The following is a 115,053-nucleotide window of genomic DNA, read 5'->3' on the forward strand; positions in this document are numbered from 1 at the left end:
GCCTCCATCAAGGCGTACATGTGCTGGCAATCATTAAAGAACATGTTGAACTTTACCATCACGATCGGGAATGCTTGTATGAGCATGATTTCCTCGCAGATTTCCATCAAGCCCGAGGATCGATTCTGCAGGGTGTACGCCAGATGTAAGAGAAGAAACATGCGGATAGCGACACAGGTGTACCAGACCCGCAAACGACTGCCATTCGTTGGCCGCTGGTAAACTCCACAGAATTTAAGGTATCGAAAATGGCTCTCCGGAAAATGAAGCATGGCACTTGCAGTTTAACCAGAAATTACACCGACTGACATACGTTTCTTTCAGTGTAGCTACCTTTATAGCAGATGAAGTAATGAAATATCAATGGAACATCTAATACTGTCACATAAACATCAAACGAACTGTTTTCTTCTTCTATAAACTTAATTAAAAGGGAAATCTTTGTGAACGTGGAATTATCATCGACATCGTAAATAAACAATCTTTACTGATAGAAGCTATAATTTAATCCCAACATTACAAAGGTGTGCATGCTATATGCAACAGGCTAAGACGTGTAATGGATTTTATAATTCATGGCAGTGCGAAAGGTAGATCGATTTTTCCACATTTTCATTGCGTAACCTTGAACAATTTCATGTTATAGGGATTCGCTTACTATTTTTACATATGGGGTAAAGGTACCAGTAATGTAACTAACAATATGATGTTATTTATGAGTGTTAATAACACAATATTTTACATATTTGTACTAATTATGATCGAAACACGACTTTTGTTCTTGAAAACATCTATTTTCACCGTAAAACATTAAAAATAGACGAAAAAAGCGTATATTTCTTCCGATTTGGTTGCTCCTATAATGGTGGTATGGTTCCTATAATTGTGGTATCGTGTTCCTAAAGTGGTGGTAGTACTTGGGAAAGACGGAATATATTTCGACTGTGACTTATTTTCGAAGCAAATTTAAAACAGAATGGCCAAATTGCTTAGGCCAATGCATTTTCTTGGCCATAGACCAATGGATTGCTCTCATAGACCTATCACAAACCAATGCATTTTGTAGTGATTTATAGCCTTAAGGAAATCATGGCATACCTGAAAAATTGTTAAGAAATCCAGCATATTAGAACAATCTGTTCGGAAAATATTAATTTTGGAGCCTTAATTTGGTACGGAATGGGAAGGTTTGTCGTTTAAACACTTCGCAGAAGATCAAAGAACATTTCATAGAAGAACAAATATCTCCATTGTATGAATTTCGTCGTAGAGCTGGAATTTTGTTCCACTACAACCACTATTGGTACTAGCACCACTATAGGAGCACTTACCCTAGCTCTTTTACATAGTATTACAACGTTCCACGAGTTAGACATAAAATTAAAATTACTCAAAAACATGCAATCTAATTTTCAATCGGTGATAAGTTTGGGTTTCTTCCCATTATCCTGCAGGTATTTTGTATTATTGGTGTCCACTTACCATCAACAATACATAATATTTAAGATTACCTTAAAAATATGTTTATTCTATGTAGCATACCTGTAAGAAAGAAAACGATAAGGGATAAACTAAAAAAAGCTCTTTATTTCACACAAGTAATTCCTGCCCCGTTCTTATAGTGCACACCAGTGCACACACACTGTGTTCACATCGCTCACCACACCACATACCTGTTTGATTCTGCATATTTCTCAGGCCACACATCGCAGGCTAATATAAAATCCTTTTCAACGATACTAATTCATGTTATGTCAAACATGATATGCAAAGGGCGCTTGCGAGGCCCAAACGTTTAATCGATGTGTTGGCAAAATTTAAATACAATACACGCCGTGATTAATAGAGAAGATGCTAGGAGTTAAGTTGAGGTAGAGTAAAATTCCCGCTAATGTAGTGAATCCTTCTTAGTAAGCCGGATTCATGTGCTTTCATGTGATGAAATAAGCACCTGTCCAGGAATTGACAGCTACTACTATTACTATTAAAACTATGATAACATTTGATTAAATGGGTAGGCATGACCAAACATGGTCGATATGTCAAAGAAAACAAATTGAAATATATACAGTTGGTCCCCGAAGTAGGCTATACTCGATATACGCGATTTTTTACAACTGACAGCTCATAGCGTTGCTTGAGTTCTGACTAGTAAATTTTACTTTGTTTTGGTAGAATGAAGTTTTTAATATGCACTTTTTAACAGAGATATAATGATGCAATAGAAGAAATTGAACACTTATTAGTAGTTTGGATAGAAGATATGTTAAATAAGCGGTTCCCTCTCAGTCAACTCTTCAATATGAGGTATAAACGATATCGCAGAAGAAATCCGCAACACGCGAAAATTCGATATCAGGAAGGAAGCAAGGAAACACCACGCCACAAGTGTGGGATCGAATCTCGAGTCTGGCACCCTCCGGTTTTACGAACGGCTGACCACCGATCTATAATATACCGTCTTTCGGTCACACAAACTCTCCTCGGAGAGAGGCCTTGTCTCACTTGGCGATGTCATGCCACATTAAAAAAAATATCTCGGCGAATAACCTCAGACTGAAGATTAACAAGGGAAAACCCAAGATGATTGTGGCACCATCAACAACGGCCCTACCAACAATTGCCGAAAGCCTACGCGGGGGTAATGTACAAGTAGGTGAACGCACTTTTGATGTCGATCGAAATTTCACCTATCTTCGGTCAAAGATCGAAATGAAATTCGCGCTAGGGTACTGGAAGCTAACCGGTAATATCGGTCTGAAAGAACTGTTCCACTTACTATACCTGTCAAGACAGTCGAAGCTGGGACTATACCGGACATACATAGTACCAGTGCTTACATACGCCTCCGAGACATGGACTCTCTCCAAATCTGACGAAACCCTCTTAGCCGTGTACGAGAGGAAGATGCTCCGATGGGCTGCGAAGACCGCTCAGCGATTGTAGCGCCACATAAGCAAGTAAGTAGTAAAATTAAGAAGATTTTATTTCGAAACCTTCACTTGGCTCAGATGACTTGCAACTCTTCTGAGGATGCATGTTGCCCCCAAGAAAACCTTTTCCAAGTACAATTCCAAGCAGATGCAACGTGATTCCCGAGGCCACTACCTATAACTCTATATTCCACTTTTCTTTTGTTTACAACATGCAATAAGCGATTTTATCGAACATCAATCGGTATACAATTCAATTCGCCGAAGATTGGATTATAAGGAATATTTTTTATGTGGATTATAAGCGCAGTTCTGTGACATGAAAGCTCTGCAGAACTAATAAGCATGCTTGTGTGCAGGGCTGTAACTCATAAGGCTATTGAGTATCGTTTGGATCTCAGCATAAAACTCCTCACACATCTGATTCCAACGAAAGCAGCATCGTTATGTAAGATCCGCTAGAGCTAAGAATCTGAAGGGAAAAAACGAACAGTTGCATAATTTTACATGCACTCGATTGACGCGATGTTCATCCATTATTAATTACCTTCTTCAGTGTTGGCAACGTGGCCTCGATGAAACCACCCTTCATGACGATCGGTTTCTGCGCACGCATCAGGCAGAAATAGATCATCTTTTTGATGGGTGGGGTTGCTTCGTACCAATTGCTCGCGTAAATAGCTTCGGAAACGGATGCACTCTGGAAAAACAATATTTTATTTCGACATATCATTTATCCTTCAACGACGTTCTCACCTTTTCGCAAATAAGCGATCCGTGATAGGTGTAGATAACCGCTTGGCTCGTAAAAATCGCTGCCTCGGTTACTACCTGCAGTCGCTTGGAGAAGCTGTCGAGGACGACAAACTCGTACCCAAGGACGCACAGAATCGTGGAGGTTATAAGTAGCAAGAAGAAGATAACCTGTTGGAATCGCTGCACCATCTTTCCGGCCAGTTCCAATAGCTCGCCGTGATACGCGATCAAGCAGATTAGCTCGCGTTCGGTGGCCGCTTTGGCTGAGCCGGAATAGTCGAGCTTTGCAAATCGCTGTGCGACGATATCGAAGTGAATTACGAGATTGTTTGCGAACTCCGAGAAATATATATCCACCGTGACACTGATGCACGAACCAATTATTAACACATCGATGTAGAAGATAATCGTTAGGCCAAACACCAGCGGGTGCTGGTAGTTGTAAGGAAAACTGTAAAAGAAACAACATTCATTCTACATTCTCTATTCTTTCATTTACTGAGATGTTTCATACTTCGTCGGGGTGACGAATCGGAGCTCTCCGCTTTGCACCGACAGAGAGACACTAGTCGAAATCGCATTCAGGATGAACAGTACAATTACGGTCGTCGCACTCATAATGTAAATCCGTCCAAGTTTCGCATGAATGAAATGGCACTTTACAAACCGATGCAGCTCCTCCTCAGCTGCACCTACGTGAACGTGAATTTTTTTAAACGCCTCCATCAAGGCGTACATATGCTCGCGATCGCTCAAAAACATGTTGAACTTTACCATCACGATCGGGCACGATTGTATGAACATGATTTCATCGCAGATTTCCATCAATCCCGAGGATCGATTCGGCAGGGTGTACGCCAGATGTAAGAAAAGAAACATGCAGAGAGCGACACAAGTGTACCAGACCCGCAGACGGCTGCCAACCGTTGGCCGCTGGTAAACACCACAGAATTTAAGATATCGAAAATAGCTCTCCGGAAGATGATCCTCCGAATGTGCCATCACGCCTGCAGTTTTATCAGAAAACTAATTATTACACAATTGTTGTTGTTGTAAAGTTAATAGAAACTTTGAGCCGTGGTGACTTTTTCGTTTCTATCTCACAATTAACATGAATTCCCTTCGATGCGTCTTCTTTTATAGCTGCTGATTTCTATTGAAATAGCTATGGATAATCAAGCCCGTGTAGGCCAGCAAGGAAACATCAAACGGACTGTTTGTTTTAGTTTCAGTCCATCGATGTAAGGTATAATTTTATAAAATCGTAATGTCTCTGGACTATGGTTTACAAAAGCGTGCAATCTGGATGCAACAGGCGAGGACGTTTAATTACCTTCATAATTCATGGTGGCGGTAGAAGGAGATCGATTTTCCGAAGTTTTCATTTTGTGTCCGATGTTTTTCCAGATGAATTGACTAGATTTTTTTGTGAATTGTAAATAAATTGTTACTGTATTGAAACATGAATTTTGCTCCTGTTCCTCTGAAGGTGAAGCTTGCAGGATATTTTAAATATAAAAACTTGATTATATCAATGAAAACTACATGTTTAACATAATTGTAGGTATTTGGTGCCCGGTTTATTATTGGACAATTATTTTATGAGACATTCTCGATTTTATTGAAATTTATTATTTTTTATTATTTTTAAATAGCGATTTTTTCAGTTGAATAAAGCGACACCTTGAATGTAATTATAGAAACATACCTTACCAAACTACAATAAAATGGTTATAACAAAACATCGAAATCTACCGTCTACAGTAAGGTTGATATAGCTATTAGGAAATATGTAAGCACCTTGAAAAAGGATGACAGCTCAATTGTCAATCTATAAAAAAAATACAAGTAAAACAAAACAGTCGAAAAAGCAACTAGAAACTGCGTATCTTTTCGATTCAATCCTCTTAAATCGCAATTATCAGTCAAAATGGGTAAAGGATTCAATAATTACATGTGCAAAAAGTTCTTCCATCCTGCCTCAAGGGATAACTTGAAACGGGTATGTCGCAAATCTACCGATCGAAGCCAGTTGCGTTAATTTTCACGTTGTTTACCAACCTCTTACGCCCCTTAGGTATGGATGGCGGAGCAGCAGGCGGAAGCATACAAAAAGAAGCAGGAAGAACTGCGAAACCAATATGAAAAGGAACAGGAACTACACGACAACAAAGCGATGCTCAGCAGGGATAGCAAGGACAAGCTGAGCGTCAATTTCATGTACGAGCTGCCCCCGGGCATGAAGAAGGAACGCGAACAGGAATCGAACGAATCCGAGTACAAGTTCGAGTGGCAGCGCAAATACAATGCCCCCCGCGAAAGCTACTGCAAGGGAGACACAGAAATCCGCGATCAACCGTAAGTAATATCAACACGCCAAGTTTGTTTCCAGTGCAACCTTTGTGTACGTGCCTTCCGTTGCAGGTTCGGTATCCAGGTGCGTAATGTACGCTGCATTAAATGTCACAAATGGGGACACATCAACACGGACAAAGAGTGCACCATGTACAGCCTTTCGATGAGCGAAGCGAAGAAAATCCATTCTGAAGCAGAGGCCAATCAGGTACTGTCCAAAGGAGAGCTGGAGCAGCAACTGCGCGACGACGGTCTAGCAATGAAACGATCCGCGCAGGAGCTCGTCACATCCCACAAGCTCGTAACAGACCCGGAAGTGGAGCAAGCAGATCCCGAAACAGAATTCATACGCTCGCTGACCAAAAAGCAAAAAAAGAAGCTGCTAAAAAAACTGGAAAAGATCGAAAAGAAACAACGTGCGTCGAAGAAGAAGCACAAACGACGATCTAGTAGCTCGAGCAGCGAAAGCAGTAATTCGTCCTCGTCCGATTCGGAGGACTCTGGTGCGGTTATGCAGTCAACGAAAAAGAAGAGCAAAAAACAAACCACGCATAAATCAGACAACCGGCACGACGGCCGCAGAGAACCCCGCGAAAAAGGTAACGAACGCAGGGAAAAGTATCGACATCGCAGTCGATCCCGCTCACCGTACGGCGGTGCGTCGCGCAGTAACGAGGCGAAGCACAGTAAGCGTAGAGATCGTTCTGCGAGCCCGCGCCGGGATCGAAGCAGGCGTTAGAAGACGCCATATCCCCATATACCCCATATCAACTGGAAGACACTGGCTCACGGACCATGAATATTATCCCACACCAAATGCTGTGCCCTAACGGAGAACTAATTTGCAAAAACCTTTTTTTAAGACTTTAGTTTATTGAAAAAATTTTAAACTTCGCTCAACATATCGTATCAATAGAGCCCGAGCAAGAAACTGAATTCAATGAGTTGCCTTTGAAAACACAAACCATTCCGAAATTGTCACTGATGGTGAGGAAGCGTAACACACGAAATTAAGTGGCGTTTACTTAAATATGCACTGAACTGATAACATGTTGCGTTGCGAAAATGGTATTAATGCTTTCGTTTCGCCTTCAGTACTATTGCTAAGTTACTTTTGCTTTTTAAACCACAATGCCTGTGTTCCCACAATCCCTCCCTTTCTAGCACTGTCAAGGGCGTAAGTATTCTTATTTGGATTTTCTTTTGAAGCGAACGAAAAAGTCTTCCTCGGTCAGATTTACTCAATTGCGCGCCAGCAAACCACTGGCCGGGACACAAATTTCCGCACCATGAGCACTGCTTTCGCGTGGCTGATTCTGTAAGTACAGACACATTTCATTAGCGCGTGCAACCGAGCGTCCCCATGCGGCAACCCTGGGCGTCCCTAGTCGGGTAGGCCGCCCACTATACCTTCACATGAATGTGACGCCTAACCATGGCCGCCCGCAGAATAAGCATGCGTGTGCGGCGCTGAAATTCCTTGCCCACATTGATCGCCTTCTCGAACGTGGCGCTCCGCTGGTCAGCCTCCTTGGCATACAGAATTTTATTGTGCGAATCAATTCGCGCCTGTATCTGCCCGTCCAGGATCAGCTGCATCAGCTCGTTCTCCAGTGCCGCCACCGAGCGGTTGAACGCAGTGGCCATCTTGCGCATATCGGCCGACATGTACGGGCTGAAGTACTGCACCAGCGCCCGGTTGCGTATCTGTGTGTAGAGCGCGTTCACGTGCGGTGCGATGTACATGTCCAGCAGGAGATTGTCCTTGATTTCATCCAGCAGCTTCAAGCACGAGTCGTACTTGGACTCGTAAAACTTAAAAATGATGTCCCTCAACTGCGGCTCCAGCTCGAGAAATAGCTTGAACGAACTGCTGGTGGTGACGTTCTTCAGCTCCTGTCGGTCAAACGTCGCCAGTGCGCACAACCCACCGTATATGGCCACGTTGTTCGTAGAGATCATCTCCGGGAACTCGCAATGGTCGAAGTTGGCCTGCAGAAAGTGTTTGGCGGCCGATTTGTACTTGCGCGTCGCCAGCTCGGCCAACCCGGCCGCACACTTCAACCGTGTGATCACAGCCTGGTTCGGGTCTTTTTCTTTGTGCGTTTCGGCGATTTCCGTCGTGCCCTCGGCCTTCGAGACGTAGCTTAGCACGTGGGACCAGTTTTGAAGGTAGATCGACACTTTAATCACGTTCAGACACATGTTTACTACGTGCTTACCGCTGGTGCAGTAGTCCCGGGCCCGCGAGTAGCACTTAAGGGCATTGGAAAGATCGCCACAGTTCAGGTAGTGATCGCCTAGGTCATCGTGCCCTCGACGGATACTTTCCTTGATCGAGTTAGCTTTGTAGTTTTTCAGATCGCAGTCCAGCTTCTCCAGCTTCAAGGCGGATTTTTTACTCTTCGTCTCAACCCAGGCCGCGTCGAAGGTGGGTATTTCCTGCGACCCGCCCGACTGGGAGGTCACGTCGGGCAGGAATAACGCACTAACATTATCTGCCAGCTTCTTGTGCAGATGCTGGTACAGTGTCACATTGTAGGTCGTCGTAACGTAGTTTATTGCCATCCGTAGCGCCTCGAGCCGCAACGATGGACAGTGGTCCGCCACATAGATTAGGCGATGCAGTTTTGCCAGGCCCGTGTACTGATTAGCAAGCAATTCCAGATCTATCGAGGGATTTTCCACTATATACACATCTTCCTCGTTGTTTTCGTTATCTTCTGGCTGAACATCCACCTGCATCGGCTCGACCGCGTTCTGTGGAAGGAAGGAAAACAAATGCCGCGTCAGATCCCAGATGCCTTCGGTCGCAATATTTTGATAGGAATAAGGCCAGTTCCGGTGGAACGACTAAACAAAACCAATTGCAAAGTTCTCCGCTTCATTTTCCGCAACTTACCGCAAAGCACGCTGGAAGGGGCATTTTGTAAAACCTATCCCGAATAGCTTTGAGAAGTGAAAATATTTTTCTCCGCAAATCCTTTCTTTCCTTTTGGTGTGGGCCAAGGTTACTGATATGAGGCAAAAGGTTGGATCATGGCAGCCTTTTATGTATCTTTATCTTGATTTTGACAAGTCCAAAAATGTACGATTTTTGACAGTTTCCTCTGTTCAAATTGTCTGTTGCTTTTGATACGCGGGTAGGAAACCTACAATTGTTTTCTAAAGTTCCAAAAACGCTACAAATTGTACGAGTTCTGCTCACTTTATTCGATGAAAAAATGTTTTAGTGCAATCATATGGTTGTAAGATACTGTTCAATCAATATGTGTGGCTCAATTATGTTGAGTGCAAATCAAAATTTCATTAATAATCAATTAATAATCATTAATAACAAACTCCGATTGATTAGCTTTGTAAAGATTAAAATTTATTAACCAAACATTTAACAAACACTTAAACATGTTCCTTTAATATCAATCACCATCTCATGTAATCGTTCGATATCTTTTTGTGGATATCAAACAGACTAGAAAACACATGATTATCCTCAACCAACTGACCGTACTTTCGCGTCAACTCTTCGGCCGACTTCTCGTGCACCAGTAAGCTGTACCACCCGGCGTTCCGTGCGCCAAAGTAATCCGTCGCCGGTGTCGCACCGATGTGCAGGCACTCGTGTGGCTTAAGGTCTTTTATCTCGGCCGACTGCATGGCACGGTCGAAAATTTCCTTCGACGGTTTCATATAGCCAACGTCGTACGAGTTGAGCACAAAGTCGAAATAGTGATTAATTTTCATATTTCGCAGCAGCACGTCCAGCCGGGGATCGAAGTTGGAAATGACGCCAAGCTTAAACGGTGGCTCCTTGTGCCCGTTCGACTCCACGTGTCGCTGCAGTTTCAGATAGTTCAGGAAGTCAACCGACCCATAGCAATGCTGCCAAAAGACGCTCGTCTTAAAGTACTCCATGAAGTGTTCGGTCATCTGCTCGATCTTTTCCGGTGGAGTGTTGTGTGTGCCGTTTTCGTTGAATATTCCTAAAATATTCAATTGCTGTAGTAATTCATATTTTGCAGGTACTTTCCACTCCACGCCGAAGGCAATAAAATAAATCATTGACCCCCTATCCGCTATCAGATCGATCACATAATCGAAAGCACTGCCCGTCGTCGCCCAGATTCAACGGCGGCCAAGTTTACTGATAACGAGTACCATCGGGAATCCTATCGTTCACTGGGCCATGTGCTTCGTGAGATCTACTGACTTTTGCCACTGACCCACATCAACGTCATTTCAATGTTAACACAGAAACTACAAATCGAAGACCCTTGCCTTTTAACGGGGAGTTGCTGAATCCTGGTGGGTATTACATTACGTAACCCTGGCGGAGCCTACGCGACTTACCGTCTATCATCATTTGCCACCATTGTTTGTACGTTATTTTAGTCTTCAGTCCAAAGTTCGGATGCAGCCGATTCATTTTGCGCCTATCGGATAAGGAATAGAGGGAAATAAAAATAAGTTTGCAAAAAGTAAGAGAATCCCCGCTATCTAACCAGACCAACGCGAATTATCGTAACAGGGCTCAATTCCAGTACGCATCTGAGCATGTGGCACGCGTACTGCGCAGACTTACCAGCTTTGAATGTAGTTCGAAACCAGTTGGTTGTTGTTGTTGCTTATTCCGAACATGGCCCCTATTTCGCCATATTTCTTGCCGGGACTGGACCGAAACTGTAGCAGCGTGTTGTGCACGTCGAACGTTATCAGGCGGAACCGGGACAAGCTCATGGTAACGGCCGGTAGATTTCAAATAATCGCAATAGCCCCCCGAAAGAATGACGACTCGCACGACAGATAGAACGGCGGGACGGGACAGAACTCGCGTATTACGATGCGTTCGGTTCAACAGTCGCCAACGTAATAATACCCGAACCGGCGTACGCGGGACCACTTGAGTTTACGGAAAAATGCTGGCCCCGCATCGGTTTCACCAATCACCGCACGGCCAAGCCTTTTCGTTGTGTTTGCCCAGTGAGGCTGTGTGCTCGAATGCTTATCTCATTGATAAGACCGGCCAATGTTTTGGTTACTGATTTGTGTTTTCGAGTGTTGTCGAGTATGGATTCTGCAGTGTAGGCTGTATCAATATTCTTCCCCAACGACTGGTCTACAGCTTCTGATCTACACGCTTGATCGTATTTTAACGATCAACTTTCTTTCCAACCAAATATTAAATTGGTTGTTTCTCTCAACTTCCCCAGTATTTGAATATCTTGTTGCAAAAATGATCGTCTCTTTGTTCAGATGAATAATGTCTGTTTGTCTGTCCAATATTTTACACGCCACTTGCATTGCGATAACGAAAACATTGCACTTATCTATGACCGATATCGCCAAGAGTTCTGGATGGCACGCGCGGGTGCGTATATCGCGAAAGGCAAACAAAACAAATCTTCAAGATGCGATGTCTGTGTCGTTGAACTAACTTAATGCAAATGAAACACTTCCTCTAGTCGAGACAGATCTGTGTCAATAAAAACTCTGAACCTTTTTTTATGCTTCTTTCGGCGTGTTTTGTACATTTGAACAAAACACCTTACAGTGCGTTTTCTATTTTGGTTGGAACGATCGGAGGCTGCTGTTGTTGTGATCGTCCAATTGAAAGCCACGTGTTTGGATTCAAGGTCAGTTTTGTTGATTTTTGGAAAACAAACTTAACCTTGATTTGGACGCCTAGCGGAGAGTTAATCGTTGCCTTGATCTTACCACATGGAACTAGATAAGGACACCCTATTTTTGTCTTGCTGTTTTCGGTTCAATTGAAACTTGTCTGTTGTAAAACAAAGCACGAATTATCGTCTTGTATAAAGTAGTAATCAAAAAGATCAAACTTTTAAAACAATCAAGCGGTATGTAGAAGTAGTATTAACACGTTCCGTACCATGTCACCCGTATATGGGTGATGCTATTATTCGTGTAAAACATAGATTTTTGTATGCTCCATACTATTTTTACCTCTTCTTTAACGCCCTTCTTCGTTTGTAAAAAACAAGCAAAACTCGTCCTTTGATAGTATTATTTTTGGTACGGAACGTGTTAAGGATTTATAGAGACTTTGAGCCGTTTGGCTTCCTTCGCCACTGTTCCCAGCGATCACAGTATCTACCTCCTTTCGAATTAACTAATAGAACGTCAACTAATAGAAGCTTTCCCTTCTGGAAAACTCTCATTACTTCTAGCTTAGCACTGCAGAAAAATGGCAATTTTCCACTTAAACGAATTACTAAAAACATAACAAGTGTTTTAAAATGTTCATGTTCCCCACTTTCAAAAATAATCAAAGTTCCTGTGGCATATTATTTATGCAAAGAGGCTGTTATTTAAATTCAATTTTTTCATGAACCATCAAAATTATTATTCATATTATTTTATGTCATCCAAGCGACCAATTAAGGGACTTCAACACTCGGGAACTTTTCAACTCTCCCATCCATGTTTTTGTTTATGCACGTTGCATCTTTCATTCTACACATTACCGTAAGCATCTAATACGGTAGACTCGACAAACGCTCGCAAAATGTGTTCAACTTTTCAAAGATTACTGCCTCGGATTCGCAAAGAATTGCTCAACCCATCAGTAAGACTATTCCACGATGAATTCTCGTCGAAAGTTCCGCTGGAGGAGCAGCGTAAAAAGGATAAGCGTGCACCCGAGAACATCCCTAGTGCCCGGTCAATCGCTGCAAAGTATCAGGTCTTTCGGGACGTTGATTCCCCTGTGATTCTGGATGTGGACGAAGAACGGTTGCTGCACGAAGCTGGATTATCTCAGCCTGAGAAAAAAGATGACCTGCCGGACATGTACAGTGGCATTGACCTTAGTCGTGAGTATTTTACCGGGAAAGTGTTTCCCGTTAATCAATTGTGAAACACCCTACATGATTTTTTTAACGCCTTTATCAAACTTACAGGTGGAAAGTCGGGTGTGTATGAAATAGAGGATTTAGTCACAGTCTTGAGGTTAAACAGTGCGATCAACATCTTCGTGTGCACCGTACCCAAAGACATCAAATACGTCGATTACTTGTGCATAGTGTCCGGACGGAGCGTGAGGCACATGCGTGGGCTGGCGGAATTCGTTCGCAAGGTGTACAAAATGAAACGACACCCGACCGATTTGATACCGAAAATTGAAGGCGAATCGAGCAGCGACTGGATGGCGTTAGATTTAGGTAGGACAGTCCTCCCCAGACAACGTTTTGTGGATCAAATCTTATCGATTTCTCTTTTTTTTCATCTTTCCACAGGAAACATAGCTTTACACATCTTTTCTGAAAAGGCCAGGCCACAGTACGACTTGGAATCGCTCTGGAGTGTTGGTTCCGAGTTTGATAGAGAGTACAACAAACCTAGCGAAGAACTGGTGCAGCTGTTTGAGAAACATACTATCTACTTGAACGATTTGAAACCCTTGAAGAAAGAAGGAGGAACCGTAGAAGGGTAGTAGAATAATATTAGGTGAAAAGTTAGTCGAAAAATTGTAAAAATAATAAAATATCATATGAGAGAAGGGAGATTTCTCAATAGAGGAAAATAAAAGTATCCGATTTCTTCTTTTGTAAAATCCATGACATTTCAATACTACCATTTTATTGTGGAGATTAATAGTAAAGAGAAAAACAGTTAAAGTATGAGTAAAAAGTAGAAACTTAAGTTTAAAAAATCCATTAATCGACGCAACACACTTAACAAACTCGAATCGTATTGTTACCGACGATTACTATTACCCCTTCATCTTGCAGTTCCTTGAGGGCATCCTCAAACTGCTCCTTGGTGATAAGCTGGATTGAAGTGAATAACAAAAAATTAAAAAGAAAGTTAGTAACACTGTTAAAACCCCATTTCCCGTTACCAAAATAGAAGAAAACACTTACCACTTGAGAAGCCTCTTTAATTTCACCAAACAATTTCTGGTAGGGAATGGTGGAGATCTTGCCCTTCGATTTAAGGCTCGATTTGATTGAGGCCACCAGCTCCGCACGCTTCTTGCGCGCCGCACTAGACAGTCCCGTCGTAAGAATGCCGACGTCAATTTTACCCGAAAGCGGATCGGTAGCCGATTGCTTCAGTGCCTCCCGGTGAAGGCGCCACGCTTCCTCAACGTCGACCACGTCGACGGTTTCGCTCAGGCGCACTTTAGCGTGAGCCTCCGCCAGTCGGATCAGACTTTCCAGCTGGCGAGGGTAGGCCGAAATTTGTCCCCTACCCGCACCTACCTTTCGCATGTCGACGTACGCTTGAATGAGTCGTTGCTGTGCTTCCTCCGAGAGGACCGGGTTGATGTGTTCTTTTGCGTAAGCGATGTAATCACGCAACACACTCATGTCCTAGGGGAGAACAAAGAATCACCGTTAAAATCTGAACATCAACGACACAAAAATCAAACATACCACTAAGGTATCTTCGTTCTCTTCCCGTGTGGCGTAGTACATCGAAACCAAATGTGTCGCAAGGCGCCGATCGAACACCTCGTCCTGCGGATCCAGTACCAGAAAGATCAGATCGAACCGAGACATGAGCGTGTGCGGAAGCTGCACATTATCGATGATCGTTTTGTTCTTGTTCCACTGCGACTCGGATGGATTGGCTGCGGCCAGAATAGATGTTCGTGCGTTCAGCTGGCAGATAATCCCAGCCTTGGCAATGCTGAGCGTTTGCTGTTCCATCACTTCGTGCAGCACGCTGCGCGTCGAATCGTTCATCTTGTCGAATTCATCGATACAGCACACTCCATTGTCGGCCAGAACCAACGCGCCACTGGAATCCAAACGAGAAAGTTAGATACATTTCAATCCAGCCAGCAAAAGGAGTCGAAGATTTACTTACGTTTGCAGCACCAATTGGCGAGTTTCGGCATCTTTCGTAACGTACGCGGTCAAACCGACGGCGGAAGAACCACGCCCGGACGTGTACTGCGTGCGCGGCACAAGATTATACACGTACTGCAGCAGCTGGGATTTCGACGTGCCCGGATCACCACACAGCAGGATGTGGATTTCGGCACGGAAATTTTGCCGCCCCGAGGTGGCCTGCTTCTTTTTCGACCCACCGAACATCTGCAGCAAAATGCCCTTCTTAATGTCGGTATTTTCGTAGATCGATGGCGCAATGCAGCGCACCAAGCGATCGTACACGTCCGGTTTCTCGGAAATACGCTTCAACAGCTCGATACGTTCCGGCGGGAACATGTGATCCTTGCCCTCTTCCTCCTCGTACAGGCGCTTGTTGTCGACCTTCCGGAAGTGCAGCACATCCACGTGCGTTCGGTATATCGACTTCATGCTCGACTGGCGGGGATTTTCCTGTATCGGCATTGCCTTGTAGATGCCCGTCACGGTCACCCGGTCACCGGGCTGAACCTTATCGACCAGATCTTCGTGCGCCATCAGTAGCACGTTGTGCGGCGTTTGCCCGGCCGCCATATCATCCGGTGATTCCTGCAGCTTGATCAGCTGACGATCGGCAAACTGGGACCGGTTATGAATCAGCTGGAAGCAGTGGTTTGTGTTGCAGTGCGAGCAAAGCGTTGGCTCCGCAATGCGTCCCCGTTCGAGCTCGACGGCGGCGGTGAAGCTGCAGATCGAACACTTGAAAAACGCGCAGCGCATTTCGGGCACAATATTCGACGTGCGGATTACCATTCCACTGATCGTGATGATCTGATCGATGTCTTCCGGGTTCAGTGCACGCATGTTGCGTGTCTTGTCCGCGTTGAACGGACGTACTTGAATTTGGTGATCCAGAATAGCCGCAGGGTATCGTTCAAAGAACATTTCATTCACGGCGATGTCAAGTGCAGGAATAACCTGAGAAATTTTAAACGTTTAGTGGGTGACAATTTAGTGAAAACTTTCTTCGTCGTTCTTCAGAAACTTACGTCTTGTGGATAACAGATCAATTGACGGTACAGCGTCTCATCGAACGTTTTCAAATGGGCGCAGTTGAAGTTAAAGTATGGTTCCTCAAGTGTATGACACTAAAATATAAAGTAAAGGAATCTCATGTTAATTTCGATTCCCACTGTCCATCACACGTTTTCAATTCACCTCCTCCAGCTTTTGCATGTACAACGGTTCATTAAGATTGATTCCTTCGGTCAGCTCATCCTGTGCCGCATCCGGATCGATGTAGCGCATTATGAACTGCTTAAACTTGGCCATACACTCGGTGACGACCACATTCGTGCCCCAAACCACCAATCGGGGTCCGGCGGCCTGCTGGTCACCAGCCGACTGCTGGCTTTCTTCGGCAATCGGGTCCATTCGAGCGTCCGAGCTGCCCACATTCACCTGCCGGGGGAACTTGTCCACGCGCAAATCCGGACGCGTCCGCATCGGTGTACCACGCACACCGGAACGGGGCGTACGAATCGATCCCATCGAACTTGGCGTCCCATAGTTGAGCGGAGAACTCATGTCGATTTCGCTCATGCCGACAGCGCGGGCGTAAGGGCTTGTGGCCTGCACGATCGGTGCATCCGCCGCCGGCGACGTCGGTACCACTACGTGGTCCGAACTTTCCAGCACCACGCTTGCGCCATTCTGGGGCATTTGGGTTCCCATGCGCAGCGGGGTTTCCGTTTCGCTATTAGAAGTTGCTGCGAAAAACATCACATAGAATATAAGTATGCAATAAACTTTGAACCAATTACGAACTCGCACAGCTACGTACTCTGCTTCTGTGGTGTTTGCTGTGTATTTTCCTGCGAACTATCGACCCCTCGGCGACTGCGGGTTGATCTTGCCGGGCTCGACATGATGGAGAACAATTAAATATATTTCACCAAACAAAGAAAACGATAAACGAGTAGTGATCGTAATTTTAAACAATAAAAACTTGGACCGCGCAGGGAACGCACTTTCAACTGGAATGCAAAGCAACGAAGTGTCTGCATAAACAAAAAGCGCGCGCTTTGCTGCTTTGAGGTAACAAATATTACACAAAATAAAAAATTTCAAGAAAGCCGAATGAAAATTCAAGGTAAATACACACTTTTTAATGTTCTTTTTTTATTTTGTTTCTAAATATTACACAAGTATGATTCAATATGAGTACAAAAAATTATCTTAATTGTTTTGAGATCAAAACTTGAACGTTATACATGCAAATCGTAACATTTTCTATTTTAACAAATAAGTTTAAAAACATTCGTCGTGCGTACATCTTAAACACTACCCATCTTGTTCGTAAGATCGCGCCAAAACACCCTTCATAAACATCATTCCGTTCGCAGGTTTCGAATCGGTCACAAGTGGTGTTGGCGATCTCTTGCTAAAAAGTGCTTCTGTTTTATTAAGTTTTACCCAGCTGTTACTGTTTAAAAATGAAAACAAAATCGTTCAACAATAACACCACCAGCTGCCCCATTACGTGGATTGGCAAGCAGTATGATCCGGAGATCACCACAGTCAAACATCGCAGTGCCATATTCTACTCGTAAGTGCAGACGGTGAAGATGGGAAGAAAATGAGATTTTAATGACCATTTTCATTCGTTGTTCTCCCACAAGGAAATGTATTTTCGGTGCGATGACTTTGGAGGTGGGAAACTGTGTACTTGTGTCCAATATAGATTCGGCCGAACCGGACTCGGTCGATGGCTGCGACGTGGCCCGAATTGTACATATGTATGAAGTCTTCAATGTACCGTGCACCAAAATGGATCCTTGTCGTGCGATCGTGCAGTGGTATTCAAGGTAGGTTTCGATTGCCGTAAATCCGTTCACCGGCAATTAGTAACATAGCTTAATGGCACTTTTGCAGACCCAACGGATTACCTAAAACAATCACCGGGGATGAAAATTATTCCTTTGATCCACGGGAAGTGGTTGAAGACTCCCGTTTTAACCCGGACATATCGATCGAGACCATCTTCAGTGCCTGCCGGTTGGAGAAAGTATCGGTACAGGCAAACTTGGCCGAGATTTTGTCAACATCTACTGCCCGTTGTCCGGTGTTTTTCGTGCGCTATAAATTGGAGAAATCGTCAGCCAGGAAATGGCACCTTGAACCGTTGATTCCTAGCTTTGAGTCTAGGACACCGAGCAGGAGAAAGACAATGCTGGACAAATCGAACCAACCGATGGTCCTCGGGACCCCAAGAACTCCTAAGTTGAAACTCACTCGTACGAAGTCGGTGGAAAACATTGTAATGCTTAGTGAGAATCATAGGGAAAAAATTCTCGAAGATCGTTGGGCTGTAAAATTGATCGACGTCAAGAGCAGCAACATTGACCTCATTACCAACGCACTCAGCGAGGTCGATATCAGTGACGACGAACAAAATGTGTCGCCAAGGAAACAATCGAAGATGCACAGAGAAAAGAGAAGCTCTATGAATTTTAAACGAAATCTTGACGCAAGCTTTCATGTGACCGATGATGGAACCGATGACGATTGCTTGAATTATTCCATCATAAATGATAATGCAAGCAACACTTCAAACATGAAGATAAAATTACGTTTATCGGAAAACCAAAAAAATCCTGAAACTCCCAGGTCACTGAGGAAAAGAGTTACTTCCGGTTCGATGCCAGTCGAACACGTTTCTCCTCCGAAGTGTCGTAAATCGTTGCTTCTATCGGAAGTCGAACCAGTTGGCACTCCATCCGCAAGCACTCGTCGCAAGAGTATCCTTAAGACACCCAGCACCAACACCAAGTGCCAGGAGAGTGTAGCAACACCGAAGAGGAACATTCAACTGTCGAACATCGTTGAAGAATGTGGGAATGGACGGCGTGTGTCGCGGGTGCTTGAACTGACGCCGAAAAAAGCGCAACCGGAACGTGCTGCAGACGACGAACAGTTTACTCCCAAACGTCGAGGTCGGTCCTCGTCGATTGGCCGGGAGCAACCGATGGTGTTGGTAGACGAGGAACCGAAAACGCCCAAACGTCGGGGACGTCCTTCTTCGGTTGGCCCTAGCCTATCGTCCGGAAAGGATAAAGGGACACCTAAAAGCGCCAGCAAAATGAAATTAATTAGGTCCGGAGCCATCAAGCCAAATATTCACTCGCGCGATGCGCCGGTTGAGGACGGCGCAAACGATCTAGCAATTGCACGTGAGCGGCTGCACGTTTCCGCCATTCCGACCAGCCTTCCGTGCCGGGAGAAAGAGTTTGATGAAATATACAACTTTCTAGAGAGCAAAATCTACGACGGATGCGGTGGGTGTATGTACGTTTCGGGCGTGCCCGGTACGGGCAAAACGGCAACAACCACGGCAGTCATTCGGTCGTTACAACAACTTTCGGACGACGAAGAAATACCCAAGTTTGACTTTATCGAAATCAACGGAATGCGGTTGACGGAGCCACGACAAGCGTACGTGCACATCTATCGCCAGTTGACGGGGAAAACACTTGCCTGGGAGCAGGCGTACAATTTGCTGGACAAGCGGTTCACCACAAAGGCACCCCGGCGCGTAACGACGGTGCTGCTCGTCGACGAACTCGACATTCTGTGCAACCGTCGGCAGGACGTCGTGTACAATCTGCTCAACTGGCCTACTTTGTCCACCGCGCAGCTGATCGTAGTAACCATCGCCAACACGATGGATCTGCCCGAGCGGTTGCTGATGGGAAAGATCGCGTCCCGCCTCGGTCTGACCCGGCTAACGTTTCAACCATACAACTTCAAGCAACTGCAAGAGATTGTGATGGCCCGGTTGACCGGTACAAGCGCTTTTAACAGTGACGCCGTGCAGCTGGTCGCCCGTAAGGTTGCAGCTGTTTCGGGTGATGCAAGACGCGCACTTGATATCTGCCGTCGGGCTACGGAGCTGGCCGATGATCAGTCGCAGAAGACCAACCAAGAGGTAACGGTTTCGATGGTGCACGTTCAGCAGGCGCTGGCTGAGATGATCGCCAGTGCAAAGGTTCAAACGATTCGATCCTGCTCGCTTATGGAGCAACTATTCCTGCAAGCAGTTACGGCCGAGGTCACTCGTACTGGTATCGAGGAATGTAACTTTCTTGGCGTTTATGCACAGTTCGAAGCACTCGCTGCATTTTCTGGCATCACCGTGCCCAATCCGGGGCGTGCGATGGCTATCTGCGCACGGCTCGGTGCTTCCCGTTTGTTAATTTGTGAGACTGGCAGAAACGATATTTACCAGAAAATTCTCCTCAACGTCAGTACGGACGATGTCCACTATGCGCTTCAGGCCAGCAAACTGCTGTAAACATAACTTGTTTTTTTAACTACACCTAGACGAAGATGGTTTTAATTTTGTGTGAGTTTAATAAGTTTCGCAAAAGACTGTAGATTCTATGTTAGGATTAAGAAGAACAAATCTATTGACACAACTTTAATTTTAAATTCTTGCTTTATCGCGCATTATAAACTTTATTTAATCTTATCGTCCACATTAGTTGGTACCATTTGTCTTCAGTAAACACATGACTAGAATGATTTTTATCAGAACCAACCACACGTGGAAATATTCGTACATTAACTTTGGTGAGAATACGGTCCACACGAATATGTGATCTCGCAACACTGTCGCCACTATGATAAAGAAGCTTACGGGTAACATCGTCAGAGAGTTGGTCAGCGATAGAATCCGACGTCGGGAGCTCAACCCGTCCGATTCCACTCGGGGCATTTGGCTATGATGATAATAAAGAAAAAAAGAAACTGTTTTAGAATACACTTGAAAAGATTTGTTTATGCCACACTTACTTTTCACTGTACTTCGCATTGAACAGATGATGAATTAACATAAGAAAACTGAGGATAGGTCCGCTGTACGTGTGCAGGGTTAGGAAGATTCCGACACGAACAATATCGAAATGGTTCAGACCCACGTACCCGGCGTTGAGATCGATTGTGGCCAAACTGTTTGAATTGCCCTGGAAAAAGATGCGAAGCGTTTTTTTTTTTAATCTCTATAAAACAAAATAAAAAGTAGCGTAAGTTTGTCGCATTACCTGATAAAAATAAAATGCTTTACCCAACCAATAGTGTATGATCACTTTGAACATAAGGTTAGTATCCGAATGCTCTATCACACGATCGATTCGTTGTATTAGGAATCTACTCGAGGCCATTAGTACACCGACGAGCAGTACATTGTGCGGTTTGTGCAACAGTGCGGATAACAAAGCGACGATAATCAGACAATTATCATACAGCTCGGTGGATCGCTTTGGGTTTCTGCGGCCCATCACCAACCGGTACATCTTTGGCAGGAATCCGATGAAGAATATTTCCAGGAGATTAATCCAAAATATTGTGAGACAAACCGATGAACTGTGAAAAAAGAAAAGAAAATATTCATAAGTTTGTTCACAATAATAGGTTGTTGTTGAGTAATGATTCAAGAATCTAAATTAAACCACAAATTTCAAATCTGCATATTCAAACTGAGTGACTAAAAAGCCTCCATATCGTTACGTTAGACAAGGTAAACTAATAATAAGAAAAAAAATTATTACATTTTCATTGTACTTACTTTGGAGGATTACGCCCGAAAAAACTGACCGCGCCCGTTACGGCTCGATAGTAGTAGATCAGCAGAGCCGCAGTTAACGAAAGCACATTCGTAAGTAACCCTCCGAGGCAGCAGATTTGATACACCAAAAAGAACAGCCCAACAGCCATACTCAAGCTCAGCCAAACTTTGTTTCCATCGCTGGCTAACCAGTCACCCACATCAGGAATATGTTGCCACTTGTCTCCGGTTTGATTGAAGCGTCGAATGAGAACATGAACGCACAAGAAAGCGACCGAAGAGATGCAGAATTGGTTGCGCTCATCGCGACAAACGTCGATTAAGGCGGCATCCGTTTGTGGATGGTTGATCATACCGATCGTGTGGTTCATTATTTGTAGCTGCTGTATGGTTAGCAGAACCATGATTGAGCTAGTAAAATAATACCACGTTTGGTGCTCTTCTTCGACGAACGAACTACTTCCCAGCGAAAGGCAATGGAAGACTATGCCAAACCATAAAGCCAAGGTTTTGTAAGATGGAATGTTTCGTAAATTCAGTCTTTGGACTTCAATGCCTTTCAAAAGAACCAATATTAACCACCAGATAGTGGAAAGAATTGAGGCTAGGCCGACTAGAGCAGCATCTAACGCATAATTTGGAACGGATAACTGTTTCTCAAAGGATAGTATCTTAAGAAATACAAAAGTAATTATGCACAAACAAACGGCTGGAAACAGTTTGGGATGCAAAGAAATCGTTTCCGTGCTTGGAGTTTGTAAAATTTGGAAAAACGCCATAACGGTACACGAAATACTCAGCGTGGCTCCAATTACGATGAATACCAAATCGTACCGAATGTAACTGGTAATAAGCTGTTCGGTCAGCTTTTTGGCTGCCGATGAGTACAGCATTAGCGCTCTTTTGTACGATGCAATGTTCGTTGTATCTTTCATAAACGAAACGTGTAGTCTTTTCGCTTCTTCAAAATTCTTGTACATATCTGTAAGGTAACAAAAACTTGGTTACTTTCAAATTTATAAACAATCCTTCTTCAATTTACTGTGCATACCTGTTGCATGCAATCTATCCATCATAATTAATTCCGTTTTGCTGATGAGTCTTTGGGTGTTATAGTACAATGCATAGAGCTTATCTTCGTTGTCCAATCCCTGGAGCACTGGTTCAATCACTGACCCGATGGAAGCATGTGGTATTGCAACACCCGTGAGAATGGACATCGTTGGGGCTAAATCTATTTGCAAGAATATCTCATCACTCTTGCGACACTGATCGCTGACGACGACTAGTGGCACAATAGTTTCCGGTTGGGTCGATCCTCCATGGCCACCAGAGTCCCGCATACCATGATCACCGGTTATGATCAGTAATGGTTTTGTGAAATACTTTTTTTCCTACATAAGCAACATGTTAGATTGAGTATGACATGGTTCTGATGAGCATATTTTGCTTCTTACCCATTTATGCATGGTTTGATAAATAGTCTCTACAACTTGATCCATTTCCTGTAACTTTCCCGGCACTTTGTCGCTGAATGGTCCTTCCACGTGTCCAATGTGGTCCAAGCCAAGGTAATGTAATATCATTAGTTTCCAGTCATACATTTGTAGTTCTAAATTTAGAAATTTTGTTATGTTTTGATCGCCCTGTAATTTAAACACAAAACATGTATCATTAAGTTGTTATAGGGAAAAACGTGAAATCCAACAAATTACCTCATAAAAATCATTCACATACAGTGAATCTACATTCTCTCCCTGCCGATGGAACATATCCGGGAACATATTGGTCCATGTATTGTCCCCATAGAATACGGTCTTCTGTTGACGTTGCTTCATCTGGTAGAGAAACGTATCCAGCTTCATTTCGGGACTGCCCAGGTTTAGTATTACGTCCAGAAAGCTTGGTATGGCACCGGAGGTCATGGCTTTTATCCGGGGCATCGTCACCGTCGGTGGGTGCACCTTTAGTCGGTAAAGACATGCTTTGCCGTCGTCTACTAGCTTGTTGAGGAATTTAAAATTGGCTTCCTGTTCGATAAAGTCCACCCGCAACGCATCGATAAGCATAAACACCGCCCGGGATATACGAGGTTTGTAACTGTTTGTATCAACGCTGTAATAATGAGAAGGATTATCTAAAACTGTGTTGAAGGCCGTAGTTGGAATCAATCCAATCATACCTCGCATTTTCCACACTCCGAGGCAATTCGTTCAAGCTAGATTTTGTGGAAGGCGAAAATGATAGCGGAAAAAATCCGTAGCAAAATAAACTGAATGAAAACAAGAACACTAGAAAATTGAATACTGCGATGTGCGCTAGTTTCACGTTCATTGCAAATTTGCTGAATGATAACTTAAACAACTTTCAGTTTCATTACACCGGTCGGTTGATTTGCACTTTCTTTCGCTTTGTAAAATCTAAACAACACAATTTTTGATATTTTGACGGTAGCTTAAGCTGAACATGAACAAATTTGTTCGTAAACAACAACAAAAGCCTGGTTGCCAGAAGAACACATTTTTTGGCATCTAAACTTTTTTAATTCTATGTTTCGATATTTTGTAAGAATATTCATTTTTGTTAATTGCTGACCAACATCATGGTGCTTATTTTAAAATAGGACTTCTATTTAAATACAGTTGGTCCCCGCAGTACGCGAATGTTTGGGACCGAACGCAATAGCGTATATCGAATTTTCGCGTATTGCGGATTTCCTCTGCCATATCGTTTATACCTCATATTGAAGAGTTGACACTGAGAGGGAACCGCTTATTTAACATATCTTTTATCCAAATAACTAATAAGTGTTCCATTTTTTATATTGCATAGTTATATCTCTGCTAAAAAATGCATATTAAAAACTTCATTCTACCAAAACAAAGTAAAATTGACTAATCAGAACTCGAGCAACGCTATGAGCTGTCAGTTTTAAAAAATCGCGTATTGCGAATTCGCGTATATCGAGTATCGCGTACTGCGGGGACCAACTGTATTATAATTCCAAACCAAGAGTTTTTATTCGAATGAGTCATTCGCCTGGCGGTTCGCAATTTGACAGTTGGACAGAACAACAAGATTCTTCGTTGATAAGACCTGTGGTGCTTGTTTAGAATTAGTCATTTTACTAAAAATCGCTTATAAAATGGTCAAGTTTTCCGACATTTTGGGGAATTTGTTCAACAAAACTGGTTCTTCAAAGCTAGAAACAGACGCTTCTCCATTGCCGCCAAGACCCAAAGGAAATAAAGGCAACACACCGTCAACCAGCACCAGCAGTATCACCACGCCAGAAGCAAACGGGGATTCCCAAACCGGCGATGCGGATGCGCAACCCATTGAAACACTACGACCGGATAACTCGACGCTTGTACCTGCGTTCCCTAACGCCCTGCAACCGATGCCGGACGGTAGTCTCACGCCAGCCTCCAGCGTTGTGAACAATTTTCAGCAAAACACCCTTGCGGCACCACAAACATCCATATCAAACACAACTGGAATGCAAGTTTTCCAGATCAAAAACTCTAGCAATCTCCACATCGGCAACAGTTTCACCTTCAACAATCCAGTAAAGGATGAATGTGCCTCAACGAGCGGTTTATCGCAGGCGTCCAACGTAAAGTGGGCCAATTTAAAGCTATCCAATACCATTTCACAAATGATGTTGAGCCAGGAAGAGGTGGACACGGAAGTCTTGGATGTCATTTCCCGCCATTTGGGTTACGAATGGAAGAGATTTGCTCGTAGGCTGGAGTACTCGGATGGACAAATTGATGCATTCGAAGCAGATCATCCGACACTGTCGGAGGTAGGTCGTTTACGGTATGTTAATTATGGCCAGAATTCAAACGTTTCCTTCTTTGCTTGTTCTTTTTAGCAAATCTATCACTTTGTACTAGATTGGACTCGAAACGATGATGATCCGACTTTGGGCAGACTTGTTACGCTGTTATGGACTAATAAACATAAAGAAACAGTGTACTACATCAAGCAAATTTGGAAGAAGAAAAAAGAAGCCTATATCAATGAAAGTAATAGTTAAGATCTCTACGTTTCACAACATTCCACATCAAACGAGATCATAATTAAGCTTTTTTACCATTAGATTGTGATACGGACAGTAATGTTGTTCGAAATAAGTGCCTTTTCCAATTACAATCCAAATTTGTATGCTTCAAGCGTTTTACGAAAATAATTATACGGTTATTCAATTACAAATTAAATAAAGAATACATTAAGAGTAAAAAAAACATGAAAAAAGTCTCTTATGAACAAACAAAAAAATGTATCGAATGAAAGCACTCTTGTGCTCGTTTATTTTAATATTTAGTGTCCCCACCGCAATGTAAATTAAATTTCATTTGCATTTTACGATTTCTGGCCCAACTTTTCCTTCTTCGCCGCTTCTGCCTCAGCTTCAGCCTTCTCGTACTTAGCGATCAAAGCGTCGACCTCGCCGCTGGATAGAATTTTGATGACCGTTTTATTGTTTTCCCGGGTGAGAACAGCCATCTCAACTGTTAGAAGATGAAAAGGTGATCGAGTTCAATCAAACAAACGTCCATCAAAACAAAAACAGGTTAATACTTACTCTTTTCAGACGTTAGCTTAGTCATGTCCAGGGTCTTTGAAAGAACCTTTACTGCCAAATCTTGAGCTTGTAACAGCGTAATATCGCTATCGCTTAGCTCCTGTTTCAATGCGGAAACTGCGGCCTAGAATGTTATTCAAAGAAATAATATAAGTAAACTTTATGACGAAATGCATCTGCAAGTAACATTGGAACAAACACAAACCGCCGAATTATTGCCAATACAAGTAGCCTTCCAGCCACCATAGTTTCCACTTGGGTCAGACTGATACAACTGGTATCCGTAGTGTTTGTCCCAACCCATGTACAGAATCGAGACACCAAACGGACGCTTTCCACCGTACTGCGTGTATGCCTGCTTCACGTCGCAAAGATGGGAAACCAGCTGCTCGCAGGGCATCGCTTCGCCGTAGTTCAGCTGATACCGTTGAGCGATAACTCGCAGCAAGTTAGTAAGCACATTTGCATCCGAGGTAATGCCGGCCACAGAGCAGACCATATCTCTACAAAAAGGAGAACAACAAGTTATGCTCCCCAAAAAGTTCCTTAAATGTCGTCATCGAAACATACTCGTTCAACTTGTAAATCTTTTCTGAGAAGATTACATTATCCAAAAGCTTGTTTGTGTTACGACGCTCGGCAGCCAACAGGATGCCGTCCTTTGCAAGGATTCCAAGCGACGTGCCGGCATGCGAAATAGCTTCCATAGCATACTCCACCTGGTACAGCCGACCTTCCGGCGAGAAAATAGTGGTTCTGGAATCATAACGACGGGCCTGTGGAGAAGAAGTGAGTTTGCATAAATTCAACACACTATAACCTCAAAGTAGTAAGCGGCATCACGGAAGCAAAAGGGATGTAAATGGTTGGCCTTTGCACTTAGGCAGCAGTATGAAGAGTGTACTTACCATTTTTAATTAGTTTTAACAATGGAAAGCTTTACTAAACTAAGTTTAATGATAATTGAACGTAGATCGATCCTTCGGATACAACGCAGCGACCAAAACAATTTCGGCGACTCAGCGTTGTAGAGTTGGCAGCATCAAATTGCACCCATAAGTCCGACCCGTTCCTGGCAATCTGATGAAACGGAATGGAATAAAACATTATTTGAACATGATCTATTACCGTGAGAACTATGTTCATTCTCTATATATTATAATATAGAACTATATTTGCTCTCAAAAATCATAAAATACATACAATTTCTGTGAAGATTCATACGAACCAAGTTGGTTCCTAATTCCGTTCTTCTGATGCCAACACTACAAACACAGGAGTTAATGAACTGTCATGTTGATAGCTGCCCCTATGAAAATAATCCCCCAAGCGGGAGCGCAATTTTTAAAAAATCTAACGAACACGTGTTGTACACATTTGATACCGACACAATAGATTGTAGAATTTCTGAATAGTGTGATGGGGGCATATGGCCTTAGTTGCCAGCCCTTTACCCTCACTTTTCCCTTCAGGTCTACATCACCAGGTTAGCTGGCGAAGGCCCAGGAAGTTGGATTCAACAGCCGTACTGGTGTAAATCCTCACAGACTAAGAAGAAGAAGAAGAATATTGTAATGAAAAAAGGTATACGAGAGACGAATTTATAGTGATTTATCTTAATTGTGTTCGTTTAATCAAACAAATTGTCTTGCTCTGCAAATGAAACCCTCAATTGTGCCTCTTTTCGTATAATATTAACATCTACGTAATAAGATACTATAAGTAAGATAATAGGATCTATTTTGTATGGAAGTCGTTCCTAGGACGGATAGAACAAATTTCCAATGATGAGTGCACCCACTAAATCACACAGTGATACGCATTTTTGTTTGACATTAGTTTAAGTAAACTGCCCATGACAGAGCTAAGATTAAAGGAACCCTAATTGATGTGACTTCCAACTCTCTAACCTAATCAATTTATATTAATTAAGAGGGACTTTGGGATTAACCTTACTTCCTAAACTATTATCTTTTACAGTTCGTACCTTCTTGTGGCTGCATCCATTTCATATTGGTTTCTATTGGTTCTCTTGGACAATTCCTATCATTGTCCAAAACAGAGACGTGCTTTCCAGCCAAAGCCCTCTAACCAGCATTGGTCGGTTACAATATCAAACAACAGCAGAGCATTAAAAGCTCACACTATTCAATTAGCATTCCGCAGAACGTGGAGCATTTATCGCGCGCGCGAACGGTTTAACGCGATGCTGCCAGAGCGAGACAGGCATTCGGGAGGAAAAATCGGTACGGAAAATCAGTTCAACCGGCGAATCGAAATCCCCTACCCCTCCTAGAGCAGGGATGCGCGATGCTTGCGGTCTATGCTGCTCGATGTGGAGAGCGCGATGGGCTCGACGCGGTAGCTCGGACGGAATGTTTATTTCAGTTAAATGCAAACGGTCGAGGTGTTCAAACGTCCCACGTGCGCGCTGCTCTACGCCTACGCCGGTGGCCGCTGAAGTGGTTTGAGCTCCAACGACTACAAACAATAATAATTGTGCGTTAAATTGGGCTCATCATAAAGCGAATTTCGAGTGAGGTGGTACACCGTGCCGGTCGATGTGTAGGGTAATGCTCCTCCGCTGGTGCTAGAATAAAGCAGATCATTCGCGGATCAACGGACTGGCACTGCGTCGGAGTCAGTCGTGTAGAATTCGTTGTTGTGTCACCTGGCTCGCAAGGCTCGTCTCGCAAAGGAAGTGATGTTAGGAGATTTAAAAATGAAGATTGTATAATAACGTTTCCAACGGTAAATTGAGCCAGCAACGTGAATCGGCGCGACAGTTTCCTCCAATGCGCACAAGTGCACCCGTGCAGCGCTGGATGTCATCGAAATCCCGAAGCTATGTGAAAAGTGAAAAATGTGGCCACCACGACTCCAACCACCGTTCCGCACAGCTGTTGACTGCGCCATGCTACACCTCGCTGCACTGCTGGCGATTATCTTGCTAGCCGCCTGCTACCACAGGCCCGTCCACTGCCTTCACCTGGATGTAGAAAAAGTGAACCACTTAGTGTTAGATAATACGAAGGTGAGAAGCTATGTTTTTCCCGTTTGTTGTGGATGCGAGGCCTGGGTTGTGCATGCATTCTGATTTTCGTTTCTTTAATTTGCTTACCACATGCACTAGCAGCTTCTATTATTTACAGTTAGTGCAACATTCATTATATTATCTTCAGGATCTCGCACGTTTCGTTTCCAAACAGTAGGAGATACTACACTTTTCCTTTCACTTCGGTTTCCGCCTGTTTTGCATTTTTTTTTTTTAATTGCACCGTAGTACCCTACAACTTATTTAATTCAAGTCAAGGTGCTATATGGAATACATTTTCATTTAAAATTATAAAAACTTTCAATTTACATCTTTTGCTTCCAAAATTTACATCTCTTGTGGCATATCTCTTGCCAGATTCTTTTGCGTGTCCCCTACGAAGGTCGTTAAATTGTCGAGGTCGTCGGTGAACGGAAAAGGGAAGCATCTCTTCATGCCAGGTTTAAACCTGCTAGACAGAAAAAAACACCTTCAAGTAATGCTTCCTCGTAGCTCCGTTTCCTCCTATTGTTTCGGTTGCTTTAAATAGTCAAACCATTTTATCCCACAATCCGTTCCGGCGGTATCTCGAGGCAATGAAGTCATTTATTCGTACTGAGAGTCAAATTTTATGGAAATGTTTTTTTTTTCAAACTAGGCAAATCAAAAATAAACTCGTTAAAAATCTAAGAATGTCTTACCCACGAGTTTATAAGTTTTTTGATCGAATGAAATGTTTCTAACATTCAATATAACGTGGCCGCTACCTTTGCCATTGTAACGGATTAGTTAACCAGCTTATGCTGCGAGCGGACTGTGGCCAAACGGCCACATCGCCCATGCTCGTGATGCTCACGCTCATATCGCAAAATATACATCGATTCAGAACGACCCGGCGGTACAGGTGGGCTGGTCGGGTCGCAGATCGGCGGTTTCAATGACCTGGATTCTAATTACACGCTGCCGGAGCCACGTTTGTCACACGAAAGTTTACTCAACTCATTGGCCCATCAATAATCGCGAATGGACGCCGGTCATTCACGGTGCGTTGAACATTCTGCCTGCTGCTGTAGGCTACGGGAGGGTGAGGAGGGAGGGGGATGGACTAGAAGGTTGATTGGCCTCGGCGGGTGGTCTCTACAATTGCCACCAGGATCATGCGTACCGTTGAGGTACAAATTCGTTTCTAAATTATCATCCACAACGACGTCACTCAACGGTCATTGGTGTGTTTATTCAAAAAATTTTAAATTGACGAATTTTCTCCTCTTGATGGAAAATTTTGCTGATTCATTTGTTTGCCGTAAACGCGCGTAAACTCTTAATCGCTCCATTCTTCCCCGACGTCGCGACGATTATGTGCTCCAGGCGTGGAAACATAACACTTCGTTAACGCCGGCATGTCATCCGTGGGAGAGCATGTTCCGAACGAGTTGCGGTCAAAGGCAGGATGATAGTTTTCAGGTGAAAATTCAAATTTGGACTCCCTCAACTCGGCAGGCTGTTCGAAACAATGGGTTTAGCATTTTAACATTTTTTATTTTCGTATAATTTGAATGTCAAAAGCTCCACAACGATATCTTCTTGCACTTTTCGCTCTCGATTTTGGGGCTCGTTCTAGTGAAGGTGATTCTCGGAAAGGTTAATTTTGTTTCGTATTTTGAATGTTAATGCTATTGTTTCGCTGTAACCTGCTGTGAACTTGACACACGTGTGTGACAGAGTTCTACTTTTAGTTTGGCCATTCATTCCGTTTTCGAATTCCAACCGTCAAGTTGGCCTTGATTGATGAAGATACTCCCAAAAAAGCATGTTGCAACCGCGCGAAACATTAAAGCTCCATCACTTGACTTAAAAGGATGTAAAAACGGTTTGTGCTGTTTCGGGTTGCATCCATCCGCCCATCACCATTGCAGCGTGTCAGCAATGTTGATTAACACTTTTCTTGCAACGATTTTAATGGGATTCCTCGGGGCACAACTAATACCTGCAGTTTACCGGTTTCACTGCCATCATTGAGCGATTGTGGTGGCACGATCTTGGCGTCTCCATTCAACGGCATAAGTGATCGTAAAAGTGAAATTGTGTGCCATGCTTGCTCCATTAGCTTTTATCGCCGGGCAGCATTGTTGCGCAGAGCGAAAACCCTCCCGAGATGTGAACGCGTGGTAATAGGTCCATTTTTCGCGAACCACCCACTCCCGAGTGGAAAAAAATAAAACAGCCCTGCGTAGGTTTGATTTATCGCCAGCCTTCAATCTATTTAGCGCCCGAAAGCAACCGGCGCTGCTCGGGGGTTTTCGCCACACCGAGCACCGAAAATGTAAATTTTCCGATTCCGTCCACCAAGAAAACAGCACGCGCCCGCTTCTAAACATTATCGCCCGGTGCGCATCGCGCTGGAAAACGGAACGGATTCTCGTCATAGTCTCACGGGTCGGTTGATGTAACATGCTCCATAAAAACCACCGAAAAATGTCTGTCTTTCGACAGACCATTCCAGACACTTGCCGTTTGTCGTTGAGGTATCGGGGGCTTAAAATCATCACCCCCACGCCGATGGCCGGAGCTTCTGTCGGATGGCTTACGCCTGCGAAGAAGCGACTGCCAAATGGTGTGACCGTCGCAATATATTGTACGACATTTGGGGCTTCTGTACCGTAACTCATCGCCTACCGTTTGTGATTTAGCTGTTTGCATCAGAATTTGGGCGGGGAGAAGTAAAAACAAAATGTAATTAGTGTTGCTTCTCACGGCAGACGTTTAACGCTGTACGAACAGACCAATAGTGTTTCTGCTAGAGATGATCTTCCTTAAAGTTTGGGGTCCGATCTCCGTCCGCGCAGAAGCAATGCAATTATATACACGTTTATTGCTCGACTGACTGTGCAGAAGGGTACAGTGTTTCCAACTCATCAGCTTCGGGCTCGGAAAGCTCGGTAAGTTTCTTTTTTTCTCTGTAGAACCCCTTTCCGAAACATATGTCATTGCGCCGCCGGAGTTTTATGTAGTGTGTCCTAGTATAGGCGCCACGACGAGTGCAGGTTACACCAACCGGAACCACGCGCGCATGATGTAGTTGACCGAACATCGCCGCAATCATCTCTAATGGTTTGTTCGTGTGCAGGTCACGAACGCCTCGGCTCGCGGACGGAAGGCGGGAAAATCGGTGCTACACGCATAATGTTCCGATCTATATTTTAGAAAACACGCACTGCCTGATGAGGGTGAAATGGAAATGCAATCAAACTATAAACACACACAAAAAAGGCGACTAAATCCAACCGGTGCGGCACGTTAATTTATGCGATGTTCTCAGCCCTGTTTAGCCGCGTCCATGTCCGCTCCCATTGCGCACTTGCGGTTGTAAATATGTATGTAAAACACTGGTCAACACTACCAGCTGTGGTAAAACAGCATCTTTCTTATTTAAATTTTCATTATCATCCCGTCAGCTCTCCGTGGCCCCGAGAGGTGGCCGGGGCAGGTGGTGGTGTTCAACTAGGGTAATTAGGATGGGCAGTTTATGGTTAGCTTTCGGTCCGCAGTAGAGCTACTTTTGGGGGCGAGCATTGACGACGATTTATGGCCATGAAGTTGACCTAGAAGAGAACTTAACCGGGCAGAATAAGGTTGCGTGGAGCCCAACTGACGAGGAGGTGAGAACATTTAGAACATACTTCCGCATTGGGGAAGGTGGACAATGCCGGTGCCGGTTCCCACAGTGACCTTCCGCCCAGTGCAGGTTCCGTCGGTTTTACTTTTCATTGGTGCGAAATGAAAATCGGATTGAAACTAGATTTTATTGTTTTGACTCGGAGTAATTCTGCCAATTGAAAAATACCAAAATTATTCAAAATGATAAATTAAATAAATTTCCTGTTTTCTGTTGGAAAAACACCGTCCTTTCAAATTTTTTTTTTTGTGACATCGATCGAAATAATAACTTGATAAAATTTTTAAAAAAACCGGTGATTTCAATAACGAGCCTAAGAATATTTTTAATTTCTTACTAAAACCACACTTTTACGTTCTGTAAAATGTTGAATGTATGTTTACATCTTTTGAACAATTTTCCCAAAACAACAAATGATCCGAAGTTTTAGAGAAAGGAGCCAATAGCCGTACATTTGACCTCAGGTTTAAATTTCATTTGACGCTCGAGACATTTTAAGCCAAGCTTGACACCGGGGAGAAAGGCCACATGCTAATGATAACCGGTGGGGTCTTCGCACCAATCTAACCTCCATACCCAATAGACCATTGCACAATGTACATTCATCAAAGCACGGATACAATGGACCCATGAAGGAAAAGAAATGTCCTAACCATTCTTTCAAGGTGCGCGCTCTCCGGTGCCTTTCTTTTCGCTGCATTCCATTAACTTTCTTCCGACCGATGCAGCTTGCAGCTGCAGCCGTAGAATGTTTGCGGTCGGTTTTCCGTTTGGTTTTCTCATGCCGCAGCGATGCAACGCTGCGATCTTCGCCGTCTCAAGCCATAACTTGGCAAACGATAGCCACCCATTAGAAGCATGCCATGATGATACCCTCTCTGCACGCCGGCGTGGGTGGCGATGATAACCGGCACGCGCCACAGCTGGATGGGAGGAGAGGGAGGCATTGTTTGTAAATGTGTGTATTGCATGAAATTTAACCTACAAATTGCTCGATGCCTCTGTTTTGTTCCTTTGTTGCAGATCGATGAAAGAAATTTGCATAATTTTCTCGCGGAACACGAACAAATGCTGCTGTTTGGCGACCGTACGGCCGGTGAGTATGCACAGGTGGCGCCGAGGACACGGTTGCAACACTTCGGTTAATAACGGACCGGCGATGCCCACCGGAAGGAGTTTTGATCGATTGACACATAGGCGTTTGGATCTGAACAAACGCCCACTGGACAAGCATCCATTGGTACCTGTTAGTGCGAAATCCGGGGAGGTCGTTTTTTGGCACAATAGTACAATTAACCCTGATATCTAGGACCAAACACTACGGTTGTGTACGACCAGAATGTTTTCTATTATGTATGGGAATCGATAGATTTTTGTGCTTAAACTTTAAACACAAAAATTCATCGATTCCTATGCAACGACCTACCCCGGTATGTTGGTCTACTATGTATGAAAAAGTATTTTTTACTTTTGAACTTTAGCGATTAGTTATAGTTTAGGTTTTAGAAAATGTTATATTGGGCTTTAGTTTAAATTTTTCAGAAACCTTCACGTGTACAAACATAATCTTGAACATAATTAATTATTTTTTCCCAGAAAGCGGAACTCTTCTAGCAACAGAATTGTTGCTTTTAAGTATTACAAAACACACCTGGATATATGGCCGTAGGTATTTGTGGTTAATTTTTGTAAAAGCAACGTTTAGGCTGTGAAAATTGGTATATATTGGCATATATTATGAATGTGTTTTATTTGTATTAAAATTGTATAAATTGAACTAAAATTACATATTAACAAAAGAAAAATAACCGCTTATTTTCACACCGATTAAAAAAATGGTAATATCGAAGAAGGTTAAAAAAACTAGCAAAAAGAAACCAGTTAATCTGGAAGATAAATAACGGAAGAAGTTTCAGAGAATACTTTACCATAACGGAAGAGTATTTTCTCCCATTGATGTGCACTTGCATTCGTTTTGGATGCTGCAATTGTGGATGGATTTGAGCAAACCCAACACCACTGTTAAGTAGTTTGGTACCAACCATTGGATTAGCTTGTCCAAAGTTCAAGTTCACGCCAGTTGGGTAACCGAACGTCTCGCGATCCGTTTGTGATGCACTGCGACCTGCCACAATAGTCGATCACTGCAACCCCTGGAACGTCCGCCCCGGATCGGTTTCGAAAAACGCCATTGTTCCTCCATGCACTTCAATGTTAACCAATTTGTTTTCCAGATGATTTCAAGATAGTTCATGTACGCCAACGAAAACGCCAAAGCAGGTCAGCGTCGGGTGGGGGATTTGTGCGGTTCAACATGAGCGACAGTGCCGGTGGTAAGCGGTCCCCAGGCGGGCATGGCGTGGAATGCCTTTGCTAAAGTACTGAACACTTTCCATTGCAGATGATAGCTTTTCGCTGCGACTGCAAAAGTCCGACATTCTGATCGATGAATCGTTTGCCTTCATTGAGAGCTTCGATAATGCGACGCAACTGTTGGACGATTCGTACGATCGAGTCCAGCGGTATAAGGATTGCTTCTATCGGAACGAGCGGGCGGCGTTCGATCTGTGCGAAGGCAACATCCGGGGTTTGATACGTTCGAACGCGTCCGATTTGGTGATCCATCCACTACCGGAACGGTTCGGTAGCGGGGCGCACGTCGTGCTGACCCGCAATAAGTCGCGGGACTCTTCCGGGGCGGGCCAATCTAGCGACCATTCACGTACCATGTTCGAGCCAGACATCACCGAAAGGGAACGCAGGCTACCCGGTGGCTTGATGGAGCGTCCGAGACCACGCCGACACATTACGGGCCACAGCGTTAAGGTGCCGGATGTGTTGCACATTGAGACTGCAATATTTATAGATAAGGACCTGTACCGGCACATGTCGAAGAACTATCCGAAAAACACCGAAGCCCACCTGATCCGGTTCGTGCTAGCGATGATAAATGGCGTGCAGCTGCTGTACAACCATCCATCGTTGGGCCACCCGATCAACTTTATCCTGAAACGGTTGGAGATACTGCACAACGACCCCAAGGATCTGCGCCGATCAAGCGACATTGATATCTATCTGAATAGTTTCTGCGGTTGGCAGCGAAAGCTCAACCCAATTTCCGATGCCGACCCGGTTCACTTCGATCACGCGGTTATCCTTACCGGGCTGGATCTGTTCGTGGTCAGCAAGAACGGGAAGGTGAGCAACCAGGTCGTTGGGCTAGCGCCGGTCGCTGGCATGTGCACGATCACTTCCAGTTGCACCATCAACGAGGGGAAACACTTTGAAAGTGTGTTCGTGGTGTCGCACGAGATTGGACACAAGTAAGTCTTGATGGAAAGTGCAGCCAGAAACTAGAGAACTCTTGCGAAAGGATGTTGATTTCCATTACAGCTTGGGTATGCGTCATGATACGTCGGATAATAACTGTGATCCCAGCTTGTACATCATGTCACCGACTTTGGGCAGTGGGAAAATTACCTGGTCCTCGTGCAGCCGTAACTACCTGAACACCTTTCTCAAGTAAGATTGTGTTTACTATGTGTTTTTACAAAACTCCAGTCTAAACTAACCCAAACTTTGTTACCAGAACGTCACAAGCGACATGTCTATTTGATCGAGGACACTACGGATCGTCACTGGATCACACCGGTGAAGGCAAGCTACCCGGGGAGCGATTCGATGCTGACCAACAGTGCCTGCTGAAGTACGGCAAGGACAGTACCAGATCAAAGTCCCAGGACCTAACCGACATTTGCCGCGATCTGCACTGTCAGCGAGATCGCTACACTTGGACGTCGCACCCGGCACTGGAGGGCACGAGCTGCGGGAAGTTGATGGTGAGTACGAATACGTAAAATTTCCTTTTCGATCTTTTCAACATTAATTCCTTACCTCACAGTGGTGTAGAAGCGGTGTTTGTGCCTCAAAAATTCCCGGTCTGACAATACAATCGACCGGGAAGCATATAACCGCTTTTAAAACAATCGATAAGAAAACCTTCATCGAAGGGTTAAAGTTCGCCAGCTTACGGCAGGACATTTCGAGAACGTTGAACACAATCCCGACCTGGGACAGCTGGAGCGAACCAACCGAGTGTGTTTCGGGATGTCTGTACGGCGAGTCGGGTAGATTGAAGGAGGGCAGTACGGGTTTACGGCAATTTTCCAGGAAATGTCTTGACAAACGGTGAGTGTTAAAAAGATGTTCCTTTTGTTCCCCTTATATAGCGTGTTTTACCGATACATTTTGTTTTCCGCAGTAAAAATTGTTCTGGATTTACTCGAAAGTATGAAGCGTGCATCGCCAAGCAGGTGTGTACTTAAGGAATCATTGGTTGTGTTTATTTTTCAAACCATTTTTTCCAATCGTATAGTGTTACAATATTGCTCGTACGACGATTCTGGAATTTTCCAACCAAATTTGTGGCCGTGCGAAGGAGTTTGATGCCGACATCATCGGATTCGGGCTGCAGAAGGTTGCCGAAGACCCGGAGGACTCGTGCAAGGTGTTCTGCGAGACCAAGTCTGGTGTACCGAAGACGAAAAGTTGGATCTACCCTGACGGTACGGCGTGCAAGGTACGGAACGGGGACTTTGACGATGCGTACTATTGTGTGAGCGGACGATGCGAACGATTTAGCTGCAACAATACCTCCAATAATTACTACCGCCTTGAGGCAACCGTATGTACCGAGTCTTACCAGTACGGCGAGCGTAACGGCAATAGCATACATCAGGAGAACGGACGGGACTATAAGAGTTTGCCGTTGAACCATCCAAATCAACCGAGCAGCCAGAATGATCGCAGGGTGGAAAGCTCAACACAAAACTCGGGTGAGTACAGGAGTAATTGCTGAAAACTTTTTACAACTTTTAACGAGCCGAAATTTTATAGTTCTAGAGGTGAACAACTTTACGGCACATAAACCGCACCCGGAAACGAATCGTTTCAAGGAAAAAGCGGACATTTTCGGCCGTTGGCAAGAGCGTCATTCCGAGTTCAACAAGTTGTCCGAGCTTCAAGGGCGTAAGCACAGCTGGGAGGTGAAATCGGGATGTCACTTCAGCTGCATGGAGCTAGGAAAGGGCGTGCAAATAGTTTCCTCATCGGTGGGAACCAACACAAACATTCAACTTTGCACCGCCAATACGATAGTTCGTGTCCCCGTAACCTACATCCTTCGCCATATCTATTCGCAAGGACACTGGCATGCTAACATTTATTCTCTTTGTCACAGGCATGTGATAAGGTGATGTCGACGTACGATTTTGCAACGCAACTTTGCAAACGATATCAGCAGAAGGTGACCGGTTTGTCCGGGATAGGCATGCAAATTGCACCGAGCATCGAAGATCCGGATAGGAGCTGCCGGGTCGCGTGCCAGGATACGTTTATACGGCACCGTTTCTATCTGGTGAATGGAGAGCAAGGGCACTTTCCCTTCGGGACGCGGTGCAACCACAACGAGCCGAACCGTTATTGTATCAATGGCAAATGTCTGGTAAGTTTTCTCAACGACAATCGGTAGCTTTGACCCAAATGAACTGAATATCGACCCCGCTTCTTGTTTGTCGTCTTGTGTATCGTTTCCTTACCGACAGCATTTCGGCAACGACGGCATACCCGTCAACGATTCTTACAATACTCTACCGAACATGCGGATTAAAAGGGCCCTCGAAACGAGGCGAAGCAAAAGGCACTTTGAGTACTTTGAACCGATCAACATTACAGAGCACATCAGTCAAGAATTTCTAGATAGTCTGATAGCGAGCATCAACTTTTCAAGAGAACGCAGTGAAAACAGTAACAAACCCAGAATTTTCGATGAATGAACATATTACTAATAATTTTTTTTTTAATAAAAGATATCATTTTAGAGGAGCACATCGATTTGAGGAATCCCGTTTATATCGACCCTTAAGCAAAAAGCCGTAGAGCTTCTTCTGCGTGATACCGAAACATACTGGCATGCAGCAATAGTTGCATGCATGGAACTGGTTATTTATTAATGATCCTTTTGTAATGTATTTATACTTTTATAAATGGTCCCAAAAACATTTTGGGGCCATATGCGTTTCAATAAATGTAAGGCAGTACACATTTCCAACTGTCGTTCTATTTTTAATAATAAATGATAGAAATTATTACTGTTTCTGTAGAATTCTCATTATTATATGACAAAGTATGACAATGATAAATGTTGTATGGCAATGTTGTAGTTTTCGAATGTGTAGTTGATAAAAATCGTATGAACTAAACAAACATGAGTTGAAATGTTGTGTTACGAAATCAATTGATTTAAACATTTATATCTTTATAATTAGACACACGCACAAAACATAATAAGCTACTAACAAATTGTCATAGAACAAAAGAAAAAATTTCCGGCGGATAATCTTTCCCAGGGTCAAGTAAAAGAACCTATAAAAATAAACATACATAGAACGGGCCACTATCGAAGGGCGCTTCGTAATTACAAATATGTACTGCTACGAGAGCATTTGTCTTACACTGCCAAGACTGGTTGACTTCATCCGATTTGGTTACTGAGGTAGGTCACACTCGATCAACGCATCCATTTCAACCCCCTTCAGTTTCGGGTGGGTTGAGATACATTGCAGCTTTGACGAGGAATATTTTAGCCACATGGATTTAACTCTCTTTTCCGACATCTTTGGCACCAGTTTTACAACGCTTGCTAGCCTTCGCACAATTGGTGCCAAATCATGCACACTGTAGTGCGTGTAATGTTCTACCGTGCGGTTCCAAATCTTTCCGGAAGAACCATTTCCTCCGCGAGACGATACGGGAAAGAGATACAGAGATATGTACAATGCGGCTGCAGCGATCTACGAAAAATATATTAAAAAACAAAACATTCGTATTACTGATCTTGATGCCATTCTATTAACTTAATTAACCTACCTCCGATGGCTTGTAATGAGCGGTGCTGTAGTCCACACTGGCGAGTTCGATTAAATATTTTGCCAACACATGGTTAATGTCCGATGCTTTGGCGGCCTTCGAAAACCGCCGCAAAAAGTGCGTTGGGAGTGGTTTGCCCAAGTTGAAGTCTAACTGCTTAACAATCTCCTTTTCCATATCCAGGATTTGCTGTTTCTGGTACGTGTCGTCGGTAATGAAGACGTAATCATGGATCTCTGGTGGAAACAGTTCCTCATACTTCGAAGCAATGAACATTGCGGTCACTCCGACAAGCTGAAGCTGCCTTTTGGGGACCGTTTTCACTTTCTATACACGCGAAAAATGAAACATGCTTAGGGACATATACAATAAACCAACATCTACGTCGTACTCACCTGTAGATAGCGATCGATCAGCGATACTGTCATGTGGTAGGTGTCAATCTCGAGCTTAAACTGATGGTGCACTTCGTTAATCCAATCGATCAGAATGGTTCGCATCTTGTGGGTGACCTATAAAGAAGTTAAAGACGTGAAATTGGCATTGAGGTATTCCTCAACATATACCATGTTTGAACAAATCGATCTTACCTCTTTTTGACCATCAAGAAAATTTTCCTGCAACTCGTATCCTGGAGTACTTTCCAATCTGTTCAGATATTTGTAAATGTCGTTCACATATTCAGACAACAGAGCTGGGTTCGCAGCATCGTTAATGTCAATGTTTTCGATGCCTTCCAGCAACTTTTGCGAATGCGTATCCAAACGTTCCGTTTTCTATATTGTTTAAAGAAATAGAACATTTTAACGTACTGTTCTTACACTCACCATTAAAGCTCACTTACCGCTGCCAAATTTGTTGACTGGGCAATGTCTTCAGTGGAAGATGCGGAGCTGCATGATGTTTTCTGTTGACCCTTCCGATTCTGCTTCGCTAGCGAACGCAAAGATAGCTGACTCTCTTCCCGTTTCAAGCCTACATGTTTAACCTCATTGCCTTTGTTTAATTGCACTTGTACTTTCACAGCCTCCTGAGCTGTTGACTGAGTCTTGGCCCCGGTGATGACGACATGTTTTACATCAGCTGCACTTTTTGATGCATCTGAGCGTGTAATGGGTTTCTTCGTCACGGCTCCTACCGCCACATTTTCGGTTTTCTTCCATCGGGTATCGACGCGAGGTTTGATGTTCTTCAACGTTGGGTTTGCTGCTTTTAAACTCGTTCCTTTGTCAGTGCCCTTTACCAACAAATCCTGAGATTCATGGCGAAGAACTCTGTTCCCAAGCTCTCCAAGAACTGGTCGTCTGGCGGCAGCTACCTTCTTCAATCCTTCATTCTGGTGGGAAGCGGCGTGGTTCTAAACAAAAGAACATTTTGCATTAAACGACTTTAGGTTCATCATTGCAGCGTCCTGCACAAGATGGCCTCGACAGCCATCGTCAATACGTTCTAGCATCGAATCAAGAAGCCATTGCCGGGCCAATGGCGTCATCTCGAACACTTTCGAGCGACCAACTTACCTCATCGATTCTCATAATACGCGACATTTTACAGGTAGTAGAATCAGCCTTCACGTACCGTTAAAAACACACGATTCAACGCTGGATTGCTCTTTAAATGGACTAAAAACCGCCTCAAATATACACAGCTGTTTAACCCGCCAACTGTTCACAGAATGATGAGACCGGGACTGTCAGCAAAACCGTTGAAATTCGTATGAAAACGAAGAGAGATTGAGATAGAATGAGCGTTTTTAAATCTATGCCTGCTCCTCTCACTCAAAACAGTGCGTTTCGCGTGCGTTTTTCATGGCGATTCAAATTTACAGTTGCTTCGTACATCTATCGTATCGATAGAAAATTAAATTAAATTAAATTCTTACCTGCTATCCGTACTTACATCGATATTGAATTCATCCTTACAGTTAAATTAATACGGTTATCTCAAAAGAGATTTGTTGACCATCGTAATGATTTCCCATCTTGTTCATGCAATTGAAAAATCCTGTTCACAAAAATAATACTTTCATTTTGTATTTTGATTTTTTTTTTGCGAAAACCTGCACCTCGAAACAACACAAGCATATCTTTCAATTATGCTAAAGAAGTTTGGAGACGAACATGCTCGTGCGGACATTTTGACAAATCTTATTTACTGTACAAACCTAACGTTGCGCGAGGTTCATGCAGCCGTGTTTATTCGTACGATATTAAAAATAGTATTACATCATTATCATTACTTTTTTTATCCGTTTTCCTGAGAAATTTTATTCAGGTAAAAAATTAATATCGATAGAAACACAAAGCAACTGTCAATTTGAATCGTCAAGAAAAACGCACACGAAACGCACAGTTGAGAGTGAGAGGAGCAGGCATAGATTTAAAAACGCTCATTCTCTCTCAATCTCTCTTCGTTTTCATACGAATTTCAACGGTTTTGCTGACAGTCGTCCTATCGCATCATTCCGTGCGCCGTTGGCGTGTTTAACAGTTGTGTATATTTGTAGCCTTTTTTTGTGCCGTTTGCGAAGAAGTGCAACTTAGGAACGAAGACTTCTTACCGTATCGTGAACACTGATTCTACTACCTGTAAAATGTCGCGTATTATGAGAATCGATGAGGTAAGTTGGTCGCACGAAAGTGTTCAAGATGACGCCATTGGCCCAGCAATGGCTTCTTGATTCGATGCTAGAACGTATTGACGATGGCTGTCGAGGCCATCTTGTGCAGAACGCTGCAATGATGAACCTAAAGTCGTTTAATGCAAAATGTTCTTTTGTTTAGAACCACGCCGCTTCCCACCAGAATGAAGGATTGAAGAAGGTAGCTGCCGCCAGACGACCGGTTCTTGGAGAGCTTGGGAACAGAGTTCTTCGCCATGAATCTCAGGATTTGTTGGTAAAGGGCACTGACAAAGGAACGAGTTTAAAAGCAGCAAACCCAACGTTGAAGAACATCAAACCTCGCGTCGATACCCGATGGAAGAAAACCGAAAATGTGGCGGTAGGAGCCGTGACGAAGAAACCCATTACACGCTCAGATGCATCAAAAAGTGCAGCTGATGTAAAACATGTCGTCATCACCGGGGCCAAGACTCAGTCAACAGCTCAGGAGGCTGTGAAAGTACAAGTGCAATTAAACAAAGGCAATGAGGTTAAACATGTAGGCTTGAAACGGGAAGAGAGTCAGCTATCTTTGCGTTCGCTAGCGAAGCAGAATCGGAAGGGTCAACAGAAAACATCATGCAGCTCTGCATCTTCCACTGAAGACATTGCCCAGTCAACAAATTTGGCAGCGGTAAGTGAACTTCAATGGTGTAATTAAGAACAGTACGTTAAATTGTCCTATTTCTTTAAACAATATAGAAAACGGAACGTTTGGATACGCATTCGCAAAAGTTGCTGGAAAGCATCGAAAACATTGACATAAACGATGCATGGAATCCGATGTTGGTTTCTGAATATGTGAACGACATTTACAACTATCTGAACAGATTGGAAAGTACTCGAGGATACGCATTGCAGGAAAATTTCCTTGATGGCCAAAAAGAGGTACGTAGAGTTAAATGGCCCAATCTATATCGTACTGAATAATGGCTCTATTTTTTCACAGATCACTGCTAAAATGCGAACCATTCTGATCGATTGGATTAACGAAGTGCACCATCAGTTTAAGCTCGACATTGACACCTACCACATGACAGTATCGCTGATCGATCGCTATCTACAGGTGAGTACGACATAGATGTTGGTTTATTGTATATGTCCCTAAAAATGTTTCATATTTCGCGTGTACAGAAAGTGAAAACGGTCCCCAAAAGGCAGCTTCAGCTTGTCGGAGTGACCGCAATGTTCATTGCTTCGAAGTATGAGGAACTGTTTCCACCAGAGATCCATGATTTCGTCTTCATTACCGACGACACGTACCAGAAACAGCAAATCCTGGATATGGAAAAGGAGATTGTTAAGCAGTTAGACTTCAACTTGGGCAAACCACTCCCAACGCACTTTTTGCGGCGGTTTTCGAAGGCCGCCAAAGCATCGGACATTAACCATGTGTTGGCAAAATATTTAATCGAACTCGCCAGTGTGGACTACAGCACCGCTCATTACAAGCCATCGGAGGTAGGTTAATTAAGTTAATAGAATGGCATCAAGATCAGTAATACGAATGTTTTGTTTTTCATTTTCTTTTTCGTAGATCGCTGCAGCTGCGTTGTACATTTCTCTGTATCTCTTTCCCGTATCGTCTCGTGGAGGAAATGGTTCATCCGGAAAGATTTGGAATCGAACGTTAGAACATTACACGCACTACAGTGTGCATGATTTGGCACCAATTGTTCGAAGGCTGGCAAGCGTTGTAAAGCTGGTGCCAAAGATGTCGGAGAAAAAACTGAAGGCTACGTGGCTAAAATACTCATCCTCTAAACTGCAATGCATTTCAACCCATTCAAAGCTGAAGGGGGTTGAAATTGATTCATTGAGCGAGGGTAAGTTGGTAATGTAATGGTAATGAAGACGAACTATTTAAGGTGTAATAGTTGTTGTTGTGTGTGACTTAACTGACGACATAAACATTGTTGTAAGGTGAATTGTGAAAGAGTTTTAGAACATTGTGAGTTTTAGAAAGACAGTCAAATTTTTGTTTTGTAATGCCACGTACTTGTAAAACTTAATACGCAAAGAAAAACTGCAGAAAAGAAGTCTCATTATGCATTCCTTGTTGTGGGATAAAAATCCCACAATATGACTGAATAGGAATAGCATAAATTTTGAATTGTTACATCGACTTCAAACTAATGAAGCGCATGGTTTTACTCGTGTACTTAATTTTGTAATCGTAGGTAAATCAAACGTAGATATCATTGGACATCTAATCAATAAAAAATGATAAAGTCCCATAGAAGCAATATGCTCGTTATATGCAGAAATTGAAAGAAATTGGTACAGGATTTTTCTTGGCAGTTGCTCTAAATGGTTGCGTTTTTCATGTAGTTGAATTGTGTAGTTAAACTTTTTTATGTTTTTACGATTTCACTCGGATATTGAAACGTTTATACTGATTTGTCTCTTTTGTTTCAATTTATTATCACTTTTTTCACAACTGAAACTCAAACTCAAACTGACAACAAACTCCTTTATAAAAAATTGAGCAAACTTTCTTGCAAGCTACATATGCAGTCGGATATGAAATAGCGTAATGTTCCGAGGTTCCGATTTATTTCGTTCTGCAACAATAACAGTGAAATTCTTTAATGACCGCAGAATGATTGCATTCATTTTTAATTCGGGTCTCGCGCTTTTTAAATTAGATGCATATGCTTCGAGCGGTTCTGTAATTGACTACGTTCGAATCGCGCCTTTGTCAAAAGAAAGCCGTCTGCTCGCCGCGTTGGGTGCAGTCCATGCGACAATTTGAGACAACGGCCAGCCATTGTCCGTCCGTGGTCCCATAATGGACCAAGATTTATTTACTTATCAAAGATGTCACTTTATTATGGCTTAATTTACACTCATCTGGTATCGTATCCTCCAGCCGTCCGGCAGCTTCCATTCGTTTCGATTTCAATGATAAGAACGATCAGCTCGGAGGACACCATGTACATAAGTGTAACGGCGAGCGTCAACGGTATCGGGTCGGTTTGGTCCACATTCTGCTGGTAGGGCCCGCCTGCCGTTGCGGCACCGTGGCAACCCGTGTAAAAGCACACAAACACACCAGCACATAATTAGATCTACATTTTTAAATGAAATAATGACGATAATGGGTGACAGCTTTTCATATATATTAACTAACAACCGTCGAGTGCAGCGGAAAGGAAGACGACGGAAGTTCGCAGAGGCGCAGGGACGCCGCAATGGCTTCCATTTATGGGTGCCACTCATTGGTCATCCGATGTATGCGTTTGGATTGGTAGTGCTGCTATTAGGTGGTTTTGATTTCATTGTCACTGATGCCGAAATGAATGCCGTCCCACTGGGATGCTGAGATACGTCGCAGCGGTGGCTGGACGATCGGTTTGCGGATGTACCATACCACCCCATACCGTACCCCGTACGTCGGCGTGGAGATGAAACGTAAATCTGGTCCGATGTGATTATCCGATGATGAGCGCGCCTCGTGGAACGGGACGGGGATACTGGACGGGTTTGGGCCGCGATGGGTTTTCGTATCGCGACAGCTATTTTACGGGATGTTATTCATTTAACATGAACGATTTCAACCGGAGCGCAGTTGGTGGTGGGCCGTTGTCGTTAATTTCAGTTGATTGTGTTGATGAAAATGTCTGCCACTGGACCCGAGCTGAACGGTGTTGTTTCTTGTTCTAGAGTCGTGGGCAATAATGATGAAAACTCATCTTGTTTGGTGTTATCTTGTTATAGAGTGATTTTCTTGTACGAACCAGTCACTTGAGATGATTAAGGGCTCTATCTATTTTCTAATGACTCGGTGTTGCGGCCACGATGCAAAGCTGTGATTGTCTACAATACTCGATAAACTTTCTAGAATGTCGCCGTATGAAAGAAGCCACTTGTCCATCGCATCTGATTGGATTATTTTCATAATTTCGTTTCGCTTCCACTACTTTCAGTAAACAATAATGATGATAAATTTTTATTTTTTATTTTAGCTTTGAACCATTTGATGTAGAGTAAATTATTCATATATACGTACTCTCTGTAATACAATTTTAAAAACCTGGTAAAACGAAAACGTGGTTCACGCGCGTCTGGCGCGCCACAATTCTCATCGAGGATCCAACATGATCGCGATATGATGTTGATCATTCAGCGGAAGGGATCGCTGGGCAAAGCGGAGATGATCAACAATGGCGTGAGCCCTCAATGTGTGTATGTGCGACATCATCAGCCACACGTGACGCCGCAACACGGTGGTAGTGGTGCGTACGCGAACAAAAACACGAATTTTACCGCTCCGCGAGTCTCGTGGTAGTGTTGGAACGTTTCGCGGGGTAGCGAACCGATCTTCGCGAGACTCGCTGCTCATTCATAAACAAACCACCGGCGCGCGTGGATCGAGGCGCGTAACCACGCGGAGGAGCGCACGCCCGACGGCGGCGTGCTCTGGGCCGTGGGACCACTGGCCATGGTCCCACGGCACTACCACGGTTAGTGGTGTGTTAGTGTTTAGGAAAAACAAAAATGTTTCACATTTTACACTTTCAGTGTTCTTTATTCTTTTTATTATAAAGTAAGGAAGTTTTAAAAAGAGTTGTGTATCGATTAGTTTTACGCATTGCTTTTAAGTGTAGTGTTCCATCACTCCTTCAACTTCTGTTCGGCGATGCATAGCATTTACGCAAACAGTACGTGTTAAAACAAATTGTGTCCGACATGTGCGTTCTTTTCGTGTACTTTTCCCTTCGTCGGTGTTGTGCAATTTCCCAAATCCAAGTTGGCAGTGTTTATCCACCGTGCGTTTGCTTGCGAAGGTTTCGTATCGCAGCAACCATCGAAACGCCGAGGAAGGACCAACCGAGCAGTCCCGGAAATTGATGCGATCCATCCGTGTCAGTGAATTATTTCGTCCGATAATCACCCGTTTGCCCTTTAATCGTCGCCATCGTGCCAACGGCTGGCTAAAGGTGTTCTGGCGCTCATCCTTGGGGACGCACGGTTTCGCTGGGGTGGAATTAAAAAACCCCCCCGCAGAATCACCGCCGATCACAGGACCGCTCCATCACATCACCAAGGAACCTGGAATTGGAAGCGCTCCTGCCGATGCTGCACTTCACCAGCGGCGGATGTACATCGTTAATTTGGGAAATTTTCGGCGTTCTGAAAGGTAAGTGTAATTATGTGTGCCTATGGTGTGTTCTGTTTCTGTGTGCTTTTTTTCCCCACCTCCCCATCGTCGTGCATTCTCATCTTCTCGTTAATTCCCGCCGAACGCGTAATTATTGTCAATGAAAAAGCATACGCACGGTCGAAGGAACGGCCGCATGGTGGGGCGTAATGTGAACGGGATGCTTGAACGGGCCCGAAAGAAGAGGCTTGATGAGTCGCGCCGGGAGTTGGTCGGACCTGCCTGGGTGGAATGTATCGAAATCGTGCTTTGCGGGGAAAAATAAACGAAAAAACACAATTTCAAATCATCCAACAAACGTCTCGTCGGGTTAGGTTGGGTGTTTAAAACCTTGAATTTCAATGCTCAGTGTAACCGATCGTTAAAATTTAAAGAGCCGTAAGGAGCAGCGGAAGAAGCAAACGGGAGGAAAATAAACCACGCACAGACAAAGTTAACTTTAGTTTTTTTTCATTTCAGTCCAAGTATGCATATGAGGCAGGAACCTTTTCTCGCCGGATTGGCCATGGACGAACTGCAACAAACGCTCTCCCAGAGCGCTTGCCAAAGAATACTAATGCGCCAAATGAGCGTGCCCGGGCTTCTAATCATTTTAATAATTTGTTTTCAACATGAAAACTAATTATCTACTCCCTTTTCTGCTGATGAGATTTCATCTCGGTGGTGTCTGTTCCCGCTGCCGGTGCTGCCCTGCCCGGCATCTTTAATAGACACTTTATGGACATATAGCTGGCCACAGATCTTTGCTTCATTCCTTTCTTTCCATTCTTTCTCTCCGCTCCCGGTGTTGGATGGTGGGGCACGAAAATTCACGAAACGAAAACATCTCAATTAAATGTGTACCTTCACCAAGGGGTAATTATTAGTAATTATTATTTTTGTATGCCTCCCGTTTTTGCTCCATAATTTCTTATAGCTTCTCCTGCCACGTAGTGCTGGCTTTTTCCATCCATTGGCTAGGAAGATTATTTTGGGACTTTTTTTTCGTACGGGGGCTTATTTAAGTTCTTCATTCCCTCCAACTCGGCCGCCCTTATCCTGCTACCACTACTGTGTTCAATCTTCTTTCGATACGTTCTTAGATTCGGTTCTTGCCCCGATCGATCGTACATCGATGCTCGTTATTGAAGTTTTGGATTATTACCGATCATAGATCGAATTATGGCCGGTACGGTCTAACGGTTCTAGCACGTTCGTCTAATTGGATTGCTGCTAACGAGAGTTAATGCTAGGTGTCGTACCAGCGCCTTTGATTTTAAATATTGAGCAAATAATTGATCAGAAGAAATAACCATTTTGTTTGTTTTGCACGTGCGTTTTTGCTTTGCTTTTCTAGAAATTTGTTGCCATCACTGTTCTTCAATTCGGTACTTTATTTTAATTTTAAAACTCATAGGAAAATAAATTGACATGATCGATTTAGGGCAACTTAAGAGTTTTAAAGGAAACATTTATAACTATGGTATAAATAAATCTCAAACTCGCATTACCCCATTTTTTTTGTATGTGGACTTATTTGTTTGGTTTTCATGTAACTTTTTTTTCATGTCAACTTCACCAATGTAGAGAAAATTGTTAAATTTTTCAAAACATCACTGCGGATCATCCCTTAAAGAATTGTTACTCGGAAATATCCTGGTCGGAACAGTCAAATTAGAATAAACGGCCGAATGAATTAACTAGCTGAAATAAGTTGCGTCTATTATTTTCTAAATTGATTCCGCAAATAAAATGCCTTAAAATTTTAACAATTATTGCAAGATAGAAAAGCTCTGTTATTTAAAACTTTACGTTTAACGATGAAACATACTGACCTGCGAGTATCATTCCCTCTCTCAATTCTACTAAAAACCGTTTTCACGTTGAGGTTACAGTAAACAAACAAAGTTTCGATAAAAAAACTCTAGTTGATTTTAGACCTGAACTGAAGTTTATTAAAAAACATATAAAATAAAATGGTTGTCAAAAGCGGAGAAATAGCTTATGAGCATAAAGTAAACGTATTACTTTTTGAATATTTTTTAATTCTTGCTAAAAGATTTATATTAGTGTTCTCAACACTATGCGAATTGCAGAAAAGAATTATACCAATTAATTTCTTCATAAAATGGTTATTTCATACCGTCGGTAAAAATGGGTTTCCTCAAACTTCATTTTAAACATGACCCATTTCTTATCGAATCTAAGGCGGGCAATTTCTTGAAGTGAATTACTGACTTGAAGTAACTTTATCTTAAACCTTAGAGGGGTTTCCCTTTGTGTTTGAACATTTTTCCATTACCATCACGCAACCTCTGTGATCGTATGGATGCTGTTTTTATTCTTGCCCGCCATTAAGGGATGGATTGTGCATCTCAGCCTTTGCGTACAAGACGGTTTTAATTGCGACAGAGAAATTCGCCGCGGGTCTAGATTTCTAGAGCTCGCAAACATGACTTTGCGGAAATCGTCTGATACATCCACTGGCGAGCGGTCGATCGTCGGTTCAATGGCTTTTGTACGGACGGTGTTTGATCAGCAACCCTGTTGGCACGCGGGGAGGAAGTGTAAAAGTGCAGCAGGGTTTTCCTAGAGCATCGATCAATACCTTCGCTCGAAGGTGTTTGTGTGTGTGTGTGTGTGTGTCCAGATTGGTGCCTTATTGTTGCCGTCCGCCGATGATTGCAGCCGGTTTGTGGCGCGCGAAAAGTGCATTGGATGATGCAGCGGAATCCGGCCCTCCACAATCAGCGTGCGCGGATTGATGTCGATCCGGATTGCTCCGTATTCCTGCGGAGGAGTGATGGGGGAGGGGTAGGAGTTTGATATCCACCCCACGGGGTTAGAACGATATGCAGCGTGCCGTTTGCCGGACCCCGGTGGTGGCTGGCCGGTAATTATATATTTTGAGGCAGGCAAAACAATTTTCAATAAATAATAATGCTTATACGATCGTGGAGCTCCAATAATGAGTTTGCACCGCGCCGCAGAGTGCGCCCGCGGGTGCATCTTCGACAGGACGAGGACGCGAAGATGGCTTGGCTGCTTGGCTGCGCGAACAAAAACAGGGAAGGAGGCCGAAAGAATCGATCCACCCAAGGAGGCCCAAAGCAAACCCCGGTGTGCGGCGGACTTTATTATTCTTGCTTAGGTTTGAGGTCGTAAAGGGCGCACGAGGGTCAGAGTGACGTGGAAGAAGGGGAAAAAGAGGGAGAGAGACGTGGAAAGAAAGATGGAGAGTGCGAATGAGCTCGACTTTTCCACATCTGTCCCCAGGCTGTTCGGGGTTTCGCGCTGGCTGGGTCGTTCCGTATGCCCGCGAGTGAAGCAACGAATCCCTTATTTTGCACAAAACAAATTAACATTCCAAATATGAATTAAAAATGCAAACGAACCCGGACGATGGCGGTTCATTTGGGTGCCCGTTCTCACAATCCGTCCTCTCGATGGTCCCTCCTGAGGGGGCAGGGACGCGTGCATTACTTGGTCCCTGTTTTTCAATGAGCATTAAGTGGTGGACCGTAGCGAACGAAGCCCGAATCATAAAGGCACATGATTTAAGTCATGTCAATTTCAACGTCGTTCGTTCGGGGTAAAGCGGGAACGAACTTTTCTCTACCTTCTACTTATTTATTTTGTTTTCTTTTAACGTTCTGCACGTGAAGATCCTCCCGTTCCGCAAACCTTCGGGACGAGGTGTGACAATTAAAATTGAATCCCGGGGCAGCTTCAGCGCAACCCGAAGGACACTACTCCCCCGGCACGACTTGAGCGCGGGAAAGCAACCGAGCCTACCAGTTGAGTATAAATAAAACTCAAACATAAAATATGATGCCCAACTGCCATGAGTCGCCGAACGCGCCGGGCCCTTGCGGGCGGAAAAAAGGAAAAGGAAAAACCAACCGTATGAATGAAGAACCGAAGCGAGTGTGAAGAAAGGGCCGGGTAAGGTTAAACAGCCGCGCCCTCAGTGCGCCCTCCACGGATGTCTCGAAGCGTTCGTTCGGTCAGCTTTTATATTGTTCCTCTTTTGCCTTTCCGAAGATTCTTTTCAGTCGGACCTTTTTGGTGCGCGATCGCCATCGTTTCGTTCGCGGGATTTGTTGGCCCGGTGCTTCGGTGGCCTCCGGACGCACTTTTGTTTGAAGAAATCCCTCCCTCTCTCTCTCTCTCTCCCCCCGCCGTTCCGAGGGCGTTACGGGTGTTCGGAAATAGCGGCGTACCGTGGGCCTGACCATTTCATCGCCCTGTCACCCCGTGTTGCTTGCTGGTTGCTGCCGAGCCTTTGGGGCCGAGCGAATGTCGAGAGCGCGTGAATTAATTATATCATTTCGATGCCGTAAAAAAGCGATCATCACTCCCAACCCACCGGTATCCGATTTTTTTTTGTTACCGTTGCTTTCTTCATTTCATCTCTGTTTTGGTTCGTTTGCGTCTGCTTGCGTCCGGGCCGAAAGGATAAAACGATCTCTCGGGCCCTTACGAGCGGCTTGTTATGTGTGTGAGCGCGCGCGCGCGTACAGGCAAGTAACGGGCAAGACGAAACGAGGGGGAAAACTGGAGCATAAACATATACGGTGCAACCCGGGAACGGCCGGGAAACCGCGTACACAACACACCACCGGAAAGGGGGTGGAGATCATTTGGTGGCTAATGGACAGACCCTCGATCGTTACTTGTGTTGAAAGTTGTCAAAAACAAAGCAAAAAAAAATCGCGATAAAAATAAAACCATCCCCCAACGCGAGGAGGAGGAGGAAAATGGCTGCTGCCATTGTTGCACCGCGCGTTGCACACACAATTGCGCACTGGCGAAGATGATGCAGAGGCTGGCTGGAGCGAAACGGCTTTTCCCCATTTTCTTTCTTTTCGGCGTTTTACCATTTTTTTTTGGTTTGTGAAATGTTCATTTCAAGCGAAAAATGCGCGATTTTAACGCGCCTTTGTTTTAACCAGCGCACTCGGAGTCTCGAAGTTATATGGGGCTTTGGTTTATGACGGGGATGCTGGGCCCACTCGTGCTCGAGCTGGCCCTGAATGAACCGGGCGCAGGCTTCGCCCATGGTCGTGCGGATGGCTTTTTGTCCCCTTTTGCTCGCTTGATGATGGCCGCCGGCAGTTAAAGAAATCGATCCGATCTGATGATGATGCTCCCTTGCTGGCGGCCTTTGTTCGGTGTTTAATTGATCCTCGCGCCCGAAATTTGGTGACTTGCAGGCGTTTGTTTTCTTTTTTGCCTGGTTTGAACAAGGCGAAGGCGAAGATCGAACCGATCGGGTTGACAATGAATTTATTTTCTTCGTCGTGCGTTCGTACTTTCTTGTCGACTTTGGACGTTGGAAATACACTGCCCGCCGCGGCTTTAATGCTGCCTTGTGAATGAAGTGTAACAACAAAAATAAGTTAAACTGTACGGTTTGATTAAATTTTTAGCTACAACTATGGATACATGGTTTAACAAAAATATTTAGTTCAAATTAAGATAAGTTGTTTTTATTGTTTTGCGTTGTCGCATATTTCAGGGATTTAAGTGGTTAAATCCAGGTGTTATTAAAGTTGTTTTCAACTTTGTTCAGCTATTTATTTGAAGTTTTGTGTCACTGTTCCATATTGACAATTACCAGGCCTAAGGTCCGCTTTGGTATCTTGTTGTAATTTATTGACAGCGAGTGTTTTTAATATTTATGCTCAAAATTAACCAATGAATACCACAGTTTTTCGCTTGCACCGTCCAAATATCGCAAAGGGAAAGAATCATACCGGAACTTCTTTACTCCTGCGCAGATTCACCGCGTTCTGTTTGGTGTCCTTACGGTTCTCTTTTCCCCGTGTCGTTTCGGAGTGTTTGATGACCGTTTTTCCTCTTTCGATTCGTTTGTTAATTTTTAATATTTGTTCCTGTCCGCTTGAATTTCGCCTTCTTCTTTTCCTACTCCCCTCCCCCGAAGAGCGGGGGTTCGCGCGCGCGCGCGACGACGATGTTCGCGGCCACATCGTGCCGTGTCGTCGTGTGGCGGGCGGCCCCAGTGGGTGCATATTTTATGTGTGCGTTTAAAATAATAAATATTGGAATCATCATTATCTCCCGATCGTGATCATGATTGTGGCCGCGGTCTGCTGCCCGGCTGAGAATAAACTTGCCCTCAACTAGAATACACGTCGCCCGCTCTCTGCGGTGTGTAGAATGGTTTTGAGTAAGGTTTTGGAAATATTTATTCAGATACAGGACAGAACAGCAACACACAGCACACACACACACACACACACACACACACACACACACACACACACACACACACACACATACACACACACACACACACACACACACGAGATGGGTACAGGTTTGTGGCAAATGTGACTCCAAGAAGGTGTTGTTGAGGCAATTTCTTCAGGTTGGGTGGGTGGCCGGCGAATGCAAAGCATGGTACGGGTATACCATTTGCAGCTGAAAAGGGAAAGGCAGAGAGGCAGAGGATGAGCAAAAAAATACACACACACACAAACACACATCCCAACGGAAAACCCCGCGGGTGAGCATCGTCATGAGCCTCATCTCATCGATATTTTATGCCGACCAACCATAACCTCCAACGGGACAAGAATGGTCCCATTCATTCGCTTCGAGTTTGGGGTTCGAGCTTCCAAAGTGAGGATCGTCGCGGCTACGCTAGGCTTAATCCGATCTATAACAAGATTGGAACACTGCCCGGGTGGAGGAGGTAGATTGAATTGGGAAAAGATCTCGTAACGGCCGAACTGGAAAGGAAGAAAGCACGCGCTCAAACTAGACAGAGTGATAGCGAACGGATCGAAGATGTGTTGTTTAACATCTCTCCGCTTCTTTACGATCTTCCAGCATGATTTGGGTCCGAACACCGATTGAATCATCGGTCGCGAAGTGTTTGGAAACCCATTTGTTTCGAGAACCATCAAACGCTCCGGGCACAGGGTAGAACGGCGACGCCGGTGGTGTCATATTGGTTTATGGTGGCGCATAAGCGAGAGAAAGATTCTCGAGATTCAATCCTCCCGAGTCAACCCACCCAACGAGGCTTTAATGCGAGTGGTGGACTTTCTCTACGAAACCGTTTTTTGTCTAGCGGCAAATTGGTGGTTATCTACCTTGACATGCCCCTAGGCGAGTCGATGTAGTTTTCCCAGGGCAGAGGTCCCTCAAACGAGCTCGGAGATGCATACGATTAACCGTCGGGACATGGTGTGATACAGCGGTACCTTTTTTTTCCATCCCCGATCGAAACGACTTGGAAGGAATGCCAGCTAAAGACTAAAGGTTTCCCAAACGGCCAGACATTGTGCCGGCTTTTGGGGCTATAATGTTGCATGATTTATCGTGGAGGTAAACGCTTCGGGAGTACGTGGTGGGTGTTCCGGGTTCGGTTGGGTTTGGATGAGTGATCGGTGAGTCATCGGAAGCTATGGTGAAAATTTTATTGGATGTAACGGTTAAAACGCAGAGTTCCGGTAGAATATTTAAAAAATAATTCTAAGGAAAATCTTCAAAGCAACCTTTGCATATCATCTGCTTATATGAGATTAATTTAAAACTATCGTTAAACGTACCCATGTCTTTTACAGGAAAACGTTTCTAATGACCTAAATCATTCTTCGACTGAAACAAGATCAACTGCAAGCAAGATCATAAATTGCACCATTGTTGTGCGTTGCCCCGATGTTATCCGTTAGAAGAAAGCAGGAACACACTCCTAGCCTCCCCCGTCCATAGCATTCGGGAATGGCGGGAGTAAAAGGTAGGAAGCGTCAGACCAACGCTGCACCCAGGCTTCCTGTGGCCATAAGAAAAAGCCGGTAGCTCTAGGGAGAGCCCCGTGTGTGTATGTCTGGCAGTGCCATCCAATTATCATTGTCAATCTGCGCGCGGTTCGTTAATGGCGCTTTCATGCACATTTGATGCGCAAAACGTAACGCAAACGCATTCGCCTCCCCCCTCGCTTTTTTCCCCCTGACTGAGACTGGGGCGTAAGCTTTTGATTTACTTTTGAATTTAATTGAAGATAATTGAACGCATTTATGCGTTTTTGTGTCATCGTGCCGCTATTATATCGTTTGCCGGAGTAATTTCCAGCAGCCGTCGTTAAACTGTTGCCTCGTTTAACAGCGGTTTCCCGAGGAACGCGTTTTCTTCGCCGTTTGTAAATTTGTATCTAAATCATGTGTGTTACATCTTACTTTGCTTGCATGACATTTTTCGTACTCCGTGGAAGGTGGTTTGAAGCTTTGTGGTTTTTTGTTTTGCAAAATGCAATGATTAGAAAATTGAATGTAATTTTTAATTATACTCGCTTCCTTTGCCTTGTCTCTCGTCTTTCAATGCTAGCAAATAATCGTCATTTGCGGGCATTTACAACATCTGTCTGCTGGTGTGATTGCATGGGGTTTTCCCATACGGCCCCACGGAAAACACGATGCATCGTTACAGGAAAGGAAGGAAACGGGAAACCCCTTGCTACACAGTTGCGTTTAGCTACACGCATGTGTTTACCGCTCGGGTTTGTTCATTAATTTTCTCGCCGTCCCGCTTTCACCGCTTCCCCGACGCTCCTCTATTGCTCCTTACTTCGCTCATTTAATTTCCGCTCCGGCAGGCCTGGTGTCTTGTGCCATTATTATTAAATTAGGCATTATTTTTTCTCCCATTCAAATTAACCGAAAATTACACAATAATTACACAACGATTTTCCGCGCCGAAAATAATTGCTGATAATCAGCTTACATTGTTTAGTGGAAACGAATTTGAGAGGAAACACACCGAGGGTGAAGAGAGCTACGAAGTGTGGCGATTCAAAAACCACACACTTCCGCTTGCCGTTGGGGCTTTTTAAAAGTGTTGCCTCCGCGAGAACGATCGGGACAGTGGCGGACGCAAAAAGGGCGAATGAAATTCATAATAAATCATAATTGAAGGTGACATTCCGGGCACACACAAAAAGGGGACGGGCTAAAAGGTGACGTTGGAAAGTTTGGACAATCGGTGGTGCGCGCATTCATGGGCTAATTTAGTGGCAATTACAATCATATCATTAGAAGAGTAGTGGCGGCTGCGGCCACTGTTGTCGTTGCTGGTGAGAACTGATGGCCGCACAGACTCGCGCACGGTGGACGATCTGCGAGCGATTTGGTTTGGGGCCTCCTGGTTGGAAACGGGTTGGAAACGGGGTGAGACTCCGATTTCCGAGACGCGTCCGGGTGCGCAGCAATCCACCAATCGGAGAAATCTGACGGGGGATCCCGGGGAAGCTCAATTATAACGCCTCAAAATTGAAGCCGACTGCGGCCTCGCTCGGGATGTTGCCGCACACTAAACGGGCTAGTTAGAGGTGTGAAAAGTCAATTAAGGCCAAAATGGAAAAAAAAGAATGGAAATCTAAATTGCCAAAGCGTTTGATAGAGGACTTTGTGGTGACTGGTAAAGTTTTAACCGATGTTTGGTTCGATTCGAGTGTGCGTTAATTTTTTATGCTGGCGACTAAAAGAAAAAAAAATACACTTGGTATTTCCGTAGTTAGAAGAGTGATAAAATAAAGAAATAGTAAGAAATGTTATGAGAAGAAGTATAAAAAAGGTAATAAACTCTGTTTAAAACACTTATTATCAATAACATTCATTTCTAAACAAAAAAACTGATTTTCACCTGAGGACAGATAAAAATGAAAATGTTATCCAAAGATGGCTTCATTATTGATGTTATATGTATTATTTTATATAATTATATTACAAATCGTTCATTGTTTGAAATTTTAGTAAGTTCAAAAGAACTATTACCATAACATAAAACTACATAGAATAGTTAAAATTGTAGGACAGATCGTTCTGCTTGCCTAGCAAGTCAATGAAGTAAGAAAACCAAATTACATTCGACAAATTCTGATACCTATTTCTTATCCTTACACTGTGGTGTTTATGGCCCTTTAATTTTCATGTTATGTTTGCAATAAATGTAACTGTGCCTTTGGTCTGTTTACATTGTTTCATCATGAACGCGAACATGTACTAATAATTGGTTGCATTATTTTACGGTCGTGTGATGACGATGATTATACCCAGCAACCTGGCACGTACGCACGACATCATACGCAGAAACAATGGAACCACGTTCTACGTCCGGTTTCAACTCAGCTCGCCTGCAAGCACTTAGTACCGTACGGTAGTTCTAATCGTTGTTAAATGGATCTTTAACAGACGAAAAGCAGCATAGGAACTGGGGGAAACCACACACCATTGGAAGCGCAGACCTGGTGCATACAAAATCAGAAACTTCAGAGGCTTCCTTCCCACTCCCCCCAAAAAAAAGCAAAATGGACCTTGATCGAAGTTGTGTAACGGGGGACTTGCTCGGGAGGGTTGCGGGGGAGGGGTCCTCGAGAATATGTAGAGCAGTGAACTGTTATGCTGTTATTTTGAGCGCACGTGTGCTAGTAAGTGTGCGGGAATGGTACCGCAAATGCAAATGAAAATAATTGCTATTCTTCAAACGAGTACGACAAATTCGTGTCTCTCCCCGTGTGTGATCTGCGGTCCAGGCACCCCTCACTCCCACCCCCGTCACATGTGGCCTTTTGACGATTCTCACACATACACACACACTCCGAGCGGATCGCCGGTTGTCCACCCCGCGTGGCCACACACATCCGTGGCAGTGTCATTCGGAATGAATTTAATTAAAATGACCATTAATATAATTGTTCGTCACCGCGGTCAGAAGATCGTCGGGGCCGTCAACGCCAACGTTGTCATGTCCCCCTTGCCCGAGACCGAGGGCGGGTAATCAGCGGAACGAACCGCACACCGGAGGTAGAGGTGAAGCTCCGCAGAGTGGCCGGGTTTTGGTTTTTTTCTTCTGTGTTTCCCGCGCCATGTTGGTAACATGGCGTGTGATGGGTACGTCCGCGTGCTGGAATCGAAGTAGGCTGCTGTCGCTCGTTAATATTCAAATCTTGACAATTATAAGCGGTTCACAACGGTTGTGTGTTGCGTCGCAACAATTGACGATTTTAATTTAACCACTAAATAGGATCGGCGCGGTGGCATTGCACGCTGGCCGCGATTGGACTCATTTATTCCCTCCACTCGTTTGGCGGTTTTTTTTGTGGGCTGTGGTGGAATGCTGCGGGGCCTGTGAATTTTATGTGTAGCCAAATGGAACATGCTGGCACACTATGCATAGCGGTTAGGGTGTGCACGATCGATTTCCGTGGGAATCTAAGCGTTTGGCGAATGAATTGACTGTCGGTTTTCTGCGCTAGAGATTTTAAGCACGTTCTTTATTGCTCACAGAGACCTCATCTTTACTGAGTAATTCGGATATCTTGTAGCGATTGGGAGATGCCCATCTAAACCCAACATGAATGACTTAAAAAAAATTAAAACATACCTTTTTGCAACGATTGTAATTTTATTTGACAGAAGGATATTTGGTAATACTTTGATCCACAAAGTACCATTATTGTGAGGTTGCAAATCTTTCCTAACTTTGAGGTGAACGATAAAAAGTACAAGCTGGTTTGTGATCGAAAGACGAAAAATGTTATTTATATAACTTATAACACCGATCTATAATATACCGCAAACAAGAAATTTTAATGATCAAAACAGTTGACCTCAGAGAAAACTAATGATATTTTCAATTCGAGCCGCTTTCGACCATCCCGTTACAATAAAAAGTAATAATAAAATTCTTGGAAAAATGTTACTATGTTTATGTACGTTAATGTTAGCCTAATATGTTCTATATTCCGGTTGCTTTTCCAACGTTGCGAAAGGGCACTGGAAACCAACCGGGTCAACCGTTTCCGTGATATATTAGAATTCCATTTAGCGATTGTTAGCCGTGTACAATAAAACAATTTATTCCTACGGTGGCCAACCGGGGCCCGTTACGAATGGGGAAAAGTAAAGATGAAAGTAAATAATCGTAAATAACGCACCACCAATCCATTTTCTCAGGGTGTTCTGCAAGCCTTGCCTCGTGTACTAAATTCCGGATCGCTGATAGAAATACGATGAGGCAGTGTGTGGAGTACGATCACCATATTTTAGCGTCTGTCGACGTGGCCGTTAGATTTACGTCTCCACAGTTTTTGCTCCTATAAAGCATACCGGCAACCGTCATTCACATTTGGTGCTACAAGATGTGGTATTAATTTGAGTACAAATTTCTGCACTGTCTTACTAATCTGATATGAAATCAATAAAAACAACATAGTGTATATCACGACTGGAGGATATGTATCGATGGGGATTTATTTATTCAAAAGAATTTAGATTACTTCACATCGATGAATAAGATAAAAATACGCTCGTTTGTCAATTAATGGTGAAACAATTGATCAATTCATTAATAAAAAAAAGATGTCCTATAAACATCTTAAATGCATTGGAATATTCGCAGAAAATGATCCGGTGGAAAATATGTTATAAATTAGTTTAATACAGGCCCAAATGCTCATGTGGTACACGTTACAAATAAACCGACAGAACACTGTACGAAGACGATCATAATTTTCCTTCCCTGGTTTCGATGCCGTGTGTGATGCAGAAAATGCTTGACTGCTTTCATCCGAAGCCTTCCTATCCTAACCACCTTAGGACTGAAGCAACACCGCTCCGGAAGGGTCCAGCTTTTGCACCACAGACGACTTGGTGGCTTCTCGAGAGTTTTCCGTCGGCTTGCGTCCTGTTCTTCTGGTGCCCTGTTTGGCCCGGGTATTGTTACTTATTATTTCTGCTCACCCTAAGCCAAGGGTCCCGGGTTCGTTTCTGCTTTTCCGTCCGCATCCCACCCGGCTTCATCCTTCCCGAGAAAGGCTCCTCGCGAGCGATTATAATGAACTTCATTAGGTATTTTCTGTATTCATAATTCATCTGCCTTTAATCTGATAATAAAACAGATTTTCATTGTCTTTCCGCGCGAGCCGCCGCCCGGTTCGGCCTGGTGAAGGGTGCAAGGGTGCCTCCAAAGGAGCAACCGTCCGACGCTGGGACTGCTCCGAAGAACGTTGCATCGTTCAAACCGGTTGTGCCGGTGCCGCGAAAATCCACAGGAGGTAGACCGTAAGTCTAGCGCAATCGATCCGCTGCTGCGATCCGACTCCCGCCGTCAACTCCATCGCACCATCGCTCGTCGGTTGGAAAACGTGAAGAAAGATTCTTCTCGCACCTTTTGTCCGTCTGACCCTTTAGCGCGCGTTCATTGGGAAACCGCATGGTGGTGGCCCTTTCGGTGCGCTGGTCCCGCAACTCCACGGGAAGAAGCAACCGTCGAATTAAACAGCTAGTATGCACTCGCCATCGCTAGAAGAGGCTAGACGCTTGGCGACCATGCCAGGACCGGGACTCCTTTCGGGTTTTGCAGTGCCACATTCTTCACGAGCGCGAATTCATGGTTCAGCACCTCGCGGTTGCAGTTTCCCTCTGCTCCCCCCCGCTGGCCATGTGTGTGTGTGTGTGTGTGAACGCAGTTCGTCATCGTGGCTGTGGCCAGGGTTATGCCTACGTATCGGGATCAGCCTGCAAGATCATCACCCTTTCACCCGCCTCCCCGCGCGATGCTCATGCAGTGATTGGTCGCGTACGGAAAAGGAAAATGATATTAAAATGAGGTGAGAAAGAATTAATGATGTTACCCGCGGTACACCGGTTCCCACTCCCTGGCCATGCCTGGGGTCCGAATGGTCTTGGTGTTTTTGTTTTCTTCCTCTGCAATTCCAACACCAACGATCGAAACAAGTCCACCGTGGGTCCTCCTGTGCTGCGGATGAAGCTGCAAGGGCCTCTCCGGTTCTGCTTCCGTATGAGAAATGTGTCTTGCCATTTTTTTTCCACGAGAGGGATGCGATCATTTTGCCAGATCGCTAAGGCCAACCTCGGCTTCCCAAACCGTGTCCCAGTTTGAGCGAAAGTTATTAAATTTTCATAAATATGCCAAAAGCGTGGAATTCATAAGCATCCCGTACCGGGCGTCGTGTAGGCAATATGGGGTAGCTTTCGATGGGTTTTGGTTAATCGATTTCGTAGAATCCACGGTTGGTTGGAGCGTCCCTCTGCGGATGCAATGCCAACGATACCACCGTGCTTTATTATTTCCATTGTTGCGCCCACGGGGAAGGAAGGGCGGGGAGAAATAAAAATACGACACACCGATCAACACCGCATAATGGGTGCCTGCACGTGTGTCCGTGCATTTAAAAGGTTCATGCGTGGTTATATTGTTCTTCACCTGGCCCGGCTCTCCAGCCTCTGCCGGAGCGATGCTGCCATTTTCCCGGAATGGCGACCATTGCGGCGTGTAAATGGGCTTCCGATCTTCATCGTCGCGCGAAAGCATTTAAAAAGCATTGTTGCTAAAAAGCCGCAGCGGAAAGCTAACTCCATTCGCCTTTCCGGTGATCCGGAGGGTTGCCCTTAAACGAAACCCCATGGATGGCTCTGACTCGCTCCCTTGCTGCCACCGACTTCACCCCCTCGGGTGCGATACCACCCGCCACCGGATGCGGTGGGGACAGAAATCCATTTAAGGAAATTACAACGGATCGGTGCATCGCTGCACATGGGTTAAACAATGACAATCGTTCGTTTCGTTCCGTGCGCTTCCGTGCACAATGGTGCATATTTTTATGCTCTGGAGGGTGGGTGGGACTGTTAGATGGTAGTGATAATTACACTAATGTAGCAGTTCGATGAATTGCTGGTTAGGGCAATGCCGCGACTGGCACTGTGAATTATAATTGTTGTTTGTTAGTGTCTGATTAAGTATTAACATGAGCATCGATTTCAGCTTTGTCTGGTTTGTTTGAGATGGTTTTTATTTTAAATTGGCTTCAAAAGTTTTGGTTCTTTAAATAATATATCCTAACCTTTCCGTTACCAGTCTTGGTACACTTTCGCTGGTTTTGCATTAGAATATTTGTACATTCTATTCATTCACTTCTGTTATATAAAACTAATTCTTTTCCAGACTATAAATATCAACATCTATTTCTTTTAATACTTTTCCATACCCCTATGTATATTTCTTTCGATTGTGGTATAAATATTGATTGTAAAGTAATATTTATATTTGTAGAATAATACTTAAAATAGATAAATTTGTTACATTTTTTTTTAGTTAGTTCCAATTTGACAATTTTTTTTTACAAATTCTACAGCGTCTTTAGAATTGGCTTGTATTGGTTTTATTTATGTAAATAAAGTATGGAAGTATACATTTTTGCGCTTATAGGTCATTTTATTCTACTATACATTTAGTGCTTTATATATATATATATATTATAATACTATACATTTAGTGCTAAATATCTACTATACATTTAGTGCTTTATATATATAATATATATATTATATTAACTAATTAACTATTATTTCTAGAAATAATAGTTTATTTTTTTAAACAAATTATCAGTTGGTTTTCTACCGCAATATCCTACACCAAAGGCTCTGGTTTGATTTGAGGAAACGGGTGTATTCATCGTTTAAAAGTTTTGTTGTCATTTATGTTTTATAGATGTTTTCTTTTGATTGATTGATTACTGATATCCAAAAGGTAGATCATCTGATTAACCTTGGAGATTGAAACGAAAGATTCATATGCTATTCGCTTCCAAAAGAAGTCAGCTCTAGCTATTCCAGATGTTTTTCCCAGAGAGTGTAATGAACGCATGTCCAAAAATCACGATGACTAACGCTTCCCGTATGACAGATGCGATGTTTGTTCGTTGTTAGATAGGTTAGGCTAGTGGTTAATGGGTTCAACTAGGAAACAAGAAAAAAAAAATCAGTTCCAAACGCCATGTTTGCGTGTATTGTATGTAAATAAACGAGGACGCACCAGCGTATCCGGGTCAAGGAACGTTCGGCCAGTGGTGGTAAAGCGGGAGGGAGGGTTAAAGTTGCCCGATTTTGTGACGGAAAGTTTGTGCTCTGGTGCGGGTGGCCACCGTTGTGCAACACTGCTTCCCCACTCACTCTCGCCCCCCTCGCGTTCGACGCGCCAACAATTACCAACTCACCGAAAATCGAACGAGAATCATAAAAACGAACGAATCGTGGTGCAATAAAAAACAGACTTGTGGCAAAAAAAAAAATAATCAAACCACTCCCACCCATCAGCATCATCAGGGGGATGATCGCGATCATCGTCCAAACGCGAGGCGGTGCGCGATCGGGTCGATCTCACTCTCCCCGCGCCACAAGCGCGATTTAATTAATTAAGGAGTGTCCTTTGTAATTTCTCCTTTGTTGTGACACGCCGTTCGCGAGCTTTGACGAAAATTTTTGGTGTGGTCGGAATGTATCGTTTTTTCTCTCCTTCCTTTTCCTTTTTATCTCTTCCATTCTGTTCCGCCTCACCTGTGCGCAGCCTCTCTTCACTTCCCCCAGTTGGCTTTTGACTTTATTTCTGTTTTTATTTAATTTTTTGGAATTCTTAATTCGTTTTGATTGAAGTGTTTGGGATGTGATTTTTTTTAACTATTTCCCGGTTTCTTTCAGGCGTTTTTTTTTCTTTCGCTTGATCACCGTTCGCCCCGCCCGCTCACGGCGGGCTCATTTCCACCACTTCTCGCCTCACCCACATGTATTTATTCTGTTATTCTTCGCGTCCACCTTTTATCTCTCGAAGTCGTCGAAGACGTTAATTCCTTCCATTCCAATTTAACTCCTTAACTATGGTTTTCTCGTTCGCTCGTTCACCTTACGCCCCTCCCTTCCTTACCACCCAGCCCAGAATCAACTGCTCCCTTCCACGGGGCTAATGTTTCGAGAGTATCGGCCCGCGCGATGAGTAAAGACGGCGATGACGACGAAACGACGATGATTTCTGTACATGTATCTTCTCTGTTATAAATACAAATGATACATTCCATACGAATGTTGAATAAATAATGCGGACTTTGTCTTCCCCTCTCTCTCACGTTTCTGGCCACCCCCGAACGGAAAACCATGTGGTCGGGCGTTGGGTTTGAGGCTCTTGTCTTGAGTTGAGGCTCTACCGAGAGACGACCGACCTCTTCGATGAGAGATAGGAGGGGGGTTGGGGGGGGGGGGGGGATTTTTTGTTGTAACCATGTCGTTCTTTGCCCTCGCCCTGGTTTGCGCCCCCTTTTCTCTAGTGAACTCTCTTCTGGTGATCTCCAAGTGTCCCACCCTTCCCGTGGTCCCCTCTTCATTGTCCACATTTCACCCACCCACACTCCCCCCCACCGACACAAGTGTGGGGTGAAATGAGGAGAATTTTTGTTCTCGCCTAGCCGGAGCTTATTTGCACGCCGGTATTCACGATCGTGCCCGCCAGGGTTCGATATCGTTTCTGTGTTTCTTTCTTTCTTTCTTCGCGGCCACGCCGACTTTCCCGGATCGCCGCGGATTTATCTTATACCGCGCAGCGCATCGCGAAACATTATGCTGCTATCAAAGTGTCTGTTATTATTACTGTCATTGTTGTGGTTGTGGTGTTCCCGGGGCGTTTGTTGCTGGCCGGCCGATGCAGAGAGCCGATGAGCGGGCCCGTGGATCATCGCTTGTTGCGACGGGCTGCTCGATCATCGCATCACGCTCGTGATCAAAGCCTGCTCCCCCCCCCCTCCCACTCGGCCCCCCACCCAATCGCCCACCGGCTCCAGGTGGCTGCGTTTACGTGCGAGTGTGGTGGTTGGGAAAGCTTTTATTAATTTACAAGTAAATGATGTCAGATAAAATTAAAAGTCATTCAATTAATCTTTCGCCGATGTCGAGTCAAGGAGGTTAATGACATACCCGCGCAACGGTCCCGCGGGCTCGCACAGCGCGCAAAGCTGTGATTTCAATAATAATTAATCAGCCGCGCATGCGCATATTCGAAACGAAATATTCCCGCACCCGCCTCCCACCCATTCAAGACTGTGCCCACCCTTCGGTCCATAATCCACCCTCTCACGGGAGGCAGTGTTCCTCACCGTCTTGGAGGGGTTTTGTTCCTCCTTCTCCCTTCTCGTCCGACCAGGCCGCAGTTCACGATGATGATGATGATGATGATGACGATGAAAACACCAACGACTCTTCGATTACGATTACGGTCGCCGATGAGGTAGAACCGACGATTTTTCGGTACGAACGATCCGCCTCGGCGTAATCATGCGAAGCGGTCAGCAAGGGTTGCGATGATGGAGGGCAGAAAAAAAGGTATCAGGCCCCCCTTGCGACCTCCGGAAAAGCTGCTTTGGCCGTCCGGGGGAAAACGGTTCATTCTTGTCCCCTTATCCCCCCTTGCTTCCTTTGGGCAGAGGGATTGGAAAGCGCGCGCGCGCGCGCACACACCCGCACCTAAACTTCTTCTCCCGAAGAAGGGCTCCGGGATAATGCGAACGAACACACCCCGATGCCGATGACGGCAGCGAACGGAGCCTCACGAGGGCTTGTTAGTAATGATTTGATATAGTTTTGTGACCCCGGCCGTGGCGCGGAGGAATGTTTTTGATTTTATGCCTCGCTCCGAGACCCCGGGATCTGATAGTTCCTCCCATGAAAGGGCGGATTAAAACTTCAAACGCGTTAATTCAATTAAAGGCAGAGATTTTTGCGCTCCTTTCACTCCACTCCATTCCGTAGTCGTCGTGCAGCACCGTGTAATCATACTTTCTCCGAAAGGAGTTTCGAGCCGAGCTAATGGGCCGGGCCCGTATTATTGTTTGTTTGGAAGCCCGAAACGATTTTTGGAGATCGAAAAATGGTGTTTGATTCGCGGGGATGTTAAAAAAAGATTTGCCTGGTCTTAAACAAGCAAGATGACCCAAATCATAGATAGAAAACAACAAATTCATTCTAAGCTTACGTTAGGAATGCTAAATCATATATAATTTACAATGACTATATTTCTTTTTTATTAGCGTCCGTTGTTGCATTCAAATTGCGATATTGATGGTCCAAAAACGTAGAGATGGTGTAATTTGTTTACAATATTCGTCTAGTAAACCGAACGCAAACAATTTTCTTCCACTGAAATTAATTACAGAATTCTTAATTTATCTACAGAAGTTATACTTAAATTTAAAAAAAATCAGTGAAACAGAAAATCGACAAGCAACAACTAAAACTAAAAATTAGTGACAATTCAAAAGAGTACGAAATAAATGGATAAACCGATTAGTTAGTAACGATGTCAAATTAAACATAACATCTATGGTACTAATATGAAAGGTGTGGACATGTTTAGTTTCATTGGTTCAGCCAAGTATCTGCCTTTAAAATCAAGCAAAATAATCAAATACTATTTGATATAATAATTGAATAATAAATCTGAATATTTAGAGGTTGGCTATATTTAATTAAAAGCAAGCTTTACGATTATCAATCCGTTGATTATGAAAAGCCATGTTTAATCTGAATTGAGTTGGTCTAACCATTGCCACTGCCCAGCCTTTTAAAAGGGATAAAGGGAACAGCTAGAACGAAACAGGAAGGGCACTTTTAAATGCAGCGCATTTGCTATATTTTGACTTTTGCTTTTCGGTTTTGGAAGCGTTGAACAGAATGTCAAACAACCCAGAAACAACAAGAAAAACGGTCTTTTGCTTGGCCGGAAAAAGGCAAATAAATACCCTACGGGCCCATTAAATCGTCTCTTCCCAGCGAGCGATGGAAAAGCCGTTGTGTCATTTACTTTGGCATAAAAGTTCATTCAATATTCGGAGATTTTTCCCTTGCAACGGTTTCCGTTTTTACACCCGCTGCTCCCCTCCTGCTAAAGCGATGAGAAAGGGATCAAACGGGGCGTTTGAGGCCAAATAAATTAAACTGGTTGATCTGGCGAACATCCTCACACGTCCACCGGGCTCCGGCAGGAAGAACTCGAACGACGAAATGAGCCTGTCACAGCCAGCGATCGAGCTGAACGGCTTTAAAGATGGGCGAAGGCTTAAACAGTGGCGCTCGACGTTTTTGGGGAAGGTAGGAGCAGTAAGGACCAAAGGGAATTATGGAGACCACAAAAAACTCAACCCGCTAAGAAGCAAGGACGGTCCATCCTTTGGGGGCAAGTAATATGGGGCATCTTCTCGTCTCCTTTTTACTTCCTTGTTGTTTTTGGCAAGAATTCTGGTTTGCTTTGTGATGTCGCCTTCGCCACAAGCTTTCCAAAACAAAGGGTGATTAAACAAGCGCACGTTGGATGTGTTCGCTGTTTCGTTGTTTTAGAATTTATGTATACGAGTATTACCCGATTCATTCGCATTCTTCGGCCAATGTGTTTCTCTTTGTGCATAATGTGTGTGTTCCTCTTTTTTATTATCTTCCTTCGTTCCGAATGCGCCTTCGGAGCTGATGATCCGTCCAGAAGGATCGATTAATTAGCGGTCCACTTTCAATGGACGGCTTCGCCTCGCTCGCCTGCATAAACCAACCAGCGTCAATCGCCTCGAACGCCCAAACGGTTCCATTCACACATTTTTCGGCTCCTGCCAGGATCATCCCGTGATGCCGCGAAAATGCAACCAAATGGTATGAAAGGGCAAGTTTTCTGTCTGTCGATAGGAAGTGATGCTCTGGTTTTGGAGCAACCATTGTGTACGTTTTCCTTTTTCGCGGTTCCTTTCGCGATTTGCGTGAGTCTCACTGCCCGTGTGTGTGTATGTGCATGCATTAAAAAAAGGAATAAATTAAATGAAACCCCTTCCACCGAAACGTGTTCCACGAAACTGCAAATGGATGATTAATTACAGAGAAACCGTTAGCCTGGCATCAAAGTATGCGCCTTCCGCGCGTTCGATGATCGTTTTAAATTTATGCAGCGTGCTTTTTTTCCTTCTTTGGTACGATGCTGCTGCCTTTTAATTGATGGTTCCTTTGTTTACGTTACTAAGGACCAGCCATTTTGTTGCCTTTCAGCGTAAGTTTTGAATTTCGTTTAAAGCACCAGATTTATGGGAATCGGTTGTAGTTTTTCAATTATGTTTTCTACACTTCGAAATGTACGTTAAGAAGTTATAAACTGTTGAGGTTTAAATTGTTAATTAGTTTAGTAAACTTCATATCACGGTATGATGAAAATCTATCCCAAAAAAAACCCCCTTTCTTCGGAGTCGCACAGTCGGTTTTCGGAAACCTGATAAATGAAAAAAAACGGGACACTCATCAGCTTTCTTTATTCAGCGCTGCCATTTTTGGTGCGCGGCTTAATATTATGCCATTATTCGCCATTTTGATGCCGTGAATAATGTGGCGAGTGAATTGTAAACCATCCACGATTCCATTCATCGATTCGTTGACATCCTTTTCGACCCGTTTTAATAATACCTCCCGTCTTCTGGCCCGATGAATGACCCTGTTGGACGAAAGGAGCGTTTGCTTCGGTTTTTGTTTTTCTTTCTTCACTTATCTTGTCCCGCTTCGCCTTTCCCGCGCGGTAGCCGAACGCGTTGTAGTTGCAGCGTGGGTCCCGAAATGCACCGCCCTTAAGATGCACCACGAGTATTTATTTATTGATAATTGATGGCTGACTGCCAAAAATCAAAGTCCGACAGACAGCCGCCCCGCGAGGTTCGGGAGCTAACGGGGGTTTTTTTTTATCGAGCGTCGGGGGATGCTTTTCTCATTCGTCCACTTTGCTTTTCGCCATGATCCTGTGCATCCGTCCGTGTGTGGTGATTAGCGGAATGGGAAAAATCAGGAGCGCGAAAACAAAGCATTTCCGCACGCCATCTCCTGCATTCCTCTGCAGGCCGTCCTCGAGGATCAAACTTACGCCGGGAAGGTGTGGAATGGCTTGAAACATCGGACGTTTCCGAGACGTTAAGCGACCAGGAGCCAGCTCCAGAGTGTGTGTCTGTACGTATGTGGTGTCGTTAGCTCTTTTCTGCCAACTCGAAGGACAATTCTTGTCGCGAATCGGATTTCTTACCACAGCTCGTAGCTACCTTGGCCGTAGATCTCCCCCGAGTAAGAGTGTTGACGGGGGAGGAAGAAATGAACGAAATTATAATTGGATTTCTTTTGTTGCAACTACCACACACACACACACATACCTCTCGACCTCCGGGCGAAGGAGGAGTGCTTGTGGAATTGTGTTTTCCGCGTCTGGGGATTTGTCTCTGTCGTCGCGGGGCTATTGGTGAATTTATTAATCTCAGCCCTTTTTGTAGCTCGCCTCGCAATGAACCCATTCGTTAGTGAAGGTGAATTTAAGAATTAATGCGGATCAACCCGGATTCGTTTAATTCATTCCATTCTGTCTGCATAACAACATCGATGTAAATCTTTGGCGTTGCGTTATTCATGTAATATTCACCGTCGTGGTGGGAGGTTTTGAAAGACGTATGCTTCGAACGAGTTCTTGAATTCATAGATTTAATAATGGTAGCCAACGGTGGCTTGCCTAAGAACCATTAACTGAACAGTTTAAATATTTTACAGAAAAGAGTTATTGATTGTTGGTTGCTGGAAATAATTTGTTAATTTTCGGTTGCATAATACAGTGGTGTCCGCAAAACTCCCCACAGTTGATCTTCCAGTCCAAATCTAGAATTTATCCGTCAGTGTCACCGCGACAAGGAACAGATCATGTCACTTTTTGACAGCAGCATCCGGACATTTTTTCCCCCCTTTCGTTCTTTTGTGTCATCACCACAACAGTCGCCCACCCCGTGCGCCGGCCTCAAGGCTACTACAGTGAAGCTCATCTCACAAGCATCCTTCTGTGTCAAAGGTGGTTCCGTCTGGTCTTGTTGATTCTTTCGGTTTGGTTTTGTTTTATCCCATCGTCCCATGCGCTCCGACCCCTTCCGGCCCACCGCCAACCGGCGCAATTAGCATAAATCCTAATATACGTTTTTGGGGAGGTTTCCTTCTTTACTCTCCCGAAGCTTATCGGATCTCGGATGCAACTTGCCGTGCGTGTGTGTCTCGTTGCTTTCACGTCGTTCCACAACACGGCAAACAAACGAGCAAACGAACGCACAAATAAGGTCTTATCGGTTGCGTCGGTTTGTTGCATTTGCGCTCGGACTCTCGCTTGTCCGACACCAGACCGCCGTCTGTTGGCGGTGTGGAAAAACTCGGTTGTGGCCACTCCCGCGACCGAAGGGACCCAACATCTCCGTTCTGATCTCCGACGGTCGTCGCGTTAGAGACAGATTCACTCGGGCATATTTACAATGTACAATTATCATACCGACCGGGATGGCCGGACGTTTTTTCCCCCTCTCTCTCTTTCTCTCTCTTTGAGTCGTCACCACCAAGCTCCTTTCCCTACCCCATTCCCAGCCAACGTGTCGGACGGCATATCACGTGGTTCATCAGTGGACCGAAATATCCGCATATCAATTAGCGTCGATAATCTGTAATGTAAATTAGCTTCCAACGGCTGGCTCGGCAAGAAGATTTCCGAACCCGATTAGAGTCCTCAACTGCCTCAACACCACACGTTCCGATCGCCATTGTGCGCTACTTGCCTCACTCCAGTGTAACGTACGTGACGTTACTTTATTTTTCAGCCGTTGTGTCAAATTAATAAGTTAAATCTGTCCCTGAGCTCGTCAAATCTGGAGCGCTTTCGGTTCTGGTGTTTGCGATTGCAATTAGCGTCCGAGCGGGCACCGAAATCCCGAGCATCCCCCTCGGATGCTCTCATTTTACGCTTGATTTGGTCATTTTTCGTTTTCCCATTTTTTGTTCCACTCCGCCCTTGGTTTCCAGCGCAGTTATTCTTCACGTACGATGTTAATTGAACAAATCTATGTGCCCGATACGTAACAGAACGGTAGAAAATAAATGGTAACGAGTGATACATTGGACGGAAATGACTTTTCAATTAGAGGCCCAATCTTCTTGTGGTACAGAGTACAGAGATCGCCGTAAGCTATTCTATTCCATTTGAAAATGTTCAAATAAACTTCTATTGGAAGGATTATTAAAGGACTAGACAAAACTTAAGTGAAGGAGAAGGAATGCAAACGAACAAGAAATTAGATTAATTTAATTCAATTGCTTACTTTTGTGACTTGTTTTTGTTCATATCATTACTTTTTCGTAAAACTTTCCTTATACTCTACCGCCTTTCATGCCGTGTTTTAATCGCCACACCGCTGGAGATCAACGATTTACTTTTCCAAAAGTGCCTTCTATCATATTATCATTTGGACAAATGTGTTTTCTCACATTCAAATAATTAAATTAAGGTAAACATTCTCCAACACCTCCCGATCAGTGGGGCTCGACAAGGCAAAACTAAAGCATCCGATCGCATCGCGACACATTCCTAATTTTATTCGCAATTAAGTTGGAACGTTAATTATTTAATCTGCGGTACTCTTATTTCCCATCATGCGGGTATGTTTCGGGCGGTTTTTTTTTCCTTTTCGGTACGAAAAAACTTGCTGATCGGTGGAAATAGTTGGGAAGAAGAAAACGGTGACGTGCCGCCGATCGGTGCGAGACATTTTTGCGCGAGAAATCATTGTCGGCAACGGGGCCCGCGCCACGGCAAAGGAAAGCAAACCCCCCCCGGTATGATCAGCCGGCGTATCTGCAATCTTTGCCTGCATATCCTTCCGCAAGCACTCGAGAACGCGCAAAGCTGATCACGGTTTATTCGCAGGGGATGTACACAGTAGATGTTGCTAAATCTGCGTATGGACAAAATTTGTAATATTTTTACATTGCCAACAAATGGTCTCGATCTATGCTTGACTGAAAAACATTCGGGTACATAGCTGCTGTTTGTGTTGTAAATCTTATCTATATTGCATGATAATATTGAAAGATGTAAATTGGATACATTTACTGTTTGGAATATGTCATGATTGATGTGCAAATTCGTTGTGAATTAAATTAACCGACTTCCTCGGGGCTTTCAACAGCATACAAATAGTTAGAGTACTAAAGCTCATTGTTATTGTATCAATGATAGTCTCATTTTGGACATGTCTTTCCTTCTGAAGCCTCCATAGTGCGGCTTGCGCAGAAAACAAGCTGCGCAGGTGAAAAACGGACCAAAAAAAAAACGGTGATGGCAAACTTGCTCCGGGGAGATGCAGCGATGCCCGTTCTACAACCAACACAGCCACCCGGCTCCAAACTGCAGGCCCCGAGGAGCAGCAGATTGTTGCCGTTGTGGCTCCGTTGTTCTTGTCCGTGGCCGGCGAGCATGGTGGCTTTTGCTGGCTTAATCCTGCCGGATCGATTCGCGTCCATAATACGACCCTGTAGGTGTAATTTATTATTCAATAATTATCGAAATAAGTTTACCATGTGTACTGGGGGCCCGCGCAGGGACGTTTTCGGTGTGTTTTGCGTTAAATTTCTTCTCGCCTGGCCGACCTCGAGGGCGAACGTGGCCTGCCGGTTTACTTTTTGTTTGGGATTCGTCGCCGCCAGACGGGCAGGCGTTGCGGTGTTCGGTCAATCGGGCCTAAGTACACCCACCACCATCATGTGGAAAGATTGCGATCGACGAGGACTAATATGCTTTGGTTGTGCCTTTTGCTGTCTGCACTCCCTTCATTACTTTAAAATATCGCATTGTAATATGCATTGAAAAGTATTTTGTGGGTCTTACAAATTTTTGCATTACAGGGCACTATTTCTTGTTTAAATGCGAAAACCTTATATTCGCGTGTCAGCATCATAACACATTATGGCTGTAACTATAATACTACTCCAGTATTTATGACTTAGTTCATTTCAAACATCAGTTTTTGAATCAAATCTGTTTTTTAGCTAATCTTAAAAACAACATAGATGTCGTATCCCGTTCAATAAGAATTTACTAAATCTTTGTATGTGCTTTCGATTTCATATTTTTGTCGACAAATATTCGAAAAAAATTGTTTTCCTTTTTCATACTACGTCAGTGCCGAAAAAAGTAAAGTTTAAAACCCTTCTACTACCTGAATTCATTACAAAACAGTTTCAAACAAAAAGATCAATTGGTACAAAAAAACTCACAGTAAAATAGATTTCCCTAATTTTTGAAGCAATAATCACGGATGGAAAACGTAGAAAATATCGTACATAAGCAAAATAAACCCTACATAATCTTATGAGAACGTAGGTCTGGGATTATTTTTTCATCATCAATTAGTATTTTGTTTCCCATTTTCATTCCGAAATAGGACGAAATAAAATAAATTAAATGGGATCTTTGCATATGCCTGCCTTTTCTTCCTAAGATTGATCACTACTCATCTTTATCCACTTTACCAATCAGTTTCACGTACTTGAATATTCATGGTGCATTTGTTTCCCGGGAGTATGGTTTAATTTTTTCCCAAAATTATCCAACCATTTGCGTTCTTGCTTTTATCCGTTTTTGTTTAAATACAAAATTCATCACTCTAACAATTGTCAAACAAACTATCGCGCATAATGAGCGTAGAGCTAAAAGAGATTAGACCATCAATATTCATTAGATTTTCGTAAAAACCGAAAACCGCAGACCGGGGTTTGCATATGCTTGGCCGTTCTGTCATCTGCCGGCTAGCCCGTTCCCGCAATCATTGGATTTCGACTACCTTTTGGCGGAGGATTTGGGGAGAATGAAATGTGAAAATGGTGGAAATGATGAAGCAAAAGCGGTTCGGTTTTGTAATATGGGCTCGAAGGAAACTGTCCGGCGGGTCGAGCTTCGCCATTCGCGAGCATCGGAATACAATGGAAATAAAATAATTCAATAAAGAATATAGAAATAATGCGAGAAAAATATAAATAATCAAGGCTCCACGAGAAGGAGCGTCTGGCGAAAAGCGTCCGTAATGGAGGGGTGGGGGTGCAAGAACTTGGGGGCTGGTGAAAAACTATTTTACATATTGAGTTCGTGGCGAAGTGGGGCAGGGGAAATGGTATCGGAAAAAGGCGCATGTGGCCATCTGATGCGCCCGCCAAGGCTCATTGCAATGCAATCGCTGGCGATGAATTGTCAGAGCCAGGATCGATCGGTGCGATCCTCCCGGTCGGCATGAAACCACTGGCAAGATGGCCATTATTATGCCCTTACGGAGTACGGTCAGTTCTTGCCCGTGCTTGATTTGCGTCGTTTTCTTGCGCTTTACGCGGCGAAATCCCCCGCCTGTCTCCCCGCGCGACACACGTTGCGTCCCGTTGCGTCGCATTTATATTCGAATGCAAACGTGTATAAATACATACAGGCGCACCGGTGCGGGAGATGGGATGGGAAGGATCGAAGGCAAGATTTATGCTGCTTAACGCATCACGCATCGACGCTTGCCGACGAGGCGGCCGGTCTGGCGGGATGAGCGGGAGCTGGGAGGAGCTGTGAATTGTGCGAACGAACCTGTAAATCTTGTCCTAAACTATCGACGAATCGATGCTGAAACAGCGGACGCGGGACGCGGCCCCACGTCGTGTCGTACCGGCGGCTTTGTTTTGCGAGTAATACTGCGAGCAGCTACGATATCGGGCTAGGAGTTGTGGTGGGAAAACGGAACTAGGGTCGTGGAAATTCACGCTCGGTGAGAATTTAAATTGAATGGTGCGAGTGGTGGAGATTCAGTTTCGTTTATTTTCTAACGACGCTCATAATTAACATAATCTAATGATACAAGACTAACGTTTCGATGGTTAAAAAATAACTTATTCTTTGGTCGATTAAAATGAACTGGAATTTGTGGTGAACAAATGGACACGTTTGTGGAAAAAATAATGATGAGAAATGGTTCAATAAAATTCAAACAAAATGGAGTAATTCAATCATGAAATTTCCATCTCACAAAAATGCAGTGTGGCTATCCCTCAATCTGGTGTCGATATTCGGTGAAGGACTTCCAGTAGCCGATCGGGGTTACGCACACGATCGATGGGAAGTGGAAGCGATTGATCGACCCACCGAAGAACGCTGATCAACTATTGGTGGAGTGATCGCCTCCCGTTGAACGCCCACTGGGAAATGCCGTGTAAGAACGGTTCGAAGGAGGGCACGAAATCTGAAGCATAAAACAATAATGACTCGTACGACCCCGGCCACGATTCGGTGCCATGTTGGTGTGTACGTCGTTATGTACCTTAACCCTTGGCTGCGTGTTTGTGAAACGGACAGCCTATGGTTCATTTTACTAAGCGTTTTTTATAGACAACAGCGTATAAGCTATTTTATTTTCATATTTGGTTACACTATGCACCAGTTTGCGTTACTTTTAATAATTTATTTTCCGAATCAGATGATAAATTATTAAAGTTTTCGTTAGAGGGTTTAGCGTACCTTCACCTCCTACATGAAATAGGTCTGATCGTGAAAAGCTCGACAAACCCAGGACCCAGGCCGTGTGTTTATCTCCTCCTGGTGACACTGTGTGCTCGCTGCGGCCTCAAATCCTTCCATGCGACTCGCGGGAAGTTCACCACTAACCCCGGTCGGGCACAAGAGCGAACGTTGGGCCGGGAAAATCGGGAAACACAAAACAGGACCGATGAGTGGCAGCGGTTTACAATAATTTTGAAATAAGTAAGAAGTTGATGGATTCCACCCGGGCACCAGCCGACCTCACCGCACCGGGACCTACGTGTAGCACACGTAAAACCAGATTTATCCAACATGGCAAAATAAGGAAATGCCCGATAATAAAGGTTTCTTATGGGCAGCTGAACCGAATACGTTTATGGTTTTGGAATAATTTATTCCACCGGCGAACGGACAGACGGATGGACCGGGACGGGCTTGTGCGAGTGAACCTCCGCTGTTGGACTGCACATGGTGGCCAGCATTATTCGACTGCCTCTGCGAATGCAACTGCGACTGGCCTCCATATAATGATGGTGGTGTTGTGCCGTTCGGTGGCGGTGGTGCTGGGGTCGGTCGCGGCGATGGTAAGATTAATGCAAAATTAAAGGATTAACTTCGTGTTTGGTTCTTCGAGCTTCGAAACCGGGTCCCGTGTGACAATGATACTGCACCGAGTGGCGTAGGGAAGCTTCTGTTCTCTCTCCGCCCGTCCGGTCGCATTGCGATCGTTGCTTTTCATTTGCACACACCCCATTACCGTGGTGACCAGGCGAGCAAGGGATGTGTTTGATCCGCAACGCCAGTACCAGATGAAGAAAATTCTCAATTTGGAAACGGGACGAAAGAAAAAAAGCAACGTTGGTCCAGCTAACTTATTTTGCCGTCTCTTTGTTTGGTAATCAACCTGGCAGGAATTATTCTTCGCATGTGTTTTTGTAGTCTTGAGTTTAAAGCTTTCAAGATATACGCTCAACTTCCTTTTCTTCTACTTTGGGTTTTGCTCAAAGCACGATTATTTACAGATTTCACTTAACCTGAATTTTATTTTCATTTGAACCATTTAAATATGGATGTTTTGCTGATAAAAGAACATAAAGTTCTGTCTTTTGTAAGGTTCCTTGCTGATCGAGAAGAAGGAAGTGCAGTTATTATCTAGTTTTATTTGAATTTTCTTTCAAATTCAGATTCAAGGCAGATTCTCTAGCCTGTTTGTTTGGATTGGTTAAAAATTACTTTACTATGTATTTACTTAAAATAATCAGTATATCTTAGACTTCATTTAATTTTGGTAATTTTACTATTTAATCTGATTTTCTTTTAGACGACTGATGGTGTTTTTTTATGGATCAAACAACGCTAATGATTGTTCATTTATCATAGTAAATAAGGTTTATGGAATGATTTTGATTCATATTTGTATGTTTAACAACTATTTTAAAGAAAAACTACAAATACATCCCCAGAGAAATAAATATATTGAAGAGTATAATATCATATACTCTATATACACTCTGAATAGCAAGAGTGTAAAAAACTATAGTATGTAATAAACTAATTTATTGGTGATATTTTTCTTTTTTGATTTTTTGAGATGGTGACTTAAAGCAAATCATGATCAGTGAAATCAAAATTGGAGTGAGAATCGACAAGGAATGAAACTACAATTTTGTTTGTTTATCAAATTAAACGGTAGCTCAGAAAAACTGCATGACGTTTCTTCAGTCTGTAAATGATTTTTAGAATCTAAATGATTTTCTAAAATCACGCAACAAAACATGTCTATCACATATTTTTCTACATTGTAACTAAGTATCACTTTGAAGTATCAAACACCAGGTCGGTTAAAGTACAAAGCAATGAAAGCAAAACTGCCTCTAAAAATCATTGCAAGCGAATTGAGTTATGGATCACGTTACCCCGTCATCCCGACATGCCTCCAAGGCCCCGAAGCACGGCACTTTCCCGCTTCAACGTCCCACCGGGTTCGTCGCTTGCCAATGGGCGCTGGCCGGAATAATTGTCCACCGGGGTAATTACGTTTATTTTCACCACAAACCAACCAATCATCCTAGTGCGGGGCTTGTGTTGCCCCCCGGACGCAACCGCGGACCGGCCGACCGTTCGGTCCCCTTTTCCAGGGGATTTTATTTTGTGAATTACCATCTCTTACCGTCCATCCCTCGCTCCCTACCTACCCGTGCAGTTTTCCTTCGGATTTTCCTGTTTCTTTTTTTCTTTTGCATCACTCCGCTTTTGATTTTGTTACTTTTCTCACCCATGCCCGTCACTCGTAACTCTTTCGCTTTGGTGCGATTTTAATCCGCAACGTTGACGTGACCTTTGACGAGCGGGGAAAGATATACCAACGATCCAATATATGCCTGTGTGTGTTTGTGTGTGTACAGAAGGAAAGAAGGTTTTCTGTCCAGTTCCGTTGCATTTTTCCCTCCACCGTTTAGGGCTTTTCCCGCCCGCGTAAGTGCTTTGACTTTGATTTTTGCTTATTATTATTTATGCTTCATTTTGCCATCTCCCGCACACCATATCGGCTCGGTGCATATTATTACGAAGGGGTGAATTATGCACTTTTGCAGCCCGCGGGGCAATGCGAAACCCCATGGAAAGGGGAGCGCGAATGCCGGGCGTGACGTGCGGGGCAGGGCAGTAGGTCCATGTGGTTGACCGAGTGGCATTAAGGATCGGCTCATAATTTCTGCACGCTTCTTCGATCCCTCTGCCCCCCCGTCCGTCCGTCCATTTTCCCCGGCCTTGAAGGTCCTGGTTTCAGTTTTAGTTTCGTCGCTTGCAGCCCTTTGCCGGTTGCCCGGTTGCGATGAGATGTAAAACAACTTGGTGAGCTTCATCCGTCCGAATGGGTTGTACCTATCTTCGGTGCTGTTAGTTTTAGATTAAGATCTCGGAAACGAAAATTAGCCTGAAATAGACGAAGCACGGCTATCAACACTCCACCTCGACCCCGTTTGATCATCTCTGCTAACCATTTTCGCCGTGGTTAAACGTTTTCATTTGCACGCAAGCATACTATCAGCTTCCAGCGAGACGTGCATCGTGTTTGAATCGGAAGATAGCAATGGAAGTAATCAGATTAAATAAAACATTACAAACAAATAAAGAAAAACCCCGAGCATCATCGAGCTGGGAAATCAACAACTGGGAATGCTCCGGACTCGGGTGGAATTTGATCGATACCTCGGATCCCCGTACCCGCCACCAATTGACCACCCATTCGCGGTCGGTATTGTCCGATGGTTTGCCACCACCGCCACCCACCGGCTCCTCCGGCCGATCCAATAATGATCTGGTTCTGCGGGACCGGCAGCAGCTGATAGGAGATGTTGTTGGCCGTGTTTAAGCCACCACCACCACCACGAACGGAACACAGTTGGCTTTGGACACGATCGCGCTGGGCTCTGGAGAGTACCCGGGATGGGTGGGTGTGATGAGACAGCGGCTGCCCTTAAGCATAAATTAAAGAAGAATTTTACCACGGACGCGGTCGATCAGTGCCCCGGACCACGGATGGGATGCAACGGAACGGAGAATGATGAAGAGAAAGAGGGCGCGAGAGAGAAAGAGAGAGAAAGTGGGGGGGACAAGAGAAGGAGCGAGAACGAGGAAAAGACACCCATTAATAAAGGCACCCGCGCGCCCCGGTTCAATGGTCACACTTAATGGCGATGGGGTGCGGTGTCGGTGTGCGTTCGGGGAGAGGATGGGTGGTGAGGAGGTGGATTTGTGGTGCCCGTAGCCCATTCCGGGAATCGTGGGCCCTACGACGGTGGAACGGGGTGGTGGTGGAAAATGCCGCAACAATAATTCCGAGCTCGGTGGCCGCGGAGCGCGGGGGGATGAACCTGGCGGCGGTTCGGTTAAGATCGAATAAAGGAAAACTCATTAATTTTCTGCTGGAGCAAAATTATTTTTCAATTTAAACACTCGTGCGTGAATTTTGTAAATTTCCCTCCACTCCCTCACCGATCGTACCGACTTTTGTTCCCTCCTTCTCCTTCGAATGGAAACCCGTTGCGCCAATGTCGGTTTTAACCACTACCACCCACAAGCAACAATCTTTTCTTATTTTTTTATTAAATTAACTTATGATTATTTGTAAAAAATGGTCCCAATCGTATTTCAGTGATACTTTGCTTAAGCCAATTAATTTCATCGATTTTGTACCAATCGTGATTGGAATCATATACCTGCATTCGTTAATTTATGCTTTCATTTTCCATTCATTTTGAATTTCATAAATTCCTACAATTACATACACTAATGTAGTTGAAACCGTTATTCAAACGCAATCTTAAACTTTGCTACTACCAATCAGTGAAGCAGCTTGGATACCGATTCTGCCAGCTAACTCTATCTTTTACAATAACCAAATTAAAGTTCGTTTGAGATTTTCAAAGTTCTGCTGTTTATAAGAACCCTCTTTAAAGTCTAGTTAAACTTTTAACTCGAAGTACGACAGGAAATATTCCTCAATATTCTCAAAACCCCGTCACTGCTCGCGATCAACAAATTCGTACGATCGTTTGGCAACGGTTTGGCTGGCTCACCCTTTGGCCGTGGAAATGCGTCTCGAATTGCGCTCCCCTACCATGACCGTGAAGATATTGCTACCGGGCCGGGGGGATTAATTTCATTTCTGGCGTACGTCGCGCTCTCATTTAGCTTCAACGCTTTGGTGAGCCTCGGAATGGTTTCCCCAAGATGATGATTGTGAAGTGCGTGTGTGTAAGGAATTTTAACTAATTTGAAATCATTTCTTCTCTCATTTACTTTCATGCGGCCCCTCCGGTACATTCGGAACTCATCGGCGAAATCAGATCGACGGCAAACGAGCGGAATGTAATCGATTATCTGCGGAGCCACACTATCAGCCCCATCCCCCATTTCGGTAGTTTCGTGCTGGCCGCAAACAAACCCAAGCCGGGGCCCAACATAGGCAAAAAGGGGACCGTATTCCTGGATTGGATTGGTTTGCGGATGGCTCGAAATGGCCAACTGGAACGCAACGAGGCGCTACCGTAGCAGAACGTCGACTTTGCGACACCGGCATCGACATCGACAACTCCCTAAAACCGTTCCGTTATTGATCGAGGCTCATTAGCTTGAAGTTTCGACTAGGGACTCGTTTTTGCTATCACTTTGCCTATTTCTTCCACAGTACATTGAAAGCAATTACACGTATAGAGATCCTCTTCGGAGGAAACCCCCGTCCCGAACGAATCAAGCGTGACGACAGTACTGCGAGGATACTTTCGTCACGTTGCACTCGTTGGGAACGGTCCATAGGTTAAGGCAAGCAATCATCCAGAGCTAGGAACAGAGCACGAAGGAAGGTGAACGGTGGTCGCTTCTGATCGATCGGGTTGTGCCGTGGAAATATTGCAGCTTAGATTTTCCATTTTCATAAACATAAAACCCAGACACCGTATCCATTGCAAGTAACATCAACAAGATCAGATGGAAAAGGGAAGATGTAAGTTTTGTATTTCCCCGTTTTGACCCGCATGGATCACCGTAGCGGTAGCCAGTTTAACCTTCCGTCAGTTTAACACTTCTGCACATAATAAAATTCAATTCGTTTCTTTTGTCGTTCAAGTTTGATGGTTTATATGGCAAGTGTTGAAGATAGACATTAAGAATGTTTGCTTTTCGTTTCTGATGCCAACCGTGGGAACGAAATGGTAAAGGAACAAACACATTACATTTGATGCGAGGATATAAATTATATGAATAGTATAGACTACCTAGCCTGTTACGGTGCATGAACGAAGAAACTGTAACTTGGTCATTTGAGGTCAAACGAATCGCAACATCGGAGACAGTCGGCCGGATAGCAAACGTTTGCCGAAGCACATACACCAAAATGGTGACTAAACAATCGTTTTAATGTTTGCTAGCAGCAACTACAAATTAGTTTATAGGCATGATCAGTGGGCAGGGAAACAAGTGCTTCCCTACGGACGTGTATAGGCATGCAAATCAAATACTACTATTACTACGAAACGGCTACTTCCGCAGCCTTTCCTTCCTTTTTTTATAATTCAAACTATTGATACATGATGACTTTCATACCCCGCATTTAGTTCGTAAGTGTACAATACAGTAGACAATGATGTGAAGTATACACAAAGGCAAATAAAAATATAGTTTACAAAACCGCACCCAATCGATGATGTAGAAACAAACCGATTGATGTAGTTATTGTTGAAGAATCCCACGTAAGTATGCACAAATATGTTTGAAAGCGTTCGTCCACTTTGTACGATTATGATGTAATAAATATTTTTTTCTACTGATGAATTTTGTAAGTAATATATTTTTAACTTGGGGTAGTTTGTCAATTCCTTTTAGCACAATAAGAAAAGTTTTAGATTTTTTAAATGCTTTTCTTAGTTAAATTGTTTACTGTGCTTTTGTTGAAAATTAAATACAGTTAATTTAAATATCATATTTCGATCATAACTCGAGGAATTGACTTTTAAAAATAGCACCAATTGCAAATGAAGTGATGGTTAATTCTATCAACTGTGTTAGGTTCACTATTTTATTTTATCGCAGTTGATGTATCCATTTCATCATTATAGGATCTATGCATTTAATATACAATTTTAAATATTCTTTTCAATTGGCGGCTTCGAAATTCATTCCAAGCTCTTGCATTCGCCTTTCGATGTCCGCTGTCGATAGACCATTTTCTTTGTTGTAATGGTAGCTTATAATTAATTGCTGCTCTTCCAAACCCGGCACATGCTCGAAAAGAGATCGTCCCAATCCTTCGTCGATGTCGTTTTCCTCGCGTAAAATACAGAAGTAGATGAGGAAAATCGCAACACTGAAGTTTACCACGTACGGCTGGAACCACGGGACGTCCTGACCTTTGGGGCCACTGCGGCTTCGCTGTGCCGTCCATCGGGATGCCTGGCTGCCGAAGTATTTGATCGGTTCGTTGTTTACCTCTTCCTTCGGAACTTCCTGCCTTCGGAGGCTAGCGGTTTGTGAGAAATTAACCGATTGCCGCAGCAGGATGCTTAAATTAGTGCTGGAAAGAAAACGAATCAATGGATCATATGGAAAATAACTACCATGTGTCACAGGTTATACTCACTGCTTGAGGAACGGTAATAATCGACCACAGGCTGAAAGTTGTGCCATTTTTACTGTATATTCCAAGTTTTAATGAAGATCTTTGATGAAAAGACCTATGTTTTGCGGCTAAATTACACAATGTTATGACAGCACTTTGTTATGGGTTTTTATGCAAGGTTATTACAATATTACATACATTGGTTTTTTGTATTCACCTTAATTTTATGCCGAAGCGAACCAAAGAGTAAGAATTCAACCATTGCCTTATAAACATTTCTTTTTATTCTCCGTCACAGAGAGCGACACGAACAGAGCTCGTATTGTTGTTGTGTATTTTTATTGTCAGTTGTAAATTGGCGCCACGATTCGACACAATTTGTTTGGAAAAATGGAAACAGCTCACAACTCCGAAGATTTGTTTGCATCTCAAGACGACACAAGCTTGCGGGAAGCACAAATTGCTGCTGAACCTTCCCAGCTAAACACTATTGGGAACAACGAGCCAACAGGCCAACATAAAAGAGCCAACGGAGAAGAGTTCCATAACACGGTTGAAAATGAAACACCCGACCTTGTGTTTTCCGAGGATGTGGACTTTGGGGAGCACAGTGAAAAACAGCAGACTGCATCTGAGCCAGAAAGCGGTACCACGGATGCGGAGGTTCCGAATTTGGTCAAACAACCAGCTGAAAATGAAGTTGATTTCGAAGCTGACCTCGAGGCCGAACTCGAAACCGAACTTGTAGATTTAAGGATGGAGGCAGAGGAAGAACGCACCAACAAAGGTACATTCTACCAATGATTCTATTACTATTTAACTTCTTACAACATACTTTCTTTTGAAAACAACCGCAGAATCTGCTGATAATGACGATGAGCTTTTGAATGAATTGGGCGAACCCATCGACGTGGCGGATGGAGAAAGTGCTTCGAAAACCAACAAAGGTACGTATGATCGAGGGCTGATTTTTGTAGAATTTAGTTAATATACCTCTTCTAAACCATTTCAGAACTTTCAGAAGAACGACTGGCACAGTTTCCTTTGGCACGCGTGAAACAAATAATGAAATTGGATCCAGATGTAGGAATCGTATCTGCGGAAGCGATATTTTTGGTGACAAAGGCTGCGGAACTGTTTGTCCAAACACTGGCTAAAGATACCTACACCCATACGATAGCTTCTAAGAAAAAAACGATGGGACTTAAAGATGTGGAGTTAGCGATTGAAAGTATTGATTCGCTAATGTTTCTAGAAGGGATGATGAAAGATAACTGAATATAAACAGCACCCTCTTTCACCGATCTTGTTGAACATTCATAGGGCGACTATTTTCATATTTTTGCTCTGCATGATTTCCCTTCCGAACAGCAAGACGAAACACTTACACTCTTATCCTTATTTCGGGTTTTCTACAACTTTTCCTCAAGAGTAGTTGCAAAGCCAATTTAGTTTCCTCTGTAGCTCCAAACTCGATAGGCATTATTGTTCAGTGTTCCAGAGCACTTTCTATCGATAATTCACATAGATCTCATAAACATCATTAGTAAATTTTTCTTGTTGTTTCTTGCGGGAAGTAATGAAACGTGGAAGAGTGATTTAACTGGTTTCATTTTCCAATCAATACGTAGGCCAGTAATGGATACGATATATTTGTAATTTTAATTTAATGTAATGTGAAAGTTTAGCAACGTAAAGCTGTTATGGGTTTTTGTTTAATTAATTTATGTTCAAACTTGAACAACACGTTCAACATTTAAAAGAATGCACTTGCGAGAGCGAAACATTACATGAAAGTAAACCCAGTTTAGTGCAGAGTAGATCATTCAAAATAAGCTTATATTTATACTGATAATAATAGAAACAGGCAAGAAATTTAGAACAAGTAAATAATTTAACAAACATTATAGAATTCATTGTTTTCTCAAGGTTGGAGTGCTACGATTGGTGATAAAACACGCATTTGTGTTAGTGATACCCGGTTCGGCAGCAGTTAACCAAGGTGTTCATGCAAAGCTGTGAGCGGCCAAGATGCTTTCAATTGTGGTGAAAAGACTCACAAAAATGACTTTGTGAGCTTCGTGTGAGCCCCAGGAAAAAGAAAGAAGAAAACAGGAAGAAGTTTGATGTCAAAAGAGTAGCCATTTTAGAAAATCAAAACAGTGAAAATTCTCGGCTCTTCGCGTGAAAGCGCAAAAGAAGGTGCAAAAGTTTGTGTTGTGTCTATCGAAAATGTTTTGAACTGATGGAAAGTGCAAGCAGTGCAAGGTAGGTGCAAAGTTTTATTGGTGCACGCTTAGTTTGTGGCAATATTTGCGATCGTTCGATTTGCCTGTTTGGAAGAGTCTTTTTCGCCGCGAAAATTGATGCCGTGCGCGTCACAGGTTGGGTGGGGGTGTTGAAACCAGAAACATTTGTTTATAATCAAATTTTTGTTTATTGTTAGGACGAATGGTCGTAAGTAACGCACGCATTCGAGTCGGGTAGGGTGTGCAAGGAACGAATCGACACGATGTGCGTGAAACTAAGCTTTGTCCTAGCCGAGGAAGCTGTGGCGTACGTGCGGAAGCGCCGATGAAAATTAGAAAAAAAATCTGTCCAAGCACCGAACTCAAACGTGATTTAAGAAGCGGGTGCTTGTTCGGACAGGTTCCTTTGCCATTCAGTAGGTAGAGGGGGAGGTAAAAGACCGCTGCGGGATGTGTGTGGAATGGCGTGTATTTATTTCGCACGCCAAACCGCGAAAAGATGGATAAAAACAGAAATCTTGTCGTTTTTGTTTGGTGCATTCTCGCGGCACGCTCCTTCCAACAACCAACGTTGCGTGCTAGCTCTCGCTCTTTAGGTTTCTCTTCTTTGGTATCTCGTTTTCGCTCCCGTGCGCTGCCGACAGATTTCATTTTCCTTCTTCCTCTTTTTTCCATACTTGATTCATCTGTTGCCGCGATCGGTGGTGGACTGTGAACGTGTGCACGAGTGTGTGCGCTTTTCACCTGATTCTTCGTCCAATGCACACCACTTTCGCTGCAGCATAGGTGCATTTTCACTGTGCACCGCTCTCACTTAGTTCCGGTGAAATTTCTCCATCGCTCTGGAAGTTAATTGGCGCCGTAAAGAAGCAATTGGGCCGGAGTATTTTTTCGGTTTGCTAGTGGGTTTTCGACATTTCAATCTTAGGTTTGAAATATTGCCCCAAACATTTTTAATCGACACAGGAAAAACAGAGTTTTGGCCAAAAGAAGCTTTTTAAATTTTATAAAATATTCGCCCACAAACAATGCATTGGCGAGATAAAAAAATCAACAAATCATATGAATTTTAGTTCGCATAGCGCGCATTGCAAGAGAGGTTGCGTAGATTACTCACGTTGATAGTTCTATTATTAGATTGTCTCGTTTCATACCGACTAGTAGATGCACGCCGCTCGGAACAATGTGTTCTGTGGATAAGAAACGAAAAAACATGTTTTTCTGCTGGACCAGCGGCCGATGCGGATCAGGAGTTGGCAAACATTTTTCTACGAAGCAGGAATTTATTTTATGAGCGCAATTTATTCGTTTGCTTTATAACTATTTATGCAAAAAAAAATTTTTATTATACGCATGACAAATTAATATCATGCTAAATATGTCTTCATTTAAAACGTAAGACTATGTTCAACAAGATTTAACTGGTTTAAATTCATTTTCTATAATCATTGTTTAACAATACACAGAATATACTTGAGATTGGTGCTTCGTATTTATTATTTTTATAAACGAAAAACACTTGAGCTCCCCAGGTGCCGGCAGCAGTTTTCGCGAACAGAGGTTTGCCGACCCCTGATATAGATGCGACAAAGTATCGCTTCAGAGCAGGCGCACTACCATCGATACCGATTGTATAGTACGGCCGCCAAATAATTGAAATAACAGGAGAAGCTGTAGAAGACGGAATATTCTAACTGTCAAACGCAACGGTGACGGTTGTAATATTTTTAAGCGATTTCAAATGTTTCTTTTATTCGAATATTAAATCGATCAATGATAATGATGATTCCTATGGTAACACCGTGTCGATAGAGTCGATGCTATGAGTTGATTAAAGAAGGCCGAGAATGAAAAGTACACAGAATATTTTCAGCAATGTATTGTTTTAAATTAGTGCCTATAAATCACGCTTTTATTCTAATTCGGCAATTGTGTATTTCAGAAATAATGTGGCTGCGAAGCGAAACTAGAGATCGGCGTCTGCGCTCAAGCAGTGTTAGAAGTGCGGTCAAATTCAAATCATCACTCAAAGTGGCAAACCAGCAGAGAACCAGGAAGAGTGTTTCCCTAGAGCTTGTGTCGTCGTCACGCCGCACGTCGGGCACCTCCTCGTCGGTTCCCAGATGTCGACAGGACGTGTCCACCACATCCACCACGACGGCGGCGGCGTCGAAGACGACGGCTCAGGCAAGAAACGGGACACCTTCCCCTACGGTTGCGCCAAAACCAACCAGGGTCGCTAGTCCCCGGCGCACGTACAAAGGGACTCGAACTCATCGCGCCACGGCTACTGCGAGCGGTGGCAAAGCGAGCAGCCGGGAGCCGGTAGTGGCAATTCCTGAGGACTGTAAAGAAAACTGCTGGCAGGATAGTAACGATCTCACACTGTTCGACGGGTCCACCGTAATCGATCAGAAGCACTTCGTGGAGGTGCCCATTCCCTCTACCCATCACAGCTGCTCTCCCTCGACACCGCAGCAAAACGTTCTGCCCGATCCCGGTCTTAACTATCCCTCCCGAGAAGCGACCGACGAGGCGGTTGGGGGAGGGTTGGGCTCGAAAATTGTTACCGACGAGCTGGGTGCGCCCGAGGACGCCATCAATCAGTTCGGCATCATTTCGTACGATTCCAACAAGAACACACTGCTGGACCATCATCCGGCACTTCCATCGATCAGTTCGTCTTCGTCGATGCTTCCGTCGCAATCGCGCGAAGAAGAAATGGAACCATTCAACTCCAAATGCATCACAGAATGCGACAGCACGACGGAGCTGGGTAGCGAGGCAACGACATCTGGGGTCGTGGGGACGAGTGGACATTGCGGCGGGGGTGGAATCGGGGAGGATACAATCCTACCGTCGACCTCCGGCGGAGGCTTTTGTGTCAAGTCAAGTGCAATCATCATATCTGCGGCGTCGCTGGACGTTGTCGTTCCGGAGGTGGACTCGACCACAGACACGATCGCACCGGATACGTCTACGGCGGATCTTACTGGCGATGTAATCGCCCCCTCCTTCCCACTCAGCAACTCACCAATCGGGTCATCCGGTCCAACGACGATGCCGTCGGCGTCGATGACGTCGTCGTCATCGCTCTCGTCATACTCGTCATCCTCATCTTCTTCTTCCTCCTCGTCATCTTCTTCATCGGCTTCCTCGTCGTCTGGCTCGTCGCTGGCGGTATCGATGACCGGTTCCTCGCTATCGTCCAACTTCCAGTCGGCCGCCTACAGCAACTGTTCTTCGCTGTCTGGCGGGTACGAAGAGCAGCCGCAGTCTAGCTACTCCCCGAGCCAGACGGCAGCCGCAGTGGCCGCTGCCTCCGACCTGATTTCCATGTTCGACGAGGAACACTACAAAAACGCCACCGACCTGGGCCAGTACAATGATTTCTCCTACAATGCGCTGTTGACGCAGGCGTTACTCAGCTGCGGCGATGCGGCCGCTGGTCTCAATTTAAGCTGTGGCACCTCCTCCTCGGGCGTAGACAATCTGAACGAGTCGGCCTTCCTTTCGTCCCTGAACACGACAGCTATCGAAAATCTGAAAGCACTCACGTCACTGTCGGGCCTGGGAGGTGGCCCGTTGGATGGTGGTATGCTGGATGAAGGGGCCAGTTCTAGCTCGTCGAGCGGAGGAGCCACCTACCTACCAGAATATGGGCAACAGGGGCAGCTGCAGCATGGAGGTATGGTGTCGGAGGAATCATTGATCCATAACATCGAGTGCAATGAAACGATTCCTATGTGTGGCGACGAGAGCGGCTCTACTATGCAAATGGACAACAACGAGTGTATCGAGATGGAGGTAAGTGTGGAATTTGATAAACAAAAGCTTTAAATATGAAAGGTGTTGTGGTTACTAAGGCACTATGGTTACTAAGATCTTCTTAACATGACTGACGCAAATACAAAAGCCAACTGTTCCAATCATAGCAACCTGTTTTCAATTCACTCCATTTTCCTCCCTACAACGCACAGGAATCGAACGATGGACAACATGACGAATCGGCGTACAGGTTCGATCCGTACTTTTTCATCAAGCATCTTCCACCGCTGACCTGCGAGATGCGTTCGAAGTGTCCGGCCCTGCCACTAAAAACCCGCTCCAGTCCCGAGTTCAGTCTCGTGCTTGATCTCGACGAAACACTCGTACACTGCAGCCTGATGGAGCTGTCCGATGCGAGCTTCAAGTTCCCGGTGCTATTCCAGGAGTGCAAGTATACGGTGTTCGTCCGCACCCGGCCGTACTTCCGCGAGTTTCTCGAGAAGGTGTCCCAGATCTTCGAGGTGATTCTGTTCACCGCCTCGAAGCGTGTGTACGCCGATAAGCTTCTCAATCTGCTCGACCCCGATCGACGACTGATCAAGTAAGACTAGTGGTGAAACTTGTGCGATAAATGGTTACTTATATTGTTTCCAATCCCTACCAACACAGGTACCGTCTCTTCCGTGAGCATTGTGTCCTAGTCAACGGCAACTACATTAAAGATTTGACGATTCTCGGAAGGGACCTTTCGAAAACTATTATCATAGACAATTCTCCGCAAGCTTTTGGGTAAGTGCGTTATCTGTATTCCGATGGGTGAGTGATAATTAAATTCTGTGGTTTTCCTTCTTTTTTACAGTTATCAGTTAGAAAATGGTATCCCAATTGAGAGTTGGTTCGTCGATCAGAGCGATTCGGAGTTAATGAAGATACTTCCCTTTTTGGAGCGTCTGGCCGAGATGGTAAGATTGAGCTTAAAGTTGGTTGCCTTTCCATTGCCTAAACTGTGTTCTTCTCTTCCCCATCTTATCTAGCGCGAAGATGTTCGCCCGCATATTCGTGAAAAGTTCCGACTTTTCTCGTACTTGCCTCCGGACTAAAATGTTGAAATGGCATCAACCTGCACGTTCGGTTCGTCGGGAAGCGATTAGTTAATTTGACAAGTTTATTCTTCACGTAAGCACCTTTAAAGCAGCAGCAAACAAACATACACACGATATGGATCGTGTTTTTTCAAAAACTATTATCGTCCTTTGAATTCTTACTCTAGTAGTATTACCCAATATGGTTAGTTTAAAACGGAGAAATCTCGTAACAGTAAGCATTATACGGCGAATCAAATCACCGTCGAAAGTGTGTAAAGGATGTAGCAGTAAGGATGATGGTTTACATTTAAAAGTGTATGACGACGAAGAAGACGATACTTGCACAAGCACAGAACAAACAATCTATAATGGACATCTTTAAATAACTAGTAAATATCAAAGCATATATGTTCAAAACAAACTGAACGAAATTACTACATGAAATATCCTACGAATTGAATCTGGTGGAACGGCATAGCCCAGCATAGCTAATTGATTGATTCTTAACGAAATATATTCATCGCACTATAGAGAAGGCTCGGCAAAATAACTATCGGTAAAACAAAAGACACAGAACAGAATTGGCTTTTGCTGATGGGTGGTTAATTTGAACGTTCTGTACTTGTTTGGACAGAAAATTAACAAACGAGATAGCCCCACTATTGCCATAAGAAGCGGAGAAGAATTTTCACGCAACTTAGTAGAAACCGATGCATTAATTACGCAAATGATCAAAAACTGACATGAAATCAATATTTAATACACACTTACTCAAACCACATAATGTACTTGTAAGAATGGAAAGTAATATTTAACATAACCACAGAGATAAAATGCAAAAGAAAATGGTACCAGAACAGAACAATTTATGTGTAGGAGAGATAATAAGAACGAGTAGGGTGAGGAGAAACTTGAGATAGGATTCTTCAGTCAGTTGAGTCGGTTAAGTGGTTCAGTTGTATGGTGAAATTTCTGGTTATATTGTATTGCAATACGTAGATGATAGAGGTAAAAAGATGATTATTCGAATTTGATTACGATCGACATTGTTACATGGTAATGTTTCTTCTTCCGTTGGTTTATATTATATATCAATTAGATGATAGTGCGTAACATATTTTTTAATTTATTACCACATGATTATAACGTCACCAGCCGATGTACAACGTAATTGTATGATATGTTTACGAAAAGCAGCAGCAGCAGCCGGGTTGTGTTGTATAAGAGCGGAAAGGAAACGAATTAGGAGACTTTAATTTAAATAATATTATATACTGGTAGCGAACTTGCCCCCTCTCTGCTATTCGTGTGTGTTGACTGTGTTGTGTTTGTCAGCGGGACACATTTCTTTCGAAATCATTCTTTACACCAAATGTTGATGTACTTGTTACGAATGAATGATATCAAACACAGAGCACCATTTTAAGCTACCTTTCCGCGCGCCGCCAGCCTAATGCATGCTTAGTGGTGCGTTTCAATTGTCCGCTAGTTGCTAGTTGTTAAATTTTGCTTCGTTAGAATGAGATTCTTTAGTTCGGCGAAACAAATCTGTTAGTGATGACGATTCGGGGCCACTGAAAGGCTCACGAATTCCTTCTTTTTTTCTCTTGGCAGCCTTCACGATTACGAGTGGGCTGGTTGGCACGAATCAAAATCGAGCTTTCGGGTGTCTTAAGCGTGTGCACCTTTGCCGCTACCTTTCAACTTCCATTTCAAACTATTCTTTTTACCTACATTTTTTAAGACATTGTACTGAAGAGATTTGTTTCATATATAATAACAATAATAAAACATTAATTTCTCTATAATGATCATTCCTTGTTTTGCATTATGCTCGCGATGACAAACCTGTAAACCTGAATAGTGGAAGTTATAAATATGACATAGGATTAGAAACGTTTCGGTTCCAGCGAAGTTTGCCGAACAACATCATTACCGAAAATGACGCTTGCTATGATTTAACATTTACAAACGGACCGAAGAATCTGGATCTAATAAGAGAAACGGTATAGAAAATTGGTCCCTAGCGGTATAGAGAACCTATAACCCAAACAAAGATAAAAGAAAACTTTTCCTAAAACATATTTTGTGTGTCACAAACGTACTCGAATGATAAATTATATTTTACTTTCACTGTTGTAAAATTCGTTACAACAATTTTAATCAGATGATACGTTGAAGTTGATTTAAAATCTCCCTGCTCGGTATGGTTGGTATGGAACACTATGGTTTTAAATTTGAAAACACTAAAAAAATCTTAAAAATTTTATAAATTATCAGTACCATGATTTAAACCCGCTTCTTAATATCACAAGACAGTCTTTCACTAGAAGCATTATTTGAAATTGTGATCATAAGCGAAGGGTACATTGGAATGCGGAAGTTGTGTTGAGAAAAGGTGTACCTTTGAGAAGAGTTGCAGTTTTTCTTGACGAAAAAAGAGTGTATGATTGTTTTTTTTAAATTTTCCTTTGGTTAGTTTTTCGGATAGCAGTCTTAACCCACGGACCAAACGTTTCATCCAGTGTTGTTTATTTAGTGCATGGTTTTTATTCACCTAATTTTTAGTTGTGTGTTTATGTTTGTGTGTTATAATCGCTTAGCGGGAAACCAAAGCCAATTCAACAATCAATTCGCATTAAAAGTCCTCCCCAATAAATCGTGCGGTTTGGAATTCTGCCCATTTTGATCATTCCTAACCGATTGTAAAACGGAAAACGGTTGTGATGGGATTTTTTCTTCTGTCTCTTAATTTTGTTTAGTGTAACTGACAATACTGTCGTTAGGTTGAAATACTTTGCGTGTAGGTTTTAGTTACTTGTTTTATCGCCATCCGGTTGAGTGTTTAGCGTCGTTTCCAAGTATCATAATTTAGTTTTCTCCGCCGTAGGCGACAATCGTTCCTGCGTCCACGAAACAATAATTTTACACAAATACACACGACAATAAACACGTTTGCACGCATGTGCTAACACCACCACCGGGGGATTTCGTTTGTCTCCCGTATGAACCCGGGTAAATTGGAATAATTTACCCTTCTTAATTTACCCATCCCCTCCTCCCCATCGTGGTCGGTACTGATTTGTTACTTAGGCGTTAATCAGAGTGGTTGTTGTGCAAGTTAGACCGTGAAAGGTTCCCCAATTTTCCCCGGACACCAAACGTTCGGAGAGAGAGAGAGTCTACTCAAAGGAATAGCTGTGCAAACAGAGGTCATCCTAAACTGTGAACCCACCGAATCTACAATGTTTAGCTAACTTGGTTTCGCCGGTCTGTTTCTAGAACGTCTTATGAGTGGAAACCAAAAACATTAATTGCATTAATCCGGGACACAGTCAGTGTGTGGTTTTGTTTCATCTGTTACTCGCTTTCGCCTTGTGTTGGTTTTGTTCAAATTTGCTAAGTGTAAATATATATATTTATATATATTTATATATTCATATCAGTACCGTGGTTGTCTTTACCCTAGTCATATCAACACGATGTTCTTTTTTTACTATATAAAAATATATGTATATATTTTATTTATATCCTTGGGGAGATGCAAGTTGTTGCGTGCTTCAGTTTTTTGTTTGTTTGTTAAATTGTTTTTTTTTTTCTTCTGTGTGATGCTAATAATCCTGCAGTACGATCAGTATCGGTAGAAAGAGCCATCATTGCCCATCTTTGTTCTGTACTGCGCTATTTAATGTTACATATATCATCACGTTTGGAGTTGCCCACATAAAAGCATACCTTATAATCAATTGAACCATTCGTCCGCGCCCGCTCCGTCTCTCTCTCTCTCTCTCTCTCTCTCTCCTTCTCCTTTTCCATCTTTATAAATAGCCCGTCAATTCAAAATTTCCCAAAAGAAGTTGTTTATCAATACACAATCGTTCGCCACAAACGTTCGGTTTCTACCGTTCAAAGAGTGCATTCCTTTCGTCTAAATGTATATACCCCGTGGGGTATGGAAGTATATATACTAAACATTACTATAGTTTTCCGTTGTATTCGTTAGTTTGCTTGGTAAATATACACTTCAATGTTGCCAAAAAGTAGTAGTATCACCGTTTTTTTTGCGACAAGTTAGGAAAAATTTGGCAACGATCCGGTTTGCCAACGACGATCGAGTTTTTGTTCAAGACTCCCCATTCTGCCTTCGGTTCAACCTCGCCTTTGGGGCCTTAGTCGACTGACACGATCCCCCCCTCCCTTCATCCCCATCTCTCATTGTGCTCCTAAACTCGATGTACAAAATCGTGGGGAAATAAATGTTTAGCCCTAAGAATCGGTAACGCAGGTCATTGAAGGCCATCGATGTGTCTATATACTTATCTAACTATCCTACTGGGGTTAGGTTGTTGTAGCGTTTTGTTGGTATCCTCTCCGTACGGGGTTTGGTAGTGCCGAAGTTAGGGAAACGGTTTAGCAGTTTAGATATAGTACCACCCAAGTTCCCACAGACACGTAGGTGATCGACGCGGAACGATGCAGTTCCACGATGGCGTCCACACAGTCCTTGCTGGGCTGCCGCTTTGGTGGCCGTTGGCAGGGTGGCTTCTAAGTGCTGGTTTTGAGGCTTAAAGGATGGTGCACGCCGTGCCGTGCATAACTTCACTGATGAACATGGGCGTACCAGCGCCTAGTCCTCCGTCAGTTTTTTCATTTTCGTTCTGTGAAGCGCGAGCGGATAGCGGATTAGGGTTTGCTGAGGATCATCGTTGATCTAGAGTGGTCCGCTCAGACTTACCTGATCGTACTCGCAGTCAAAGTACCGACTCTGACAATCCAGGCAGCGGCACTGGTCGGACATCTTGCAGGTGATGCCGCACTCTTTGGCCACCGCTTTGTACAGCTGCTTGCTCGATTTGTACAGAATCTCCGGACCCTTCACCTCCGGCTTGGGTGGAGCGTGTTGTTGCTCGTAGATCGGCTGGGAGTTGCTGTACGAGCTGCACTCTTCGTCCAGCGAAAGTGTATCCTGGTTTTCGTTCGAAAGACATGTCTCGTCCATGGCCATTGTTTCCATTTCTTCGGCTACATGGGAGAAGTCCATATGGTTAATGTCAATTATACGGTTATTTTGCCACTATCATACATATTAACAGTCCTTAGGCTTAGAGTATCATCTTTTCGAATAGAGTATCAACTTTTTAAATAGTAAAGTTTACATTAAAATTTGGTGAAAGATAAAATATAAAAAATTTAATCCATAATTTTTTTTTCGTTGAATCCAAACATTTTCATACTTCCTTTCGTTGAATTTTGATCTATCTTAACAGACACATTTTGGTTCGTTGTACTGGTCATTAATTTCTTTAATTGTACTAGAAATTAATTCTCTACTCAATTTTTTTTAAAGTATTTTTACCGACTTACTCTAAGTATTTAAAATAACTTAGCTACGAGAAGTTTTCGATATTGCGAGTCTTATTTTATATCACAATAAGTATAAAACTGCATTTCTTGAATGTAGTTATTTTGGATACTATGAATTGCTTTGTGATCTTAACCGAGTTCTTTGTAGCGTTTTTTTTCACGCTCTTTTCAACATCCTTGAGGCTCGCCATTTTTGAAGAAATTTCGAATCCGTAAACGGTTACTTTTTAGTATATGGTATTTGTGTTAGCTCGGTGTGAAGTAAAAAAGATCGAGCCAGAATTCTTTCAACTTCTTTTCAATCTTATATTATCAAAACAAAAACATAAAATAAAAAGAAGCTTTCTAGTGCACAATATTTTTTCCCGTGGTATCACTTTTTCTTTTGGAAAGATAAAAATCATGAACAAAACATAACCAGGTCTTCTCTCCTTTACACCGAACTATCAGACAAATTACTAGGTGAGTTAAAATAGCAAAAACGCCATAAGATAGGAAACAAATATACTAAAAGTAAATCTTCATGGATCTAAAAAGTATTAAAATTGAGAAAATTATAACATGTTGACAACTAGTGCGTAAAATGGTTATGTTGGTTCTCTAAACTGGTCGAACAGAAAAATTAGAAAATGGTTTCCTTTATGTAGCTTAGGTTTTTAACAAAAGTCTTTTATTAAAATATTTAATCGTTTTTGAGATATTAAAAATAAAAATTGAGATATTTTGATTCTAGTGTTAATGTTAAAATGTACTTTGTTTGTAGTATCTGTCAAAGCTGATTCTGTGAGGAGATACACTAGATGATGAAATAGAATCAAATGACTTGTTAGAAAAATTGCTCCAAAAAAGTAACCATCCTAATACCAAACTTAACACATAGGGGTGGATGGGGTAATACGCACCCCTTAAGGAAAACTATAAAATTTTCTAACAACTTGGCTCTTGATTGTTGATTTTATCACTGAATAGGATTCATGAAGGTTCAAACTAGTTACCAGTTCAGGAATGTTTGCTTTTTTTGCTAAGAAAAACGTAATTTTTTCAGTTTTGAAAAAGTTCAATTTTTTATCGATCTGTATCTGGTTGAGGCAAAACGCACCTTTGCTAGGGGTAATACGCACCACAACAAAGGGGTAATACGCACCACAACAAAGGGGCAATACGCACCACAACAAAGAGGCAACATCCACTGTCAAATAAAGATTAGTTTGTTTACAAACTGGTGCATTTTACCCCGACATACTGGGTGCGTATTGCCCCCATTCATGGTTGAACACATATTCATCTAAAATATGAGTAAATCTGCATACTTTCCGAAATTTTCATGAACAGTCTCAAGCACTGATTCTCAATTCACTAAATTTCGTATTCCTCGTTGGTAAATATCGGTTTTTGCACTTAATATTCCTTAGCGGAATGGTTTGTCACATTATAACAAAAACTGTCTGAGCTGAGAATGATTTTGTTTTGCGTTTATTTCGCGTTTCTGTTGATGTAGAGCTATCAAACTCACAGGGTGACCATATTTCAGTTTGATCTTGCAGGGTGACTACTTTTTACGCGTTGAAAACCCGTTTTTCAAGGGAAATGGGTAAGGGTGCGTATTGCCTCAGGGGTGCGTATTACCCCAGCCACCCCTACAAACAGTTCGATAATGTTTAAAATCGTGCCAATTATATTTCTTAACACGTTTTAGAAAACTTCTAGTTTTAAATGTGAACCCGCATACAAAAAGGACCCTTATATTGAATGGATCTCCCTTTCTTACGTACCAAGATCCTGCAGGCCTTCGTTGCAGTTGAGCTGGTAAAGCGGATCGCAGGAGCCGGTGCAGGTGAGCAGGTTCTCCTGCGACGGCGTGGTCGTCGAGCTGCAGGTGTACAGGGACGAATCGATGGACTCCTGTTTGCGCGTACCACCGGGCGATCCTTGCTGCTCCGAACCGGCCGGGGCGAGCTGCTCCTGGGACGACCGATTGTTCGACATCATTTCGTAGCCGAGTGCCGTCGGCGAGAGGTTCAGTATCGATGTTCGATTGTTTTCCTTATCCAACGCTGCGAGGCGATTCTGGCGGGTGGTGAAGGTTAAAATGTGAATACACCCTTGTGAGACTTTCTGATTTTTCTCCCAGATTCAATTGTCCGGACGTGATGCTTACCTCTTCTAGTACATGCTCGTACGAGGGCGGTGGGCTTAGTGGTATAACGTTTGTGGACTCTGTGTTGGTGAGTGACGGATTGTCATATCCTGAAACGAGGCGTATCGGTTAGAGAACGGACCGAATGCCAAAAGAGGATCGTCGGTCGGTGGTCAAAAATAAAATCCAAACTGAGGCGTAGAAGGAAGCGTTTTCGGATCTGGCTTGATCGAACACAAACACACACACACCCAAATCGGACCGACCGGGTCGCTCGGCGGGAATACCAAAAACAAAAAAAAAAACAAACAAAAAAGCGAAATCCCGGCATTTTACCTAGTATTGGTTCGTCGGTAGTGTTACTGGTCAGTATTAAGGCGCGCCGGTCGTTGCTCATCGAGACAAGGCTATCGTTATTCTGCTCTGAGTCAAGGGTGGTGGTGCTGCTGCCAAAGTCATTTGCGCTCGCACTGTTCAAAAGAAGCGTCCCGACCGGATTGGATTGGCTATCTACAACGACATCCTGCTCCTGAGAGGTACTACGCGACGACCCACTACCCATGCGGAACTTTAGCTTAAACGGTGCCATTTGCCCCGCAGCAAGAGGCAAAGGGAAACGTAGCACAGGGGGTTGTGGTCGTCCCCGTGGTTTTCTGTGTTTTGTTTACTGTGCGTTCGGGCGAGCACGCGGTTTTTCTTTACCCGTCCACGGTCAACGCTACGGTTACAAGGTGGAGAAGCGGTAGAGTAGCGTTTTTCAAGTACCCACACAACTGGAAGTAAACAAAGGATATATTAAAGAGATAAGGAAACAAGGTGACAGAGAGATATAAGGAAAGATAAAAAAAGAGTTGGAAAAATGAAAGACAGCATCATCGCAATGGGAAAAGCGGAAAATGCGAGTGGAAGATGGAGCAGCAACATTACGGAGGGAGCGATAAAAAGGTGAAAAATGTATCAAAACAATATGCAAGCTATGAAATAGAACCATCGAAGCATGGAGGACGGAAAAAAAGGCCAAGCAAACGAGCATCTACGGTGTAGGTGTGTAGGTACGGTCGAAATTTATTCATACGCGCATAGCAAATAGGTACCAATCGATTATTACTGTTCAGTACGCTACAGGAAACAAAAGCCTAATTGAAAAACAAAAGTATGTAAAAAGTAAGAGGGTAGCGAGAGGAGAGAGAGAAAAAAAAAACAAAACACATTACCGGAAGCAGCAACAAACGTTTACACGGAAGGAAAACTGTAGCAAAAGTGTGGAAAGATAATCTACCCAAACCGTGGAAAACCCGTGGAGGGCACTCGGCTTAACGATCATAATTTACGATCCTGTTTCCCTCCTCGCCCCGTCCCGTCCCGTTGGACTCCACCCTTCCCCCCGGGTCTGTGGATAATTTTTCGATTTTTGCGACAACGAAATTTCGCTGCACAAAACGGCACGAATTACCTTCATTACCATAATTGTACGATTTCCCGGTAATGACATTATTATGGGCCGTCTTGCCGTGTTGGGACATTCCATCGCTATCGGTACTTCAGGAGCGCGTTTTATAGCTCATGATCTTCACACACGTCGTGGCCGGTCGAGGCTCAAGAAGGTTCATAGTGAGAAACATCGAGGCCACGACCGTATCGGTATCCCCTTTTCGAAGCAACCGGAGCAAACCGAGTAAAATGGCGGGTCAAAACGTGCTGCCGTGTGTCGCTGCTGCCTTATGGTTGTGCGTTCGTTTGGCGTGCGTCGATGGCCAGTGGATCGATGGTGTCGGTGAGCTAGCGGTCGATTACTATCGGGCAAGGGATGTGAAATCTGTGACCGCTTTGGGCTGCTGGAACCACACGGAACGGCACAAGTTTTTCCGTACCTTCACCCGGGATGGAGGGATGTTGGTACAGTTCGTGCCCGACCTGGCCGTCGTGTACCCGAACCAGTACTCGAAGGGAGGAATGCTGATCGACGCGACGTGTGAGAGTGTGCTGAACGAGATGCGACAAATGGTAGGTAGGCTTAGGTTGGCAACAATTAAGCAAGCGACCTAGTAAGCACAAGCAAGCCATGAGATTAGCAGCCGTCAACGGAAAGCTTAACGGAAGAGGGAGCTTTTTACGGTGACACTTTTCCTGACGCTGATCTTGTTGTTTCTTGAACGCACGGCCCTCCCCATCCTCTCTCTCCACCAGGGTCGTGAGCTGAATAAACTTTTGGTGGGAAATGTGTACTGGCTGTTCGTGGAAAATCCCCCGAATGACACGCACCGAATGGCCGATGAAGATTTGCTGGAGTATTTGGTGGAGCTTTACAACGATCGATTTCGCTTGCTCGACACGATGCCGTACACAAACGTGGTGATTAGAGTGCGAAGTCCCGTGACCGACGGCTGGACGCTGGTGGAAGTTTTCAAACCCAACCGCAATGCCCGTCTCGTGCCGGAAGTGATTGTCACCGAGTACGGAACGATGTGCGGTGGCGAGAGCTTGCTTCGGAAGAGCTTAGCAAAGTTAAGCGCACGGAGCGCGGCTAGAAGGCGTAATCTGCAAGGATATTCCATGCCATGTGGAATGGCGGTAAGAACCAACCAATGCTAAGTCTATTTTAAAACTCGGGGATAGATTTGACGTACTTCAACACCATAAGATTGCAGTAATTTGATCGGGTTTTTACGTATAAATGTCTTATTGTTTCTGTTCCACCAAGTTTATTCCAAAAGAGGGGGCATTTCATTGAATTATTTATTGGGAAAAGTTCCTACGCTTCGGTATTCTACAACGTGTGTAGTGAAACCAAAATACATTAGCTAGTACATTATAAAAAAAACCAATCATTATGATCATTTTTTAAAAGAACATTATGTTTTAGTGAACATTGTACGTAAATTAACGAAATTACTGAACATATTCGACTTTTAGCCGGCTTCAATGGAGGCGCCTGGTGTTTTTCAATACAACTCCAGTTTTCAGTCCTATCAAAGAACAACATTTAACCGAGAAAACCCGGGATAATGCCTAGAACATGATGGCTTTAACAATACGGTAACGCCCGTTATAACTTAATGAATAAATTAAAATTAAATAAATGAATAATATTTTTAGCGAATATTGCACGTAAATCAACGAAATTACTGAACATATTCGACGCTTTGGCGACTTTTATGGAGGCGCCTGGTGTTTTTCAACACAACTCCAGTTTTTAGTGCTGTGTGTTTAACTTTTAATTTTAAATTTAATAAGCTTTACATTATATTGGCATTTTCTAGATTTGTAGGAGGTATGTGTATAGCTATTTACACACATGTTTTTATAATTGTTGTCGAAATTAAGCTTCCCGAACCTACAATGTCGACAAAAGCCCATCAGAAACTTATTTTATTTAATTTTCCAACAAAGAAAATATCATAAATTTTTTCCGATTATTAATGAAAGACCAAAACTACTACTTCTAATAGATTTTTAAACGGAAAACCATCGCGAGTATTTCAGGTTTTCATCCTAATGAGATTTCTTCTGTTTTGTTTTAGATTCATGAGTTCCTCACTTGACGTGAAAGCAACTTTGTATGAAATTTTCCCAAAATTGGTTTCACTCGTTTGTTTTGTTTCCTTCGTAGATAACTTCGCCGGAGTATTTTAAAAGCCTGGACGACCGGAACGACGTGCACGATCTGTATACGAAGGCGAACTTTCCGTTCATCCGCGAGCTGATGTATGACCTGAACTTCACGCTGAACATGGTGCAGGTGGACGCGGGCGGGTACAAACGCAACGGTACGTTTAGCGGTCTGATGGGTAAGTTCCAGAACCGCTCGATCGAGCTCGGCTGCATGGGATGCCTGATGCGCACCGAGCGGCTGGAGGTGGTCGACTTCATGGTCGTCACGTTGATCATCCGGAGCAGCATCATCTTCCGGCAGCCCCCGCTTTCGATCGTGTCGAACATCTTCGAGCTGCCGTTCAGCGTCGGCGTGTGGCTGTCGTGCGTCGCACTGATGGTCGTCTACTGGATCGCGATGGTGGCCCTTCGGTGTTTCTATGGCGCGGAGCGATACACCGTGATCGAGTCACTCATTTACCTGATCGGGGTCATGAGCCAGCGAGGCAACGAGCTGGTGCCACACTTCAACGGCACCCGGTTGCTGATGTTCTCGTTCCAGCTGACCAGCTTTTTTATCATCACGTCCTACTCGGCCAGCATCGTGGCCCTGCTGCAGAGCCCGAGCCGGGCAATCATGACCGTGGGCGACCTAGTGCGGTCTCCACTGCAGGCGGGCGTCATGGACACCAGCTACGGGCGCGTCTACTACACGGAGACACCGGATCCGGACGTACAGGAGCTGTACCGGAGGAAGATTCGGCCGCACGGCGAACGTTCCTTTATCGAGCCACCGGAAGGGATTGGTCGCGTCCAACACGAGCTGTACGCCTTCGAGGTACGACGGCTTTGACCCGCTTTGGCGAAGAAAACTCACCCCCAGTTCGACCAGGGTAATTGGAATTTAATTCGATATCTCCTGTTTCGCTCCCTTCCCACAAGGCGGAAGTGAATGCCGCCTACAAGGTGATAAAGGAGACGTTCGCACCGGAGGAGGTCTGCAAGCTGCACGAGCTGGAGGCCCTCAAGCTGCCACCGTTCGGCATACCGATCGTCAAGGGAAGCAAGTACCGGGAGCTGATGCGCCAGCGCCTGATGTGGCAGCGGGAGGTCGGCATTATCAAGCGGTTCAACATCATCTGGATCCACCAGAAGCCGCAGTGTGAAAATCCCACCGCCGGCTACACCTCGGTCCGCTTGGTGGAGATGCGTTATTTGTACTGCTTTCTTGCCGTCGGCTTTCTGGCCGCCCTGTTGGCGCTCGCAGTCGAGAGGACCTGGTTCAAGGAGCGGTCCGTGTGGGCTCGCCGGGGCCGGAAAATAATCAAAGCCAAACAGGCTAGAGCGAGGGATTAATCTCCGGCCGGGCTCCGTTCGAACAGTGTTACGGATTTGCTGCAGCTCTTGAAAATCGAAAGCTGCAATAATCGCATCGTGGTAATTGCTTCAGCATCGAACGTTCTCCGTAGGGTTTGCAAAATGACGAAACAACATAGCCTATGTTCGCACGATTGCTTTTGTTGCCTTCGGCATTGTGTGTTAATGCACGATTCAAATCAATGTTATGATAATACCAGCATTTTTCACTAAACTAACTACTACTTAAATCGTTACGCTTCATATTTCCTACTGTTCTAATACAAGCTTAAAAGTAGTGTTTAATAGAATAGTTTGTTGTTATTTATATCGCAAAATTTCATTTATGCATAAGAGGTTCCTAAAGATACTGATCCTAATATCTCAGAACAATAAAAGCCTTCGATAAGTTCGAACAGTACAGTAAGCTTTAAACAAACAACAGAACAATAAATAGAACAAAAAAACCGTAATAAGTAGCTTTATTTCCTTGTATCAACAAGTATTTTTATTATTTGTGTAAAGTTGTTTTCTGGTTTGGTCTCAAAAAGTGTTCAAATTGGGAAAAATATACTAATGCGCCCTCAATCACTTAAAATCTCCAGTTACAGCACAATGAAAAAAGTAATCAAAACACCAAAATTTTATCGAAAGATATTTTAACAAATTTTGTTACACATATTGTAAACGACTCATAAATGTTATCGTTCCTTTAATGATGTTTATAAAAAAAAATTAAACACATTACAAGGTCACATCTAAAGAGATCAGAGTTAAAGGGACGGCAAAATCTAGTGAGTGCCAAAATAATTTCAATACACAGTAGTTTATACTTTTTTTTATCCATAGTTTGTTAGAAGATTCCATCTTAAATTAAATTTCGTCCCAACAGATATTGCAACTGCATGTCGTTTGTATAATAACGTTCAAGTTAGTGTTGTTGTAAATCTTTTGCGGCTTTAAATTATCTACGAAGTTGTTTAACGTTAACAGGTCAACCGAAATACCCAGCCCCGACGTAAACCACCAACTCGGAGCTCGAAGCTGGAAGCGCCTTTTTATGTTGCTTTTTCTCTCCCATCTCAATGTCGATGGCTACATCATGGGAAAACGAACGGATGGCTCGGTGAGGCCAAAACATCAACCCAGGTCATGTCGATGGGAAAACCAAACCACGGCGAGCCACATCTTCTTGACACCGATTATCGATTATCTGACGGGAGCGTTCGTCCTTCGAAAGTTTTCCTCCAGCGGTTCCCGCAGCGTGAACGTTGTTTACCCCGGGCTTGGGGGAGGGGGGGGGGGGAAACGAGGAAAAAGTTCACCGTCAAGAAGCGAAAAATCATGGCAAGTCACACAGCGGATCCACTAGCTCTCCGTCGGTACTCTCTAGGTCTTTCGCATGGATCGGATGGAAGTAGTTATTGTTAGTTTACAATTTTTTTATAAGGCATCATGGCTTTCAGGGCCGTTGGTGGCCGTTGTGGTTATGTTCCATGATGAAAGGTACACGATTACTAGCATAACAGCATGACTAAGGCCATGTACTGCTGATGTTGACGGCGGAAAGCAAGACAAGACGAGCAAGTAAACTAGTTCCGTGATAAAAAAAATGCGAATAAATCAAGCAGAAAAGGCACGTTGGAGGCAACATTTAAATTAGCTCATCGGCTTGAAGTACGAGAAGTAAGAAGAAAACAAAAAACGCATACTAACTCCAATCAGAACAATGGAGCTCAACTGTCACACGACCTTGCCGGCAATGCTCTCGTGTCCAAAGAGGGAGGTGTATAAATAGGGTAAAGAGACGCATAAACTGATTCAGCTTTTAACCGATTATCAGAGCGTAGTCTTCACCGTGAAGCGGGTCAGGGCGAGTGCTTTTCAAACAGCTAACGTATTCTTAAGCTGGCACATTCTTCGTTGAGTGACAAGAGGCCGCCATTTATCACAGTTTTCAGCAACCAATAGCAACCACAGGAGCAGCTCCTCTTAGGGAGTGCGGTGGGGGGACAACTATAGAAAAGCTCGCGGCCTACTTCATCCGGAAGGGCGCATAAGTGTGCTTGACGGCACCCGGTGGTGCGAGAAAATGAACTAGTCCCGTAATGACACAGCTTATTTTCCAGCCAACGCCGGCCAAGCCAAGAGGCTTAAAAGTTCCGAACGCCTGCCGGTGAGCGGGAACGGGTGGTTGGGTGGGGGCTGTGAGCGGAAAACCGCAAGGACTCTTGGCTGTCTTTTCCACATCCCGGCGTCAACTCGTCAACAGTTTTATTACGTTATCCTTTTGATAGATTGATTTGCTGCTGATGGATGAAGGATGACCGTTTTACGAATTTGTCGAAGCTTTTCGTGCTGGCCAGCATGATTCCATTTATGGGTTTTTGTGACCTGTTTTTCTAGTAATCCCTGGGTAGTAGACTTACGAAATAGACATTGCTTCGAAAAAGGAGGAAAATGCTAGGACGTTTGATCATAAACAAGTTATATGTTATCAAAATATGTTATCAAAATTCTACCATATGACAAATTACGAGGAGCTGAACAGCTTCAAAGTATCGAATCTTGATTTCACCCACATAAATCCAAAATGTTCCTTTAATTATTTAGTTATTTTATTTTAGTGTAACAAAAGACTTTCTTCTCTAACACAGTCCCGAAATTCGATGCAAGAATTGATGCTTGTTAGGACCTATAATTTGCTCCATAAACACGATACGGTGGGTTTGGAAAACGAAGGAAAACAATGAAACTGCTGCAGCAACAATGGAGGAAAACCGTACATTGAGCGCACGGCGACTGGCCGGAGCTGTCAAGGGCGGAGTGGTGATAATTCATCACATATCAAATATCGCACCGTGAAGGAAAAACCCAGACAAGACAAGCAAAACCATCCGAGGGCATGCGTCCTGCGCCCGAGGAAAGCGATCGGGCTTTCCGGGTGAGAAGGGAACCGTTTAATTAAGTGCTTTTAGCCAGCGTGTTTTACGGAGTACAGGTCGGTGGGTGTCTGCATGTGTGTGTGCGCTTGTGCTGAGGAATGTGATGCTTAGGGAAGCGAGAAACATGATACGCTCGTTACGAGGCCTTCAGCGCTTCTCCCTGCTTGGTTTTCCTCCGTTTTATTTTTCCAGGCGCCCGCGTAAAGCCGATTCGATGGAAACCCAAACTGCTTCGTCTGACAGCTCGCCGTTTTCACTGCTGCATAGTAGGCGACGCCGTGCTACGGTAGTGAAACCCAAATATCTAGCACACGCACATAAATACACACACGCGTAGTCCTTAGAGCCTCGGGCACGCACAAACACACAAACACCCACAGCCACTCGTGACCATTTTCTAGCGTTTGTTCATGGTGCGAACAACATCAAGTTGACTGCGGGGTTTTCTCGGCAGCAAAAATAGGCGACGAAAGCGCTGGCGAAAGTGTTTGTAAGTTGTCGAGGAGCTGCGAAATGTTGGTGAGGGCTGACATCGTTTCTTTTGATAGCATCACAAATCGCGTCCCGATGACTGGCATGATACGAACTACGCAACTTACTACTTGATCAAGCTTCAAACCGCACTCAAATATTACAGCACTACTATGATAATAAAACTGACATTACCGTGTTCATTCACGCAACGAGCTCAAACCGAACGAAACGAGCAAATACGCCAAATGAAGGGAAAGTAAAACAAACAAGCGATTCCATTTTTCAGAATGATACAAAGAAGGGCTTCCGGACGCACAGTACGCCAGCGAAAGATGTACTCACCCGGTGGGCGGGGAGGGTGGGGAAAGGCCACGCGCCTTACAGGGGCAAACTCAGCTGGAATGTGTAGGCTGAGGGCTGTGCGGGATATTTTTCCGGTTCCTGTTCGATTATTCCATCTGCTGCCAGTCCGGTCATATTCTTCCAAAGGGAAAATCAATACACCAGCTTATACCGTTCCGAATGGCATCACCTGCCGTCAGGGGTTTCCCTCACCGCGTTTTGTTTTCACGAGCGCGAGTGGAGTTCTGTATCAAAATTCACAACAGCTGACCACCGATGGGGCCTGCTCCCAGCTTGGCACCTTCCGTCACAGCGGGGTGGAGAAATTGGAGGCAACACCACGGAGACGCTTTCACGATCACCAGATAGTTACGAAAACACACCGTTTCACCCGAGCAGGAAAACGACGGCTGGTCGATACACTACTGATGGAGACGCACGGTTTGCCTGCTGCAGAATGCTGCGTAGTTTGAGGGCCGTCTGTGCTCGGCGAGTGACACACCGTCTGACTTTAGCCTGAAATTGAGCACTGAGACTTGAAGGACTCTGGCGGAGAGAGGCTTGAACAAGGATGTAATGTTGGTGAGAGCAAAATTCTGACAACTCTGTTGACAGGCTAGGACGCTCTATCAAACCACATGCCATCAGACTAAATATACAAGCATCCTTTTACAAGGATCCAAGCAGTTCTTCAACACAACATTTGTTATGTAAAAAATGGTACCAAGTTTATCGACGATTTCTTAGTTTTCCACCGGGAATCCACAAAACAAAGGCGATAAATGTCCTTGCAAGAGGAAACTTTTCCCAAAGTAACAAAAACTAGCAAGAGAGCTGTCAAACATGCCGCCCGTAGTACGCATGTACAGTTTTCCACTCTATCCATAAGCAATATATCGAAAGGGAAAGCTACGCCATAAAATGTTGCTATAAAAATCCTTGTTCGCTATCTTTCCGGAAAGCTTGCCCTGTGAAAACGTTGAGAGCTTTAAGAGGAGCTTTTGAAAAATTTATTGTCTTACGTTATAAACTCTACATGTTTCGTTTGTTGTGCGATTGAAATTTGAAATAAAAACACTCCAATTATAGATTTCAGCCCTCTTTAAAAATGGAAAGGATTGTTTGGAACTTCAAAGGAGAATTCGATTCAACATTTTAATAATGCTAATTCCATGTTTTGGTAATACGTCTCTGATCTCAACTATTTTTTGCATTTTGCTTTAAGTTAAGCAAAAGTACTTTCAATTATTGCTGCACTTACCGCATCTGATTTCGTTGAGTAAAATGGTAATAAGTTCATTAACTGCCGCATTGAAGGAGGGCAGTTTTTCCCCCGTCTTCCTGCCATTATCAATCATGTCGTTTGTGCCTCGCACTTCCGTCGGTAAATCGTTGATATCGTATGGCGCGGATCAAAACGTTCCGGTTTACGTAATACCGCGTCAGCAGGAATCGGTAAATGCATCAAATTTGATGAATTATTGCACTTCCACTCCATCCAGCGGTCTCGAGTGCATATCGAGCTCGGTGACTGTTGGTTTGCGGTCGGCGGTGCACAATAGTTGTAAATCACGGCATCACAGGCCCGGCGCACGGGAGCACAAAGCCTTTCAGGGTAGGGGATAACGTCCGTCGGCAGCCTTCGAAGCCTTCCGCCGCCGCCACTTCCGGCGCAGGCCCCAGTCCAATCGACTCCCGACCGATAGTGGCCGTCAGCATTCGGATGGAAAATCGAAATCATGAAAAGCATCGCCACCGGCATTCTCGGTCCTACTGCATTTGGTTTGGAACCTCGTATCCCATTGCATCGCTTCGCAGTAGGTGCCAGAGAAGAACTGACCTTGGGCAGCGCGTGGAAACGAAGGGATAAAGCTCGGCTACACGGTTCACGCTTGAAGGGAAGCGAAAAACGGTAACATGCCTGTAACAATGAACAGTACTTCGTGGTTTGGCCTCTCCTCGTCGCGTGCATCAGTGATTTCTGAGGTTTTGTATGGTGGCAGGAAAACACTCACCGGCAAATCGCCATCATGCCCGTTCGGTAGCATTTGATATGTGCGCTGTGTGAGAGTGGAATCAAATTTTCCTCTCAACAGTGCGCTATCGCTACATTTGACAAATAGTTGGTACAATATGTTACAGTTTCGCTGGAAGGATTAAAAAAGTGGGATGAACTCGAATGGCTAGGTTTTCCACCGATCGAACAAATATTGAACACCCATGCAAGATTACTCTAGCACAGAACAATAGAAATCTAAAATCCCTCTAGGCTGGACGCAGTGATTCTACTCGATCAATAAGCTTTATACAGCAAATGAGCATGAATTGATTGAATTCCTGTTGATATTTCTTTAATTGAGTCGTTGATTTTAAATCAACAAACTAGTGTGCGGTCGATTGAAATCTCTATCGTGGTTGATTAAAGTATTTTAAAATCAATAAACAGTCCCCAACTAGTGATTAGAAACATTTCATTAGTTACTGATAATTGAACAAATGTAAGATTAGCATTATATAATATATACAATACTCAAACGAACTTTTTACTTTTATCATCATTTTAACTGAAAGTTAGCAGTTGAAGAAAATTTTAAGAAAAATAATATTGTAAATGTCAAAGTCTTGTATACCTCCAAATCTAAAACGATTCAAGCTGACGATTAAAGAATGCTTTATTATCAAGGAAATCAGGAAACTCAGGAAAAATAGCTTGAACAATTATTTTATTCGAAAAATTGTGTTTTACAAACGAGTCACATTTTTTCATCTTTAAATCTTGAATATTTATTTTATCATTTTCCTTCTTTTTTCTGTGGTAAGTAACACTTTATTACTTTATTAGTTGGGGATAAAGCTTTGACATATAATAAACACAATCCAAAACTAAAATCTTAAATTTGTAAACTTCAACCCTGTGATTTCCTGCTAGAGTTTAGTATATCTAGCTAGAGTTGCTCTTATCCCCTTTCGAAACTATAACCGAACCATCCCAACCCTTGAGAACAAAAGAAAAAAAAAACTCAAAAATCAAAGAACACAGTAAACAATGAAAGGCTTTCTTTGAAATGGTTCCCGTCCGCACTTGAATACCATCGGTCGCTCCGAGGCACCGTCGAGGCTTTTCTTCCGTTTGTTGAGCCACTTCAACAAGGTTGCTACCCGTTTGAAAGCTTCTCTCCGGTCGCCTCGGGGCACGTAGCCGAAGGATCAACAAACAACAACACGGGCGGTCGAAGCGGTAGCAGCAGTCGGGAGCTGCCAGAAGCAGGCGGGCCCGATTGTAAGTCAAGTGTTTTCCCGTCTGCAGTCGACCGTGGATGCGCGAATGCACGGAACACGGATCCGAAAACATATCCTCGCCCGACAGGCCAGACGATGACGGGTGGTGGTGGCGGTGGCGGCGGCGGCCAATCCCCATAAATTGTCCGTGTGATGCCTTTGATTTGTCGTGGTTAACGGTGTTCTACCATACGTCACGACCATTTCCCATACGGGACGGGGGGTTTCGCTTCGATTCCCGCAGGCAAAAGAGGTTCCACCTCGAGACGTCTCCAGTCGGAATGATGAAATCAAGCGATCCGGAACGTTCGCTCGGTAGGGAAGAAAAATCCGTTCCCGGCAGATGCCAACATGTCGTTGGCGGATTGTGTTATGGGGTTAGGGCCACGTGTGTGTGTGTATGTAAACTTCATACCACTCCGACGCCTAACAACCATTCCTTATCCTCATAAAGACCACCTCGCATGCAGGCGGGGTGATAAAGGTGAACGCCACAGAGAGGAATAGACGTCTACAAAGCGTGGAAAACACTTTCCCCATCGTTCTGGGCTGGGCTTTTACAAATATGTGCGCGCGATACCGCAGGCAACATTTCCTCAAAGTCCTCCGCCTTGCGAACAGCGACGCCCTTGCGACCTACCGGTGCCCCAGCTTCGGAAGCCCATTTATTTTCTTTGGAAAATGATGAATGCCGGCGCGTTGAGCAGAAATAATAGCGAGTAATTTAGTTTCCATTTGGATGCTTCGCTTTTCTTTACGGGCGGCCCGCACTTTCGTATATGGCCGCGCGGTGCCGCCACCGCTCGTTGTGAATTTTCCGATCCGACACCGATGGTGTCGAGCAGTTTTTCCACCCTCGCCTCCTCTTGCCACGCGGAAACCCCACCAGGAACGGTCGGGAAGGTTTTTGCTACCGCACGCCATGGCCATAAATGCCATTTTGGGAATATGGAAAGCGAGAGTCGAAGATGAAGAGGATGACGAGCTGAAGAGAAAAAAAACCTCCTGCCCGCGTGTGTGAAAAACTCGCCCACAAAACATACCACGAGTCGACCAAAGTGTGGGTGTTTGTGTGTGTGTGTGCGTGTGTGTAGCACGGTGCAGCGAAAAAGTTCTACTCCCGGAGGGGCCATCGAAATGTGAATGATGTATGGCGCTCTTATGACGATGGGGTCGGCGTCGTTGGCTGATTCGGGAGGCTGGCGTCCGTAATGGTCCGCCCCGGCTCCGGACGTACAGCGGGCTCGGGTGTCGAAAGGCTAGCCCGTGGGCACTTGCTGATGGCTTTCGGTAGGCCGCAAGAAGATGGAACGTGGGACGGGATGGAAGCCAAAAGGGGTGTTCTACAGCTCGGGTGTCGACGTTTAACGTAACACGAGCCCGCCGGAGCGCACACCTCAACGCTATCTGTAACGGTTCGTTTGGTAAACTCAATGCGCGCAGTGGGTGAGATAGGATACGCCAGCAAAAAAGAAACGGCAGCAGGAAAATCCCCTCTCAAACAGTTTTCCGGGGAGGGCTTTCCTTTCGTGCTTGCATAGTTTTTCTTTCTTCCCGTCTTCTGAATCCGTCATCCGGCAACCCTCCCCCCCATCTCCGGGTGCGCCTTACTGGAAGTCGAACCGGTTCCAAGTAGCAGCCGCCGCACCAGCACGGACAAGTAATGTGAATATAAATATTATATAGGTCGATTTGGGTAAGCTTGCCACATTCATGTTAATAGCTGTGTAATTCATTATGCATTTGGTCTATTATCGATGGAATTACGGCGTGCCGCGCGGACCAGCGCACGATACTATCGCCCGGCACCTTTGGGACTTTGGGTACCGGTGTGCGCTCTCCGGAGGAATGAAGTGGGATCACCGAAAGTGCTTGGAAAATGAGCCAAAGCTAACGAATGTGTTAGTTATGGTCGGGAATGTGGTTGCCTCGGTCAAAACGATAGCCGTTGGAACTGTGACCATTGGAGGGTTATAAAGCAAACGGGCTGACATTTAAATGGTGCAAAAACTGTTGGAAGGATTAAGGACATGTGGGTTAAAGGGAAAGAAGGGCTGGATGTTATCGCAACGAATGATATATCCGCAATTTTGCGACAGTTTCTTGATATCAATATCTTTATCAACAATTTTTAGTTATTTTGTTTTATTTGTAGTCTTTCAGTTGAAACTGCATAAATGTTAAACATTCAACTAGGATGTTTCTCATTAGGCATTCCAATTTTGCCTTTTTTTTAAAGTGTTAAATATTTTGGCGGAATTGAAAATGTAACACCAGCAAAAGCGAAAGCGCGCCACTAAGAGTTTAAATTCGTCAGCGTAACTCAATCGAAAGCAGCATCTTGGTTGGTGTCTGTGTGTTTCGCTATGCTGCCGCGTGCGGAGTGGATAGATAGAATCTGCCTTGGTTCTTCGGTTCGGTGCTGCGGCGGGCTAAGTGGATGATTTCTATCTGCTCTTCCAACCTCCCGGGGATAATGAGCTTAACGTCCAACTTGTCACCGGGCGGAAAGTTCGGCTCGCGGCTCCGATGATTGGATTCCGGTCAACATTCGGTGTCAAAAAATGAGAATTTCAGTAATTGGTTCGGTGGCGGCACAAATTGGATCTATTCTAAGCTGCTGCCCGCGTTCTTGGCGTGCAATCGGTGAAGAATTGTCTGCTTGAGGCAGTTGAGCTTGGCGAGATGGAATGAACTTTATAGTTTTGCTTTCGAGTACACGATTTAAATCAAGTTTTTCGTAGAGATAGGCCAATGTTATCATGAAGTGAGTCGAAATGATTAAAATTAAATTTTGTACAATCGTAGACTGTATTTTAAGCTACCGATGGTTTCATTTTCATAACTTCATGTATTTAATTATTGAATGTCAACAGTTGGATTAATTTGTTATTAAATTTGAAACATTGAGAGCAATTGAATACCTTTCATTAAACTTCCATGAAAAAATGTTATCGGAATTCTTCGACTTTAGCCAATTTCTTGAATTTTTTTTGTAATACAAACCGGAGTTACAAAATATGTACTTGATATTAGATTTTCTAACAAACAGACGATGGCCCGCTGTATTGCCTTACTTATCGACTTTTAATCCTCGCTACGATTACGATTGAAAACAAACTTTGATTATATTAATTTTCAAACAATTAACTACAATCATATTTATGCAATGAATATTTGTAAATTGTGATGTCTTGTGATATTTATTTGATGGGATGAGTGCACTCTAACTGCCGTTACCAGTAACGTCCAAAAATTAAAAATAAAATAACCACAATATAGTAGCCTCATTACATACATTACGAAAGTGTGTCATTTTTAAACATTCCACTTTTCGGTAAATAGGTGAATGCACGTTCTAAAACTGTTATGAATGTAGAATTTCTTGTGAGTCGAAAGAGGTAGAACTGGAACTGAATTTATGTGGTCAATTTCATCAAGTTGTTTTGAAACTAAAGATATGTAAATAATCTCCTAGAGGTAACTATCATCTGAAAATATTATTTTTAGATCCCAAAACAGGTGTTTTTCAGATAAAACTTATGTAAACCACGATGGACGAGGCGTATTTAGTACGATTTTTAAAGCGATTTAGAACCATAAAGAAAATTGCTTGATTCTCATTAAATACTTTTAAAAATTATTTTAGACACCATTTGGTAAAGAGAACCAAATTGTTAGGAGGAACAAGAAAAAACCATGTTCGAACATGGTAATATCGAACGAATTCGCAATAGCTTCTGTTTCTCAACTTTGATTATTCGGTACTCAAAAGAACCTTTTCCGAAACCAGGTGTAATAAAAAATAACAAGAAATTCCGGCAAAAAAGAATTCACACACACAAACCCAAACAATGCCTTGCAGAAACTGTCGGGCCCATTATCGCGCGAACTTTGCTAATTTCCCATTAATCTATTTACAACATTTTGATCGATCATAATTGGACTATTTGCTTCAGTCCCGTTCGCAATTTACGCCACGCCACGGCCATTAGGGCACCCTCCCGCGCCCTTGCCCAGCCGATCCTAGGCGCAACCCGCAAAGATTTAATGCCCTTTCGCCCGGGCGCAGCCGATGCAAAAACTCAATGCTCAATTTGTTTCAATTCCGTCCCCAATACTTACCGTTGGAGCAGTTAGGGAAGCGAACGGGGCGAAAAAAAACCCCGAACCAGCGATGAAATAGAAATCCGAACGCGAAACCGGAAAGCATGTGAGAGAAAATGTGTTCTGCCCCGGTGGGGAGGGATGTTCCAATTCCGGGTGGTCACCCGCGGGAGCCCCTCTTAGACCATGTGATTGTTTTGCCGTTAGAACAAACCCAAAAACAAGGATCCGTTAGTTTGATCTTCGGCAGCAGTTCGGCATCGGGCTCGGCCACGGACTCTCTGGGAGTTTGCTCTCGTGTTTGTGTGGCCTTGCCACTCTTGGCAGGGAGAGCTTTCACTCACCAGCATCCTTCTCTCCGGGCGCGTTTGAAAAGGTGTTTGTTGTTTATACGGGAAAGGACACCCTCCGCACAGATAGCAATCGTTTGACGTCTCGCAGCCACCGTTGGGGGGGAGGAGAAAACAGGGACAACGGTGCGGACACGTGTGGCACGGGCTTCAAGACTGGCCGGAGCCAGCGCCAACGCGGAGACAAGATTCTTGGAGCCTTGGTACGACGTCGACGGGAAGATCGATACGAGCGCGTGGCTGCGTGAAGGAGCAGCCAGCATCACATTTATCCCGCTCTCGTCGAGGGGAAAACTCTCTCACTCTCTTGCCCAATTAACCTCTGCACAGCTTTTCTCCTGCTTCGTTCTACAAACGCGAGCCAGCATCAGGCGGATCCGAGCCCTGCCAGGACGACGACGACGACGACGACGACGAATGACGGTATGGAACGCCTCGCGGGGTCACCAGGGGTTTTCATTCAAAAAGAGTCGACCCAGCCTGGGTGAACGTTAGTTTTTTGACGCCCTCGGTACAGCGAACAACGAATCGGCTTGCTTTCGCCACACCGACACCGACGGCAGCTGGCTTCCGGGGCGACCAAAACACGGGAACACACGTTCGAGACTTGGCGTGCCGCGCAGTCGGAAAATCATCAATCGCACAACGCTCCTCGGAAAGCGAACGGATTTTCCAAAGTACAAGCCAATCGCATTTCATCTGAAACCGGGCGACGAAATTCCCGTAATCACCCGAGAAAGTCACCCAATTTATCAGCCTCCTGTGATTGTGCGGTTCGATTCCGAACTCCGGTGAACAGCTAATCACACTGCACGAGTCTGTGTGTGTGTGTGTTTGTGTGCGTGTGCCTAGCGAAAGGAAAAGCACCAGTACACAAACGATAACATCTGTCCGGTGCTGGCAGCGACAAGCGGGAGCCCAACGCTAATAATAACCGTGTCCAACGGAATCAATCAATTATCGCCTATCACGTTCGGAAATCAAGTCCCTGACTTTTCCCCGCGTGGGGGGGGCCGCGGGTGGAAAGGTCACAGGAAGGAGTCGCCAGCGGGTGGTTTGTGGTGGTTGTGTTTCTCTACCACATCTTTGTTTTTTTTCGTTCAGTTTTGGT

The 115,053-nt window shown here is 44.0% G+C and overlaps 18 protein-coding genes across 18 annotated transcripts; 10 read left to right on the forward strand and 8 right to left on the reverse strand.

Moving 5' to 3' along the window:
- Positions 1-5,543: 5,543 nt before the first annotated feature.
- On the forward strand, positions 5,544-6,967 carry LOC131263050 (corepressor interacting with RBPJ 1). Its single transcript, XM_058265182.1, has 3 exons — positions 5,544-5,691; positions 5,767-6,047; positions 6,114-6,967. Exons 1-3 carry the CDS (start codon positions 5,620-5,622, stop codon positions 6,781-6,783), a joined length of 1,023 nt encoding a protein of 340 aa, XP_058121165.1. The 5' UTR covers positions 5,544-5,619; the 3' UTR covers positions 6,784-6,967.
- A 6-nt stretch (positions 6,968-6,973) lies between these two features.
- On the reverse strand, positions 6,974-9,040 carry LOC131263049 (COP9 signalosome complex subunit 1b). Its single transcript, XM_058265181.1, has 3 exons — positions 8,947-9,040; positions 7,455-8,804; positions 6,974-7,360 (listed from the first exon to the last, which is right to left on the reverse strand). The coding sequence occupies exons 1-3, from the start codon at positions 8,968-8,970 to the stop codon at positions 7,286-7,288; spliced, it is 1,449 nt and encodes a 482-aa protein (XP_058121164.1). The 5' UTR covers positions 8,971-9,040; the 3' UTR covers positions 6,974-7,285.
- A 375-nt stretch (positions 9,041-9,415) lies between these two features.
- On the reverse strand, positions 9,416-10,781 carry LOC131265586 (rhythmically expressed gene 2 protein). The gene is made up of 3 exons (XM_058267869.1): positions 10,627-10,781; positions 10,395-10,477; positions 9,416-10,027 (listed from the first exon to the last, which is right to left on the reverse strand). The coding sequence occupies exons 1-3, from the start codon at positions 10,779-10,781 to the stop codon at positions 9,468-9,470; spliced, it is 798 nt and encodes a 265-aa protein (XP_058123852.1). The 3' UTR covers positions 9,416-9,467.
- A 1,760-nt stretch (positions 10,782-12,541) lies between these two features.
- LOC131266236 (uncharacterized) lies at positions 12,542-13,576 on the forward strand. The gene is made up of 3 exons (XM_058268662.1): positions 12,542-12,877; positions 12,965-13,225; positions 13,301-13,576. Exons 1-3 carry the CDS (start codon positions 12,571-12,573, stop codon positions 13,495-13,497), a joined length of 765 nt encoding a protein of 254 aa, XP_058124645.1. The 5' UTR covers positions 12,542-12,570; the 3' UTR covers positions 13,498-13,576.
- A 48-nt stretch (positions 13,577-13,624) lies between these two features.
- LOC131266233 (DNA replication licensing factor MCM4) lies at positions 13,625-16,911 on the reverse strand. Its single transcript, XM_058268657.1, has 7 exons — positions 16,725-16,911; positions 16,100-16,650; positions 15,931-16,029; positions 14,880-15,859; positions 14,444-14,810; positions 13,928-14,380; positions 13,625-13,834 (listed from the first exon to the last, which is right to left on the reverse strand). The coding sequence occupies exons 1-7, from the start codon at positions 16,807-16,809 to the stop codon at positions 13,739-13,741; spliced, it is 2,631 nt and encodes an 876-aa protein (XP_058124640.1). The 5' UTR covers positions 16,810-16,911; the 3' UTR covers positions 13,625-13,738.
- Positions 16,912-17,292: 381 nt separating this feature from the next.
- On the forward strand, positions 17,293-21,013 carry LOC131266232 (origin recognition complex subunit 1). The gene is made up of 3 exons (XM_058268656.1): positions 17,293-17,489; positions 17,563-17,748; positions 17,816-21,013. The coding sequence occupies exons 1-3, from the start codon at positions 17,377-17,379 to the stop codon at positions 20,232-20,234; spliced, it is 2,718 nt and encodes a 905-aa protein (XP_058124639.1). The 5' UTR covers positions 17,293-17,376; the 3' UTR covers positions 20,235-21,013.
- On the reverse strand, positions 20,421-23,840 carry LOC131266231 (GPI ethanolamine phosphate transferase 2). The gene is made up of 8 exons (XM_058268654.1): positions 23,689-23,840; positions 23,222-23,621; positions 22,964-23,152; positions 22,558-22,900; positions 21,507-22,488; positions 20,983-21,304; positions 20,747-20,904; positions 20,421-20,661 (listed from the first exon to the last, which is right to left on the reverse strand). The coding sequence occupies exons 1-8, from the start codon at positions 23,838-23,840 to the stop codon at positions 20,421-20,423; spliced, it is 2,787 nt and encodes a 928-aa protein (XP_058124637.1).
- A 756-nt stretch (positions 23,841-24,596) lies between these two features.
- Positions 24,597-25,773, forward strand: LOC131266234 (protein immune deficiency). Its single transcript, XM_058268658.1, has 2 exons — positions 24,597-25,314; positions 25,384-25,773. The coding sequence occupies exons 1-2, from the start codon at positions 24,652-24,654 to the stop codon at positions 25,546-25,548; spliced, it is 828 nt and encodes a 275-aa protein (XP_058124641.1). The 5' UTR covers positions 24,597-24,651; the 3' UTR covers positions 25,549-25,773.
- A 19-nt stretch (positions 25,774-25,792) lies between these two features.
- On the reverse strand, positions 25,793-27,131 carry LOC131266235 (proteasome subunit alpha type-4). Its single transcript, XM_058268661.1, has 5 exons — positions 27,006-27,131; positions 26,668-26,873; positions 26,303-26,600; positions 26,098-26,221; positions 25,793-26,023 (listed from the first exon to the last, which is right to left on the reverse strand). The coding sequence occupies exons 1-5, from the start codon at positions 27,006-27,008 to the stop codon at positions 25,875-25,877; spliced, it is 780 nt and encodes a 259-aa protein (XP_058124644.1). The 5' UTR covers positions 27,009-27,131; the 3' UTR covers positions 25,793-25,874.
- Positions 27,132-28,960: 1,829 nt separating this feature from the next.
- Positions 28,961-38,919, forward strand: LOC131266504 (A disintegrin and metalloproteinase with thrombospondin motifs adt-1-like). Its single transcript, XM_058269053.1, is given in 13 exon segments — positions 28,961-29,131; positions 33,831-33,903; positions 35,042-35,170; positions 35,173-36,130; positions 36,201-36,329; positions 36,397-36,646; positions 36,709-36,995; positions 37,069-37,120; positions 37,183-37,642; positions 37,710-37,963; positions 38,047-38,310; positions 38,411-38,612; positions 38,675-38,919. Coding segments are annotated over 13 exon segments (3,285 nt in total). The 3' UTR covers positions 38,731-38,919.
- A 164-nt stretch (positions 38,920-39,083) lies between these two features.
- Positions 39,084-41,445, reverse strand: LOC131266506 (G2/mitotic-specific cyclin-B-like). The gene is made up of 6 exons (XM_058269055.1): positions 41,255-41,445; positions 40,579-41,091; positions 40,325-40,510; positions 40,130-40,246; positions 39,735-40,061; positions 39,084-39,658 (listed from the first exon to the last, which is right to left on the reverse strand). Exons 1-6 carry the CDS (start codon positions 41,279-41,281, stop codon positions 39,353-39,355), a joined length of 1,476 nt encoding a protein of 491 aa, XP_058125038.1. The 5' UTR covers positions 41,282-41,445; the 3' UTR covers positions 39,084-39,352.
- Positions 41,446-42,162: 717 nt separating this feature from the next.
- On the forward strand, positions 42,163-44,638 carry LOC131266505 (G2/mitotic-specific cyclin-B-like). The gene is made up of 6 exons (XM_058269054.1): positions 42,163-42,354; positions 42,518-43,030; positions 43,099-43,284; positions 43,346-43,462; positions 43,531-43,857; positions 43,934-44,638. Exons 1-6 carry the CDS (start codon positions 42,328-42,330, stop codon positions 44,237-44,239), a joined length of 1,476 nt encoding a protein of 491 aa, XP_058125037.1. The 5' UTR covers positions 42,163-42,327; the 3' UTR covers positions 44,240-44,638.
- Positions 44,639-47,220: 2,582 nt separating this feature from the next.
- On the forward strand, positions 47,221-81,966 carry LOC131263898 (uncharacterized). Its single transcript, XM_058266177.1, has 2 exons — positions 47,221-47,539; positions 80,629-81,966. The coding sequence occupies exons 1-2, from the start codon at positions 47,250-47,252 to the stop codon at positions 80,831-80,833; spliced, it is 495 nt and encodes a 164-aa protein (XP_058122160.1). The 5' UTR covers positions 47,221-47,249; the 3' UTR covers positions 80,834-81,966.
- A 358-nt stretch (positions 81,967-82,324) lies between these two features.
- On the reverse strand, positions 82,325-83,028 carry LOC131264633 (uncharacterized). The gene is made up of 2 exons (XM_058266904.1): positions 82,917-83,028; positions 82,325-82,850 (listed from the first exon to the last, which is right to left on the reverse strand). Exons 1-2 carry the CDS (start codon positions 82,961-82,963, stop codon positions 82,433-82,435), a joined length of 465 nt encoding a protein of 154 aa, XP_058122887.1. The 5' UTR covers positions 82,964-83,028; the 3' UTR covers positions 82,325-82,432.
- A 206-nt stretch (positions 83,029-83,234) lies between these two features.
- On the forward strand, positions 83,235-84,451 carry LOC131263618 (DNA polymerase epsilon subunit 4). The gene is made up of 3 exons (XM_058265847.1): positions 83,235-83,682; positions 83,753-83,842; positions 83,908-84,451. Exons 1-3 carry the CDS (start codon positions 83,286-83,288, stop codon positions 84,171-84,173), a joined length of 753 nt encoding a protein of 250 aa, XP_058121830.1. The 5' UTR covers positions 83,235-83,285; the 3' UTR covers positions 84,174-84,451.
- A 585-nt stretch (positions 84,452-85,036) lies between these two features.
- Positions 85,037-91,811, forward strand: LOC131263805 (CTD small phosphatase-like protein 2). Its single transcript, XM_058266064.1, has 6 exons — positions 85,037-85,163; positions 87,087-88,951; positions 89,125-89,513; positions 89,582-89,701; positions 89,772-89,874; positions 89,947-91,811. The coding sequence occupies exons 2-6, from the start codon at positions 87,092-87,094 to the stop codon at positions 90,010-90,012; spliced, it is 2,538 nt and encodes an 845-aa protein (XP_058122047.1). The 5' UTR covers positions 85,037-85,163; positions 87,087-87,091; the 3' UTR covers positions 90,013-91,811.
- Positions 91,812-94,554: 2,743 nt separating this feature from the next.
- Positions 94,555-98,087, reverse strand: LOC131265823 (uncharacterized). Its single transcript, XM_058268153.1, has 5 exons — positions 97,835-98,087; positions 97,520-97,608; positions 97,134-97,428; positions 94,733-95,019; positions 94,555-94,655 (listed from the first exon to the last, which is right to left on the reverse strand). Exons 1-5 carry the CDS (start codon positions 98,085-98,087, stop codon positions 94,563-94,565), a joined length of 1,017 nt encoding a protein of 338 aa, XP_058124136.1. The 3' UTR covers positions 94,555-94,562.
- A 1,091-nt stretch (positions 98,088-99,178) lies between these two features.
- LOC131265182 (ionotropic receptor 75a-like) lies at positions 99,179-102,445 on the forward strand. The gene is made up of 4 exons (XM_058267443.1): positions 99,179-99,502; positions 99,686-100,069; positions 101,109-101,927; positions 102,032-102,445. Exons 1-4 carry the CDS (start codon positions 99,179-99,181, stop codon positions 102,443-102,445), a joined length of 1,941 nt encoding a protein of 646 aa, XP_058123426.1.
- The last annotated feature ends 12,608 nt before the right edge of the window (positions 102,446-115,053 follow it).

The sequence above is a fragment of the Anopheles coustani genome, chromosome 2 (genome assembly GCF_943734705.1).
Source record: "Anopheles coustani chromosome 2, idAnoCousDA_361_x.2, whole genome shotgun sequence".
NCBI classification, from domain to species: Eukaryota; Metazoa; Arthropoda; class Insecta; order Diptera; family Culicidae; genus Anopheles; species Anopheles coustani.

Excerpts from the sequence above, each read along its gene's own strand:
- LOC131266506 (XM_058269055.1), bottom strand. The coding sequence starts at position 41,281 with ATGTCGCGTATTATGAGAATCGATGAG. Across the intron at positions 40,062-40,129 it reads TGATCGATCGCTATCTACAG|AAAGTGAAAACGGTCCCCAA; the intron begins GTGAGTACGACG and ends TCGCGTGTATAG. Across the intron at positions 39,659-39,734 it reads CTCATTACAAGCCATCGGAG|ATCGCTGCAGCCGCATTGTA; the intron begins GTAGGTTAATTA and ends TATTTTTCGTAG.
- LOC131266234 (XM_058268658.1), top strand. The coding sequence starts at position 24,652 with ATGGTCAAGTTTTCCGACATTTTGGGGAATTTGTTCAACAAAACTGGT. Across the intron at positions 25,315-25,383 it reads ATCATCCGACACTGTCGGAG|CAAATCTATCACTTTGTACT; the intron begins GTAGGTCGTTTA and ends TGTTCTTTTTAG.
- LOC131266505 (XM_058269054.1), top strand. The coding sequence starts at position 42,328 with ATGTCGCGTATTATGAGAATCGATGAG. Across the intron at positions 43,463-43,530 it reads TGATCGATCGCTATCTACAG|AAAGTGAAAACGGTCCCCAA; the intron begins GTGAGTACGACA and ends TCGCGTGTACAG. Across the intron at positions 43,858-43,933 it reads CTCATTACAAGCCATCGGAG|ATCGCTGCAGCTGCGTTGTA; the intron begins GTAGGTTAATTA and ends TCTTTTTCGTAG.
- LOC131266232 (XM_058268656.1), top strand. The coding sequence starts at position 17,377 with ATGAAAACAAAATCGTTCAACAATAACACCACCAGCTGCCCCATTACG. Across the intron at positions 17,490-17,562 it reads CGCAGTGCCATATTCTACTC|GAAATGTATTTTCGGTGCGA; the intron begins GTAAGTGCAGAC and ends TTCTCCCACAAG. Across the intron at positions 17,749-17,815 it reads ATCGTGCAGTGGTATTCAAG|ACCCAACGGATTACCTAAAA; the intron begins GTAGGTTTCGAT and ends GCACTTTTGCAG.
- LOC131265823 (XM_058268153.1), bottom strand. The coding sequence starts at position 98,087 with ATGGCACCGTTTAAGCTAAAGTTCCGCATGGGTAGTGGGTCGTCGCGT. Across the intron at positions 97,609-97,834 it reads TACCGACGAACCAATACTAG|GATATGACAATCCGTCACTC; the intron begins GTAAAATGCCGG and ends GCCTCGTTTCAG. Across the intron at positions 94,656-94,732 it reads TTGACTGCGAGTACGATCAG|AACGAAAATGAAAAAACTGA; the intron begins GTAAGTCTGAGC and ends CGCGCTTCACAG.
- LOC131263805 (XM_058266064.1), top strand. The coding sequence starts at position 87,092 with ATGTGGCTGCGAAGCGAAACTAGAGATCGGCGTCTGCGCTCAAGCAGT. Across the intron at positions 89,514-89,581 it reads CCCGATCGACGACTGATCAA|GTACCGTCTCTTCCGTGAGC; the intron begins GTAAGACTAGTG and ends CTACCAACACAG. Across the intron at positions 89,702-89,771 it reads AATTCTCCGCAAGCTTTTGG|TTATCAGTTAGAAAATGGTA; the intron begins GTAAGTGCGTTA and ends TCTTTTTTACAG.
- LOC131266236 (XM_058268662.1), top strand. The coding sequence starts at position 12,571 with ATGTGTTCAACTTTTCAAAGATTACTGCCTCGGATTCGCAAAGAATTG. Across the intron at positions 12,878-12,964 it reads CAGTGGCATTGACCTTAGTC|GTGGAAAGTCGGGTGTGTAT; the intron begins GTGAGTATTTTA and ends TCAAACTTACAG. Across the intron at positions 13,226-13,300 it reads CTGGATGGCGTTAGATTTAG|GAAACATAGCTTTACACATC; the intron begins GTAGGACAGTCC and ends ATCTTTCCACAG.
- LOC131263049 (XM_058265181.1), bottom strand. The coding sequence starts at position 8,970 with ATGCCCCTTCCAGCGTGCTTTGCG. Across the intron at positions 8,805-8,946 it reads CCCTTCCAGCGTGCTTTGCG|AACGCGGTCGAGCCGATGCA; the intron begins GTAAGTTGCGGA and ends TTCCTTCCACAG. Across the intron at positions 7,361-7,454 it reads GGCGTCACATTCATGTGAAG|AATCAGCCACGCGAAAGCAG; the intron begins GTATAGTGGGCG and ends CTGTACTTACAG.
- LOC131263898 (XM_058266177.1), top strand. The coding sequence starts at position 47,250 with ATGCGATCCATCCGTGTCAGTGAATTATTTCGTCCGATAATCACCCGT. Across the intron at positions 47,540-80,628 it reads AATTTTCGGCGTTCTGAAAG|ATCGACGGCAAACGAGCGGA; the intron begins GTAAGTGTAATT and ends CGGCGAAATCAG.
- LOC131266233 (XM_058268657.1), bottom strand. The coding sequence starts at position 16,809 with ATGTCGAGCCCGGCAAGATCAACCCGCAGTCGCCGAGGGGTCGATAGT. Across the intron at positions 16,030-16,099 it reads ACATGCAAAAGCTGGAGGAG|TGTCATACACTTGAGGAACC; the intron begins GTGAATTGAAAA and ends TTTATATTTTAG. Across the intron at positions 15,860-15,930 it reads TGATCTGTTATCCACAAGAC|GTTATTCCTGCACTTGACAT; the intron begins GTAAGTTTCTGA and ends AAAATTTCTCAG.
- LOC131266235 (XM_058268661.1), bottom strand. Across the intron at positions 26,601-26,667 it reads AAGATTTACAAGTTGAACGA|AGATATGGTCTGCTCTGTGG; the intron begins GTATGTTTCGAT and ends TCCTTTTTGTAG. Across the intron at positions 26,222-26,302 it reads GTATTGGCAATAATTCGGCG|GCCGCAGTTTCCGCATTGAA; the intron begins GTTTGTGTTTGT and ends ATAACATTCTAG.
- LOC131265586 (XM_058267869.1), bottom strand. The coding sequence starts at position 10,781 with ATGAGCTTGTCCCGGTTCCGCCTGATAACGTTCGACGTGCACAACACG. Across the intron at positions 10,478-10,626 it reads TCGAACTACATTCAAAGCTG|GCGCAAAATGAATCGGCTGC; the intron begins GTAAGTCTGCGC and ends CTTATCCGATAG. Across the intron at positions 10,028-10,394 it reads GTGGCAAATGATGATAGACG|GAATATTCAACGAAAACGGC; the intron begins GTAAGTCGCGTA and ends TGAATATTTTAG.
- LOC131263618 (XM_058265847.1), top strand. The coding sequence starts at position 83,286 with ATGGAAACAGCTCACAACTCCGAAGATTTGTTTGCATCTCAAGACGAC. Across the intron at positions 83,683-83,752 it reads GGAAGAACGCACCAACAAAG|AATCTGCTGATAATGACGAT; the intron begins GTACATTCTACC and ends AAACAACCGCAG. Across the intron at positions 83,843-83,907 it reads TGCTTCGAAAACCAACAAAG|AACTTTCAGAAGAACGACTG; the intron begins GTACGTATGATC and ends AAACCATTTCAG.
- LOC131266231 (XM_058268654.1), bottom strand. The coding sequence starts at position 23,840 with ATGAACGTGAAACTAGCGCACATCGCAGTATTCAATTTTCTAGTGTTC. Across the intron at positions 22,489-22,557 it reads GGATAGATTGCATGCAACAG|ATATGTACAAGAATTTTGAA; the intron begins GTATGCACAGTA and ends GTTACCTTACAG. Across the intron at positions 20,662-20,746 it reads CATCATCTGTTCAATGCGAA|CCAAATGCCCCGAGTGGAAT; the intron begins GTACAGTGAAAA and ends TTATCATCATAG.
- LOC131265182 (XM_058267443.1), top strand. The coding sequence starts at position 99,179 with ATGGCGGGTCAAAACGTGCTGCCGTGTGTCGCTGCTGCCTTATGGTTG. Across the intron at positions 99,503-99,685 it reads TGAACGAGATGCGACAAATG|GGTCGTGAGCTGAATAAACT; the intron begins GTAGGTAGGCTT and ends TCTCTCCACCAG. Across the intron at positions 101,928-102,031 it reads ACGAGCTGTACGCCTTCGAG|GCGGAAGTGAATGCCGCCTA; the intron begins GTACGACGGCTT and ends CCTTCCCACAAG.
- LOC131263050 (XM_058265182.1), top strand. The coding sequence starts at position 5,620 with ATGGGTAAAGGATTCAATAATTACATGTGCAAAAAGTTCTTCCATCCT. Across the intron at positions 5,692-5,766 it reads CAAGGGATAACTTGAAACGG|GTATGGATGGCGGAGCAGCA; the intron begins GTATGTCGCAAA and ends TACGCCCCTTAG. Across the intron at positions 6,048-6,113 it reads ACAGAAATCCGCGATCAACC|GTTCGGTATCCAGGTGCGTA; the intron begins GTAAGTAATATC and ends CTTCCGTTGCAG.
- LOC131264633 (XM_058266904.1), bottom strand. The coding sequence starts at position 82,963 with ATGGCACAACTTTCAGCCTGTGGTCGATTATTACCGTTCCTCAAGCA. Across the intron at positions 82,851-82,916 it reads TTATTACCGTTCCTCAAGCA|CACTAATTTAAGCATCCTGC; the intron begins GTGAGTATAACC and ends TTTTCTTTCCAG.